The 134214-nt window shown below is 44.1% G+C and overlaps 1 protein-coding gene across 1 annotated transcript; it reads right to left on the bottom strand.

Moving 5' to 3' along the window:
* Nucleotides 1–65104: 65104 nt before the first annotated feature.
* On the bottom strand, nt 65105–121630 carry CBLC (Cbl proto-oncogene C). Its single transcript, XM_082274602.1, has 10 exons — nt 121041–121630; nt 104157–104303; nt 102396–102552; nt 96720–96841; nt 82515–82649; nt 80723–80810; nt 71673–71804; nt 66019–66105; nt 65598–65651; nt 65105–65431 (listed from the first exon to the last, which is right to left on the bottom strand). Exons 1-10 carry the CDS (start codon nt 121325–121327, stop codon nt 65171–65173), a joined length of 1470 nt encoding a protein of 489 aa, XP_082130728.1. The 5' UTR covers nt 121328–121630; the 3' UTR covers nt 65105–65170.
* Nucleotides 121631–134214: the final 12584 nt, after the last annotated feature.

Genomic DNA, 134214 nt, shown 5'->3' on the forward strand with positions numbered 1-134214 from the left:
CAGTGCCACCTATCAGTGCCCATCAGTGCCACCAATTAGTGCCCATGAGTGCCACTTATCAGTGCCACATATCAGTGTCACCTATTAGTGCCCTTCAGTGCCCAATCGGTGCCACCCATCAGTGCAACCTATCAGTGCTCACCAAGGCCGCCTTATCAGTGCCGGCTTATCAGGGCCCATCAATGCCGCCTTATTAGTGTCCATCAGTGCCGATCAGTGCAGCCTATCAGTGCCCATCAGTGAAGCCTATCAGTGCCTATCAGGGCCCATCAATGCCGCCTCATCAGCGCACATCAATGAAGGAGAAAAATTATCTGTTTGCAAAATTTCATAACAAACTATAAAAACTGTTTGTTTTTTCCAAAATGTTTGGTATTTTTTTGTTTGTTCAGCAAAAAATAAAAACCCCAGCAGTCATTAAATACCACCAAAAGAAAGCTCTATTTGTTTGAAAAAAATGATAAAGATGTAATTTGGGTACAGTCTTGCATGACTGCGCAATTGTCATTCAAACTGCGACAGCACTGAAAGCTGAGAATTGGCCTGGGCAGGAAGGGGGTTTAAGTGCCCAGTAGGCAAGTGGTTAAGAAAGTGTGGAAAAATCAGCAGTAGTCAAACCTATACAGTATATCTTTTAGGAGCATACCTTTCATTTATCCGAGCTGGGAAAGAGGGCCAACTTTTATCACAAAGTATGCAAGCAAATAGCACACCCGTCTCAGTCCCCTAATTACAGAGATCAGAAAGTGTTCTTTCTACTTCTTTGCCTACTTTTACTAACTTTACTTTTATTTAGTTACTATATTTTGGTGCTTAATGCAAATCCAATATTTTATCAAATTGTATGTATAGCTCACGCTACGTTAGCATGACCAATAAATGTAGATAAAATAGTAGATAAATAATATATATAGTGTATTTAAAAACTGAAGTGGCTCATATTTAACACTTTATTTTGAGTAATTATCAGAAAATAAAAGGATAAGTTCACCTTTTTGGACATTTCCCATTTTGCCCCATATTTAGGGTGTACCATGTAATATGTTCTTGTTGTGCTCCTGCCCCCCTCACTGCCCCCCATCAGTGTGACAGTGGGTGGGGGTTACTCTCCCCACAACCACTGTCAGATTTTAAAGAGTGTTACTATGGTGGATCGCTTTTCAAAGGATGGTGATAGGAGCTTTTTTGGCATTTAAGAGGCAATATAGCTGCCTCCTTTTTATTTTATTGCCTGTTGCTTTTTTTTTTTTTGAACTGTTAATTGGGGAATTTGCATTGTTGGACCATGCTGCAACTGCAAGCCAAGCTTTTAGCTCGAAGTTCTGGTGCCATCACATTCACTTCGAATAAGAGAGTTTGACAGGCTGCCTGTCAAATTCAGCATGTCATGTTAAAATTGTGAAATGAAAACGTGTACTCATCCAAGCGGCACCATGTCTGTTGTAGGTGTGTGATCAGGTTGGGGAAACCTGAGTTACAGGGCTTCACTAAGAAGAAAACTTGAGTTACAAAGCTTCACCAAGAAGAACACCTAAGTTACAAAGCTTCACCAAGAAGAACACCTAGGCTACAAAGCTTCACCAAGAAGAACACCTAAGGTGCAAAGCTTCACCAAGAACACCTAGGCTACAAATCTTCACCAAGAAGAACACTTAGGCTACAAAGCTTCACCAAGAAGAACACCTAAGTAATGGCACTTTTCCACTGCAAGTACTGGCTCGGCTCTACTCGGCCCTGCTTGGCCCTGCTTGGCCCGGTTTGCTTTTCCACTGCTGGTACTGCATGGTACGGTGTTAGAACGGTTCGGTACGGTACGGTATGGTTTGCTTTTCCACTAAAGTAGTACTAAAGTTAAGTGGGTGGGATAACAACGGGGTGGGTGGGATTCTCTGACCAATCAGTGGCTAGTAGTGACTGCATGCAAAGGATTGTGGGATATGGTACCGGGTATGGTACCTCTTGGAACCACAATCGAGGTGGTACTGTTTTTGAGAGCTGTACCGTTTGGTTCCATGCAGTGGAAAAGCGCCGCCGTACCGTACCGTACCGAACCGTTCCTACACCATACCATGCGGTACCAGCAGTGGAAAAGCACAAAAGCGTGCCGAACCATTCGGTTCCATGCAGTGGAAAAGCGCCATTACAAAGCTTCACCAAGAACGACACCTAGGCTACAAAGCTTTACCAAGAACACCTAGGCTACAAAGCTTCACCAAGAAGAATACCTAAGTTACAAAGCTTCACCAAGAACACCTAGGCTACAAAGTTTCCCCAAGAAGAACACCTAAGGTGCAAAACTTCACCAAGAAGAACACCTAGGCTACAAAGCTTCACCAAGAAGAACACTTAGGCTACAAAGCTTAACCAAGAACACCTAGGCTACAAAGCTTCACCAAGAAGAACACCTAAGTTACAAAGCTTCACCAAGAACGACACCTAGGCTACAAAGCTTTACCAAGAACACCTAGGCTACAAAGCTTCACTAAGAAAAACACCTAGGCTATTAAGCTTCACCAAGAAGAAAGCATACATTTACAAAGCTTTACCAAGAAGAAAACGTGAGTTAAAAAGCTTCACCAGGAAGAACACCTAAGGTGCAAAACTTCACCAAGAAGAACACCTAAGCTACAAAGCTTCACCAAGAAGAAAACCTGAGTTACAAAGCTTCACCGAGAAGAAAACCTGAGTTACAAAGCTTCACCGAGAAGAAAACCTGAGTTACAAAGCTTCACAGAGAAGAAAACTTGAGTTACAAAAGATCAGGAATTATTGGACAGCCAATAAAAGAAGAACCCTTCAAGATACGTAATTGTCTTTGACATTTATATTATGATTTGGAAACTGTTTCTTGTTAACACTTATCCCTTGAGTCATGTTACGTTCTGTCTGCTGCACCGACGCGGTTTTATGTTTTATTAAACAGGAATGAGGCTTACATGTGAAGAAGAGCCATCCAAATCTTCATCTTCTAGCAGTCAAGCGAGGCTTAATGAAAAAGGAAACAAGTACAGAAAAGTATAACTTTCAGATGTCCAACTGATAACATAATATCCTCATATTTTTTGGAAGTTATTGAAGTTGAGGTTTCAATTTACTCAAGAGATTAGAGTGTTAACAAGAAACAGTTTCCGAAGTTTGATATAGATGTCATGGAGTTTGAAATGTCCTAAAGAGTTGCTTCTTGCATAGATCATCCAATAAAATGTCTTCTTTTTTTGAAACTTGGATTATGAGACAACCAGTTTCTCACTGTCCATAGAACTCCCAGCAAGCTCCAGTTTAATAATACTGGCTGAGAGATTGGATGAAACGTTTAGTGCAATGTAACACCTTTATTAGTTTGAAAGTGAACTTATTTTTAAAGGAAAAAACTGTTTGGTTCCATAAGTCCTTCTAAAAAGGGACAGTTGGGTGTTAGGTGACAGCTTTCCCTCAAAGATGCTGTGCCTGATCTGTTGGGTTTTAATTTTGCAGCTAAAAGCTTTTTTTGTAGTTGGCTTTGAAGAATTCCTAGTTTACCCCTTGTATTATGAATATGATCACATTTAAGGGAACCTGTCAAAAATAAAGAAGATCTGACCTTGCAAACTTGGTTCCACCATGTCAATTACTTTTAGATAGATTGTTACTACAAATAATTAAAATGTGAACCTTTACCAAGAAAATAGCTTATTTTCATCTTGCTCCTTCCCCCTTCCTTTCCCACAATTAAATAAAAATAAAATGTAAGCCCTTTCTTACGTTGTTTTGCTGCAGCACAGCACTTATATGTAGCACTGCCCCCTAGGGAGCTGCTGAGTGTGGATTCCCCTGGGTTACCCATAGCAACAGTCTGTAAAACGTATCACTTTAAGACTTGGCTCAGCCAATGAACAGTCCAGGGGATTTGGTTTTTGTGTTTTATTTTAGAACTTGGATGGGAGAAGGGATGAGTGGGATACTCCAACTATGAACTGCACAATCTTGAGGACAACTAGCTGTAATGTGCGGCAAGGCTGCTGCTTCACCTTGCCACTGAAGTGAAGATAGATAATGTGTTCCCGTTTGAATCACTCTTCAGGGTTCTAACTTGGCACCCCCTTTCTCACTTGCTGAGTGCGCTGACACCTGTCCACTGACTCTCCACTGGAGTGGTCCCCTTCTTGGACACTGTTTTTCCCAAGGTTGCTCTGCCTCCAACTCCACTAGTCAGTTCTCCTGGACCTCCTGGCTCAGCTCCACACTCCTGGTCCACAAGGCCGACCGCCTGTGACCAACATCCACTGCAGCAGAAGGAGAGACAACTGTCACCCTCCTTCTGGGACCTGGCCTCCTGCCCAAAGACCACCCTGTCACACGTGCCCTTGGCTTTTATAACATTTCCCAGGACTCACCACTGTTTGTGCCAACCCACTGGGATAGTTACAAAAGCCTGTGTGTCACTGGCTTGGTTTCCTCCACTGTCCAACAGACTCCCCTTTTGGATACACTGGGGACACTCCCTCAGGCCAGATGAACCCCACAGGGACACTTGCAACAGGCAAAACTACAAATCAGGCTCCCCTGATAAGCAGATGGAGACACTAGGCTTTACCTACCTAACACCTACCTAGGAGGGTGCTACATATATATTGTAAATATTCCTGCCTAGACAAGAATGACATAGTGTGCATTAGCATATTACCGTGCAGGCATACCACAGAAATTCCATGCATGCTCAGATTTGCCACAGGCTGGACAGAGCCTTTGGCACATCTGCATACGCACCATATTTTTAAAGATGGTGGTGCCTGAGAGATGAGGCAGGACAATTGTGAGGCTAACTAAGATTCCTCTTTAACATGGTCTGAAAATACATGATAGCGTACTATTTCTCTCATGATCATGTTTCTAAATTTGAAGCTAATGAGCAATGTATTGTAAATGTAAGAATGAGATAATATATTTATTATAACCTTAAGAAATGAGTCATATCTAAATAGGCCATTTTTCTTTCCATTCTAAGATTTACTTGCAGAAATACAGAAGTACACTGAAAAAAAATTATTTATCATCAGTAACTGAAGCGTATCTAAAATTCCCCTAAAGGAGTTGTAGAGTCAGTTTTTATCTTAATGCATTCTTTCCAATAATGTCCACAAGACCCTCGGCCGTCCGGGACTCTCCCTCCTGATTGACTGGGACACAGCCGTGGCGTCATTGGTTCCCGCAGCTGTCAATCAAAGTCAGTTAGCCAATCAGTAGAGAGAAAGGGTGGGGACGAACAGCAGCTTCATGTCTGAATTGACACAGGGAGCTGCAGCTCGGCTCGGGTGCCCCCATAGCAAGCTGCTTGCTGTGGGGGCACTCGACAGGAGGGAGGGGCAAAGAGCAGCAACTAGGGACCCGAGAAGAGGAGGATCTGGGCTGCTCTTGCAAAACCAACTGCACAGACGAGGTAAGTATAACATATTAGTGTCACAACCCACCTGGGGTCTTGCAGTGGAGAGGGAACCCAGTTGCAGTGGAACAGCATTCCCTTACAATCACGACCCTCAGGAGTCCCTGGAAGTGGGAACAGGGCCCCGTAGGGTCTGTGGTGGCACGGAGGCCTTAAATGAAGAGAAGGAGGTAAGGTCGACAACTCTGGAGTCAGGTCTGGCAGGCAATCAAGGAGTATCCACCTGAGGGAGAAAGGATCAGGAACCAGGAACACAGGCAATGCAATTAGCAGACACACAGGAGCAAGGAAAATAACCAAGCACTGACTGGAAGGTGTGCTTGGTTTATATAGGGAGCCAGGATCACATGACCCGCCACCTCCCACCAGTAGGTGGGGCTGCCAGGGGCTATAAAGGGAGGTCAGAGACCCAGCGCCATCTTGGTTTGCTTCATAGAACCTGATCTTACCAGATCTTCAACTCTCCTCTCTCCCTCTGTGTAAAACACTGTAACCGAATGGCGGCCGCCATCTTGCCATGACAGTGTGCCGCTGCAGACCTCAGAGGTGAGGGGAGGAGAAGGAGCCACCGCAGACCCAGAGGGGGTGTCTCTGCGACCGGCAAGCACCGAGACTCTGTTGCGAGAACGCCGCAGGCGCCCAGACGCAGGTGAGTACGCGGCAGTGCCGTGACAGAGCCCCCTTCCTAAACGCGACCTCAGGGCGCGAAATAGGGTTGGTCGGCCAGGGTGTCTTCTGTGGAAAGCTCTAACCTTGGCAGGTGCATGAACATTCTTAGCTGGCTCCCAGGATCTTTCCTCTGGGCCATACCCTTTCCAGTGGATGAGATACTCCAGATTTCCCCTACAACGTCTGGAATCAAGAATCTCTTGGACTTCAAACTCTTCAGAGCCATCCACAACCACTGGAGAGGGTGGAGCCACAATACGGGAAGGAAATCTGTTGGGTTTCCAAGGTTTTAGGAGGGATACATGAAAAACCGGATGTAACCTGTAGGTGGAAGGGAGATCCAGGCGGACGGCCACAGCAGATAGGATCTCGGTTATAGTGAAAGGCCCTATGTAACGTGGTCCCAACTTCCATGAGGGGCAAGACAAACGCATATGTTGTGTGGACAGCCAGACTTTGTCCCCTGGCACATAGGTGGGTGCTGGGGACCTTTTCTTGTCTGCATATCCTTTGTAGCGTTGTTGTGCTATTTTCAGGGTCTGGTACAACATAGGCTTAAGATGTCTAAGTTTGTTCAGTTGTGAGGCTACATCGGGCACTGTGTTTGGACAAGGTAGCTCTGGAAGGGCACATGGATGGAAACCATAGTTGGCATAAAAAGGTGTCATCTTGCTGGAGTGGTGCATGTGGTTGTTGTAGGAGAACTCTGCTGTGGGAAGCAGAGATAACCAGTCGTCTTGCAGATGTGTAGTGAAACAACGAAGATATTGTTCCAGAATCTGGTTGGTACGTTCTGTTTGGCCGTTGGTCTGAGGATGGTAAGCCGAGGATAAACATCGTTGGATCCTTAGATGACGACAAAAATGGGACCAGAAATGGGAGGTGAACTGGGACCCACGGTCAGTGATGATGGTTTGGGGTAATCCATGTATCCGAAAGATGTTTTGCAGGAACAAGGAGGCAGTCTTTGAAGCAGATGGAAGTCCTACAGAAGGAATGAAATGTGCCATTTTTGTGAATCTATCCACTACCACCATGATGGTGTTGTGTTTGTGTGATAAGGGTAGATCCACAATAAAGTCCATGGCTATGTCGGTCCATGGTCCTCGAGGAACTGCAGGAGGTTGGAGAAGACCCACAGGTTTTATCTTTGGGGTCTTTGATCGAGCACATATATCACAAGAAAGGACATAATCCCTGACGTCTGATTTAATAGAAGGCCACCAATAATAACGGCTAATGTTTTCAAGTGTCTGGGTAATTCCTCCGTGACCTGCTGAAAGGGTATCATGGAACTGGCCAATTACCTCAGACTGGAGTGAAGGTGGTATATACAGTTGTTCACCATGGTACCATAAGCCTTGTTTCTGGATCAGAGGAGGTATCATCACCGGTGGTTGGACCGATGAATTGCGTATACGGTCTAGGAGTGATACCTGTATTGCTAGGAATTGGTTTGGAGGTAGGATGGTGTCTTGGGTTTGACCTGTTGGGTTTGTCTTTTCATACATGCGTGATAGAGCATCTGCCTTTTGATTTTTTGACCCAGGGCGGTAGGTGATCTGCAAATTAAATCTGGAAAAGAATAAAGCCCAGCGGGCTTGTTGGGGGCGCAGTCTCTTAGCAGTACGTAGGTACTCTAGATTACGGTGGTCTGTATATACAGTTACAGGTAAGGGTGCTCCTTCAAGGAGATGGCGCCATTCCTCTAGAGTGTTTTTGACAGCAAGAAGTTCCCTTTCGCCCACGTCGTAGTTTATTTCAGCGGGCAGGAGTTTTCGTGAGTAGAATGCCACGGGGTGAAGTCGATCATCCCTCTCACCTCTTTGGGACAGGATACCCCCAATGGCAATATCGGAGGCATCAACTTCAAGGAAGAAGGCCTTTGTAGAATCGGGCTGGATGAGAATAGGAGCCTGGGTAAACAGTTCTTTTAGTTTCTCAAAGGCCTCTTGAGCTTGGTTGGTCCATGTGAACAGGTTGTGGCTTTTTGTCAGGGCTGTAATGGGGGAGCATACCTGGGAAAAACCTCTGATAAAACGTCTATAGAAATTGGCAAACCCAATGAAGCGCTGTACAGACTTCTTGTCCTTAGGGATAGGCCACTCCAGGATAGCTGTGATCTTACGAGGGTCCATTTGTATTTGCCCCGGAGAGATCAAGTACCCCAGGAATTCCACAGATTCTGTATCAAAAACACATTTCTCCAACTTGGCATAGAGTCTGTGCTCACGGAGACGGAGAAGTACCCTTCTCATATGCTCATTATGTTCAGCAGAAGAAGAGGAGAAGATCAGGATGTCGTCTAGATATATTACGACAAAAGAATCCAGTATATCACGGAAGACATCATTCAGAAAGTGCTGGAAAGTGGCCGGGGCATTGCAGAGCCCGAAGGGCATGACGAGATATTCAAAATGTCTGTAGCGTGTCCTGAATGCTGTCTTCCACTCATCCCCCTTGCGTATGCGGACCAGGTTATATGCCCCTCTTAGGTCTAGTTTCGAGAAAATCTTTGCTTTCCTTAATCGATCTAGGAGCTCAGGTATCAGAGGTAAAGGATATCGATTTTTAATAGTGATGTTATTCAAGGCACGGTAGTCAATACATGGGCGAAGACCTCCATCTTTCTTACCAACAAAAAAATATACCTGCTCCTGCTGGTGACGTGGAAGGTCTGATGAAACCTTTGGCGAGGCTGTCAGAAATGTACCCTTTGAGGTGCGCGAGTTCAGTTTCCGACAGAGGGAATACACGTCCATAGGGGATAGGGGCACCTGGGAGCAAATCGATTGGACAATCATATGGACGTCTTGGGGGCAACTGATCTGCATTCTGTTTGTTGAAGACATCCTGGAATTCTTTGTATTTGTCTGGCAAGATAACTGGAGGGTCAAGGTTTATCGTGAGTAGATGCCTGGGTGCCTCTTTTAAGCAAGTGGTGGTGCAAAAGGTGGAAGAGAAGGTGAGAGTACCCTTAATCCAGTCTATCGCTGGATTGTGGGCGCGAAGCCAGGGAAGGCCGAGGATGAGTGGGAATATTGGTGAGGGTACAATATCCAAATTGATAGTCTCTTTATGGTGACCAAGTAGGAGACAGATGGGACCGGTTTCATGTAGTACGGGTCCAGTTTTGATAGGAGTCCCATCTACCACGAATAGGGATAACGGCCGTGACTTAAGTTGCATAGGCAGATGATGTGATCGGACCAAGGTCTGGTCTATGAAACACCCGCTGACTCCGGAGTCGATGATGGCCGTAATCTGGAGATCTCTACTTCCCCACTGGAGAGAAAGAGAAACAGACAAGTAAGAAGAGGTGGCTGGAACAGTAGAAGTCCAGGAAGAAGGGGCTAAGGAACCCTTACCAGGTGAGGTTGTGGGTCGGACGGGGCATGACCGGAGTTGGTGATCGGCTTTCCCACAATAGAGACAAAGTCCTTGAGAACGGCGTCTCTTGCGTTCTTCTTCCGTTAGTGGACGGCGAACCATGCCTATTTGCATAGGTTCCTCGGATGAGGATGAGGAAGAGGACGGAGAAGCAGAAGGCATAGGGCCTGGGGAATCCAAGGACCGGAGATTAGCTGGAGCCTGTCTCTCACTTCTTCGTTCACGGAAGCGTCGGTCTAATTGGGTGACTAGGAGGATCAGATCCTCCAAGGAAGGGGGTACCCCAACTCTGGCTAATTCATCTTTTAAGGCCTCGGATAGTCCTAGTTGGTACTGTTCTATCAGGCCAGTTTCATTATAACCAGTGTCAGACGCCAACTCCCGGAAATCCGAGGTGTAATCCTCCACAGGTCTTCTTCCTTGCCGGAGGGAACGGAGGGCTGAGCGAGCAGCGGAGGGTCTCAAAGGGTCATCATATAATGTACGCATAGCTGCGGCAAAAGAGTCCCAGGTCTCCAGTATTGGACTCTTTGAGTGCAGGAGTTGGTGTGCCCAGGTTTGTGGTTGACCTGACAGCAAGGCAATGGTTGTGCGGACCTTCACGTAATCATTGGGGTAGGTGCGTGGTTTTAGGACGAAGAGTAGTTCACAAGCTGTGATGAATGATCGCAGTTCAGACTTCTTTCCAGTAAACTTGTCAGGCATAGGAATGGCTGGTTCTGGGAATGCAGTTAGTACTGGACCAGTGGCTGGGGGTGAGTCTGGAAGGGGTACAGACTGAGCCCTTCTTTGTTCATGTTGAAGAAGCATAGCGTTACTGGCTTGTAGATCTTGGACGGCTTGAGCCAAGGCTGTCATCTGTTGGGTGAGAGCAGTAATAGCTTTGGCTGTTCCTGCGGGTTCCATTTTTGCGGCTTGGTTATTATGTCACAACCCACCTGGGGTCTTGCAGTGGAGAGGGAACCCAGTTGCAGTGGAACAGCACTCCCTTACAATCACGACCCTCAGGAGTCCCTGGAAGTGGGAACAGGGCCCCGTAGGGTCTGTGGTGGCACGGAGGCCTTAAATGAAGAGAAGGAGGTAAGGTCGACAACTCTGGAGTCAGGTCTGGCAGGCAATCAAGGAGTATCCACCTGAGGGAGAAAGGATCAGGAACCAGGAACACAGGCAATGCAATTAGCAGACACACAGGAGCAAGGAAAATAACCAAGCACTGACTGGAAGGTGTGCTTGGTTTATATAGGGAGCCAGGATCACATGACCCGCCACCTCCCACCAGTAGGTGGGGCTGCCAGGGGCTATAAAGGGATGTCAGAGACCCAGCGCCATCTTGGTTTGCTTCATAGAACCTGATCTTACCAGATCTTCAACTCTCCTCTCTCCCTCTGTGTAAAACACTGTAACCGCATGGCGGCCGCCATCTTGCCATCACAGTGTGCCGCTGCAGACCTCAGAGGTGAGGGGAGGAGAAGGAGCCACCGCAGACCCAGAGGGGGTGTCTCTGCGACCGGCAAGCACCGAGACACTGTTGCGAGAACGCCAGACGCAGGTGAGTACGCGGCAGTGCCGTGACAATTAGTTATTATTTTTTTTTTTTTTAAATGAGACTTCGCAATTACTTTAAAGGATTCTTTAGCTGTCTTTGGCTAATGATTTTTTTTGGAAAATCAAACAAAATGTCTCCTTTCTCTTGTTAATGACCAGAGTTGTATAAAGTACTCAAAACCCATACTTGAGTAAAAGTACAAGTGCTCGATCAAAAAGTGACTTGAGTAGAAGTACTAAAGTATTCAACATTTTTTGTACTTAAGTATTGCAAGTAGTTTTTTTTAAAAAATTTTGCTACTCAAGTACTGAAAGTAAAAGTACAAGTACTGTGTTTTGTAGCTATTAAAGAAAGAAGTCAAAAGTTTGAACATCATATTGTTTTTTATTATTTCAAATGCAGCTTTTATTTATACATACAGTAGCTTTTATTTTCGTATGCGCTGATAATACACATGTTTTGAGCTTCATGAAACCTGCCACCTACTGTTCTGGCAGTGGTAATTTTTATAATAGTAACGAGTAACTATGTAGCACAAAAAAAAAATATCGGAGTAGAAGTATTGAAATCATCGAAAAAATGTAGTGAAGTAAAAGTGGAAGTAGGAGAAAAAAATTATACTCCAGGAAAGTACAGATACCGCCTTTCCGTACTTAAGTACAGTAGTGAAGTAGTTCTACTTAGTTACTATACATCTCTGTTAATGACTGCCAAGAATGAGTTTCCATCCTTATGGAAAATCAGTTTGTTTAACATTTGCCAGTTTATCAGCTCTTGAACATGAGAAGAACCAAGAGCCATAAAGAGTTATTATGTCTTTGTCAGGTCAGATGAAAAAGAGTTCCTCCTATGGTTAGTCTTGATAGATATAATGGAAGTCACAGTCACAAACATGAGCAATTCAAACTGAGCATCTGGTGAAAACATGTATAATCCGAGCATAGGTGTGCGCAGCCTATTGCATTAGGGTGTGCACCCCAAAGTTTAAATACACATGCATGTGTTTGCCTACATGTACATGGCCCGATACATTACTCTCCCTGCTGCCAAAGTGAAATAGAAGTGTGTGGCACTTCTCTTATGGCAGAGCAGGTCCGAGGGAGATCTTTCCCATCTCCTCACTGGCAAACAGAGCGATAATGCTAATGTGCCCTAGGTGATTAGGGTGTGCCCAGGCACACCCTGTGCGCACGCTTATGAATCCGAGGGTTATCTTCAATGAAATGTCAAAATGATCAGTTGATAAAGAGCTATAGCAATCTTCATTCCCTGCTTCTCTCTGGGTCCTGATAGGCCACCTTACTTAACAACGGTGAGCCTTGGAGGATGAGATGGAAAAGGACTAAGTACAACTTTCATAGGAAAAAAATCAAGATTTGTAACTGAAGCTCAACTCGGGGCTCAACCATCTACTCAACGAAAGCTCCTTTGCCCCCTGGAGGTTTCCTCATGCATATTTTGCTTTACATTTTAATTTGCACATTTTTCAGATATCTTCAGGCTGGTCACATGACGTGCTGAGTCTCTTCACCTGATATCTGATCCTGAACAGTCCTCTGTTGATGCAAAGAGCAGATGTGATGTTATGATGTGACAGTATTCCACATACCCGTATAAGCAGCCCAAGGCTTTTCTTTCTTCTCCTTCTTATCATACTGGGTTGTTGCACCCCGGAGTCCAGAGGATCTTTTCTAGTCCACAGGACCGCCCAAAGGGGAACCTTTTGGCCCAGGAGGCCACCAAAGCATGAATGGTCTTAATGTCATATGGCATATGAGACCCACTGCATCCAGTAAGTGATCAAATTCTTTCATTCACTTGGGAGAAGGAATCGACACCGTAGCCAATCAAGTCACAGCAGTTGCACCTTCCTATTGTGAAGAACCACTCTCACTAAGGACTATATTTTTTTGAGCACAAAGTCACTACTCAATATTGGACTGTTCTATTCTTTGAATTGTATTAATACGTATACTACAGAATGCAATTATTTATTGTTTGATATGTTTATTAAAATTTTATGTCACAGCCACTCATGCACAAAGGGATATAATTTGAGCACATAATTCACTTTTTCACCTTTTATTGTTTTTTACTGTGGATTTCATATTTTATTAAGTCATTTTATCGAGTCATTCATGCAATTGGTTTAATCAATATTGTGAATCTCCATATATATAATTTGTTTAACTTTTAGCTAGCAAGCGCTGTATGTGGCCTTTTCTTTAAAAGTCCATTCTTTTACACAAAGAGCAGATGTGATGTTATGACGTGACAGTTTTTCCCATACCCGTATAAGCAGCCCAAGATGACAAGGGGCAAGCAAATAATGGAAATTGGTGCAATAGCTGTCACTTAACCCTTTAGCTTTCTATATGAAACTAAAAATGCGGATGCAAGATTAAAAAAGAAAAAAAGTCATGTATCAATAGTCTGTCTAATCATGGGGTCTTTGGGGCTCTAATGATTGTCCATAGTTCAGGGCAAGCCTCTGGAAGGAAAGCAGAAGCAATCTCCAAGTCCATGCAAAAGAAGAAGGGTACGCCTCTAAGTGCAGACTGTTCAACACATTTATTTAGCACGAAGTAAAGGAGCAACTCACATTTCCATAGTTAAAACAGGCATGTATGTATAGTCCACTGTCTGTGGGACAACAATCATGATGCTGTGCCGCTTGTAGGCGGTGGCCATTCAGTATACGCTCCTCTTTCTAGCTTAAAGCGTCATGGCACACTCAGTGGGGCACTCCAGCAGCGTTTAAGCCCTCTCACCTCATCTACACAAACAGCCGTCACCCCCCCCCCCCCCCCGTGCCTTAACGGTAATACAATCGGCACAGCGTGATTGTTGTCCCCCAGACAGTGGACTATACATGCATGCCTGTTCTATCTAAGAAAATGTGAGTTGCTGTCTTACTTTATGCTAAATAAAGGTATTAATCAGTCTGCACTCAGAGGCCTCTGTACCCTTCTTCTTTTGCAACATGACAAGGGGGCCTCTTTAACAATTGCCATCTGAGCACCCCTGGAAGTTGAAGCAGGGTCTGCAAGGCAATGGAAGGGCACAAGTGACAGGGTGCCAACACTGAAGACTTAACTTGGAGTGCTGGTATCAGATAAGCAGTGGTATTGCTGGTGGTACATTGTGGATACACCAATGCCATTTGTGCGTGGAGTCAAGTCACATGCCCGGTGCAGGAACAGTCAAGCAAGAAGGCACTAAATCACAGGCAGGATCAGAATCAAGAGCAAGCAGAGGCTAGCAAAGTGTAGACAGCGAGGTACCAAGTCGATAGGCAGAGTCTTGGTCAGAAGTCCAGAATAAGGTTGGTAACGGAGTTGAACAAAATTCATAGGCAGGCAAGGATAATCCAAAAGCAGGTCAGTTGGAATCCAGGTTGTTAAAGTGGAGTTCCACCCTAATTTAATACTTACCTCCATCTTCTCGCTCCGGGTCACCTGAAAAAGAAATGGATAATCGCATTTTTTTTTTTTTTTTTACTTACCTCGTAGCGAAGAAAATATACTTACCTTACTTCCTTCTTCCTCGGCCGCGGCCCGTCGTCACTTCCTGGCTCTGCAATGATTCCTGGGAGCTGAACGTCATCGCACCCAGGAATCATTGCGCCTGCACCGGCCCCAACGTCAGTTCCGGGTCGCGCGCGTCATTCCCTTCTAAACAGCTTCTGGGCATGCCCAGAAGCTGTGGAGGGATGACGCGCGCGCCCCGGAAGTGACGGCGGGGCCGGTGCAGGGCATCGTGGGACCGAAGAAGGCGGAAGAAGACGCCGAAGGGGATCTCGCTGGCTTCAAGCTGCCCACATCTGAGAAGGCAGCGCTGGACAAGACGTTTTCAAGGTAAGTATTTGTCCTAACAGGTAAGTGCAACCCGGGACAGATCAGAGGCTAGCCATTGTGGAATGTACTAGCCCTGACTGTCCCGGGGGTATTTAAAACAAAATAAAAAAATACAGGGTGGAACTCTGCTTTAATAAGGTCAGCATAATTTTCTGAAGGCAAGAGAGCAGACTACTGAAAGACCATTCAGCAATGATCCTCTGTATATCTCAGGTTTAATTAGTCCACTTGGTGCTAGTATCTATAATGCACATGCTTGCACATATGCATGTTGCTGCTCAAAGTCATGTTTGTAATTAGGCTTCTATGCCCGTAAACATGTGCCCGCTTATGTAAATAGGCATTAGAATGATGGCTGGCAAAATGTTCCTGACACAGTTCCTTTGTCTGCATCAATAAACTATGACTGAAGGGTACCCTGGCTAAACTTTTCAGGAGATGGGGTGCATTCATAGTATGTCCTTATTCTTCTCAGTTGAATTAAATTGGGTGTTTTTTTAACCCAGAAGTCTGAGGACAGATTATAGCAAAAGAGGTTCCCTTTAAAATCTTATTAAAAACTGCCACCAGTGACAAGCAATATTATAAAAGATATTTTACGGAAAAATTGAGACAGAAAACCAGTGGCAATGTCCACTGTGGTCAGTGCCATTTGTGCTCTTCAGTTTTTTCTTTTTAATAAGTGAGAACAGCCCTCTAAGGAGCCTTAACTGCCATTTTGTATAAGCTTGGCCTCGGACAGATTTTCTATCTACATAATGCTGTAAAACGTATTAATTATTTATCATGAACTAACAAAAAGAATCTGTTTACGAAGCCTCCTCCATTAACTGTTCACTATGTGTAATCAATGTATGCCTTTCTGATGAAGAGTCAAGCTAAATTCTTTTTTATGCTTAATATCCTTTGCATTAGCTGAAGTTGCGTGAGCTCTAGGGACCATTGCAGAAGAGTTCAGAAACTGAGAGCTAAGATCAATATGAAAACTGCAATGGATATCAAAGAACAAATTAAATACAAAGCAGATTTCCAAAGGTGTACATAGGTATTTGAAGGGTTTTGCTTGCACCATCCTTTTACTGCTGGATAGGAAGGCCCAAAGCAATAAGTAAACAAGGGTAGACCAGACATGACGGTGAATAGGAATGGGGGGGTCAACACTGCAAAGGGTTAAAAAACTGGACCGTAAGGGTTCTTTTGGTGTACATAAGAGAAAGAAACTTCCCATCCACCCTCCTTGTTTTTTCTGGTTCTGGTTCCGGGTGCATCATTGCTGCCTGGTGGTTGTTGGTCTTTTGAGGAGGTAAAATTCAGGGCTAATAGAATGGTATAGGACCCATCAGTGGTATGGTGTCCTTGGATACATTCCTATTAAAACGGTTGTAAACCGATGCACTTTTTTTTTCTTACCTGCAAGGCAATGGCATAATGTGCTAGTATGCATCCCATTCTAGCACATTATGTTAAACTTACCTGAAAACTAAGCGTTCCAGTGATGCGATGCCATCGCTGAAGGCAGCATCCATCTCTACCTGGTCTTTCTTCCACGTAGGAGCCGCTAGGCAGGGCATACTGCTATGAAGAAATGGCAGAGGTGGCCGTTCCTTCAGAGCGCATGTGCCAGTGACGTAACTGGCTGGTAGCTCAATAAATATCTCTAAAACGATGCATGTTTAGAATATATTTACACTACCTATAGATAAGTCTTAATATAGGCTTATCTATAGGTAAAACCAAAAAATGGAAGTTTACTTCCTCTCTAAGGAGGGGTCAACTTGGATTATGGAAAATGGAGGTCACTGCAGACAGTGAGAATTGTCTCCGAGCCAGTGTGTTGCGGCTGGGGGCCTAGTATTAATAAAGGTGAAATAATTGTTTGTTTGTAATGTGTTTGGTGCCTTTAGATACCGGCAAGCCTTCTTACTTTATATCTGTTTTAAGGAATGTTGTGTTGATACAAGGCTGTGATGGCCATTTTGACTCCAAACCTTGGTGTGGTCTCTTTTATTGTATGGGTTGAGTTTGGGGAGATGGTCTAGTAGGCTTTGGTTAAAGTAAGGGACATCTATTCTACACTAGTCATGGGTAATGAGTGTTTGTCTATAAGTCCTACCCTACAGCCCCACCCAACTGTGGTGCCTAAGTTTTCTCAGGTGGTAGAGCTGGTTGGCTGAATTGGATGTAGACATGTGCAATTCGTTTTGGTCCGAATACAAATTCAGATGAATTTTTGGGTATATGCATCCGAATCTCCCCCCACCTCAAAGGATCTTGTCCCCATGTCGATGGGGACAAGGGTCTCTTCCCGACAAACCTGGGCAGTGGTTGTGGGGGTCTGTGCGCAGGGGCTAATATAAATCTTTAACAAGGGGGCCCCAGACCCCAGCCCCCCCCCATGTGAATGATTAGAGGTATATTGATCCCCTACTCATTCACCAAAAAAAAATGAAAAAATAAAGAAAAACAGTGGATGGTTTTTGACAAGTCTTTTATTAAAAAAAAAAAAAAGACAATGTTCCGTATGCCCCGGTTAGTGATGTAACAAGGGGTGGGTCACCCGCTAACCTCATCAGATGACTTTGACCCTTAGCTATTTAAGAAATCTCAGGTGGAAGAGCAGACATTCCTCAGGTAGTGTTCGACAAGGCCAGAGGTGTTTTTTTTTTTTTCTTTTTTTGAGTCAGCGTTGCGTTGCGGCAGGCGACATGACTGAAAATGGATCTACATTGGGGGACATTGTCAAAACTTGTGTACTGTCTTTATTCACTTTTTACACTTCTTTGGTGAATGGGTAGGCCATAGTTATTGACATAGAAGGGCGGGCCGGGATCTGGGGGGCTTCGAGATTTCGATAAGCCCCCGGCCCACAGACCCCCACAACCACAGCCCTAGGTTGCAGGAAAGAGGCCCTTGTCCCAATCAACATGGGCATGTTGAGGGCATGTAGTCTGGTATGGTTCACAAAAGGGGGGGGGGGGGGCGTTCGCTTGTTCTACCCCTTCCTGGCCTGCCGGGCTGCAGGCTTGGATAAGGGTCTAAGTATGGAGTTCATTTATCGCCATACAGGATTTTAGTTCAAGATATATCCTGTGTCAAGGTATTGTGCTGGAAACTTTTTTGTCAGTTCTGGACCCAAGCAAGGATTTTCTTTGAATTCGTTTTTTGGACTTATTGATTTCCCTCATTATCTGGTGGTAACCTCTGTCTGTAAGAAAGCTGTCTCTGATTTAGATTTTACAGCCAGTCTAGTGACAACCTTTTCCCATAGGAGCTCTGTTATCCCAAAGGCTCCCTAATCTAGAATCACAGTTGGAGGAAAGACAAAGGGGCAGCTTGAATATTTATGGGAACCCAGCCAATCCCTGGGGAGGTATGTCCAGTGGGTGCTGGAAGAGCCCATAAATAGTCTGAGGCCTGGAGCAGCAGGGCAGTGGTTCTTGAGTCCAGCTCTGCAAGAGGAATCCCCTGTCTAAGGGGCTCTGCCCCTAAGGGCAGTCTGCTGAAGAAGCTGCTTGAAGGTCATCAAGGTACCAGCTGTAAGCTGAGGGCCTACTTCAAGAGTCTGGTCTAGGATCTTCTTAGGATCTGAAAAGCTCGCTGAAGAGTACTCAATAAAAGGTGAGGGAAAGAGTGTCCAACTGTGCTGAGGTATTGTGAGTCTGCGTCTCCCTTACTGAGGAGTGCCAGGTTGATATCAGAAGGTGGAAACTGATGTTTCTGTGGCATTGTGAGTGCTGACCAAAATTCTGTGGCTTAGTGGCTGTGTGCAGTTCTCAGTTCTACAAAAGAAAGTCCTAGGCATTTGTCATGTACCTGGTCCTGAAGCCAAAATACTGAGAGGGCTCTCCTTGTGGCTGAGTGCTCCATGCCCCTGAAGGTGATAACAGGGAACATAAGGCCCAAAGAAGCAGTGATTTCTGGCTGTGCCACAGATAAGGGTTGCTGGTGGGAGATCTCTCTGCAGGTGGATACCAAATGAGGTGTCCAGTAGGACCCAGGAAAGCTGAAGGTGGTGCAGGCTGCACACAACAGGAAACAGGTTGCAATGGTACAGGCTGGATACAGTAGGTATGTATTGCAGGCTGGAGCAGTAGGTGAGTACTAAAGATAGGTACTGCAGGCTGGGTACAGCAGGTAAGCAAAAAGGTGGATCACAGCAGATGGGGCAAACTAGAAGTGTAGTTGGGGACGGTGGATGAGGTCAGGAGCCAGTGGTCAGCAGTTTAGATTTCAGAATCGTGGTTAGGCAAGCCGGGGTCAAACACTGAACAGGAGACAAGAGAATATCCGGGAGCAGTCCAAGGTCAGAGATGGTAGCGAGACAAGAGGTATCCGTGAGCAGTCCGAGGTCAGAGATGGGAGCGAGACAAGAGGTATTGAAGGGCTGGGTAACTGCTGTTGTTTCTGATCACCTAACACAGGAACAGGAAGCTGAAGACCAATCAGAAATGTCCATGTGCCACAGTCACCCTTTTAAAAGGCCAGAGGGTGCCAGGATCTGACTGCATTACATGTGTGTGTGTTTGTGCGTACGTGGCCATGTTGGAAAATTCCCACTGTGCCAAGCCTATAGGCAGCTCTCTTCCGGCTAGTCTCTTGACAGCATTTCTCAGCCAGCAGTGAATCTTATGGGAATTCTCAGCCATTCAAAGGAAGGGAAGATCTTTCCTTACATACCAAAGGTGGTGTGCTCCATGCAAAATCACCTACAAAACCACCTGGCCTTTTCACCAGCCATCCAAGGGAAGATCTTTTATTACAGACCAGTGGTGGTGTGCTCCACGGAAAATCACCTACAAAGCAATTTGGCCCTTTCCCCAGCCATCTAAATGATGATCATTCATTAAAGGCCAATGGTGGTTTGCCTAATGTAAAATCACCTCTAAAACGATCAGGCCTTACCACCAGCCATCCTAATGAGGATCATTCATTACGGGCCAATAGTAATCTGCAATTTAACCAGTACATGAAATTTAAAGAATACATGAAACATCCTGATTCCTGTAACCATTTGTAAAGTGCATGTCTGTGCAAGGATGTGACGACAGGTCCAGCAAGAGTTCTACAATAGCAATACATCACTTCGATGACAGCTGCTGCACGCTTGTCTACACCATAACGTCAGAGACATAACTAGAATCTTACATAGTCTGTGAGGTTGAAAAAAGACACCAGTCCATCCAGCTCAACCTATGATGTGTGTGTGTGATTTGCTGTTAACCGTACATTGTATACCCCTCTATGTTGTGGTCTTTAAGGTGCCCATCTAATAGTTTTTTGAAGCTATTGATGCTCCCTGCTGATACCACTGCTTGTGGAAGAGAATTCCACATCCTTACTGCTCTGAGAGTAAAGAACCCCTTACGTATTTTTAGGTTAAACCGTTTTTTCCTCTAGTTTAGTGAGTGGCCGGTGTCTTATTGTATTCCCTTTCTCTGAATAGTTTGTTCCTTATGCTATGGTCATCTCACCAGTACAGTATTTGTACATTGATATCATATCCCCCCTCAATCGTCTCTTCTCCAGAGAGAATAAGTTCAGTGCTTGTAGTCTTTCCTCATAGCTGATGTCCTCCATTCCCCTAATTATTTTTGTTGCCCTTCTCTGGACTCTTTCCAGTTCCAGCACATCCTTCCTGAGGACCGGTGCCCAGAACCGGACAGCATACTCCAGATGTGGCCGGACCAGAGTCTTGTAGAGCGGGAGAATAATCTCTTTATTTCTGGAGTGAATCCCCTTTTTTATACATCCCAGTATTCTGTTGGCTTTGCTTGCAGTGGCTTGGCATTGCATGCCACTGCCAAGCCTGTTGTCCATCAGTACCCCCAGGTCCATCTTAGATTCACCCAGAGGTTCCCCCCCTAGCAAAAACCTTCAGGGCTCCGATGAAAGAAGCCATGAAGGGCCCCCCTGACTGGGCCCTTCCCTCCCCTGCTTGGTGGCGGAACGCCAGGCCGGTCGCAAGTGCGATGTTTGTGTGGTAGTTCTGCCACTGGTGTCGGTAGTTTTTTAATTCTTATTTAATTTTTCCACCATTTGTTTTATTCATTTTTTTTTACAATATTATTCTTTTTAAATATTTTTTTCACATTTTTTTAGGTGCCCTGTTGGGGGGCTTTGTTGAAATATCAGGATTCCTAACAGACCTCTGATGTTCCACCCTTGAGACAGAGAAAAGAGATAGAGGGCACAGCTTTCCATCTCCTTCTCTGAAACCTCAGCTGAACAGAGTAAATGGATAGGAATAGCTCTGTACAGAGCGTCCCATTCATTCACATACTGAAGCATTGTAAGCACAGTTTACTATGTTTCAGTTATGAATAGACATCGGTACGGATCCCTGAATCTCCATTCAGAAATCCTGAGAGATCCCCCGCAGCAGGCCGTGGGAGAGGGGAGGGGGGGACCTTGCAGAGCTGTAGGGATGAGAGTGGGGGGCAGGAAAAAGCACAGGGGGGGGGGGGCAGCAGATAGAAGCTGCATAGGAGGAGCTGTGGAGGCAGCTGCAAATAACAGAGCCAATCTCTTCTCCCATCCCCCCCCCCCCCCCGCTTCTCCTCCTCTCCCTCCCCCAGGCATTCAGGCTGCAGGAGGAAAGTGGAGAGATGGGTTCCTCTATATCAGTGTTTCTCCATCTTTTTCCAGTCAGGGCGCCCTTGAAAGTATTTTTAGTCTGGAGGCCCCCCCCCCAGTCCAAGGCTTGATTCACATTACTCCATGTCATGGAATACACACAAAATGACATGTGTTCCTGACACGCAGACAAACACGCAGGGGTATCATTCATTCTTAATGGTACCCCTACACATTGGCAACTATGGTGCATTTTTGGTGCGGCGCAATTAAAGAAAAAAAGAAAGATAAGGGAAATTTTTCCCTGTGTTTCTGTGGAGCAGCCCACTGAAATTAGTTTGCTGCCCTATAGGCAGGACACAGCTGCACAGATGTAAACCAAGGGCCTGTTCACATGTTCACATGTGGGGTTGAGGGGTGGTAAAAAAAACCACACGCTTTGGCTGTATTTTTACCACCCCCAACTGTTCACCCTGTAGCTGCAGAGGCAGCAACTGGGGGGTGGACACATGCTGTGGCTGCGGCTGGAAGTATACCCCCAGGTGAATGGGGCTGCACTACAACCACTCCGCAACTGTGTGCATTGCACGCAGTTGCAGCATAGTGATGATGCATTTAGGGTGTAAAACAGACGGTGAGGAGCCAACATATTGCCTTTTTACCGCCTATCAAATGTCTCTGAAAAGCGATATGGGCATGGATCGCTTTTCAGAGAAACAACATTTTTTTTGCTGGTACTTTGAACAAGCCGTAAAAAAAAAAAAAACATAAAAAAAAAAAAAAAAACATAAAAAAAAAAAAAAAACATAAAAAAAAAAACACTTCTAACTGTACACATATAGGAGGTCAGGATTAAAAAGTAATGTGCATACACACACTTGAACACACACACACACGTAAACACACATGTACGCACATACACACACATATACATACTCATATATAAGCACATACACACACATATATAAATATACACACATATATATAAGTAAACACATATATAAGTGCACACATACACACACATGTAAACATACACATGTACACATACATGCACATACACACACACACATATAAATGCACATATGCACAGTTGCACACACATATAAACACACACATGTACACATACATACACACACACATACATGCACATACATATAAACAAACACATACATATATAAATGCACATACAAACAGATAGCCTTTTAAAACGGCAGAGTACTGTACCTTAAAGTGGAGTTCCACTCAAAAGTGGAACTTCCACTTATCTGTCTCCCCCCCCCCCCTCCGGTGCCATATTTGGCACCTTTCGAGAGGGGGGGGGGGGGCGGGTGCCTGTTTTTGACAAGTACCCTGCCCCCCCTTCTGTTGAACCTCTAGGCAAGTAAGAGAGCGCAGCGCACCTCGCACATGCCTTGCGACTTCATGTCCTGGTTCCCTTACCGGCGGCAGCATCTGACAGCCAATGGAAACATCGGCTACGGTCCTGACATCGCTGGACTCCAGGACAGGTAAGTGTCCTAATATTAAAAGTCAGCAGCTGCAGTATGTGTAACTGCTGAATTTAATTTTTTTTTTTTTTTTTTTTTTGGGGGGGGGGGGGGGGGCAGTAACTCCGCTTTAACTTCCTGACGGGTATTGCACTGTAGGGGGAGGCAGAGAGCACCTCACACACTGTGCTTTCACTTTCTTAGGTATAAACAGTGAGACCGGCTCCCGCAGTGCCCATTTACAGGTGAGGATCAGGGAGCTGGGTCTCAGCCACTCCTCCTATCTAGGCATACAGGGGGCCCTGCAGCATGGGACCCGGTCACGATGGAGACCCCTGTACGCCCGCCCCAGAATAACGTGTTACTACAATTGCCGCAGGTTTAGAAAACAACACATTCTTTACCAGTCATAAAAACAATGTCCTGGTTACTGTAATAAGGCACTTAGGATTCAGCTGTCCTTTAGTATCAGGAACATTCCATGGAGTACAGCAAAGGTGTTATTTACTATCTAGAAATAATGTAGACACCTAGTGCATTAGAGCTTAAATCTTCGGCTGGCTGAGACAATTTTCCACATTCCAAATGCCCACAATGAAATGCACATTATGGACGAGAGAGTTCACAAGAGACCTTGAAAACCACCACTTAGCTCTACCAATGATCTACTTGTTCCAGTACCTCTTGGCTAGTCATTCTCTACATAGTAAGTAATAGTAAATCTTTCTTCAAGACAGAATATGGGGTGAGCCCAGTACAAATGGTCTCAAAAGGAGAAAGGGGTAAGCAAGCAGTAAAGAGGAAGGGGGATGGGGGCTAGTTTTAGTCTTGCACAGAGGCTGCTAATGTAGCAACGCCATTCTGCACTTATTGCTCTTGTTACTTAAAGTGGATCTAAAGGCTCAAGGTTTTTTTTTACCTTAAAGCGGAGTTCCACCCTGGATTTTTTTTTTTTTTTTTTAATACCCCCGGGACAGTCAGGGTTAGTACATTCCACAATGGCTAGCCTCTGATCTGTCCCGGGTTGCACTTACCTGTTAGGACAAATACTTACCTTGCAAACGTCTTGTCCAGCGCTGCCATCTCAGATGTGGGCAGCTTGAAGCCAGCGAGATCCCCTTCGGCGTCTTCTTCCGCCTTCTTTGGTCCCACGATGCTCTGCGCCGGCCCCGACGTCACTTCCGGGTCGCGCGCGTCATCCCTCTACAGCTTCTGGGCATGCCCAGAAGCTGTTTAGAAGGGGATGACGCGCGCGGCCCGGAACTGACGTCGGGGCCGGTGCAGGCGCAATGATTCCTGGGAGCTATGACGTTCAGTTACCAGGAATCATTGCAGAGCCAGGAAGTGACGACGGGCCGCGGCCGAGGAAGGAGGAAGAAGGAAGTAAGGTAAGTATTTTTTCTTCGCTACGAGGTAAGTAAAAAAAAAAAAAAATATGCGATTATCCATTTCTTTTTCAGGTGACCCGGAGCGAGAAGATGGAGGTAAGTATAAAAATAGGGTGGAACTCCACTTTAACCTCCCTGGCGGTATGATTCTTTTGGATTTTAGGTGCTGAAAGCGGTACCATTATTTTACATGCAATTCTTGTGAATGAGCAGCCCAAACCAACTATATACATTTATTATATATATTATATTTTATATATATATACATTATATATAATGTATACAGTTGGTTTGGGCTGCTCATTCACAAGAATTATGTATATATATACGTGTATATATATATATATATATATATATATATATATATATATACATAAAAAGTACAGTAAAACTGCAGGAAAGGGCACTGGGGGGCAATATAATGTGAATTTTTTTTATTTTGCATTGTATCAGTGTGTTTGGTGTGTTTTACATTTGAATTTGCCGCCGGTTCCACCCCCCGGCGGACGTCACGTCGCCGGAGACGGAAGCCAGGGCTCGCAGACGATCGGGAGGAAGCTCCGCCACCGCATACCGCCAGTGTTCTTCGCTGGATCCCGGAGAAAAGGTAAGTAATACCTCTACCAGGATCCAGCGATCTTCCTAGCGCTACCCCGAGTGTGGCTCGGGGTTACCGCTTTTGGCTCTAAAATCTAACCCCGAGTCACGCTCGGGAATACCACTAGGAAGGTTAAAGAGGTTGTAAACCCATATATATATATATATTTATTTTTTTGTAACCTCAAAGAGAAACACATAATGAGCTAGTATGCACCGCATACTAGCTCATTATGAAATACTTACCTTAGAACGAGCCCCCGCCGTGCCGCCCGCTTACCTGTATGACGGGCGACATGTCCAGTCGCCCGTCTTCCGGGATTGCGGCACCCGGCCATCCGATTGGCCGGAGCCGCGGTGACGTCACTCCCGTGCATGCATGCGGGAGCCGACGGTCACGGCACAGGACTCTGACAGAACGGCACCAGCGGCCGTTCCTTCAGAGCGCATGCGCCAGTGACGTCACAGGCTGCATGTAAGGTAAATATCTCCTAAACGGTGCATGTTTAGGAGATATTTACAGTACCTATAGGTAAGCCTTATTATAGGCTTACCTATAGGTACAACTTGCAGAGGAGGGTTTACTTCCTCTTTATTGCATTCTATTTTTTAAGGCCAGCTCCTAGATCTCAAAGAGGGAGCTGGCCTGTTTTTTATAGGGTGGATGCATTTTTTTTCAGGGAGCACAGCCTGCATTTCTGGCCCAGGGCCAGAGAGATGTCCCACCCCATCCAGTGAGCATAGTCAGGAGGTCGGCTGCTAGGATTTCAAAGAGACAACTGACCTCCTGATGACATCACAAAAAAGATGGAGGTGCAGGACCGGATTATGGTGGAACAGTACTGGATTTTCTAAGTGGGTGAGTATGCTATTTCAGCTCAATCCCTTATACCAGGATTCATTTTATATGTAGCACTACTCCCTTGGGAGCTGCGGAAAGCGGGTTCCCCTGGGTTACCCATAGCAACAACTTGTAGATCCTTATTACTTTAAGTGCTTGGCTCAGTCAGTAAACAGTCCAGGGGATTTGGTTTTTGTTGTTTTTATTTTAACTTGGGATGGGAGAAGGGATGAGTGGGATACTCCAACTTGGTAAACTATGCACAAACTTGAGGACTTCTATGTTGAGTGCGGCAAGGCCGCTGCTTCACCCTGCCACTGAAGTGAAGTACTTAAAAGGCAAACTACTTGCTAGATTACTCTTCGGGGTTCTACTTGGCACCCCCTTTACTCACTGACTGTGTGTGCTGACCTCTTGTCCACTGACCTCACTGGAGTGGTCCCCCTTCCTGGGCAGACCCCTTGGCAAGCCCCCTGGTACTCACGGACCTTGTTTTTCCCAGGTAGCTCTGCCTGCAGCTCCACTGTCAGCTTCTCCAGGACCTTCAAGGCTCAGCTCCACACTTGGCTCACTAGCCTGACTGCTTGTGATCACTTTCCTCATACAGCAGGAGGAGAGACAGCCATCCCCCTCCTCTTGGGACTCTGTTTCCCACCAAAGGCGCCCTGTCACATGTGCCCTCAACTTTTATGGTCAATCCCAGGATGCACTGAGGTGGTGCTCTCCCACTGGGATTGCCACAAAAGCCTGTGTGTCACTGGCTGGGTTTCCTCCACTGTCCAACAGGCTCCCCTATTGGATACAGTGGGGACACTCCCTCAGACCAAGTGAATCACACAGGGACACATGCAACAGGCAAAACTAACAATCGTGCTCCCTGAAAAGCAGAAGAGCCAAAACAATGCTTTTATTCTAGCACCTATCTAGGAGGGTGCTACATATAATTACCCTGGGGGGGGGGGGGGGTCCTAGATTCCAGAACTTCTGAAATTTCTGTCTGCACAGGTTTCCTTTAAGACATTTTTTAAGTACAGTTGTTGTGTAATGGCGTCAGTGCGAGGAAATCGTAGAGCCTTGGAGGAGAAAAGCCATTCTCAACACGGGTTTAGGAAGTATTTATGAATGTGCAGTGTGGAATGTGTTACTAATTGAGTTGAGTTATGACCTTAAGAACACAATAAATGGCTAGACTGTCCTATTCTGTTTTACTTGCTTTCAGCTTTGGAATCTTCAGAGCCAAGGTGCTGGGAAGACTTTAGAGTCAATTTTTATAACACTTTCCCAAGAGCAGGAACAACTTCAGGGGCAAGTCAAGAATTTCACAGGTCACTCCACTCAAAATTTCAATGATTTCAATCAACCACTTGGTACCTAAAGTTCATCTTTTGCAAAAATAAATAAATGCACCCATATTTGCAGCAAAATATTATGTACTTATTGTTTTTGTATATGAGCCTGCAGTCAGTGCTGTATCTTGGCCTAGGCCAACAAGGCCCAGTCCTAGGGCGGCACTTTGCAGCTGCACCCCGCATGAAAAAAAAAACAGCCTTCTCCTGGGTCCCCGCTGGCTTGCGCTACACTTTTAGTATAGTGCCAGTCTTAAGGGGTGAATTGGGCAGGAGGGCAGGGTCCAGGATGCAAATCAGTCTGGCCGCCCCATAAAGCGGTCACACTGCTACCTGCGGGTATGATAATACAGGCCAGTGAGGACATTCAGACAGACCGCAGGCTGCCGACCACACTTACAGTAATACAACTGGCCTGACGGCCACCAATGCTAATAGTTGTGACACTGCAGCCTAATGCTCCGCCTACCCTCCTCCAACCCCAGGTAGGGCAGGCATCATGCAGCACTGATATTCTGCACTGATGAGGCTGCACTGATGGGCACGAGGCGGCACTGATAAGCTTTACTGATGGAGTTGCACTGATATGCTGCCCTGATGGGCACTGATATGTTGCACTGATGAGCACTAATAGGCTGCACTGATGACCACTGATGAGGCTGTGCACATGGCCACTGATGAGGCGGCACTGATAAGCTGCACTGATGGGGCTGCACTGATCAAGGCAGCACTGATGGGCACTGATTTGATGCACTGATAGGCTGCTCTGGTGGCCACCTATGAGGCCTCACTGATATGCTGCACTGATGAGGCTTCGCTGATGGGCAGTTATGAGGCTGCACTGATGGACACTGGTAAGGCTGCACTGATGAGGCTGAACTTATGAAAACTGATGAGGCTGTACTGATGGGCACTGATAGACTGTGGTTGTGGTCTGTGGTTTACAGATGACAAGGCGGGTCATAAACAGGAAGGGGTGCAGCCTTTACAGAAAGGGGTGGGTCATATTTAAATTAGGGGTGTCTAAGTTTAGTCAGGCCTAGGGCAGCACAAAAATTAAATACACCACTGCCTGCAGTGCAAAGCTTTGCAACCATGTTTAGGGAACTACCGGTGCAATGCAATTTCGGTTAGAGGGCTGAAGAAAGTGTCATTGGACTATCACTGCACTTGTGTTCCATTGAGAACTACAAATCCACCTGCTGCAGTGGTAGATGGGATTTGTAGTTTTTTAATTCAAAGATCCTTGTGAATGAATGACACGGCTGTGTGGGTGAAGCTCTGCACAACCACACTTATTTAAATTCTGACAGCTTCAGCAAGAAAGAATAACTGCATGCTGTTGGGGTTAGGGGAGGGGATCAATTTTGGAGTGGGGAGGCCTGCTTGGCACCACATTACATGTTACACTTTAAATAGGGGTGTAACATGTTTTTAAAGGTGGAGTTAGGAATTAAAGGACCAATATAGAGAAAAATGTTGTATTCCTGGTAATTGGTAATGAGGTCAATATTTGTAATGATAGTATTCAGTTCAATTCCCTACTTATTTCACTTCTTTTCTCTACATTCACATGCAGACCAAGTTGTCCAGCAAAACAGACAGTTGGGACAAATAATATAATACAGGGGGTACTTACGATGATTAGCTTTTAGTAATATATTGAAAACCTTTTTTCCAAAAGAAAAAACTGTTGATTTAACTGCCTAAAAAGTGTTATCTGGAGTTGGGTTTCAATTTCTTTGTTGCCTAATTAAAATGGATCTAAAGTCAAAAATGTTTTACCGTAGTGTGTTTCCTCACACGCTGCCGTAGTGCTAATAAGATAATTAGAAACAAAGAAGCTTGTAAAGAGTGACCATTCTAAAGGTGACTCCTGTCAGGGACTGGTGAGCTTTGCCAATGCCACCCTCTTCAGGCTGGGTACATTTTATAAAGACAAAAACAAAAGGGCACAAAGGCCTAGTACTTTACCAAATGTAAATTTAATAAAATAAAGGCCAAAGAGTGCATACATAACGTAGCTCCCAACTGTCGCTGATTTGGAACAAAGTCCCTCTGTCCCTCTTTCCTCCTCATTTGTCCCTCATTTTGGTCTGAATTATATCATTGTAGCACCTTCTAGTGTGCTAGAACAAGATTTTTGTATAGTGTAGGTAAATTGTTAGGCTTGGCTGATAGCCAAGTCTGTGTTTTTCTTGGTCAGGGTTTGACTGACTCAGGGAGGGCTGGATGACTCACAGGTAGGGTTGCCAACCGTTCCGTAAAAAACGGAATCGTCCTGTATTTTGCAAAGACAAGTGCTGTTCCGTATCAAACTGATACGGAACGCACTTTGTTCCGTATTCCGCGGTACTTGGTGACGTTCGTGCGGTGTGACTCACTTTCGTAGTAGTCTGTGACTGTCTGTGATGTGACTGGTGATGACTGTGGCTGCCGCTGTGCGTCCCTGACTCCCCTCCCCTCTCCGCCTTCTTCTGACCAATACCAATTGAATTCCGCAAATGCCGGCCTGTGTCGATGACGTCATGATGTCACGACGTAACCCCTCCCTTCCCCGCCCGGCACCTGTGGTACCTGCTGCTGCAACTCTGCAAGAAAGCGAGCGGACTCTGCCAGAGGCTGAGCACAAGAGAAAAAAAAAGGTAAACAGCAGAACTGAAGAGAGAAAAGGGGAGAAGAGCAGAGGAAAGGAAGGTTGAGCAAAGAAAAGGGATATATTAAGCAAAGCAGATAAGAGGAAGGAGAGCATCCATTCCCATCAGGACTCAGGAGAGCAAATAAAATGGGAAGAAGAGAAGAGACAACAAAATGGGACGGAGAGCAGAAAAATGGGGAAGAGGAGCAGAGGGAGGACTCGGAGAGCAAAGGGAAGGAGAGCAGAGAAAAGGGAAGGAGATTTAAAAAAGGGGAAGAGGAGCAGAGAAAAGGGATAAGAGAGCAAAGAGAAAAAGGGAAGGAGAGCAAAGAAAATGGAAGGACAGCAGAAGGAGAGCAAAGCCAGGGGAAGGAGAGCAAAGAAAACAGAAGGAGAGCAAAGAAAAGGGAAAGTGCAAAGAAAAGGGGAGGATAGCAGAGAAAAGGGGAAGGAGAGCAGAAGGAGAGCAAAAAAAGGGGGGGAGAGTAGCAGATAAAATGGTAAGGAAAGCAAAGAAAAAGTTATGGAAGTATAATTATATAAAGATATTTGCACTACACTTCCTTAAAATGTTGTCTTATTTTTTGCACTGGAAAAAACATCCCCCGCTCCGCCCCCTCCCCACCCCCTCCCCCCGTTCCTTATTTCCATTTCAGAAAGTTGGCAACCCTACTCACAGGAAGTATCTCTGAGACCTCCCCCTACTTCTAGAAACTTGGAGAAGATTCTAGAAGAATGGGAGTGGAGGTTAGGAGGAGCTGCCTGGAGTATTCATGAGGGTCCTGACCAATCACTAGCAGATGGGTTGGCAGGAGGCGGGCCCCTTCAAATACTCTGGGTCAGCCCAGCTGGGGCAGTGGAGTTTAGGTGGAAGCTGGAGATGGAGTATTAGGCTGTTGGTGGCCCTTGAGGGTGCCCCCTAGTCTGGGGGGGTGACCTCGGACCTAGGCTCGGATGCGGAAGGGACCCTCTTCATGACACATGATTTTTTTATTGCCGATACCGATATTTTGGTCATTGCATATCGGTATCCGCCGATATCTGCCGATAGTTTTGGACATTTAAAAAGAAAAATTTTTCTTACACAGGTACTCTTGAGGAGGAATCTGGGGGTCTAAAAAACCCCAAACCCCTCCTCTGCACTTAAAAGCATTCAAAATGCCAAGTTTGGCTGTTTTGAATGCTGTCACTTTTGTGAATTTGGCGCCGAGTACCCAGAAGTGATGTCATGACATTACTTCCGGGTTTTTACACGGAGACCCGATCAGAGCCGAATGCGGCTTTGATCAGGTCTTCGGCGGCCGTGCAGGTAGGATGCCCGGGCCTCCCGGTGGGACAGGAGACCCGGGCGAGCCGTGGAAGGTGGCGGGAGGGGGGGGACGTCGGGGGGACGTCCCCTCCCACTCCTTGTAATGACAGCTGAGCGGTTTCTCAGCCGCATCGGTTGTCATTACAAGACAGCCGACTGTTGGCTATGGACGCCGGTACTGGGTGACGCCTCTAGCTGCAGGCATCACTGCGGTACAGCACTTTCCCGAAATATTGGCAATATCGGTAACCTCAGGGGCCGATTCCGATATATTGGGAAAAGTGCATATCGGCCCCCGATATATCGGCTTTTCCGATAATTGGTCGATCCCTAATTCAAAGCCAGTTAGCCATTGAGGAGAGAGAGGGGGTAGGGCTGAACCACAGCTCCATGTCTGAATAGATACATGGAGCTGTGGCTTACCTCAGGTGCTCCCATAGCAAGCTGCTTACTGTGGGGGCATTCAACAGGAGGGAGGAGCCAGAAGCTCCAGCCAGGGACCCCGAGAAGAGGTGGATGGGGGCTGCTCTGTGCAAAACCAACTGCACAGCGGAGGTAAGTATAACATGTTTGGTATTTTTATAGAAAAAAAAACAAGAATTTACAATAACTTTAACGTACTAGACCATTCATATGCCAAGCACCCTTTAGTATTAGTGTTCATAATAAAGATGATGATGGTATCTCATAAGAAGCTAAAGAAACTAGCGGTGCAACTGCAAATACTCTCTAGATTATGGGTGTCAAACTCAATTTCATTGCAGGCCACATCACCATTATATTTCTCCCAAAGGGCTGGTTGTATCTGTAACACTATAAAAATGTATCTACTCTTTTTCATTATAAATAATTGCCTCTGTATTCAACGTAAGCACTCCACCCCCCCCCCCCCCCCACCATCGACTCAAGCACTCCATCAGAAGTCAAAAGCAGAAAGTGCAGGGTCTGGAAGAGGACCAAAGTATGGCTGGAGTTAGCTGTTGAAGTCTGCTGAGTGGGGAGACCAGGGAAGGTGGAGCTGCACCTGCACAGAGAGGCGCAGATCTGTAGGAAGTGTTCTGTCCTCCTCTCGGGGGGGGGGGGCAGAGTCAAGCCTCTCCACAGCATGGAGAAGCACGGGATCTGGCAGAGGAGTTCTGTCTTTCTCTCTGCTGTGGACTGCTGAGGAGACCTGGGGGGTGCTTCAGCTGCAAACAAAAAACACAAAGAAGGGCGCACCGACCTAGCGCATTATCCTCAATAATGGGCTTTATTAACCACTTAAGCCCCGGAAGATTTTACCCCCTTCCTGACCAGGGCCTATTTTCCGATTCGGCACTGCGTGACTTTAACGGACAATTGCGCGGTCGTGCGACGCTGTACCTAAACGAATTTGACGTCCTTTTTTTCCCACAAACAGAGCTTTCTTTTGGTGGTATTTGATCACCTGTGCAATTTTTACTTTTTGCGCTATAAACAAAAAAAGAGCGTCAATTTTGCAAAAATAACAATATTTTTCACATTTTTTTATATGAAATTCCCCAAAAAAAAGTAAAAATCAAAAATTTTTAACATTTTAGGCCAATTTTTTTTTTACCATATGTTTGGTAAAAAAAATCGCAAAAAGTGTATTTTGATTGCTTTGCGCAAAAGTTTTTGCGTTTACTAACAAAAGGAAAGATTTTTGTAATTGTTGTTGTTTATTTTTTTAACGCGTAATGGCGGCGATCTGCGATTTTTTTTGCGGGACTGCAACATTGGGGCGGACAGATCGGACCCTCGACTGACATTTTTGACACTTTTGGGGTTACCAGTGACATTACTACAGTAATCAGTGCTATACATATGCACTGTTACTGTAAAAATGACACTGGCAGTGAAGGGGTTAACCTTTTTTTGAGAGGGAGGGGTTATGTGTGTCCCTAGGGGTGTGTTTCTAACTGGGATTGGCTGTGGCTTGATGTGTAAGAACAGAGATCAACGGTCCTACATGGTAGAACCGTATGATCACCATTCCTACACAGGGGAGAATGACAGGCGGCTTTGTTTACATTAGCCGCCTGCCTTTCTCCCGGTGTAACGGACGGACCCGATGTCCGCCGGGCACACGCGCGGGAGAGTCCGTGACCGCATGGGAGCGGGAGCGTGCCTCCGGAGGCACGCGCTTGCTCCCTAGAGCCTCACAGGCTAGCGACGTAGCCCTACGGCGGTCGGCACGCGGTTAATATAACATAAACATGGCTACTTACAAACAGAGGTGAAAATTATCATATCAGACTCAATTGCTTGAGTGTCAGGAGTAGTCGCAAATCGCCAGAACAGAGGCACATTATGGACCTATAGCCTGTGGTCCTCTAATGTGTTATAGTCAATCGCTTTTTTTTCATATGTCACCTATATACTTTTGGGGAAATTCTATCCCGGTTATACTGTTCATGTGATCTGGCTTTTTTTCAACCCCTCTTATCGTGTGCATACTAGTCATGCTTATATTTACCTATATGTCCACATGGGCTATACCCTACATAAAGGCTTTGCAAGATCACAGAGTACCGGGTAATTCGTATGATCACCCTTATTCACTTTGGTTATGACTGGGATACCACTGGGTGTTCCTGAGTGGGGATTGTTCCCTTTTTCCATCCCCATTTTGTGGCCCTGTGATTCATTCAGGTTATTTCCATTTTAGGATTCCCATAGACGTTCTATTGGTTCCAACTGGGGTTTATGGGGCAGGGAGTTTAACTGATTATCTCCCCCCCTCCACAACTCCCCGGAGGAAATGGACTGACCCTTGGTTGGCTCTGTCTGGCATTATTGACAATAAGTCATTTTTAGAAGATATTTCCAACACATGTGATTTTTCCATGGTCTACTATATAATGGTGAAGATTTTTCGCAAGTATTCTGAATGTAAGTCTGGATTCAGAGGGTTTTTTTTTTTTGTTCCTAATTTGTTTGTTATTTTCAGATTCTCTTCTGTGCTTCTCCTGAAGAAGTTAGCTTTGATCTTGCAAAACACGTAGAGAAACAATCATTACAGACTATCAATTTTTGATGGAAAGCGTCTCACATCAATTGTTATTATGTTGTCTACTTGTGTATTTTCTGTAGCACTACTCCCTTGGGGGCTGCTGATTACGGGTTCCCCTGGGTTACCATTAGCAACAACATGACAGTTCAACATTTTCCAAGTGATTTTGGCTCAGTCAGGAAACAGTCTAGGAGCTTTGGGTTTTGTGTTTTTATTGAGAACTTGGATGGGAGAAGGGAATGAGTGAGATACTCCAACTTGTATAACTATGCACAATTAGCTGGGACCACTAAATAATGCTGAGTGCGGCTAGGCCACTGCTTCACCTTGTCAGTAGCAGTGAAGTAGTAAGAAATGAACTGTCTAAGAAAAATCTTCAGAAAAATCTTCAGGGCCCTTCCTGGCACCCCCTTTGTTCCTATTCTTCAGGGTCAACTATACGGCACCCCCTTTACTGTTACACCTACTGTGTGAGCTAGCTCCTTGATCCCCCTAACTTCTCTGGAGTGGTCCCCCTTCCTGGGCCAGACCCTTAGGCAAACCTCCTGGTACTCACCGACACTGTTTTTCCCAAGAGACTCTGCCAGCAGCTCCACTGTCAGCACTCTGAATCCTCTGCAGCTCAGCTCCACACCTGGTTCACTAGGCCAACCGCCAAAGACCACCTTCCTCGCACACTGCAGGAGGAGAGGCAGCAGTCCACCTCCTCCTGGGACTTTGCTCCCGCCAAAGATGCCCTGTCACATGTCCCCTCCGTATTTATGGTCAATCCCAGGATGCATTGCAGGAATGCCCTCCCACTGGGACTGCCATAAAACATGATGTGTCACTGGCTAGGTTTCCCCCACTGTCCAACAAGCTCCCCTATTGGATATATTGGTAAATCACAACCTGGAAACATGTGACAGGCAAATTAACAGATTAGGCTCCCCTGATAAGCAGAAGATGCTTTTTCCTAGCACCTACCTAGGAGGGTGCTACATTTCCATAGTTGGTAATTATGTTGTCTACTTGTGTATTTTCCATAGTTAGTAATTGTACATGACTATGTTTTTAAATCTATGTTACACCACTGGTTTAGAGTAATAAAATTACTTTATATATTTTTTAAACAACTCTTTCCTTTTTTTTTTGTTGGGGTGTTAATCACTAAAGTTCTTGGGGCAATGATTTATTTTTATGTTTGTAAAATACGGGTCTGAGATACATTCCTGCCCCTTTGCACGCCAGCTTCTTCTGTCTATTTGAGGCATACTTTGCCCTGCTGAGAAACACAAGGAAGTGAATAACCCACAATACATCCAGAAGTTTTTCCCATACACCAAATAAGCAATGTAACCATCGGGAGTTGGTGATTGGGGACGCATGAGGAGGGGAGCACGAAACAGCACAATTTTGTATCTTTTCACCATCGGCGCCAATGTACTGCGGCAAAGTGGCTCGATTCCGTCCAGCGACGTACACCTACGTCGCTGGACTCCTCCCCTTCTGGGCGGCGCTCGCGCGCCGCCGGAGGCTCGCTCCCGCTGTTTTCAGTCACAGCAGGAGTCGGACCGGGGAGGAGCGGTGGTGATCACCGCCGCTCTTCCCCGATCGTCGGGGTATCGAGTCTGGAGATCCGCCCGCTTGTGTAAACAAAGCGGGCGGATCTCCTAAGTGACAAACAGTGACAGATTGCAGGGTTCAGCATAGCTGAACATGCGTTCTGTCCCTGTGTCACTCAGTCACCTCCCCCCACACACGTTAGTAAGCACCAGGCATACATTAACCCCTCCCTCTCCAATAAAATTAACCCCTTCCGTGCCAGTGTCATTTTTACAATAACAGTGCATATTTATAGCACTGATTACTATAGAAATGTCACTGGTACCCCCAAAAGTGTCAAAAATGTCAGTCAAGGGTCCGATCTGTCCGCCGCAATGTCGCAGTCCCGCAAAAAAATCGCAGATCGCCGCCATTACTTGTAAAAAAAAAACCCACCAAAAATGACAGAAATCTTTCCCTTGTTTAGTAAACACAATAACTTTTGCGCAAACCAATCAAAATACGCTTATTGTGATTTTTTTTCAAAGTACGCTCTTTTTTTGTTTATAGCGCAAAAAGTAAAAATTGCACAGGTGATCAAATATAAAAGAGAAAAATAACCGCGCTAAAGTGAATAATATAAAAAGAGCAGCGACTTCAAGTGCGACCACACCCTCAGATAATGTATAGAAAAATAAGCCGCGCTGCGTGAAGTGGGTAAACAAAAAATTAATGTCCAAACAAAAATCAATGTCCCATATAACAACTTGATTGACGCTGAAAACATAGATCACACTCCACGGTCTCTGTAGGAAATGTGCTTACCGGATAACCACTAAAGATATGCAAATTCATATGCTGAAATATGGTCACAGATCCGGGAGATGGGAGTTGTCAAAGTCCTCAGCGAATGACGTGTATAATATGCAAAAGAAAAAACTTACATAGTGTGATACCGTAATTTAAATAAATTTCCACCACCAATAGGAATCCCTATCAATCGTGCAGCAGCTCACCAAATGAATAATGAGTAAACGTGAACAATCCAGTGTAAGAAGAAGAAATGTGGAACAGACCACCACCAATTGTGCAGCCTCTTACCGAAAAAATAGGTCAAATAAGCAAATAGATAAATCCAGATCGCCAAGAGACCAGAAACGTCACTCAAAGCCCTATTAGCCTCTTACCAGATGACCAATAATCCAAGCTGTAGATTTAGTAACGCTTGCCCATCATGCGTGAAGCTCCGGGACCAACAGCATCAATGGTGTTTGACTGGAACTCAGTGCCAGGATGTAGCCCGAGTAAAAGAAAAACCGCCAATAGTGTAATAAAATAATGACTGATTTATTTAATAAAGGAAAGAAACACTCACAAGCTTAGTAGATAAAAAAAGCGATGGATGGGAGCCGCCGGCCGGACGGCAAAGCACATCCGCTCCTACGATAACTTCCGGGATGACGTCAGCACGCTGCGACCATGCTGACGTCATCCCGGAAGTTATCGTAGGAGCGGATGTGCTTTGCCGTCCGGCCGGCGGCTCCCATCCATCGCTTTTTTTATCTACTAAGCTTGTGAGTGTTTCTTTCCTTTATTAAATAAATCAGTCATTATTTTATTACACTATTGGCGGTTTTTCTTTTACTCGGGCTACATCCTGGCACTGAGTTCCAGTCAAACACCATTGATGCTGTTGGTCCCGGAGCTTCACGCATGATGGGCAAGCGTTACTAAATCTACAGCTTGGATTATTGGTCATCTGGTAAGAGGCTAATAGGGCTTTGAGTGACGTTTCTGGTCTCTTGGCGATCTGGATTTATCTATTTGCTTATTTGACCTATTTTTTCGGTAAGAGGCTGCACAATTGGTGGTGGTCTGTTCCACATTTCTTCTTCTTACACTGGATTGTTCACGTTTACTCATTATTCATTTGGTGAGCTGCTGCACGATTGATAGGGATTCCTATTGGTGGTGGAAATTTATTTAAATTACGGTATCACACTATGTAAGTTTTTTCTTTTGCATATTATACACGTCATTCGCTGAGGACTTTGACAACTCCCATCTCCCGGATCTGTGACCATATTTCAGCATATGAATTTGCATATCTTTAGTGGTTATCCGGTAAGCACATTTCCTACAGAGACCGTGGAGTGTGATCTATGTTTTCAGCGTCAATCAAGTTGTTATATGGGACATTGATTTTTGTTTGGACATTAATTTTTTGTTTACCCACTTCACGCAGCGCGGCTTATTTTTCTATACAGGTGATCAAATACCACCAAAAGAAAGCTCTGTTTGTGGAAAAAAAAGGACGTAAATTTTGTTTGGGTACCGCGTCGCACGACCGCGCAATTGAGAGTTAAAGTCGCACAGTGCGAATCGCAAAAAGTGGCCCAGACGTAAGACAGCAAAATCCTCCGGTGGTAAAGTGGTTAAACACAGATTGCACGTTATGAAGATAACTGCCATATTATTTGTATAGGGACTTGAGTTGAACCATATGAACTTTATGTTGCCCTAGTTTTTTATATGTTTATTTGATGTTCATTTCTAGTTTAATTTGTTATTGCATTTGGTTTAAGACAGTCTATGATAATAATCCATAGATTGGGACAGCGATAATCTCATTGTGTGTTCTAAACTTTATCCAGAGTGTTTCTGTTTCATTTCATTATTATCCCCATGAATTTTATTTTCTTCTCTGTAAAGCCGAATCCAATTAGCTTCACCTAGATTTACGTCCCTTGCCACTTATGTATAAACCGTGAGAAGATTTCTTGGGAAACCCACTATGGGCTTTTTGGAGAAAGGCTTACTAGAGAAAGCACTGAACAGTATATCAGGGGAAAGGAGAACGCTTACAAAGTGTGTTATTGGCATGATGTCAAATGGCAGAGTGACTGCTGTGATCTATGTGTGTGAAGTGCAGTTCCCGGTCTTAGCAGCACTCTGCGAAGAGAAGAACAAGGTTAGGACACATCAAGACTTGTTCTCACATGCAGAATTATCATGAAGATGTTTGAGACATAAGAAAAAAAGTTGCTTTCTGTAAACAAACTTACAATGCAGTGGAAAGTATATTAAAAAAAGAAATTAAATATAAAAAAAAGACCTCAGCCGTGTTAGCCCCCCCTATATAAAATTTTTTGAACAAAACATATGCAGTTGGATCAGGTTAGATCAATTGTTGTCTGCGTTAGATCTCACACAGAAGTAGAGATATTAACAGTTATTTGCAGGGGGGCAGGGGCGTAACTACAGGGGTTGCAGGGGTTGCAATTGCAACCGGGCCCCATGCTCCAGGGGGCCTGTGTGGCTCCCCTGTACACCTGGATAGGAGGGGCGGCGGGGGCAGCATGTAGAGAAATCACTGTCCTCCTTTTTCCTCCTGTAGCTGCAGGAGGAAAATGGAGGAGATTGGTTCCTCTGTATGCTGCCCCCTCCACTCCTCCTATCCAGTTCACTCAAGTTCTGCTGTCTCTGGGCCCCTGTGTGCTCCCCTGCCCCCCCCCCCCACCACCACTGTGCTCCCTTCCCTCTCCTGCCGGCTGCTGCAGGGGATGTGTCACAATAGAGAACCAGGAAGGGGTCGGTAAATATGTAATTTACCAGCTCCTTCCTTTTCTGAATGGACAGAGTCATTGTCAGTCACATTGTAAAAAAATAAAATAAAATGATAAATAATACAATTAAAATACCAAAAAATAAAAACTACTGACACCTGTGGGGGAACTTCCAGCATCGCAAAGGTCACACTTGCGACCGGGCCCTGGCATTCCACCACCGTGGGGAGGCTCCAAGATGGCAGGAAGGGGGCCCACTGCAGAACTTGTGAAAGGGTCCCGCTACGGGACTGTAATAAAGGGCCCCGCAAGGAGAGTAAAGGGCCCCAGGATCAGTGGGAAGAGCCCCAGGCTTGAAGGAAAGGGCCCCAGCCAGGGGTCCGGGAGGGCCCTTCATGGTTTCTTGCACCGGGGGCCCTGAAGGTTCTAGTTACGCCTCTGAGGGGGGGCTAACCCGTCATCAGCCCCCCCTTATTAAAAAATTGACCAAACAATTATCTATTTTGGAAGATATTTGCTAGATCCGGTATGATCAACTAGTTGTTTTGTTAGATCTCACATAATTACAGACTTATTAAGTGATTAATGAGGGGGGGGGGGCTAGCCCCCCATATGCAATTTTCAGGTAAAATTTGATTCAGGCTTTCGTTAGATCCGGTAAGATCAAGTGGTTTCAAAGTTAGATCTCATATAATTACAGAGATATTTCACATGAAAACACAGATATTAGGTAATATTAAATAGGGGGGCTAGCCCCCCCACATGCAATTTTCTGGTAAAATGTTATTTTAAACTAACAGGCCTTCGTTAGATCCGGTAAGATCAAATGGTTTTAATGTTAGATCTCATATAATTACAGAGATATTATGAATATTTGGTATTACATAAGGGGGGGGCTAGCCTGCATAATTCCATGTCCAATGCCACTTTGCAGAGCCAGTGGCATAACACCAATTATCTTTTTGCATGCTTAACAAACATGTATAGATTGAGGCATGATATCAAACATATTAAAAAATGGATTTGGGGTTTACATACACTTTAGGAAGTGCAGGTAATGGCCCAACATCATACAGTGCATTTGGAAAGTATTCACAGCGCTTCACTATTTCCACATTTTATTATGTTATAGACTTATTCCAAAATGGATCAAATTTATTATTTTCCTTAAAAGTCTACAAAAGAATACCCCATAATGACAATGTGAAAGAAGTTTGTTTGAAATCTTTTCAAATTTATTAAAAATAAAAATCGAAAAACAAATCTCATGCACATAAGTATTTACAGCCTTTGCCATGACACTCAAAATTGAGCTCAGGTGCATCCTGTTTCCATTGATCATCCTTGAGATGTTTCTACAACTTGATTGGAGTCCACCTGTGGTAAATTCAGTTGATTGGACATGATTTGGAAAGGCACACTCCTGTCTATATAAGGTCCCACAGTTAACAGTGCATGTCAGAGCACAAACCAAGCCAAGAAGTTGAAGGAATTGTCTGTAGACCACTGAGACAGAATTATATCGAGGTACAGATCTGGGGAAGGGTACAGAAAATTTTCTGCAGAATTGAAGGTCCCAATGAGCACAGTGGCCTCCATCATTCTTAAATGGAAGAAGTTTGGAACCACCATGACTCTTTCTAGAGCGGGCTGCCCGGCCAAATCGAGCGATCAGGGGAGAAGGGCCTTAGTCAGGGAGGTGACAAAGAACCCGATGGTCACTCTGACAGAGCTCCAGCGTTTCTCTGTGTAGAGAGGAGAGCCTTCAAGAAGAACAACCATCTCTGCAGCACTCCACCAATCAGGTCTGTATGGTAAAGTGGCCAGACGGAAGCCACTCCTCAGTAAAAGGCACATGGCAGCCCTCCTGGAATTTGCCAAAAGGCACCTGAAGGACACTCTGACCATGAGAAACAACATTTTTTGGTTTGATGAAACAAAGATTAAACTCTTTGGCCTAATGGCTAGCGTCATGTCTGGAAGAAACCGGGCACCGCTCATCACCTGGCCAATACCATCACTACAGTGAAGCATGGTGGTGGCAGCATCATGCGCTGGCGATGTTTTTCAGTGGCAGTAACTGGGAGACTAGTCAGGATCGAGGCAAAGATGAATGCAGCAATATACAGAGACACCCTTGATGAAAACCTGCTCCAGAGAGCTCTGGACATCAGACAGGTTCATCTTCCAACGGGACAATGACCCTGGGCACACAGCCAAGATAACAAAGGAGTGACTACGGGACAACTCTTTCAATTTCCCGGACTTGAACCCAATTAAACTTCTCTGGAGAGCTCTACAAATGGCTGTGCACTAACGCCCCCCATCCAACCTGATGGAGCTTCAAAAGCCCTGCAAAGAAGAATGTAAGAAACTGCCCAAAAATAGGTGTGCCAAGCTTGTAGCATCATACTCAAAAAGATTGAGGCTGTACTTGGTGCCAAAGGTGCTTCAACAAAGTATTGAGCAAAGGCTGTGAATACTTACTGTATGTACATAGGATTTTTTTTATTTTTAATAAATTTGCAAAGATTTCAAACAAACTTCATTCACGTTGTCATTATGGGGTACAGTAATCCCCCGCTCCATCGCGGTTCAGTTTTTGCGGTCCCGGTAATTCGCGTTTTTTTTTGTATTGTTATTTTACTATATAAATCATTAAAAATGAAATATTTTTGTGTTTTCCATAACTCTTGCTCTGTCTCTCAGTATCTTTTATGTGTTTAACCACTTAAGCCCCGGAGGATTTGGCTGCTAAAGGACCAGGGGTTTTTTTGCGATTTTTTACTGCGTGACTTTAACGGACAATTGCGCGGTCGTGCGACGCTGTACCTAAACGAATTTGACGTCCTTTTTTTCCCACAAACAGAGCTTTCTTTTGGTGGTATTTGATCACCTGTGCGATTTTTTGATCACGCGCTATAAACAAAAAAAGAGCGTAAATTTTGCAAAAATAACAATATTTTTCACATTTTTTTATATGAAATTCCCCCAAAAAAAAAGTAAAAATCAAAATTTTTTAACATTTTTCGGCCAATTTGTTTTATGCTACCTATGTTTGGTAAAAAAAATCGCAAAAAGCGTATTTTGATTGGTTTGCGCAAAAGTTATCGCGTTTACTAACAAAGAGAAAGATTTTTGTCATTTTTGGTGTTTTTTTTTTAACGCGTAATGGCGGCGATCTGCGATTTTTTTTTGGGTACTGCGACATTGCGGCGGACAGATCGGACCCTTGACTGACATTTTTGACACTTTTGGGGTTACCAGTGACATTACTGCAGTAATCAGTGCTATACATATGCACTGTTACTGCAAAAATGACACTGGCAGGGAAGGGGTTAACTTTATTGGGAAGGGAGGGGTTAAGTGTGTCCTAGGGGCGTGCTTTCTACTGTGTAGGGACATTGCTATTGGTGTAAAAGCAAAGATCAACCGTTCTACATAGTAGAACGGTCAGATCTTTACTTTTACACAGGGAGAACTGACAGGCAGCTTGTTTACACAAGCTGCTCTGTCTTTCTCCCTTCACAGGAGCGATCGTAGTGTGGCCGGCGGACATCGAGTCCGCCGGTCACACGCACTGACTTGCCTGTGAACGAGCCGCGGCGGGCGCGCGCCTCGGCGGGCGCGCGCTCGCTCGCTATAGGCTCGCAAGTCAGTGACAGGCGAGTGACGTACCGATACGTCACTCTGCCTGGCCGGGGCTGACCGCCGCAGTATATAGTCGTGCGGCGGTCGGCAACCGGTTAAATGAGTTTCTATTGTTTTAAAAGTGTGTTTAAAAACCTTAAAATGCTTCTACACGTACAGTGACAGTAAAATAAACATGCCTACAATGCATTTTAATAGGGTTTTTCTATTTCGCGGAATTTCACTTTTCGCGGCTGGGTCCGAAACGTAACCCCTGCAATGGAGGGGGGTTTACTGTATTGTTTGTAGAATTTTTAAGAAAATAATGAATTGACAGCCCATTCACACTGATCCGACTTGGACCACGACTTGGTCAGCCTGACAAATCGTGGTCCGTCGCGCCCCATAGTGTAGTACAGGAACGGTTCTAATAGGAGCGACACAAGTCGCTCCGACTTAGAAAAAGGGTCCTGTACTACTTCGGGGCAACCTCGGAGCGACTTGCATAGACATTCATTTTATGAAGTCCGTGCAAGTCGCGCCAAAGTCGCGCTGCACGCGACTTCACAGGTCGCCCCGAAGTTGTATCCGACATAGTGTGAACGGAGTCTGAATCCATTTTGGAATAAGGCTGTAACATAAAATGTGGAAAAAGTGAAGCGCCGTGAATACTTTCCGGATGCACTGTATATACAAATCTCTTGTGTGCTGATTTGATGTCACTAAGGTTCAGGATGATCTCTTGAGGTGGGTTACAGCACTTTACAATGGCTGCTTTGCAACTTGCTCTGGTTTTTGAATAGGCCAGTAGCATGGTCTTCAGTCGTGTTCTCCATTTTAAAAACAAAACTAAGCAAGCAAGTGTAAGTAAACGTCTGCACAAAGATGTGCATATAAACACCAGGATTTATTAAGTTAGTGGTGAAATAACATCAATATTACAAGACAGCAGCAAGCTAGCCTGTCTTACTCTGCAGCTTATTTAAGCCTTGCAGTATTTAATCAATATACTGTAACAGGAACTTCCCGCTCTCCGTCCATTCCTCTGGGGTGACGTCTATCTAATGTAAATATCTATAAACTAAACGCACACTTGCAGTCATTGTTTTATCTAGCTCTAGCTACACATACCTTTCTTGCATTTTTTTCTTACTAAAACCCCGTACACACGCACCGATTGTCGGCCGAACGATCGGCCGTCTTTTGTCAGGTGCTGTCCTGTCGGTTGAAAAGTGCTAAAGACTGCACACGAATTTTGTCGGCCAACAACAGCCGACTGCAGAAGTGATGTCATGTGATGGTTAACTTTCCGGGGGTTTTTTTCTTCTCTGAGCATGCCCAGTCTTGCTCATCTGCTGTTTGTCGGCCGAAATCTGTACTGACTGAGGAACAATCGGCCGTTCTGGTGTTGGCCAACAAAAATTTTAAAGCCTGCACACCAGATTCTGTTCGGCCGAAAAGTCGCAGTCGGTTGTCGGAAGCATCATACTAACAAGCCGACAATCGGCCGATCCGACGTTGGCCGAATATTTACGGCCGACAATCGCTACGTGTGTACGGGCCTTTAATCTAACCATTTTAAAACCGTAAATGTATTTTAACCACTTTACGACTGCTCACAGTAATATTACTGCGGCAAAGTGGCTCGTTATCGTCTGACGACGTAGTACTACGTCGTCAGACACTCCCCCTTCTGGGCGGCGCTTGCACGCCGCCGGATGCTTTTCATTCACAGCGGGAGTCGGGCCAGGGGAGGAGCAGCGGCGATCGCCTCTGCTCTGCCCCGATCGTCGGGGATCGAGGCTGGAGATCCGCCCGCTGTGTGTAAACACAGCGGGCGGATCTCCATAGTGACAGGGAGTGACAGATCGGACTGTTCAGCATAGCTGGACATCCGATCTGTCCATGACTCACTCAGTCCCCTCCCCCCCTACACGTCAGTAAGCACCAGGCATACATTAACCCCTCCCTCTCCAATAAAATTAACCCCTTCCCTGCCAGTGTCATTTTTACAGTAACAGTGCATATATATAGCACTGATTACTGCAGTAATGTCACTGGTACCCCCAAAAGTGTCAAAAATGTCAGTCAAGGGTCCGATCTGTCCGCCGCAATGTCGCAGTCCCGCAAAAAAAATCGCAGATCGCCGCCATTACGCGTTAAAAAAAAAAACACCAAAAATGACAGAAATCTTTCCCTTTGTTAGTAAACGCAATAACTTTTGCGCAAACCAATCAAAATACGCTTATTGTGATTTTTTTTACCAAACATAGGTAGCAAAAAACAAATTGGCCAAAAATTTTTTAAAAAATTGGTTTCCTGACAGACTCCATGGCAGCATACGTTCGGGTAGGCTCCGCCTCCTCTCCTACCTCATAGGACCCCACTCCCATAAATCTTTGCTCCCTTTCAGCATCAGTGTTCTTTTTTCGTCCTCCTCATACATATAGTTTTATGTTCCTACTTTCTTCGGTCCTATATGAAAAACGGTGGCAGATTGAGTCATGGAGTCTCCAATAAGCCCTGGCTCTTAGCGGGGTATGGAGGGGGCAATGGAAGAGACCCTTAGCAGGAGCTCTGTGGTCTGGCCGAGAGAGCCTTGCTGCTGCGGGTGGCCCTTTTTTTGCCCGAAGATTTGAGCTGGTGCTGCGTCTCCTGGACTCGATTATGCCGTCGGCAGGGTGGTAAGCCCTGATATGGGACCAAGTTTCTTATCCTTTTTTATTTATTGTGTCTGTTGTACTGCCAAAATTCATGTCTATGTTTCCTTCATGCAGTATTCAGTAGTGCCATTATTATAGGGTTTAGTTAGTCACCTGTTAACATACCGGTTTCTTCTTCTTTCGGTTCCGCTTCTCACGGCCATGGCCGCGATCATGTCCGCCGCTTCCGGGTTGTCCGGCGCCTCTGCGCATGCGCAGTGTGCTCCGGATAGGTCTTTTCGTCGCGCATGCGCAGACGCGATGTCTGACGTCGCGCGCGTAGGCGCAGTACCTCGGAATCACCTCGGGGCGGCATATTTAAACTGGGTTATTGACCAGGGCTGGTGGGAAGGTCGGCAGATCGATAGCCTCCCCCAGTCTCTGGTATACTTAGCGAGGTAAGATTCTTCCTTTTCTGGGGTCTTTTTTGTATTACACTGGGACTGATAGTCTTCTGTCCTCCCTCCAGCTAGCTTCAATACAAAGTCTTATACTATGGATACCTCATCGCCGCCCCCTAGTGGCCAGCCAGCTCTTTCAAGGTATGTGCTGGATCCTGTAGCTAGTCTGATCTGAGTGTCTTTTTAGTGTCTCTTATACTCTGCTATATGTGTCTGTCTCCAGCTCTTTTAGGCCTGATCAACAGCCACGTGCACGCAGCGAAGACAGACATACAAAATCGCAGCACCGGCGCTCCTCATCCAAATCTAAACGCAGCTCCCCCCATAGTAGGGGACGCGATGGCCACTCTTCCACACATTATGGCCAAGTGGAACGCCAGCAGGGGAAAAAATGCTGGGGATGTCGCACTGTGATACCGGAAGGTTCCTCCCTATGTAAAACCTGTTATGCCCAAGCTACGGGCGAAAGAGAAAAATCAGACCAACATATTGAGGAGGTGGTGCGTAGGGTTCTCAAGGACTCTCTCGCTGATTTTCACAAGACAAATGCTCCTGCAGGGCCGTCCCACTCCCCTGATAGAGATCTTTTGCTTCAGGATCCGTTTGAATCTTCCCAGCCCAGCCATCCTTCTATTCTCCCGTCAGATTCCGAATCCGATTCAGATGACTCCGGTTCTGGATTTGAGTTCAGCCTCGTTTCCCCGTTAGTGAAGGCGGTTAGAGAGGCCCTTGACTGGGAAGATCCTGCTGTTTCTTCGCCTAAGCAGAAGAAATATTTCAAGCAGCTGTGTAAGGAGAGGTTAAACTTTCCATTTTTAGGAGAGCTGGGAGACATAATCTCTGAGGAGTGGAACAAGGTGGAGAGGAAAAATTCCATGACCACAAAAATGACAAAGATGTATCCTTTTAAACAGGAAGAGGTGAAGTATCTGGAGTCTTCCCCCAGTGTGGATGCCGCAGTGATGCGTCTTGCGAAGCATGTCACCCTTCCAATGGAAGATACAGCATCTTTTAGGGATCCTTTGGATAGAAGGATTGATGCTGACCTTAAACGGGCATATCTTTCAGCCGGTATGGCCTGTAAGCCAGCTTTGGCCTCGGCTACAATTTCCAAAGCAATGGAAGTTTGGATCAACGCCCTTGAAGATACTCTTGGAGGAGTTTTGGAAGAAGCTCTTCGGAGCTCCCCGATTCAGGAGCTGAAGATGGCTGCGGGCTTCTTGGGGGAGGCGTCTCTGGACACCATTCGCCTCTTGGCCCGAGTTATGCTGTCCTCTGTTACGGCAAAACGTGCCCTTTGGCTTCGTCCTTGGGTAGCCGATGCTGCCTCCAAACAGGCTTGGTGCCGAATTCCCTTTGAGGGTTCTTCCCTCTTTGGGAATAAGTTGGATGCAGCCATAACTCGGGCCACGGGTGGAAAATCTGGGTTCCTCCCTCAGGATAAACGCCCAGGCGCTCAGAAGCGTTCCTTTCCAAGAAGACAGAATACTAATCGTTCGAGGGAAGCGCGCAGCTACAGACCAGGAAAATCTTATGGTAGAAGCTGGAAGTCTAGACAAACCTCCTTTCAGAAAAATTCCAAAGGCTCTTCGTCCGGTGACCGGGAGGCCACTAAATCCTTTTGAGGTTGGGCCCGTCCAGTCTGTTCCGGTAGGGGCCAGGTTGCTCCAATTTCGGGACGTCTGGGCGGCCTCGATCCAGGATCCCTGGGTTTTAAATATTGTGTCCCAAGGGCACTCTTGGACGTTCGACAACGTCCCCAAACCCAGGTTCGTTGCAACTTCCCTCCCTCCTACAGCAGAAAAGAAGAAGGTTCTTCTCAGTTATGTGGATACCCTACTGGATCAGCGAGCTGTCGTACCAGTTCCCGAAGCGGAAAGAGGTCAGGGAGTCTATTCACCTCTCTTCCTCGTCCAGAAAAAGAATGGCACATGGCGCCCGGTAATAGATCTTACATATCTCAACAGATCTATCCATCGAGAGAGATTCAAAATGGAATCTCTGGTCACAATACAACACTCGGTCCTTCCAGGGGATTGGTTGGCATCAATAGACCTAAAGGATGCGTATTTCCACGTTCCTGTGGCAAGAGAATACCATCAGTTCCTCAGGTTTGCTGTCAATCATGTCCACATGCAATTTACATGTCTTCCCTTCGGGCTCTCGACTTCGCCTCGCACCTTCTCCAAGACGCTATTGGCAATTGTGGCCCTCATCAGAACCAGAGGTATCAGGTTACATCACTACCTGGACGATCTTCTTCTTCTGTCCCAGGAGAGGTCCCAGCTACTGATACATCTGGAGCAGGTGATCCTCACTCTTCGAGAGTTCGGTTGGATTCTCAATTTGGAGAAGAGCCATCTGGTACCCACGCAGTCCCTGGTATTTCTCGGGGCACTGTTCAACACGTTGAATTGCACCATATCTCTACCAGAGGAGAAAATCCCAGTAGTCCAGAGCAGGGTGGCTTTCGCTCTTGCTGCCTCCCATCTCACTGCCCGTCAGTGTCTAAAGGTGGTAGGGACTCTAGTAGCTACCTCGCCCATGGTGAAGTGGGCTCTGTGGAAGTTGAGACCTTTCCAGAAAGGGTTTCTACATCAATGGACGACGGAGAACTTATCTCAAGTCATTTACCTAACACCATTCATGAAGGGGTGCCTTCCATGGTGGTTACGCCGTGCGAATCTAACCAACTGCCACTCAATTGCTCCAATTTCCTGGGTGACGATAACCTCCGATGCCAGCAGTACCGGTTGGGGAGCCCATTGCCTGGCGGAAGTGGCACAGGGCAGGTGGAATTTCTCCAGTCACGGAGTGGTATCCAACATCCTAGAGTTACGAGCCGCCTTCAAAGCCCTTCAGGCTTTTCACCATCTGACTCAGGGAGCCTCAGTGTTACTCAGGATGGACAACACCACGGCAGTGGCATACGTCAAGAGGCAAGGTGGAACTCGCAGCATGTCTCTACTCCACGAAACAGAACCAATTATGTCCTGGGCCCAGCAACATCTGGCCAATCTCTCGGCGGTCTTTGTACCAGGAGTATTGAATACGGAAGCAGACTTCCTGTCCAGATTTCAGTTGGACAACAACGAATGGTCCCTTCATCAGGAGGTGTTCAACTGGGTTCTGTCTCTGGGAATCTCACCGGAGGTGGATCTCTTTGCGAGTCCACGCAACAAGAAACTCCAGAAGTATTATACGAGGTTCAGGGATCCCCGAGCCTTCGGAGTGGATGCCCTCACGGACAGATGGAACTTCCAGTCTGCCTATGCCTTTCCTCCGGTGCCAATAGTACTCCAATTCCTGCGGAGACTGAAGATGGAGGAGGTGGAGGTCATAGCAATAATTCCCTTCTGGCCCAACAGGCCTTGGTTTCCTCTGCTGTCCCTTCTCAGCTTCAGGGATCCGATCCCTCTTCCTCTCAGGCCAGACCTTCTATCGCAGGGTCCTACTCTTCATCCATGCCCTGCGCGGCTACACCTCAAGGCCTGGTTCTTGAGAGGGGGAGGTTGGAGGCTCTCGGATGTCCAGAGGAGGTGATTCCCACTCTTATGAGTTCTAGAAGAGCCAGTACCAACAGAGTTTATGAGAGGATCTGGGCAAGGTTTATGAGTTATCAAGCTCGGAGCCTGGGTTCAGCAGGCACCCCTACTATTCAGCAAATCTTAAGTTTCCTACAGTCCGGGTTGGATCTATCCCTCTCGGTTAGTTCTCTCCGGGTACAAGTTTCTGCCATCTCTGCTTTCACCGGGATTCAGTGGGCAAGACATCAACTGATCCAACAGTTTTTTAAGGGTGCAGTCAGGCTAAGGCCGCAGAGAAAGCCAAGATTCCCAAAATGGGATCTTCCGTTGGTTTTGGACTTCTTTACTTCAAAAGATGTCGCTTCCATGTCCATCAAGGAGCTTACACTGAAGACGGTATTTCTGGTGGCTATCACCTCTGCTAAGAGGGTTTCAGAGATACACAATCTGGGCTGCAAAGAGCCTTTTCTGACCTTCTTTCAAGATAGAGTGGTCCTAATCCCTATGCTGGGGTCAAACCCTAAAGTAACATCTGTCTTCCATGAGAATTCTGAGATAGTTCTTCCCACCTTCAGAACAGATGAGCAGTCCTTAGTCCATCCTCTGGACATGGGCGACACTCTGAGTCGATACTTAGAAGCCACATCATCCTTCCGTCAATCAGATTTCCTGTTCGTTCTTCTCCATGGAAACAAGAGAGGAAGGCGTGCTTCTTCAAGAGCAGTGGCTGCATGGATTGTTCAGGCTGTACAATGGGCATATAGAGCAAAAGGCTTGGCTCCTCCAGAGGCGATTACAGCTCATTCTACCAGAAGCATCGCTACGTCCTGGGCTGTTTCTAAACATGTCGCGCCTGACGTAATCTGCAGAGCAGCCGCCTGGTCGTCCGTGAATACCTTTCTTACACATTACTGTGTAGAACCTGCTGCTTTATCTTCAGTTAACTTTGGCATTCAAGTTTTGTCAATTGACAGTGCCAATTAAAGTTTTTTCTTTGTTCAGCATCTTCCCACCCGGGAGTGTATAGCGAGTTATTTCCCGAACGTATGCTGCCATGGAGTCTGTCAGGAAAACGGAAAATTGATATCAAATACTTACCGTAATTTTCCTTTCCTGATGGACTCCATGGCAGCAGGAGTCCCCTCCCAATTCCTGAGTAGGCTAGTTACAGAACACTGATGCTGAAAGGGAGCAAAGATTTATGGGAGTGGGGTCCTATGAGGTAGGAGAGGAGGCGGAGCCTACCCGAACGTATGCTGCCATGGAGTCCATCAGGAAAGGAAAATTACGGTAAGTATTTGATATCAATTTTCCGTTTTTTACATCTTTTTTGGGGGGAATTTCATATAAAAAAATGTTAAAAATATTGTTATTTTTTCAAAATAAACGCTATTTTTTTGTTTATAGCTCAAAAAGTAAAAATCGCAAAGGTGATCAAATACCACCAAAAGAAAGCTCTGTTTGTGGGAAAAAAAGGACGTAAATTTCGTTTGGGTATGGCGTCGCACGACCGCGCAATTGTCAGTTGAAGTCGCACAGCGCCGAATCGCAAAAAGTGGCCTGGACGGAAGACAGCAAAATCCTCCGGTGGTAAAGTGGTTAATATAGACTGCAGTGGCAGTCAAAAGATTTTTTTTTTGTCTAATTATTTTAAGCGGAAGTGGAGGGAAACATTTAAATTCAAAGCTGAATGATAAAAGTAAAATAAAAGATAAAAGTAAATAAAAATATTTCCTTTTTGACAGGTACTTTTGTGGAGGGATCTGGGGGTCTAAAAGACCCCAAACCCCCCCCCCCCCCCTCTGCACTTAAAAGCATTCAAAACACCAAGTTTGGCTGTTTTGAATGCTGTCATTTTTTTTATTCTGGCGCCAGACAGTACCTGGAAGTGATGTCACTCATTACATCACTTCCGGGTTTTCGCATGGAGACCCGATCAGAGCCGAATGTGGCTTTGATCGGGTCTTCGGTGGCCGTGCAGGCTGGTTGCCCGGGGGAGTGGGGGGCGTCCCCTCCCGCTTCTTGTAATGACAGCCGAGCGGCTTCTCAGCCGCATCGGTTGTCACTAAAAGACAGCCGACTGTCGGCTATGGACGCCAGTAACGGGTGATGCCTCTAGCTGCAGGCATCACTCCAGTACAGCACTTTCCCGCAATATCGGAAACCTCCGGGACCAATTCCGATATATCAGGGAAAAGTGTATATCGGTCCTCGATATATCGGCTTTGCCAATAATCGGTCGATCCCTACTCGGCTGCCTGCAATTTAAGCACTATAGATTGGTTAAGGACTGCTTCAGCCTGTGAATCAGTAGGAAGTAATGGAAACTAATGATTGACCGATATCGTTTTTTTAATACCGATACCAATATTTTCGGACATGTAAAAAAAAAAATTTTTTTTTCTAAAGGTACTCCGTGTGGAGGGATCTGGGGGTTTAAAAGACCCCAAACCCCTCCTCAGCAATGAAAAGCATTCAAAACTCCAAGTTTGGCTGTTTTGAATGCTGTCAGTTTTTTTAATTCGGCGCTGAGCTTTTACATGGAGACCGGCGCATGCACACTTGCTGCAGGGATACCGGCTTTCACAGGGACACATCTTCATGCTACACCGGGTCTTCTCTTCGGCGACGGCGGTGAGCCGGGGAAGGCAGCGGGAGGGGGGATGTAATGACAAGTCAGCTGACCCTTGGCTATGGACACTGGTACCAGGGTGATCCCTCTAGCTGCAGGCATCACCCCAGGACATGCACTTTCCCTAAATATCGGCAATATGGGTAACCTCAGGGGCCGATTCCGATATATCGGGGAAAGTGCATATCGCCCCCGATATATCGGTGTTGCCGATAATCGGTCAATCTCTAATGGAAACACACTGATAAAGTCATCCTGTACTCTCCCTGCCTGTCAGCCAGCTCTCTGTGTACTGTGCATGGTGCTGATTGGCTTCTTTCCTTACCCCTCATTTCCCAGTCTGAGTTTTGATCCGCAGAGAACTACAACAGGCATGTATTGAAACAGATTGAGCTACTATTTTAAAATACATTTATGTATGATTTTATTAAACACAAACTTATCTGTCTATTCTTTGAAGCAGTGGTTCTCCTAACTCTCAGCTTTCCCCCCTTTTCCAGGTCCCTCTCCTAGGCTATACAGCAACACATCAGCCATCCATCTTCCACCCAACTCCCCAACAGGCCAGCCTTCTCAATATTTATGGGCTGATTCAGCCACCCCGCCAGGCCTTCTGCCTGGGTATTGGTCAGATTCCCATAAATATTGAGGTCAGCACCTCCTGACCTCCACCCACTAGCGTCTAGAAACTTTTCCAAGCTTCTAGAACCAGGGGTAGGTACCAGAGGCCTAACCTGTAGAGTCCTTCAGCCTGACCTAAAGTAAACCCTCTGACTCACACCCAGGCTTCTAACAAGCCTCTATCTACATAGAAAACTATGTACACAAAAGGGCGCTACAGTATTCTTTTCAAAGTGAAGCTTTTTCTCATTTACTAAGCTCTGGAGCAACAACAGTTACAGAGTTCAACTGCACTTGCAAAGTGCACAGTCTTTTTGGCTTTAGCAAATCTGGCCCGCTGTTGCATTGGCAATGGGCGCTGTTTTTGGGGTCACTATTGTTAAATAAAATTAGCTATTTGTGGGAAGAATAAACAGAATATGATCCATGTGAGGCTCTCTTACCTAGAATATCATAGTTTATCAGATCTAAAAAGTTTAACGTTCTGCTTCCATGACGCTCTATTTCGTTCCATTGTAGTTGTGCCGTATTTTTTCTGATACAAAATGTCTTGTCTGCTAGTTACTGATCTCTTAATACTTACAGACCAGCAACTAATTACAGAAAATTACCTTCGTAGCTATGGAACACCTAATGCTGCCAAAGCAGAGTCTGTGGGTGTGAAGCAGATCATTAAGGATAGTTCCCATAGCCACCAATTCCATAAACAGATTTCCAGTAGGGGTCTGCCTGTCTGTCTGTCTATCTATTCTACACATATATACACTACTGTGCAAAAGTTTTAGGCAGGTGTGAAAAAAATGCTGTAAATGAAGAATGCTTTTAGAAATAGAAGTGTTAATAGTTTATTTTTATCAATTACCAAAATGGAAAGTAAATGAAAAAAAGAGAAATCCAAATCAAATCAATATCTGGGGTGACCACCCCTTTGCCTTCAAATCAGCATCAATTCTTCTTGGTACACTTGTACACAGTTTTTAAAGGAACTTGGCAGGTAGGTTGTTGCAAACATCCTGGAGAACTAACCACAGATCTTCTGTGGATGTAAGCTGCCTCACAGCCTTCTGTGTCTTCATGTAATTCCAGACAGACACAATGATGTTGAGGTCAGGACACTGTGGGAGCCAAACCATCACTTCCAGTACTCCTTGTTCTTATATTTGAAGATAGCTCCTAATGACATTGGCTGCATGTTTGGGGTCCTTGTCCTGCTGCAGTATATATTTTGGACCAATCACACTCCTCCCTGATGGTATTACATGACGGATAAGTACCTGCCTGTAGTTCTTAGCATTGAGGACACCAGTGATCCAGACCAAATCTCCAACTCCTTTTGCAGAAATGCAGCTCCAAACTTGCAAGGAACCCCCTCCATGCTTAACCACTTAAGCCCCAGAAGATTTTACCCCCTTCTTGACCAGGGGGTATTTTGTGATTCGGCACTGCGTGACTTTAACGGACAATTGCGCGGTCGTGCGACGCTGTACCCAAATAAAATTGATGTCCTTTTTTCCCCACAAACAGAGCTTTCTTTTGGTGGTATTTGATCACCTGTGCGATTTTTTGATCACGCGCTATAAACAAAAAAATAGCCACAATTTTGCAAAAATAACAATATTTTTCACATTTTTTATATGAAATTCCCCCAAAAAAATGTAAAAATCTAAATTTTTTAACATTTTAGGCCAATTTGTTTTCTGCTGCATATGTTTGGTAAAAAAAAATGGCAATAAGCGTATTTTGAATGGTTTGCGCAAAAGTTATTGCGTTTACTAACTAAGGGAAAGATTTTTGTCATTTTTATAGTTTTTTTTAACGAGTAATGGCGGCGATCTGCGATTTTTTTGCGGGACTGCAACATTGTGGCGGACAGATCGGACCCTTGACTGACATTTTTGACACTTTTGGGGGTACCAGTGACATTACTGCATTAATCATTGCTATACATATGCACTGTTACTGTAAAAATGACACTGGCAGGGAAGGGGTTAACTTTATTGGAGAAGGACGGGTTAAGTGTGTCCCTAGGGGCGTGTTTCTAACTGTTATGGGATGTGGCTTTTTGTGTAACTACACAGATATACGATCCTGCATAGCAGGACTGTATGATCTCTGCACTTACAGTACACAGGGGAGAATGACAGGCGGCTTTGTTTACATTAGCCGTCTGCCTTTCTCCCTCTGTAACGGACGATCGCGGGGATCACAGTGAGCGAGCGGAGGCGGGAGCACGCCTCCGGCGACGCGCGCTCGCCCCCTATTGGCTCGCAGGCGAGTAACGCACACATACGTCACTTTGCCTGCACGGGGCTGACCGCCGCAGTATATGTACTTGCGGCGGTCGGCAAGCGGTTAACTGTTGTCTGCAGACATTCATTATTGTACAGCCCTTTGGCAAACAAACTGCCTCCTGCTGCAGCCAAATATATGACATTTTGACTCATCAGTCCAAAGCACCTGATGTCATTTTTCTGTTTCCCAGTTCCTATGTTTTCATGCATAGGACATAGAACCAGGGCGACTCAAGCGACTCAACCATGCATGAAAACATAGGCATTAAATTCACTGCCCTGTAGGCGATATTGTGATCATAGGGCTAGGCTGCCAGGATCCTGACAACCTACTACCAACATACCAAACAAATTGTCACAGTCTTGATTGCAGGTCAATTCCACCTGGAGCTGTTAAATTTTATATATATATATCATGCCCAACTGGTTTGTAGGCAGAGATTACTCTGCTACCCTTTTAAGGAAGTTTCTTCTTCAAAATCCTTCCAAGATGGAGTAAGAGTTCATTTCCTCCTGACAGGACCATAAAAAATAAAGAAATGACTTAGGTTGAAGCATAACTCTCTGGCCAGTGGACAGATAGGAACCAGGAGAGAGAGACCTAATAAAAATTGATTACTGAAAGGCAGTGGACTATGGGAGATAGACCCTAATCTGCTCTGTTTTGGATGGGCTCTGGTGGAGGACATGTGGGTTAGTTAAGCCCCGTACACACGAGTGGAAATTCGGCCGGGAATTTTCGTCCGACGACCAATCTGCCGATTTTCGGCTTATTAGTATGATGCTTCCGACAGCCAACTCTAACTTTATGGCCAAAAAAATCCTGGTGTGCAGGCTATAAAATTTTTATCGACCATCAAAACACGTCCGATTTTCATCTCATTAGTACAGATTTCGATGGGGAAAAATCTTATGAGCAAGTCTGGGCATGCTCAGAGATGAAAGAACACATAGAAAGCAATCCAACACATGACATCACTTCTGAAGTAGAATTCTGTCGTGCGGGAAAATTAGTGTGCAGTCTAGAGCACATTCCAACCAACAGACACCACTCTGGACAAAAGACGGATGACCGGTCGGCGGAAATTTGTTGCGTGTGTACGAGGCTTAAGTCATATTTTGGGCCCCTTCAAGTGATTTTGGGTAAGGCCACTACCTATATAGAGTTTGTATTATCCAGTTATTTGCATGTTTTTTTTCTCCCACAATCCAAAAATATACTGTAAAATGTAATCACCCAAAAGTATGTACAAATATGTATGACTGCGGTAAGGACATTAGACTGTAAACTCAGTTGGGGCAGGGACTGATGGGAACAATCCAGTGTGTTTTTGTGTAAAGTGGGTTGGAAATAGTCAGCACTTGAGTAAAACTGATTATTACAATTTCTATTTTAGCTACGGACTTATCTTAACATTTGCCACAGTGGACTTATTGATCGTTAATGCACAGCCATGTTTCCTGCCTCAGCAGACATAGCTTCTAGCTAATGGCTGTACAAAATGAGCCGTGTCAGAAAACAACTTGCTCAGGTAACTAGAAGAACTCTTAATAGACACACTTGTTCTATGGTGCAGCAAATGAAATACATTTAATCTTACTCAGCTATCTCGTACTATCTTCAAACAATATAAAATCTGTTGTATTGTCAAAGACTATAAATTGACAAATAAACTGTACTGCATGCCATGAAGTCATGGTTAGTGAGTAGTGACTAATACCTGGCTTGTGAGGTCAGAGGCCGGTAACGTTTGGAAAAAAAGTTAAAGTAGAACTATGAACAAAAACTTTTTTTTTTTCATTTTGGATAGGGAGGGTTATAATCCCTGTCAGTTTGATATATATATATATATATATATATATATATATATATATATATATATATACATATATATAGGGCTTTCTTCTCAGAGAATAGGTCCCTTGGTACCACCTCCTAGCCACATCCCAGTACCGCCTTTTTTAGAGGATACAGAACCAAGTATATTTTTTTTGGTGCTAAGTAATTTGTATGGAATGTGTTAATTATAACAAGAAAATCAGTGAATTAGATGCCTCTAGCAATTACAGACCCCACCACCAACAATAAATCCCCCCAGCAACAATAGATGCCCCCACCAAAACAATAAATCCACTTCAGCAACAATAGACCACCCCCCCAGCAAAAATAGATCGCCTAACAGCCAACATCAATAGACCCTTCAGCAGCCAGCAACAATAGACCCCCTCACTCAACAGTAGATCCCCCCAGCAACATCCGACCCTCCCTCAACAGTAGATCCCTGAGATACAATAGAAATCTTCCTCTAACAGTAGAACTCCCAACAACAATAGATCCCCCATTAGCAACATCAGACCCTCCCAACTATAGACACCTTCCTTTGACAATAGATCCCCCAGCAGCTTTCACCAATAGATTCTCCAGCAAACCCCAGCACCTCTTGCCAATAAATACATGCAGTGCTAGAGGTGCCCGAACTGCATTCCACCGCTTTCCAGATGGAAAAAAGCCCTATATATATATATACAGTGGGTACGGAAAGTATTCAGACCCCCTTAAATTTTTCACTCTTTGTTATATTGCAGCCATTTGCTAAAATCATTTAAGTTCATTCTTCTTCCTCATGAATGTACACATAGCACCCCATACTGACAGAAAAACACAGAATTGTTGACATTGTTGCAGATTTATTAAAAAAGAAAAACTGAAATATCACATGGTCCTAAGTATTCAGACCCTTTGCTCAGTATTTAGTAGAAGCCCCCTTTTGATCTAATACAGCCAGGAGTCTTTTTGGGAAAGATGCAACAAGTCTTTCACACCTGGATTTGGGGATCCTCTGCCATTCCTCCTTGCAGATCCTCTCCAGTTCTGTCAGGTTGGATGGTAAACGTTGGTGGACAGCCATTTTTAGGTCTCTCCAGAGATGCTCAATTGGGTTTAAGTCAGGGCTCTGGCTGGGCCATTCAAGAACAGTCACTGAGTTGTTGTGAAGCCACTCCTTCGTTATTTTAGCTGTGTGCTTAGGGTCATTGTCTTGTTGGAAGGTAAACCTTCGGCCCAGTCTGAGGTCCAGAGCACTCTGGAGAAGGTTTTTGTCCAGGATATCCCTGTACTTGGCCGCATTCATCTTTCCCTCGATTGCAACCAGTCGTCCTGTCCCTGCAGCTGAAAAACACCCCCACAGCATGATGCTGCCACCACCATGCTTCACTGTTGGGACTGTATTGGACAGGTGATGAGCAGTGCCTGGTTTTCTCCACACATACCGCTTAGAATTAAGGCCAAAAAGTTCTATTTTGGTCTCATCAGACCAGAGAATCTTATTTCTCACCATCTTGGAGTCCTTCAGGTGTTTTTTAGCAAACTCCATGCGGGCTTTCATGCGTCTTACACTGAGGAGAGGCTTCCGTCGGGCCACTCTGCCATAAAGCCCCGACTGGTGGAGGGCTGCAGTGATGGTTGACTTTCTACAACTTTCTCCCATCTCCTGACTGCATCTCTGGAGCTCAGCCACAGTGATCTTTGGGTTCTTCTTTACCTCTCTCACCAAGGCTCTTCTCCCCCGATAGCTCAGTTTGGCCGGACGGCCAGCTCTAGGAAGGGTTCTGGTCGTCCCAAACGTCTTCCATTTGAGGATTATGGATGCCACTGTGCTCTTAGGAACCTTAAGTGCAGCAGAAATCTTTTTGTAACCTTGGCCAGATCTGTGCCTTGCCACAATTCTGTCTCTGAGCTCTTCAGGCAGTTCCTTTGACCTCATGATTCTCATTTGCTCTGACATGCATTGTGATCTGGAAGGTCTTATATAGACAGGTGTGTGGCTTTCCTAATCAAGTCCAATCAGTATAATCAAACACAGCTGGACTCAAATGAAGGTGTAGAACCATTTCAAGGATGATCAGAAGAAATGGAAAGCACCTGAGTTAAATATATGAGTGTCACAGCAAAGGGTCTGAATACTTAGGACCATGTGATATTTCAGTTTTTCTTTTTTAATAAATCTGCAACAATGTCAACAATTCTGTGTTTTTCTGTCAGTATGGGGTGCTATGTGTACATTCATGAGGAAGAAGAATGAACTTAAATGATTTTAGCAAATGGCTGCAATATAACAAAGAGTGAAAAATTTAAGGGGGTCTGAATACTTTCCGTACCCACTGTATATATATATATATACATACGGCCCAACTTTTTGAGATGGGAATGAGGGACACCTATTATAAAAAGTATGTGGGCATAGGACACACCCCCTGCCTCGCTCCCTTAAAGGAGGATTATACAAAAAAAAGATTAGTTAAACACACAAGTGCTTTTTTTTCACCACTACTATTCCTTTATATTGGCTTTTGAAATTTACAAATGCAGCAATTTAGAAATTGGATGAAAGGTTTAGCAATGTGAAACACCTTTTGGAAGATAAAAAATGCTTATTATATACAAATATATAGATCAGGACCTCTACCGAAGAAGTCACCGCTCATTTGTGATGACATAATGCGTATAGGGGGCGAAGCCTATCCTGGATGTCACATCCTCTCAGCTGTGCGGAGCTTTTCATGTTTACATGCACTGTTGAGTGCTTGTTTGCGAGTACATGATTATATTAAATATTATTTGGATTCATCCATACAGAGAGAATTAGATTATTTTGTGCCTTTCCTTTTATGCTGGGTATCTGTTTCTGGGGAGAGTGGAACCCGACCGTGGAAAACCTGTAGGTGCCTTATTGGAGATCCCTCCTAACATCCTCTGACCCCTGTGGGGTAAAGCTGCCTCTGACCCGGGTTGACTCTTGGGTCAGAGATTAAGGTGAGAGGCTTTAACTTCTGGGTGGCGGTGGATTGGAACACATCACGGAGATATAATGGTGATCACAGATGTGAAGATTTTTATTTCACGAGTCACTTATCCAACTGATCACACTTTTATGATTGGACACTTAGAGCACTTATATTCATTATATGTATTGATTTGAATTTGCATTTTTATCTGGCGCAGCACTGTTTTTTGTTTGTAACTATATAGATCAGACCAAAATTAGGGACAAATGAGGAGGAAAGAGGGATGGAGAGACTTTGTTCCAAATTAGGGAAAGTACCTCGAAATCAGGAACAGTTGGGAGCTATGACATATCTATCTATCTATCTATCTATCTATCTATCTATCTATCTATCTATCTATCTATCTATCTATCTATCTATCTATCTATCTATCTATCTGTCTATCTGTCTATCTGTCTATCTATCTATCTATCTATCTATCTATCTATCTATCTATCTATCTATCTATCTATCTATCTATCTGTCTGTCTATCTATCTATCATATATATATATATATATATATATATATATATATATATATATATATATATATATATACACAGAGAAAGAGAGAGAATGCTTTTTACTACACCTCCCTCTGGTGGTACATGTAGAACATTGCAGTTTGCAATGGTTAATGACTGATCAAATTTGGCTCATTCGCAGCTTTGTCATTTCCTGCATGTGGAAACCTTTGGGAGTGCAATAGCCTGTTGTCAGGAAGTTTATTTGTAACATTTATACATACAATATAAACTTATTACAACATAAAGAAAGCAGATCCACCTACATCTGTTCGTTTCCTCAAAACCCTATCTCTCATATTCAAACACATGCAGACCATGGCCAGTTTCGCAAGACATCAATTCAGTAACAATACTTCATGAGTAAAATGAGTTATGGAATAAAAGCCGAACAAAAATGGGGATTATGTACATGCCACATGCAGATAGTTTACCTGGTAGGATTCTGATTCAAATCTAGTACCTGCAAGCCAAAAATCTAAAATTTGGTATAATCTTAATAACAAAAGATCACTTAATTTTAACCTTGCCAAGTACTTGCAATGCCAGTAGAGCGGCACATGTGGCTTGCATCAGTTTCATATGTTAGGAAGTTGGTAGGATCTTGTTAAGTGGCTTATGGCATATGAGGTAAAATAAGTAGCATTGGCGATATCATGGGGAGATTTATTCCTGATAACAGCTCACAATGACCCCTGCGAATGCTGCTCCTTCAACGTGATTGCTGCCATTCCTGATACATATTTGTAATGATAAGTGCAGAAGTGACCACAATTTGCTAGCTCTTGATTTTGAGCCATGGCGTTTATTTTGTTACCAGACAAATTTTTTTGACAAACACATTCTAAAACACAGCGATGAGTAGACATAACAGTATTTAATATCTATAGGATTATTTGACATACAAAAAACAAACAAGGAACTACGTTAAAATGGGCAACCAATCAACAGCTCCCCTTGAAGTTTATGCTACTTGTTGAGCAATCCATTTTGACGGAAGAAATACTCTCGCTGGCAAAACTGGGTGGGCAAATAAGGTTGGATTGTTCCTGAATGTAGCACCCTGTTGCAGCAGAGAATTGTGGCGATGCTACAGGTTTTTCCATTAGTTTGTAAAGGTTAATGATGGCCCTAAGGTAAAATGTATTTCCTTATTCTTGTATTCCTTTTTTACTTCCTTCTACCTTCTAGCAGGTTGTAGTGCAAATTTAATGAGTGTAGATAACACAAAAAAGTTAATGTTTTTCATTTTTTTTTCCTGGGTAATACACAATCTTTTGTTATGCGGAAGTATTTTATTTATTTTTTATCATATGATCACATTAAAGTTCACAGTTTGGTTCTGGTTTATATTTTAAGGTAAGACCAGTTAAGCAAGAAAAAAAAAAAAAAAAAAAAAAATATATATATATATATATATATATATATATATATATATATATATATATATATGTAGAAATGACTGTACCTGCCAAAAGGTTTGTAGGGTAATTTACATGTCCTTGCTGTGCTAAGCTTAAGGATCACAATAATACTTTTCAGAGCCTGTAGTTCTGCAAGACACTGTGCTACTGCTCCACTGCCTGCAGACTGTGCAACTGCTCTGTCAACTGCAGACTGTGCAACTGCTCTGTCAACTGCAGACTGTGCAACTGCTCTATCAACTGCAGACTGTGCTACTGCTCTATCAACTGCAGACCGTGCAATTGCTCTACCAACTGCAGACTGTGCAACTGCTCTACCAACTGCAGACTGTGCTACTCCTCTATCAACTGCAGACTGTGCTACTGCTCTATCAACTGCAGACTGTGCAACTGCTCTATCAACTGCAGACTGTGCAACTGCTCTATCAACTGCAGACTGTGCTACTGCTCTATCAACTGCATACTTTGCTACTGCTATATCATCTGCAGACTGTGCTACTGCTCTATCAACTGCAGACCGTGCTGCTGCTCTATCAACTGCAGACCGTGCAACTGCTCTACCAACTGCAGACTATGCTACTGCTCTATCAACTGCAGACAGTGCAACTGCTCTACCAACTGCAGACTGTGCTACTGGCCTACTGCTCTATCAACTGCAGACTGTGCAACTGCTCTATCAACTGCAGACTGTGCATCTGCTCCACTGCCTGCAGACTGTGCAACTGCTCTATCAACTGCAGACCGTGCTGCTGCTCTATCAACTGCAGACCGTGCAACTGCTCTACCAACTGCAGACTGTGCTACTGCTCTATCAACTGCAGACAGTGCAACTGCTCTACCAACTGCAGACTGTACATCTACTATATCAACTGCAGACTGTACATCTACTATATCAACTGCAGACTGTACATCTACTATATCAACTGCAGACTGTACATCTGCTATCTCAACTGCAGACTGTGCAACTGCTCTATCAACTGCAGATCGTACATCTGCTCTACCAACTGCAGACTGTGCAACTGCTCTATCAACTGCAGATCGTACATCTGCTCTACCAACTGCAGACTGTGCAACTGGTCTATCGACTGCAGACTGTACAACTGGTCTATCAACAGCAGACTGTGCAACTGCTCTATCATCTGCAGACCATGCTACTGCTCCACCTTCTGCAGATTATGTGCCACTGCTGTACCTTCTGCCTGTTCTTTTTGCTCTTTACCTGCCCTAATCCCACCCATCAGCTTATGGAAGAGCCACCTCTGAAAAATGTAATGACACTGCTTCTAAGGAAATAAAAATAGTTCTGAATGAACAACCAGCACATGAGACTAATATTCTAAAGACTAAATGTGCTAGATATTTCATCAATAGATTGCTTCATCTTTATTCTATGTCTCAGGTCCCCATCCTTTGTTACACATAAAGATAGAGTAATGTAATAGGTCACGTGTTCTGCCTGGAGTGGTCATAATGATGCAATGAGTAGGGAGCACCCGGTATTCAGGAAACTCTTAGGGTCCTTTTTTCACTGACAGCTGATCGGACATGTGTTCGCTAAAAACAGATGCATGGGAATTCATTCACTATCTGTCCGGTGGATCAGATAAGAGTCGGATGGAAAAGGACAGGTGGTCTGTTTCCATCCGCCAGCCCATAGAGTACAGCGGGCTGTGTACATGTCTGCTCTATATCAGCGAAGCAGACACGGACCTGTTATACGCCTGATCAGCGAGGATAAGCTGAGAGATCCCTTGTTGAGTAGGTAAATTCGCTGGCAGACACCACCAGTGTGAAAGGGGCCTTAATGAAGAATATATTAATTTATTGGAAGTAAAACATATATATATATATATATATATATATATATATATATATAACAAATATTGTCTTCATTAAGTCCCGGTTCACACTACTCTGACTTGGGGCGAATTGTGCAATCTCAAGTCGCCCCAAGTCGCTTGTCATTACAAATTCAATGTAAATTAATGAGAGCTGTCTTAATATGCACTACTGAAGTCGCTCCAACTTCAGAAAAGGTTCCTGTACTACTTCAAGGCGACCTCTATTTGACTTGTGCACATAGACTTCAATGGGAGTCGCCTCTAAGTCGGATCCTTATCTATTTTCAAGCGAGTGTCATCAGACTTTCCAGGAAGAAGAAAAAGATTACCCAAGCATTCCACACAGACAAAGTCGCCTATCATTTAAGTCTCTTCAAAAGTCACGCTAAAGTCGCGCTAAAAAGTCGCTCCTTCATGGGGCGACTTTCTGGTCGCGGTAGTGTGAACCGGCTCTAAGAGTTTCCTTATTCTGGACACCGGGCACTTCTCTCACCCTATATACTAAATATGCTCCTCCCTAAATGCCCTCCTCTCTCGCTACTCAAATATCTCTTCAGCTGAAGGGACAGCTCTGTCGCACCATAAGGTAGCAGTCCATATCTCCAAAGAGAGATCAACACCATCATTCGCCCGCTGAACCACCTACTGTAATATCTATCAAGAACCATTCTACTGGTCCAAGCACGGTCTCTAGCTCTAACTAATAATGATGTAATAGAAAAGGTTTTTTTCTTTTACTTTCGGATACTTGTGCTGGCTACCAATGCATAGAGAAAAATGATGGAGAAACCCTTCTTATAGCGGGACCGATGGTTTTAAAGAATACACAAAAGAACTAAAGTGTGATATATATTTGTTTTGTGTAAGTGATTGTATTAGATATGAGTGGATCTTGTTCAGAATGTGGGCCCTGTAGCTTCTATCATAACCCCCTCTTACAGCTAGTATCATTGAAAACCTTTCTAGATGTAGGGAAAAAATGCAAATGTTTCATAATTCATAACTAAAGCTGTTTGGTCAATGTAAAAAGATTAAAAATGTACTGCGCTCTTAGATACTATCGGACTAATGTTGTAATTGTTGGAGATACAACAGCTTTCAGCTTAGCAGATTAACCGCAGTTCATAAATAGGACACTAGGTGTCGCTAATGCTCAGTGATATGCTATGCATTTCTATGATGTGTTGTAATTTCCTGTACACTGTACTGAACTTGTTGGTTATCTCTTCCAGTTCTGTTGTTCTTATTACAATGAGGTGACATCTTTGATTTCTGTGTTATGTTCCAATAAAGAAGCCAGTTCCTGTTTACTCCACAATGTCCACAATGTATCTAAGAGCGCAGTACATTTTTAATCTTTTTACATTGACCATAATCACTGTTTAGGTAACAGTCCAGTACCTGCAGCACCTTAGATATATACAGTGGCATTTAACTGTGGTAGCGCAAAAATCATTACACCACTTAAAGCTGTTTGGTGTCATTTTGACATTGTCTATTTGGAGATTGACTCAACAGGAACACTCCTAGTTTTCAAACGTATTCTGATATGAAGCATATTGTGTAGATTCAGGCCATCCGTAGTTGTGTTAATTATGGCTTCCATTGATAACATCTTGTGCATTTATTCTCCGGGACAATCGAAGTAGAGGGGGAAGAGGGGGCAAAGGAGGTGCTGATGGATTTGGAGAAGCAAATGCAGAATGGCGGAAAGATGGAGATCCAGATGGAGGTGCAGATGCAGGTGCAGGGGGTGGAGGGAGAGGTCGGTTTCTAATCCACTTCTCTTCTTCTTCAGCGATGAAGGATTCAGATAATGTGCTGGCCAACTCAGCAGAGGCAGCACACTCCTAGCACAAGACAATGTCACATTATAATGCCATATATGGAGTCACCAGTGCACACATAAGGAAGGACAGTCTTCTACGTGGTCAGACAACAGGACACAGCACTGCAGAGACAGGACAAAGAGAGACAGCCGAACAACGGACGCGAGTCACATTGATCACTACTCACTTCATGGGGTGGTGGCTTCGGAAGGGTCTGTGGGCTTGAGGTCTCGGTTTGATGCTGAAAGGTAAATAGAGTGACATGAGGAAAATCCAATCTGTCATAGCATACAGTATACGGCAGAGAATATTCCCAAGCAGGTTTTTCAGGTGAAATTTCTAAAAACAGCCCAACACTGGTTCAAAGCCAGCAAAACCTGCTCTAACTACTGGATGAAAAATAAGAAAAAACAAAAAATGAAAGAAAATATGTGTTTAAATTTCTAGGTGAAGGATTGCTCAATAAGACTTCTTTTAGCTTGTGTAAGGTTGCAATCTTTGCCAGGACAAAAGCAGAAGTAGGCTGCATTCTCTTACCAACTACCATTAGAAACCACATAAAAGGTTTTATTTGTTGATCTCTTCACTTTACTACTGTTGTTACCCACCTCTTCTGACTTTGGTCGTGATGCAATGTGGATCTTCTCTTTGCCTGTGATTTTGCAACGGCAGAATGGACATGTGCTGTCATTTTTCTGCAGAAAATAAAATACAATTAGGCTATGCTGGGAAATAAAATTCCAAAAGCTTTGCCAGGGTCCTAAATGGCACAGGACACCTTGCCTATGATAAAAAGTTGCACAGTGGCATGTTGAACAACACTGATGTCATTTAAGGCCCCCGTAATCTCTCCCCTTTGCCCTCTCCCAGTGTCCCTTCCCTTCTAGTAATAATGTCCCTTCTCTCCTAGTACCTAGGGTATTTCTTATGCCTAGGTGACCAGGGACCCTTTGCTAAATTAGGTGCTGTGATATATATCAGGCCAGACCTAACCTTTCAATTACCGTATTTAGCGGCGTGTAAGACGACTGGGCGTATTGGACGACCCCCCTAATTTTCATCTACCGGTAATACTTATACTTAGGTTACCTTGGAGATATTATACTCGGCGTATAAGACGACCCCCCATTTTGAGGGATTTTTTTGAGGTTCAAAAGTAGTCTTATACGCCAGAAAATACAGTAATTTGTCCACCCAGGGCATTGAATATACAGTCAGGTCCATACATATTGGGACATTGACACAATTCTAATCTTTTTGGCTCTATACACCACCACAATGGATTTGAAATGACACAAACAAGATGTGCTTTAACTGCAGACTTTCAGCTTTAATTTGAGGGTATTTACATCGAAATCAGGTGAACGGTGTAGGAATTACAACGGTTTGTATATGTGCCTCCCACTTTTTAAGGGACCAAAAGTAATAGGACAATTTGCTGCTCAGCTGTTCCATGGCCAGGTGTGTGTTATTCCCTCATTATCCCATTTACAAGGAGCAGATAAAAGGTCCAGAGTTAATTTCAAGTGTGCTATTTGCATTTGGAATCTGTTGCTGTCAACTCTCAATATGAGTTCCAAAGAGCCCTCACTATCAGTGAAGCAAGCCATCATTAGGCTGAAAAAACAAAACAAACCCATCAGAGAGATAGCAAAAACATTAGGTGTGGCCAAATCAACTGTTTGGAACATCCTTAAAAAGAAAGAACACACCGGTGAGCTCACCAACACCAAAAGACCCGGAAGACCACGGAAAACATGACCGAAGAATTCTTTCCCTGGTGAAGAAAACACCCTTCACAACAGTTGGTCAGATCAAGAACACTCTCCAGGAGGTAGGTGTATGTGTGTCAACAATCAAGAGAAGACTTTACCAGAGTGAATACAGAGGGTTCACCACAAGATGTAAACCATTGGTGAGCCTCAAAAACAGATAGGCCAGATTAGAGTTTGCCAAACAACATCTAAAAAAGCCTTCATAGTTCTGGAACAACATCCTATGGACAGGTGAGACCAAGATCAACTTGTACCAGAGTGAAGGGAAGAGAAGAATATGGAGAAGGAAAGGAACTGCTCATGATCCAAAGCATACCACCTCATCAGTGAAGCATGGTGGTGGTAGTGTAATGGCGTGGGCATGTATGGCTGCCAATGGAACTGGTTCTCTTGTATTTATTGATGATGTGACTGTTGAGAAAAGCAGCAGGATGAATTCTGAAGTGTTTCGGGCAATATTATCTGCTCATATTCAGCCAAATGCTTCAGAACTCATTGGACAGCGCTTCACAGTGCAGATGGACAATGACCCGAAGCATTCTGCGAAAGCAACCAAAGAGTTTTTTTTAAGGTAAAGAAGTGGAATGTTATGCAATGGCCAAGTCAATCATCTGACCTGAATCCGATTGAGCATGCATTTCACTTGCTGAAGACAAAACTGAAGGGAAAATGCCCCAAGAACAAGCAGGAACTGAAGACAGTTGCAGTAGAGGCCTGGCAGAGCATCACCAAGGATGAAACCCAGCGTCTGGTGATGTCTATGCGTTCCAGACTTCAGGCTGTAATTGACTGCAAAGGATTTTCCACCAAGTATTAAAAAGTGAAAGTTTGATTTATGATTGTTAATCTGTCCCATTACTTTTGGTCCCTTATAAAGTGGGAGGCACATATATAAACTGTTGTAATTCCTACACTGTTCACCTGATTTGGATTTAAATACCCTCAAATTAAAGCTGAAAGTCTGCAGTTAAAGCACATCTTGTTTGTTTCATTTCAAATCCATTGTGGTGGTGTATAGAGTCAAAAAGATTAGAATTGTGTCGATGCCCCAATATTTATGGACCTGACTGTACTCTATATCCAACTTGGAGACTTAATTCAATTTCTTTAAAATCTTTACAGAATCGTAAGGTTCCATTTAGCTTGGGAACTGGCACTATAGGACTTAACCATCCACTGGAAGTCTCCTCAATGATTCCAAGATCTAACATATTTTTAATCTCTGCTGCTACAATTTCCGGAATCCGTTAAGGCTTGATGTTGACATGCATGGTAGAGTCTGCAAGAATATCATGCTCAGTTACATTGATTGGCAAACTTGAAAAAATTCCAGATTTTTCGGCAAAAATTCCAAGCACTCTTTGTGAGTGGGAGAGAGTCTTTGCTATTTTCAGTTGTTTTTCTGTGTGTTGAGATGCTTCTGAACTGCCCTGCCCACTGTCACTTAGCTTCCAGGGTTTGATCAGATTAACATAATAGATTTGGTAGGACTTTCTCTTCATGGGCTGGTAGACCTTATACACACTGGCCACATTATTAGGTACAACTGTTCAATTGTTTGATAACACAAATTGCTAATTATCCAATCACATGGCAGAAACTCAATGCATTAAGTGACTTTGAACGTGGCATGGTTGTTGGTACCAGACGGGCTGTCTGAGTATTTTAAAACTGTTGATCTACTGGGATTGTCATACACAACCATCTCTAGTAGACACGTGCAATTCGTTTCAGCCTGAATATAAATTCGGACAAATTTTGGGTTATTTGGAGGTTCGGACATATCCAAATCTCCAAATGAAATAGTAACAAATTTTGTTTTGTATATTCCTTTTCTAACAAATATAACGAATTTGAAAAATGATCGACCAACTCAAATTGTGTGTGAAGTTGGCCTTCGGGTTTGGTATGGGTTTTAGGGAGAACCCTACGCCAAAATGAAAAACAAACATTGCAAGGTTTCCCCCAAAATTCATACCAAACCTTTATGCGAACATGCAGCCTGGCAGGCCAGGAAACTGGAGGGGACGAGCTAGCGCCCCCCCATCCTAAACCATACAAGGCCACATGCCCTCAACATGCCCTGCTCCAAAGCACCTTGTCCCCAAGTTGATGGGGATAAGGGCATCTTCCCCAAAACTTCGGGCAGTGGTTGTGGGGGTCCGCGGGGGGGGGGGGCTTATCAGAATCCGGAAACCCCCTCAGATCCCGGCCCCCAAAGGTGAATGAGTATGGGTGTAACTCATTTACTAAAAAACTGTAAAAATTTAAGTAAAGACACAACACATGTTTTTGACAATTGCTTTATTAAAAAAATTTAAAAAGTCCCCCCGGTGTAGATCTACCATCAATCACGATGCCCATCGCCACCCCTGGACGCAAAAACAGAAAGAAAAAAAGCTCTAAGGCTTCTGCCATCTGGCCGCTCCTTCACCTGACATTTTTTAAATAGCTAATGGGCAGGGCCACCCGGCGCCATCAACAGATGGCTACACGTTCTTGTGACATCATCGACCAAGGCATGCTGGGTCAATGACATCAAAAGGAGGCAGGTCACTAAATGATGTCATTGGATGACTCCGCCCCTTAGTTATTTAAGAAATGGCAGATGGGGTAGCAAGCAGCCTCCGCCAAGATCTGAGGTTTTTTCTTTTTTCGAGTCCGCCGTTGTAGCTGGCATCATGATTGACAATGGATTTACACCAGGGACATTGTTTTAAATTTTTTAATAAATACTTGTCCAAAACTTGTGTTATGTCTTTACTCACTCTTTACACTTTTTTTGGTGAGTAGGTACCTCAAACTCATTCACATCGGGGGGGGCCCCCTTTTTAAAGGGGCTTCCAGATCTCAATAAGCCCCCCGCCCACAGACCCCCACAACCACTGGTGCTTTGGGGTTGGGGGGCAGATTGCCCCTGCCCCAAAGCTCCCCCTATGTTTAAGGGCATATGGCCTGGTATGGTTCAGGAGGGGGGACGCTCGCTCGCCCCCCCCCCCTTTCCTGGTCTGCTGGGCTGCATGCTCGGATAAGGGTCTGGCATGGATTTTGGGGGGGACCCAAACAACTTGTGCAATTTTTTAATTTTGCGGTGGGGTTCCCCTTAAAAATCCATAACAGACCCACGCTGTTTTTTTTTCGGAATTTTTTATTGCTGGCATTCTTTTGTGTACATTCAGCTGTCAGTGGAAAAGTCACTGACAGCTGATAAGCGATCGGTTCTTAGGGATGCAGCAGCCGGCTTCCTGGGCCGCTCCTTAACAGCCAGCTATTCTTCAAACAAAATTCTAATTGGTCGATCATTGTTCGACTCATCCGAATTCAAATAGTTTTGAAAATTTGGAATTCGTTAGAAAATTAATAAACAAAATGAAACAAAAGGAATTCTGAATCAACTAATTGAAATTAGTAACATAACAAATCTATCCGAAACAAAACAATTTTTTCCATTCTGCATATGTCTAATCTCTAGGTGAGTGGCAGTTGTGTGGATGAAAATGCTTTGCTGATGTCAGAGAATAGGCAGACTGGTTCAAGATGCTAAAAAGGCAACAGTACAAGGTATGCAGAATACTATCTTTGAATGCACAACACATCAAACCTTGAAGCAGAGGGGCCACAGCAGCAGACTCACAGGCTCATGGTGTCCCTGCCATTTTGGTGTAAAATTGCTCCCAACAGTTTGCATCGATACAAGAACTTTGATCAACAGGTTAAAACTGTCTGACCCTGGAGGATTGGTTGTACAATCAGCTTTGAGTCGCTTGCATAACCCACAAATGCTCCCTGAGTATAGGCATCATTTGTGCGAAATTTTTCACTATGCTCTGATAGGGCATAATCTTATGTTTCTATGTTTCTTTAATCACATTCAGTAGCACATGAGGGTGTCACCCAGAAACCATAATCAAGGACTGAAAACCCCATGGATCTCTGGGGAACCTCCGTATGACAGATGAGGCAGAAAACAATGCCAATTATGACCATCTTTCAATCACATTATTGAGCATCCTCATTGGGGTTGAACCTTTCAACTAACCCTTCAGTTTGGAGATGATATACCAAAGTCTGCCACTGCTTAACTTTATATAATTTGTATAGTACTTTCATAGCCTTGGACATAATTGGGTTCCCTTGATAAGTAAGAATTTTAGGCAGGAGACCTGTTCTCATAAACATTTGCAACTCTAGTGAAAGAACCTTAGATGAAGTATATCTTAAAGGGATGGCCTCCAGCTATCGAGTGGCAAGTCAAGAACTACTAAAATATTTTGGTGTCTCCAAGATCACCTAAGGGGCCCCCCAGATCATTGGCTAAATAATCAAATGGTACCTAAATTGTCATAATCAGTACCAGCAGACTCCAAATTTGAGGTGTTGGGGTGGTTGACAGGTTGGGACAGACTCACGGAAGTCCTTGATCTCTCGGTATACTTCAGACCAGTAAAAGCTAAACCCACATGAGCATGAGACTGTGGCTACATTACCTGCCAAGACGTTAGACACTTGTCACACAGTAAGTGGCCACATGGCTCTATCCGCATATTCTTTTCATTGTCTGCACAGATTTTGCACTGTTCGAAGGTGGAATCCATGTCTGAATACAATTCCCACTGTTCCTGCATGGACAGCACAGAAAGTTTATACATTTCTGAATTGAATGTGTAGAAAGGTACTCAGTATAAGGTTAAAGAGAATGTGTAGTATTCATGAATATAATGCAATTAAAAAAAAAAAAAACAATATTCATTTTTTTAGCCAAGTGGATATGTAATATTGCAAATACATAAATTTCAAATTGATATGTCTGCCAAGGAGTCAGATTTCCTGACTATTTTACACTTTTACCAAGCTAATTGTAACTGCTTTGCATAAAAAATCCAGTTTTGAGGAGTTTCGTGATGGAAACTCATGTTAAACAAACAGCTAAATGATTCAGAGGAGTTACTCCCCCCTCTCTCGCATGCTGTTTAGATCCTCATGCAGGGTTTAAGTTGGAGAGAGAAAGTATGAAACAAACAGCTTTTCCCGTGTTACAAAACCTATGGTACTTTTTAACACCAGAGTCATGAGTGTGCCCTGTATAATATGTTTATTTAGATGTTAGATAAATATTAAAAGAAAAAAAAGAAAACAAAATTGACCATATACCATGATGCATTCCTTTTAGGGCCAGTTCACACTAGTGCGATGCCAGACATCGCATGTGATTCACACCGCATTGCTGTCCAGATCACATGCAATGTCTGTGCGATGCGATTTCAGCCATACAAACTGAATGGCTGAAATCGCATCGCATTTGCACCAAAAATTTGCATTCCACACTAGTAAACATACTACCAAAATAAGTGTGTGCTGTGAATTGCCTCCAGGATTGTTCCTGTTTCTTCTTGTTGGAGGCACCCATTTTGCTGAAGCCTAGAGCTCCTGAGCAGCGGTAAATCTTTAGTCTGTCAGCAGTTAAGCCTCTACATTTTTTGACACAGTGCCCAAAAACAGAGAGCAACTGAGCATGTGCAGAGCAGAATGAGACAGTGTAATACTGGATTTTAAACAGTATAGGCACTTATTTTGAATGTTTTACATCGTTATACCTGAATAAGGGGCCAACCTGAAGTGATCTAGCAGGGCTTTATTTTCTGACTAAAGTTCCACTTTTATGAATGATTTCAGATATGCAAGGAGATCGGCATTATGAATGATACATACATGTATGTATGTATGTAACATGCTCTATTATTCAACAATCCTTCTGCAAATTCTGCCTGCAATGTGTAAAAGGGGCTTCATTTCCTGTGAAGGATCCTGGTCACCCAAGCCGTTCTCTCTATGTGTTGGGTGCACTGCTGTATTTAGGCCTAGGCCGACAAGGCCTAGGCCTAGGGCGGCACTTTGTGGGGGGGCGGCAAAAAAGCCGACCCCCTGCATGAAAACCCCCCCGATTCCGCCGCTGAACCTGAAAGAAAAAAAAAAGCCGCGGCGGCCCGACATGCGCACTGCGCATGTGCCGCCGCCGCCGCTGGGGAAAACCCGAACATGATGTTCGGCTATTCCCGGGCAGGCGGCGCCTGCGCGGTGACGCAATGGCGCCGGGCGGCGCCATTTTTAAATGGAAGGCGCCTCAAGGTAAGTGACTCGGACTCCTCCGCAGCAGATGCCGGTGCTGCGGGCATGGTACAGGATATTCTCCTGTACCATGCCCGCAGCACCTGCATCGGCTGTACTATGCTGCCTATGCTGCCCACAGCCCTGCATCTTTTATATTATGCTGCTCAGTCAAAGTGCCCACAGCCCTGCTGCATCTCTTGTACCATGCTGCCAGTGCCCAGTGCCTACAGCCCTGCTGCATCTCCTGTGCCATGCTGCCAGTGCCCACAGCCTTGCTGCATCTCCTGTATCATGATGCCAGTGCCCACAGCCCTGCATCTCATGTACCATGCTGCCAGTGCCCACAGCCCTGCATCTCCTGTACCATGCTGCCAGTGCCCACAGCCCGGCATCTCCTGTACCATGCTGCCAGTGACCAGTGACCACAGCCCTGCATCTCCTGTACCATGCTGCCAGTGACCAGTGACCACAGCCCTGCATCTCCTGTACCATGCTGCCAGTGCCCACAGCCCTGCATCTCCTGTAACATGCTGCCCAGTGCCCACAGCCCTGCATCTCCTGTACCATGCCTGTACCATGCCCGCAGCACCACATCTCCATGTCTGCAGCCCCTGCACTATGCCTGCAACTACTGCATCTCCTGTACCATGTCCGCAGCCCCTGAACCATGCCAGCAACCCCTGCATCTCCTGTACCATGTCTGCAGCCCCTGCACCATGCCAACAACCCCTGCATCTCATGTACCAGGTCCGCAGCCCCTGCAAATTCCAGCAACCCCTGCATCTCCTGTACCATGTCTGCAGCCCCTGCACTATGCCCGCAGCCCTGGCAGATTTTTCCCCTTAATGACCAGGCCATTTTTGCGATTCAGGACTGCGTTACTTTAAAGGACAATTGCGCGGTCGTGCAAAACTGTACCCTAAAAAAATGAATGTCCTTTCTTTCCCACAAATAGAGCTTTCTTTTGGTGGTATTTGATCACCTGTGTGATTTTTATTTATTGCGTTATAAACCAAAAAAGAGCGACAATTCGGAAAAAAAAATATTGTTTTTCACATTCTGCGATATAACATTCCCCCATAAAAATGTAAAAATCTAATTTTGTCATCCTTTTAGGCCAATTTGTATTCTGCTATATATTTTTGGTCAAAAAAATCCCAATAAGTGTATATTGATTGGTTTGTGCAAAAGTTATCGTGTCTACAAACTAGGGGAAAGATTTATGTCATTTTTATTATTTTATTGTTTTTTTACTAGTAATAGCATCAATCTGCAATTTTTAGTGGGACTGCGACATTGTGGCGCACAGATCGGACCCCGAACTGACATTTTTGACACTTTTGGGGAGACCAGTGACATTACTACAGTAATCAGTGCTAAAAATATGCCCTGTTACTGTAATAATGACACTGGGAGGGAAGGGGGTTAACCCGGGGGTGATCAAAGGGTTAAGTGTGAGCCTAGGTGGTGTTTTCTAACTGTATGGGGGAGGGGCTTGTGAAATGACCATAGAGACCTGTGTTCCTATATAGAAGCATCACAGGCGCTCTGTGATCATTTCAGGGAGAACAACGGTCAGCTGTATTTACAACAGCAGGCCGTCGTTCTCTCTCAGCAGGGAACGATCGCAGGTGCCCGGCGGCAATTGCGGCCGCTGGTCCCGTGGATTGGCATCCTTGCTGCCTAGTGGGGGCCCCCCAGGAGCGCTCCCACGAGCCAACGTACCCATACAAAACAACGAAATATACAAGTAGGCACTTTGTACCCACTTTTAATGTACAGAGAGGAAGAGGTGGAGCCTAAATAGGAAGGGGTGATGTTTACAGATGATAGGGCGGGTCTGAAACAGGAAGGGGTGGGTTGTAGGTAAATTAGGGGGTGCCCAAGTTTAGTCCGGCCTAGGGCAGCACAAAACCTAAATACACCACTGGTTGGGTGGGCAATCACGTCAATGGCCCCTATTAGTACTAAATAGGCAGTGCTGATGTCATAATTTCTGCAGGATGCCACTACGTCAATAAGCTGTGACATAGGGTGTCCTGTAGGTCCCTTGTCCTGGCAACAATTTTATGGATTTAACAATTTTATGGATTTGGATAATGGTATAACGGTGACTAGGGGCTCTTTCACTCTTGCGTTAAATTTTAAAGCAGCAGTTGCAAAGCATCAACACCTGCCAAACTCTGCAGGCAGCATCATTTTTGCCTTGCCGTAATGTGAAGCAATGCTGACGCTGTAGTGTGAACACCTCCATCCACCCCATATTGTAACAGTTTTGAGTGGCATTGATAGGCATTCAAGAATCGCTAGAAACACGACCCAAGCACCTATTTCCAACGCCTGTGGGAAAGAGCCCTAAGAAGATGCTTCATTGGCTTCTGAAGGCTGTGTGGTACAAGCTAAGTGAAAAATCACACTGGGGCAGTTTAAAAGGGGAAGAGGGATGCTTGGGAGAAATAAAAGTTAAGCCTCGAGATCATTTTTAAACAGCAACCACAAACAAAGAGTAAAATCAGTATAACGCTATTTAGGAAATATTGCAAAGGTGGTAAAATCACAGCCATCCCCTTCTGTTTTGCTTAAAGCAGGGATTCCCAAACTACGGCCTTGCAGTTGTTCAGGAACTACAATTCCCAGAGAATGTCAGAGTTTTACAATGCCTTATGGGATGTGTAGTTTGGCCACAGCTGCAGGGCCGTAGTTTGGGAATCCCTGGCTTAAAGTATAACTAAAGACGCCTTTTTTGTTTTAGTTTTGGATAGAGTGGAGAGGGATTATAACTCCTGTCAATCGTTATTGATGTCTGTGCCCCCGTTAAAGAAATTCTCCCACTCTATTTGTCCTGTTTACCATTATTACTGAGAGTGAAAGTAAAAGAAAAAATCTCAGATTTTGGGTTGTCCCCAGAAAAGTAATAAAGGGGAAATCTTATGGGGACACTAGTTCTGGTGGTCCCCAAGAAATTTCCTTAATTTTCAGGGATTTCCTCTCACTTCCTGTTTGGCTATGGGACAGGGGGTTAAGGAAAATCTCCGCAATGGGACACAGATGGTAGAAAAAAATCTAACAGGGGTTATAACTCCCCCTTGCTAAATCCAAAATGAAAATAAAAATGTTGCCCATAATTTTACTTTAAAGTAGTGGGCAACCAGGTGCAACAGATAAAAACCAGGCTGAAAACAATAGCTAGCTATTGAGTAAATTAAAAGTAATTGCTTCTAAACCAAAGATCAAAGATTTAATTTATTGCAGCTTACTATTTGATAGTTATTGTGACTGTATTAGATTACTTTTTTTTAGTTGAATTATTGTATCAAATTGCTATCTTATCATAAACACAATTCATAGTTACATAGTCAGGTTGAAAAAGGACACAAGTCCATCTGGCTCAACCAATAAAAAACAGAAAACAGTAGAGAAAACAGAACCATACAATCCCATATACACAATCCTATACCCGAAGTTGATCCAGATGAAGGCGAAAAAACCCCAGCAAAGCATGATCCAATTTGCTACAGCAGGGGAAAACCATTCCTTCCTGAGGCAATCAGATATTCCCTAGATCAACTTTACCTATAAATGTTAGTACCCATTTATATTATATACACCCAGGAAAGAATCCAGGCCTTTTTTAAAGCAATCTAGTGAGCTAGCCAGAACCACCTCTGGAGGGAGTCTATTCCACATTTTCACAGCTCTTACAGTGAAGAAACCTTTCCATATTTGGAGATGAATACTGCTTTCCTCTAGACGTAAAGAGTGCCCCCTTGTCCTCTGTGTAAACCTTAAAGTGAATAACTCCACACCAAGTTCACTATATGGACCCCTTATGTATTTATACATGTTGCTCATATCCCCCCTTAATCTCCTCTTCTCAAGAGAGAATACATTCAGTTCCTCTAATCTTTCCTCATAGCTGAGCTCCTCCATGCCTCTTATCAGTTTGGTTGCCCTTCTCTGCACTTTCTTCAGTTCCCCCATATCCTTTTTAACCGCTTTACCCCCGCTCACATTGCTGCTACTGCGGCAAAGTGGCTCGATATCGTCCAGCGACGTAGACCTACGTCGCTGGACCCCTCCCCACGTGGGCGGCGCGCGCGCCGCCGGAGGCTTGCTCCCGCTGTTTTCAGTCACAGCGGGAGTCGGGCCAGGGGAGGAGCGGCGGTAATCACCGCCGCTCTTCCCCGATCGTCGGGGAATCAAGTGTGGAGATCCGCCCGCTTGTGTGAACAAAGCGGGCGGATCTCCTAAGTGACAGACAGTGACAGATTTCAGGGTTCAGCATAGCTGAACCTGCGATCTGTCCCTGTTTCACTCAGTCACCTCCCCCCACACATGTCAGTAAGCACCAGGCATACATTAACCCCTTCCCTGCCAGTGTCATTTTTACAGTAACAGTGTATATTTATAGCACTAATTACTGTAGTAATGTCACTGGTACCCCCAAAAGTGTCAAAAATGTCAGTCAAGGGTCCGATCTATCCGCCGCAATGTCGCAGTCCCGCAAAAAAAATCGTAGATTGCCGCCATTCCTCTTTAAAAAAAAAACACCTAAAATTACAGAAATCTTTCCCTTAGTTAGTAAACGCAATAACTTTTGCGCAAAGCAATCAAAATACGCTTATTGCGATTTTGTTTTACCAAAAATATGAAGCAGAAAACAAATTGGCCAAAAATGATAAAAAATTTTGATTTTTTTACATTTTTTGGGGGAGAATTTCATATAAAAAAATGTGAAAAATATTGTTATTTTTTCAAAATTTTCGCTCTTTTTTTGTTTATAGCGCAAAAAGTAAAAATTGCACAGGTGATCAAATACCACCAAAAGACAGCTCTGTTTGTGGCAAAAAAAGGACGTAAATTTCATTTGGGTACGGTGTTGCATGTCCGCGCAATTATCAGTTAAAGTTGCACAGTGCCGAATCGCAAAAAGTGGCCTGGACGTAAGACAGCAAAATCCTCCGGTGGTAAAGTGGTTAAGACCTGGTGCCCAAAGCTGAACTGCATATTCCAGATGAGGTGTTACTAATGATTTGTACAGGGGCAAAATGATATCTCTCTCTCTGGAGTCCATGCCTCTGTTAATATAAGAAAGGACTTTGCTTACTTTGGAAACCACAGCTTCTCATTGCATGCTATTATTAAGCTTATGATCTACCAGAAAACCCAGATCCTTCTCTGCTATGGATTCCCCCAGTTCTACTCCACCTAGTATGCAAATTCTTAGCCCCCAAGTGCATAACTTTACATTTCTCAACATCAAACCTCATTTGCCACATAGTTGCCCAATGTAACAGTGCATTGAGGTCGGCTTGTAAATTGGAGACACCTTGTAAGGAAGTTATTCTACTGCAAAGCTTGATGTCATCTGCAAAGACTGAAATGGACTGAAATTCCAGCCCTAGGGTGACAATGCTTCTTCACCATACTGTATAATTGAAGAAGTAGCTTTGTTTCCTTAGGTCAGGACTACAAGGAACTACAGGTGGGCTGAACAAAAAGAAAATCAGATTCCTACATCTATCTACACAAACAAGGTGAATAGAGGAATCCACTTCCCTAAGGTCAGGAACCACTCCTGTCAGATTACACTGATTAACGAAAAATCCAACATGTTCCTTCAACTGTAAAAGGGAATACAACCATACTGATCAGAATTCATCCATTCCCTGTTGGAATGCCTAAATCTGGGTCTGGCCAGCTTTAGGTTTTATATACCTCTAAAATGCTTACTTAACGCAGAACTTCAGTTTTATAAAGAAACAAAATCTCCCCAGGTAAACTAAATGCTTTAGAAAAATGTAATTGAAAATCTGTACCTGCCTCTGTTTTGTGTGCACTGAAATATGTTCCTATGATGCTCTTACTAAATGTCGGGGTGCCTAATACACCAGTAGAACTTCAATCGAACGTTCATAAGGAAATTTAAATAATTCAGTTATTAGAACACTTGATCTTGCCTTCTTTTTCCAACTAATTTTGTTTGAAATCCCTAAAATGCCATCCAGATCTGCCACTTGAATTAAATCCCAGCCATATTAAACAGGTTTATTTTGTGCTCAGAACATTCATATTACAACATGTATGATTTTTTCCCAATGAAGACCACATTCTCGGTTAGAATTTTCTTTGAAAAAAAAAATTCCATCCTGATCCTTTCAATTTTCTCATCACTAGGGTCAAAAGAAATTATCAATTTGCTCCAACTAATCATAACAAATTTCAACAAACATTCCAAAAACAAGCATTTTTTTTGGTTTGAATTCTACTAGACTCTGATCCCGCTGCATCTTGAGTATCCCGTCCAGTTCTGGGCACCGGTCCTCAGGATGTGCTGGAACTGGAGAGAGCACAGAGAAGGGCAACAAAGCTAATAAAGGGACTGGAGGATCTCAGCTATGAGGATCGACTACAAGCATTGAACTAAAGCCTCGTACACACGCAACGATTGTTGGCCGACCGATCGGCCGTCTTTTGTCCAGTGTTGTTGTGTTGGTTGAAATGTGCTCTAGACTGCACACAAATTTTATCGGCCAACAAAAACCAACTTCAGAAGTGATGTCATGTTCTGGTTTACTTTTCGTGTGTTTTTTCTTCTCTGAGCATGCCCAGTCTTGCTCATCACATTTTTGTCTGCCGAAATCTGTACTGACTGAAGAGCAATCGGCCGTTCTGTTGACGGCCAACAAAAATTTTATAGCATGCGCACCAGATTTTGTTCGGCCGAAAAAGTCGCAGTCGGTTGTCGGAACCAACATACTAACAAGCCAACAATCGGCCGATCGGAGAAGAGATGCTTGAGAGGGGATATGATATCAATGTACAAATACTGTACTGGTGACCCTAGCATAGGGAAAATACTTTTCTGTGAAAGGGAATTTAAAAAGACACGCAGCCATTTATTGAAATTAGAAGAGAAGCGGTAAACTCAAACTGCATAGAGGGTTCTATACAATCAGAGTGGTAAGGATGTGGAACTCTCTTCCACAAGCAGTGGTATCAGCAGGGAGCATTGATAGTTTAAAAAGACTATTAGATGGGCACCTTACCGATCACAACATACAGAGATATACAATGTATTATTGACATAAAATACGCACACTCACACACCAAAGGTCGAACTGGGTGGATTGGTGTCTTTTTTCAACCTTACCAACTATGTAACTAGTGTATGGCCAGCTTTAGTGTTGTAATAAGGAATAATGTACCCCCTGTATCTCTTGATGTGCAGCACCCTTGGCACACCACAAACTCATCTGCTGTGGAAAGTCATTATTAATCTCTTAATCTCTATTGGAACAGCTCCCACCACTTAGAATTGAAGCCTAGCTGCAAGTTTTGTTTTAGTTTAGTAATTCTTGAGTCACAACATGTTATACTTCATCATGCTCTTTACCAGAAAAATATTTTCAGTGTACACTTGACATACCTGAGTCACTTGAATCACCATGTTTGGATTTGGTTTGGGGACAGATGATAAATTATGTTTGCAACTCAAACCGTTTGGATAGAGATATCTGCTCGATACATCACAAACATGTTAAATACAAAAATAAGTACACAAATACATATTAAATACAATGCATAGTCAGGGTATATTAATCAAGTATCACATATATAAATATGTCTGTGTTGCACATGGCAACCAGATTATTTTAGTTCTCAACATAGTGTGAAAGAGGATATAGCTTGTCACTTCATTGGTGACATTTGAGATTGCCCAAGCTCATAGTCAGCCACCAGAAATCTCACTTTAACTGGATCAATTCAATCACTGTCACTGATTGATCCTTGGTGCCTGCCTAGTCCCCTTCTTCACAGCTCCCTGACCCATTCTCTTACTTTAACCAACATTTCTCCATTCCTTAATTTGGACCAGTCCTGACCAACACTCACCCTCATAGCCCACTGATAAGTCATCACCCTCTCAACCCCTGACCAGCCCTCACACTCACAGCTTCCTGACCAGCCCTCAAAGACTTCTGATCAGCCCTCATCCTGATAGACCCTTGACCAGACATCACCCTCACAGCCTCCTGACTATTTCTCACCCTTATAGCCCCCTTAGCAGCCCTCAACCCCAGCCTCCAGAATAGCTCTCATATCACAGACCCTGACTATCCCTCCCTCTTATGGTACTTTTCCACTGCAAGTACCGGCTCGGCTCTACTCGGCCCTGCTTGGCCCGGTTTGCTTTTCCACTGCTGGTACCACATGGTACGGTGTTGGAACGGTTCGGTACGGTACGGTATGGTTTGCTTTTCCACTAAAGTAGTACTAAAGTTAAGTGGGTGGGATAACAACGGGGTGGTGGGATTCTATGACCAATCAGTGGCTAGTAGTGACTGCATGCAAAGGATTGTGGGATATGGTACCGGGTATGGTACCTCTTGGAACCACAATCGAGGTGGTACTGTTTTTGAGAGCCGTACCATTCGGTTCCATGCAGTGGAAAAGCGCCTTTATAGCTCCCTGACCAGCCCATACCCTCACGACCCCCCTGAAGCCCTTACCCTCACGACCCCCATGATCAACCCTCGTCCTCACAAACCCCTGACTAGACCTCACCCTCACAGCCTACTAACCAGACATCACCTTCACAGCCCTCTGAACAGCTATCATCCTCACAGGCCCCTGACCATATATCAAGCTCAGTCTCCTGACAAGCCAACACCATCACAACCTTCTGTCCAGCCATTGCCTTCACACCCTAATGACCAGCTATTGCCTTCACAGCTTTATGACTAGCCATCATGGTCAGCCTCCTGACCAGCCATTATCCTCACAGCCTTCTGACCAGCCATCACCCACACAGTATTCTGACCAGCCAACACCCCCACAACCTTCAGCCTCCCACACCCCTGACCAGCCATCCTGCTCAGTCTCCTGACCAGTCATCATCTTCAAAGCCTTCTGACACACAGTCATCCTCACTATACCCTGACAAGTCATCACCCTTATAGCTTCCCTCACAGTCATCAGACTAGCCTTCATCATCAAATCCCCATGCTATTGACCCACTTCCAACCATTGCCCTCATAGCCTTGGATCAGGCCTCACCCTCACATCCCCTGAACAACTCTCATCCTTACAACCTTTGATCAGTAATTTCTCTCACATTCTCTGACCAACACTGACTCTTACAGTCCCTGAACCACCTTCTGAGTTCTTTGTAACCCCTGAAGACCCATATAAAACACCAAGATGCATTTCTGACTCACAGGCCCTCTTTCTCTCCTTCATTCAGTGCTTCATATAAAGACTTGTGAGGGATGGTCTGCAGGATGCCGCCAGTAGAGGTCACATAGCCAATGGCCCACTGTCCGAGATGTGTGCAGCTTAACCGGAAGATATAACTATGAGAAAACAAAGGCAAAGTATTAATTAAAGTCTGTATATGTTCACCTTAAAAGTTCTGTTATTAGACATTTACCTGTGCTTCAATTGCCACCTGCTTATAAAAACGATAATTGCCTGGCTCTCATTCTGATCCTTCCAATTCAATATCTTGTAAATCAATGACTGGGAACAAGTATGCAAGTGCTGGGTTCAGAGCATGGCTTGATTTCTACCTTTTTTAATGTTTGTACATTATGTCTTGCCTAACCATGATTATATCCATGTACACACTCCTATACCCACAGTTGACCCAAAGGAAGACAAAACAACAAATATAAAGCATTGTCCAATTTGCTCCCGGAGACATGAAGAATCGGGTAAAAACAACGTGATTGTAAAATATTCACATGCTACAACACTTAATAATTCTTTCTAACTGTATCCTAAAAAATAATAAATAAAATAAGTATACTGTTTTTGAGTTTTAAAGTAACTCTGGTGCAAACTTTTTTATCTATGTTTTGGTGATTCACAATCCCCATTTGTCCTGATAACAATTGCCACTGGAACAAAAAGTAATGGGATAGCCAAAAAGTTATGATTATCACTACAAATAAAAGTGAGGGGAAAAATTCTAATTGAGACTCCTGTTTTGGTGATGACTGTGTCAGAGGTAATTTCCCCACATTTTGGAGGGGCTTCCTCTCCAAACAGGAACCAAATATGAGTTGTAACCATCCCCCCTCCTGTACAAAATGTTGGGTACAGATTTGCTGTAAATGTAAATTCCCTAACCCTAAACTTGAACTTACCCATTGCAACTACAGATGAGGTTTGTGTTTACTGCTACTCTGCATGTTCGAGGTTGCACGGTCTAAACAAAATTATGATAAAATTATTTGACTGTGTGCACCAAAGCACCACATATTTATCCCATCTTTTTCCATAGCTAACATTAAATTTAGGCAATCATTTTTATTTGAAGAAAAAAGAAATTCAGGTAGGCCTTTATTGAGAGCCAGAGGTACAAAGGGGCAAGCAGGTTCTGACAAAGAGGCAGTTGGTCCACAACATTTAAAGACAAAGCATTTTCTCTCTGATTAGTTGTGCTATACAGCCACAGCACATGCAGGAGGTAGTTAAGTTGTTGTCAAAGCATTTCTCCTCTTCCTTCTCCCAGGTCCAGAACAGACAGTTTTCTGTAACAGCTGGTAATGTGCCCTCTTCTTCCTCCTCTTCTGCCAATTACAACATCCCACAAAATGGCAGTAAGGAATTATTTTATCATGTGATCATCTCCTCTGCTACATTGCTATTAGTGATAAGTACCCCACAGGGGAAACCTCTATAACCTTCATACTAAAGCTTACACTATCTAGCTCTGCATACTAAGGACTATTACTACATCTGCATTATCTAAGATTGCTAGCTCTTGAGCCTACTACCACCTGTTCTTGCACTGGGTTGATCTCTCTTGTATGTCCACCTGCTACTCTGTCATCTGCTACCATACATGATTGCTAAACCTATCTGCATCCCATCTGCTACTATCTTACTTTCAAGAACATTTCCTTTCAAGTGTCTGTCATCTACCATCTCTACCCAATCTGTCTCTTCAGCCTATCATCACTGTGTTACTATATACATAAGTCACTCTAGGAAACATCTTACTGAGTGTGTGTATTTACTTGCTGAATTGAGATCATCCACACATGATGAGTCATTGGGAGTTGGGATTGGTGTCTCAGCGTTTCTCTACATGACTACTGAAGTGGAATATTTCTGCAGCTGAAAATCCACATCATACATAAAACGCAGGAGCGTTACAGGCATCCAGTGATAAGCTGGATAATAATATGGGTTGGCAGGCCATCCATGGGTACAACCAATTGGAAAGGTGGAATTTTCTGACTGAAGGCGGAACAGCAATTAGGGCGGATTTTGTCCAGGTAGGACCATGTTACAGCATTACCCCGCAAGTACAGGCCACTGATATCCCTAAAGCTGGCCCACAGAGCTGTGCAATGTGGACCCTTTTTAACTTATCTGCTGCCAACAGCATCATTTTGCTCTGTAGTCTCTGCCGGCAGCATGTCAGCCATAGTAAACGTACAGGCCATTTGGGCATACATTGAGAAACACATGGCTCTTCTACACCTTAGAGCTCAGTGGGAGCAGAACCTCAATGAGACAACAAATCATCAGCAAAAGGCCCACACTCCTCCTTCTCTTTTTTCCTCACTTTCCTAACATTCACTATGTGTTTTCTAGGTAAGGGTGAATGTTCATAGTTATCTTATGGCCCATCCACTGCTGGTTTGGTTCTCTGAGCAAGGAGGAATCTTGTATGGCGGCAGTTCCACTCTATCTACTTATGCCCTGCAATCCCCATGCTTACTTCGTGTGCCAAACCCTCATGTGGTAAGCTCTCCACAACTCAGTATTATTTGTGCATTTGTTTAATAGATGTCTGACCCCGAATAGCTATGTTTTTTGGTTTATTTGATTAGGTATGCTTTTTATGGGCTGGTAATTGGCTTTTTTTGTACTTTAAGCCTTATTGCATTGTTTGTGAGCTATACTTTTGATATTTTCTGAATATTAAAAAGTAAAAATAAATATATTAAACTAAACAACATTTGTTACTATTGCCTCTCAAATAATACTCTAATTTATATTACAAGATAAAACCTGCCTTGTCTCTCCCTCCTATTTGGTGGCCTAATCAAGCTGCTTACATACTGCACAGCCACTGAACAATATTTGTGGCTATTGTTTTTCAAATAATGCACTTATATTGTTATTGCAACATGTTTCTATTGTCTCTGTTGCATATTCAAGTGCTTGTGTACTGTTCTGTCCATATCTGAAACCTATATTTGGAATAAGACAATAACGTGTGGTATTGCAAAAAATAAATAGTATTTAACAGTTTTTGCCACTGGGCAATTTGTACGAAGCTTTATTTTTTTGAAGAGTAAACTTCACTATGGCTTTTTCATTTGTTGTGTCTGCTACTTCCACCGGTCAATTTGGGCCAATTACTGCTTGCTTACAAAACAGGTTTTGCAGCCAATACTACCTAAAAAATAAAAGCCTTGAGGTTGAAAGGAATCAGATTGTTATGCTGCTGTTGTATTTTATCTATACTAATGTAAAAGTTAAAAAAAAATCAATTACACATCTAAAATATATGATCCCAGATTACGATGTTGCTGATGCTTTCTACAAAAAATCATACTGTTCTGTAACACCACATACAGCTTAAATGCATCTCCTATGCTAGTTATTTAAAAAGGTTTGTGTTTTTTTTAATATTGCCCTTTGAAGTTGAAGCAAAGGATCCTCTACTCATTCTATGGCATTAGCTTTGGTAAATGTCCCTCATGGCAGTGCCCAGATTCTCATGTCCTTTTTTGACAGTAATGTGCTTATTAGCCTTGAAAAATGAGATTTGCTGCTAAGTTTTGCAAAGTTCAGAGAGGTGTTAATGAAATTGCAAATCAAACCCAAGTAGATTTCCCTATCCTTAACAGCTTGCCGACTGCTCACAGTATATTTACTGCGGCAGTCAGCCCCTCACAGGCAGAGTGACGTAGGTCTACGTCGCTAGCCTGTGAGGCTCTGGGGAGCGAGTGCACGCCCGCGGAGGCGCGCTCCCACGCAGTCACGGATGTCCGCCGGTCACTCGGCGATCGTCGGGGGAGAGGGAGAAAGTCAGGCGGCTTGTGTAAACAAGCTGCCTGTCATTCTCCTCGGTGTAAAAACACTGATCACACGGTTCTACAATGTAGAACCGTTGATGAGTGTCCCTACAGCTAAAGCCACAGCCAATCACAGTAAGAATCACGCCCCTAGGGACACACACAGCCCCTCCCTCTCAAATAAAGTTAACCCCTTCACTACCAGTGTATTTTTACAGTAACAGTGCATATGTGTAGCACTGATTACTGTAGAAATGTCACTGGTAACCCCAAAAGTTTAAAAAATGTCAGTCAAGGGTCCGATCTGTCCGCCGCAATGTCGCAGTACCGAAAGAAAATCGCAGATTGCCGCCATTACGCGTTAAAAAAAAACCAATAAAAATGACATAAATCTTTCCCTTTGTTAGTAAACGCGATAACTTTTGCGCAAACAAATCAAAATACGCTTTTTGCGATTTTTTTTACCAAACATAGGTAGCATTGGCCAAATTGGCCGAAAATGTTAAAAAAATTTTGATTTTTACATTTTTTTTTGGGAGAATTTCATATAAAAAAATGTGAAAAATATTGTTATTTTTGCAAAATTTACGCTCTTTTTTTGTTTATAGTGCGTGATTAAAAAATCGCACAGGTGATCAAATACCACCAAAAGAAAGCTCTGTTTGTGGGAAAAAAAGGACGTCAAATTCGTTTAGGTACAGCGTCGCATCTCAGGACCGCGCAATTGTCCGTTAAAGTCACGCAGTGCCGAATCGCAAAATACCCCCTGGTCGTTTAGCAGCCAAATCCTCCGGGGCTTAAGTGGTTAAAGTGACATTAAAGTCTTGTTTTTTTGTTTTTTTTTTTGTTTAAAAATACCAATCATGCTATACAGTAAACCCTCCTCCATCGCTGGGGTTAGGTTCCAGACCCACCCGCAATAAGTGAAAATCCGCAAAATAGAAATACCCTATTTAAATACACCCTAGGCATGTTTTATAACTTTCACTGTACTTTTAAAAGCATTTTAAGGTCTTTAAACACACTTTTAAAACAATAGAAACAAATTTAAACACATAAAAGATACTGAGCGATAGAGCAAGAGCAATGGAAAACACAAAAATATTGAATTAACAACGATTGAATTAATAAAACAATAGTAATAGGTCTTACAGAAAAAAAACGCGAAATTCCGGGACCGCGAAAACTGAACTGCTATATAACGGGGGTTTACTGTACTTGTAGCAGCCCCGATATTTTTTTTCTCAAGTCCCTTGCCAGCCCTCCTGGCTCCTCCCTCCTGCCGAGTGCCCCCAGAGCAAGCAGCTTGCTATGGGGGCACCTGAACCGAGCCACTGCTCTGTGTGTCCATTCAGACACAGAGCTATAGCTTGACCCCACCCCCTCTCTCTTCTTATTGGCACACTGACTTTGACAGCAGCGAGCACCAATGGCAGGACAGCTGAGGCTCTCCTGCAACATCGCTGGATTGAGCGGTAACTATAAGAGGGGCTGCTGCACACAGAAGGTTTTTGTTATTCTAATACATAGAAAGCATTAGAATAAAAAGCCTTCTGCCATTGGAACCACTTTAATTGCCACTAGGGTTGTTTTATGGATACCTATAATTATCTGAACAAACCCCCTCAATCAAATAAGTGTCAATTGATGGCATTGAATGTTAGCCAAATATCCACCACTAACATTTTTGCACTGAATGGAGCTGGTCATAATGTTTAAAGTGCATTTAATGATTGTGTTTGGCAAAAAATTGCAAACGAATATCCCTTTCATAAAATACAAGGTACATATGTTCATCCAGTACAGGTGATCTGTTCTTGTTACTGCAAGGAACTATAAATGCATTTTACATTAATGTCACTTCCAGGAATAAAGCAGGTGAATCTGGGGCAAGGAGTGAACAGGGAAGTATTCCAATTAAAGTTTAAAGTCCATCAACAGTGATAATTTGTATCCTGGTGAGAGTTTTATCACATTTATTGCAATTTTGACATGAAGCATAATCCCTGTCTCATAAACCGCTGATTGAAAGTGAGGTTCTTTATTCATGAGTAATGTTAGGTCAGTGACATCACTCACCATAAATCTGAATAAGATTTGCTTCACTCTCCTGGAACTGGTTTGTTTGCAGTTTGTGGGTTGTGCAATGACACCTTCATCAGAGACTGCTGAGACAGGTGTTTAGCTTTGTGACAGAAAACACCAACGTCACGATGATACAACAAAATCATCACATTATTTTTTTTCTTGCAATCATACCCTCTAAATACCTATGAATGAATCCTCGTCTCCTTGCTTCTGTAACTCACTTGTGGTTCATTCCAGAAGAATAAGCAACAACAAAGAATGATTGTATGAGTACATATTAAGCACAAAGTATTAGAGTGTGCTGTGCCGTTACACTCCTGACCATCCCACCTGACCTGACCATGTACCAAATATATATGAACACCCCTCCAAGCTTGGGGGCTTCATATGTAGGGTTCAGCTAATGCTACAGCTTAGAAAGACATTTTAGACAATGAAGCTGGTGACCATACATGGATCTAATTTTAGCCGGTTTAGCAGGGACCAGACGCATTTCGATCAATGGGTTGCCACTGTGGTTGAACAGAAGCTGATCTACTGATCTAATTCTGTTCAATTGCACTGTTGTATATTTTCGCTTGATCAGTGCTGCAGGCAATAGGCTGCAGTGCTGATCTGTGTATGCTGATGGCGGGGGGAGTCTCACTGCTGTCAGAATACAAAGACAGGGAGGATTCCCCCATCCACGCTGGCTGAACAAAATAAACTGATCCATGTATGACCTGTTTAACTGCTTGCTGACCATACAACATAGATATATGGTGGCAAGGCACCTATGATTTGCCGGTTTATGTACCTAGTATGTGATCTGGAACTTCCAGGTAGGGGGCATGCCACCGGCTACCTAGCCATGCTGTGATTAAACACAGCAGATGTCGATCAACGGGTGCCCACCAATGGATTACCACCAGCACCAGCCTGGAATTTTCACAGGACACAGCCCATGTAAATAAGGCAGAGCTCTGTCCTGTCAGTGGGAAAATAATGGATTTTATTCCCTGCAAAGCAGGGAATAAAATCCATTACTTGCCTTAGTGAAAGCAGCACACTGTTTACACTAAAACACTGGCTAGGCACACATTTAACCCTTTGATTGCCCTAGATGTTTAACCCCTTCCCAGCCAGTATCATTAGTACAGCGACAGTGCATATTTTTAGCACTGATCACTGTATTAGTGTCACTGGTTCCCAAAAAGTGTCGATAATGCCTCGTTTCCACTGAGCGGATCGGTTCGGGGCGGTTCGGTACGGTACGCTAATTTGAGTGTTTCCATTATGAAAGTGGCCCATACAACCGAACCAAACCGCACCATTCCTGGTCTTGCTTCAGATGTAGGGCCATAGGAAATGGTACGGTACGGTTAGGGCGGAGCTACTGGCGTCACACGATAGAGTCCTCTGATTGGCGGACAGGAAACCATCAATGCTCACGTCAAATGAAAGAGCAAAACAAACACCTCATTTGGTGTAAACCCCGCATGGTCCCTGGTGGCCCGACTTGCAGTGGAAACGCTCACCTGAATAGACCGGACCATTCTAACCCTTCCAAACTGTACCGACCCAAACCGTTCCGCTCAGTGGAAACAAGGCATTAGTGTCCACTTTGTCTGCCGCAATATTGCAGTCCCAAGTTGCTGATCGCCACCATTACTAGTAAAATAAATAAATAAATAAATGATATATCCCATAGACGCTATAACCTTTGCCCAAACCAATCAATATTCGCTTAATGGAATTTTTTTTTTACCAAATATATGTAGCAGAATACATATTGGCCTAAATTTATCAGGAAATTTGATTTTTTACATTTTTATTTATTTTTTTTTTTGGACATGTTTTATAGCAGAAAGTAAAAAATATTGTTTTTTTTTTCTTTTAAATTGTCAGTCTTTTTTTGTTTAAAGCACCAAAAATAAAAAAATACAGTGGTGATCAAAAACCACCAAAAGAAAGCTTTATTTGTGGGGGAAAAAAGGACATATATTTTATATGGGTACAGTGTTGCAAGACAGCTAAAGTACTGCAGTGCCGTATCACAAAAAATGGCATGGGGGTAAATCTTCCAGAGGTCAAGTGTTTAAGAGCAGTCTGGCCCCTTTATTGATAGCACAAGTATTTCTATGTATATTTTAGAAGCCACATTGTCCTTCTTTAGGTGGAAGAACTGATCAAGGAGGAAATTACCTCCAAAAAGTCCATAATGCTGCATGTTCTTTTTCTAAAACTCTAAAAAGCATGGATCAGCCTTTTCTAATTGTAGTAGGAACTTCACTTGACCTTTTTTTTCTATTTTCACAAGTCTGAATGAAGTCAAAATACGGGAAACTTTTCTAAATTTAATCCATTTGAAAATGTAATCTTAGGTATTAAACGTATAACATTGAAAGGGTTTCCTAAAGTCATTGTAAATTCTTACATATATTCACTGAAGTGACAAGCCTCAGGTGCTACATAGAGATAAAACAAAGCCTCCTACATAAGTTGTACCTAGTTATCTGCAGTCTTTTCATCTCTACAGTCTTCTAAAACACACAGATCAAAAGCTATTTCTCAGCTTTAGCAGGCAGGGATTTTACATCACACACTGCACAGCATATATAGTAGGGCTGGGCGTACTCTGAGACCTGAGTGGAAGGAAAGGACACACGCACACCTACACACACACAGCCTTATAGGGAAACTTGCACACCAGGGGCTGTCAATTACCTTCTGGGTGCTGGGGGGGGGGGGGAGGCCATCCCCTGAGATTCTGTGGGCAGGACCTGTCAGAAGTGAGTCATGCAGATAGCAATGGAATGACAGAGGGGACATAAATCACACTAAATGCTTTGGATTGAGGCAAGTACACACCATAGAGGGATATGCTTTGTTATTTTGATTTCAGAGCTTTGCAACCACTTTAATCCAACAATGGGACTAGTTAACCGATTATAGTTTACACTTTAGCATTTGTGGTTTTAAAAGCTTTCAATAAGTAAACTGGAATAGCCTGTCTAAAGTATTCATGCAAGTAAAATTTTCCGTAACAGTTTCAGGAGGGACTTTCCTATTGGCATGATTTCTGAATCAATCTCCTGCACGATGTAGGGTAAAGGTAAACAGAAGAGTACAAAACAAAACTTTCATGGGGTTGAGAAATTGATATCTCTACCTGTGCCTTTCTAACAAGTCTACATACATATAATATCAATTAACCTCTATGACAACTGCAAAATGTAAGATAAATATAGGCAGCTTCTCAGATTTCCCGAGAAACCAAGCAGTTATGCACCCCTAGGCTTGAGAAAAACAATTTAGCGTAAAGCCCAACACCGGGCATACAGCCAATTGCACAGTTGAAATATGTAAAACTTGCCAAAGGACTGAAATTCTGCCCTGCCAGTTGTGTGAACCAAGAAACCCACAGCTGAATCAGTAACTTCACTTTTTTATTTTTACTGCAGTTAAAAAATGAATTGTACTCAGTCTGCTGTCACCAAGCTATAAGTGTAGTAATGGATCACAGTGCTTATCCTTTCTCTTCAAACCTGAACCCTGCTGCGCGGGGGACTGATGAATGCTAATCTGAAACTAGATTCTGCTGCTTATATTAGCATTATTAATAAACATTTTTAGTTGGGGTTTCCTGTCCACATACCTCTACTGTATCCTGTAGACTCGGCTTTACCTCATGTATTTACAGTCTTTCATGTGTTTACATTGTTTTTAGTATGCACTTACTTATGATTGGCTTTTAACCGGTTGCCGACCGCCGCAAGTACATATACTGCGGCGGTCAGCCCCGGCCAGGCAAAGTGACGTATGGGTACGTCACTAGCCTGTCACTTACTTGTGAGCCAATAGCAGGCGAGCGAGCGCGCGCCCGCAGAGGCGCGGGCCCACCCCGGCTCGTTCCCTAACAAGTCAGTGCGTGTGACCGGCGGACCCGATGTCCGCCGGTCACTCGCGATCATTCGCCGCGAAGGGAGAAAGGCAGGCGGCTAATGTAAACAAAGCCGCCTGTCATTCTCCCCTGTGTAAAAATGGAGATCACACGGTTCTACTATGTAGGACCATTGATCTCTGTTCTTACACCAGTAGCCATGTCCAATCACAGTTAGAAACACGCCCCTATGGACATACTTAACCCCTCCTTCCCCAATAAAGTTAACCCCTTCCCTGCCGGTGTCATTTTTACAGTAACAGTGCATATATATAGCACTAATTAATGTAGTAATGTCACTGGTACCCCCAAAAGGGTCAAAAATGTCAGTCAAGGGTCCGATCTGTCCGCCGCAATGTCGCAGTCCCGCAAAAAAAAATCGCAGATCGCCGCCGTTACTCGTTAATAAAAAAACAACAAAAATTACAAAAATCTTTCCCTTAGTTAGTAAACGCAATAACTTTTGCGCAAACCAATCAAAATATGCTTATTGTGATTTTTTTTACCAAGCATATGTAGCAGAAAACAAATTGGCCAAAAATGTTAAAAAATTTAGATTTTTACATTTTTTTGGGGGGGGAATTTCATATAAAAAAATGTGAAAAATATTGTTATTTTTGCAAAATTGTCGCTCTTTTTTTGATTATAGCGCATGATCAAAAAATCCCACAGGTGATAAAATACCACCAAAAGAAAGCTCTATTTGTGGGAAAAAAAGGACGTCAAATTTGTTTAGGTACAGCATCGCATGACCGCGCAATTGTCCGTTAAAGTCACGCAGTGCCGAATCACAAAAAAAAACCCTGGTCAGGAAGGGGGTAAAATCTTCTGGGGCTTAAGTGGTTAAGGCCTTTTTGGCTTTTTTGTACAAATAAAGTTTATTTAATTTTTATTTTACTGTTATTCCTTTGTTTTGCTTTTCTTGTTTTACTCTTTATACATTGGTTATCGTATAGTACCATTTTTTCCCCATGTGATCAACCTGTGGATTTCCTATTACCCGTTTGGGATAAATGCCCCTTTATGTTTCCTTTTAAGCATTGTGGAACTTAGCTGATTTGTAAAAAATTTTTAGTTCTTTTAATTTTTGTTTTTTTTAAATCCACGGTGGTGCGCAAAAACAAACATCCGTAAGTGAACAAAAAAAAAAAAATGCATGTGAAACACACACAAAAAAGTGCACTTTAATGTGTTACTAAACCCACAATAGTAAAATGAGTCTGTATATAGAGCAAAGCATGCTTGTTATACTTATTGTGGAACCTAAGGGGTTAATCTTTCACATTGTGTAAAATGGGCCGCATGATCCTGTTTTCTCTGATCCTCCCCTTCTTTAACTGACTCCAACCCATCTTGTGATAGAACAGAGCATTAGGAGTCAGGCTGCACATGCTCAGTTTGGTGTGTATTGCTAGAGAGTTTTTCTTTTTTCTTGGTAGAGTGCATGTGATCAGCATAGGGCCAATCAGCACTGTCCAGACAGAGGATCAGGGAAAAATGAAAACTCCTCCTATAAGCTTTACTAGGTACTGATACAAGTCACAAGACTGCTATATACTGCTAATGAAAAGGTCTTTAGCAGTTTATATTTACTAAAATAATTGCAATTCCATGTCCTGTGTATGGTGAGAGACTAGATATAGTGAATGCAGGTTCTGAATTTAGTAACATTTACAGGGTGTGCCTTTATAAATCCCCAGAAGGAGTAAAACCTTACCTTAACCCCTCGAGGCGCAAGGCTCCTGACAGGGGCAAGGTTTGAGCATGGTCCATCTAGCCAAAAAGCCTGGCAGATCCCTCTCCTCATGACCAGCCAAAGCCAACCAACAAGTACTAGGTGAGAGGCTTTCCCGAAGAGAGGCCCCCTCAGTCCAAGGGAGGAAGGAACCTCATGGCCACACATCTTCCCCCTAGACTTCAGGGAAGGCTCGAAGACCAACACCCTCCATCCAAGTGAAAAAGACACAGACAAAAGTGCAAAAGGAAAAACGTGAGAAAAAAAAAAATAGTACCCGTGCTAGTGCATGGGCCAGGTCCTGAGGCCTGGTAGCTAAAAAATTGCTCTGCACTTAGCCAAAACGCCTAGCCCAAAGAGGTAGAGGGCAGAAAAAAGCATAAGTGCCGTGAACCATGTGCTCACTTCTCACTGTGGAGTACCATGCCCAAGTGATACTAACAGCACCCCTGTGGCGACCAACTCCCAGGGAGCACAGCACTGCAGATTCTCTGCCTTCCCAGCCCATGGCCAGACAAGGTAGACCAATTCAAATCAGGAGGCATTGGGCTCTTCCAGTCTTCCTGGGAGAATTACTTCCATGCCCCACATCCCATAGGCTCCCAGGTCTCTGTTCCAGCCAGTACTAGCCTTCAGAGTCCCATCATACCAACAGGGATACACTAAAGCCAGCTATTCCTACCAAAAGGCCAGAATGATGGTAAGGCACCCCTACTAGCCATTGATAAGAACAGATACTAAACTTGATCTCAGCCAAAAGTCAGAGAAGTGATAAGGTATACCTAAAGTGTTTGTAAATCTTGGAAATGAAAAATTAACAAAACATAACCTTCTCTAGTGTCTACTAGCCTCAATCCAAAACACTTAGTGTAGCTCCTATCTGCTCTCTCCTCCCTATGCTACCTGCATGAGTCACTTCTGACAGATTATGCCAACACCACAGAATCCTAGGAGACAGCCCCATCCCCCTCTCCAGCACATAGAAGGTGGCTGACAGCTTCAGCTGTGCATGATTCCCTATAAGGCTGTGTAGAAGGGGGTGTATCCTTTCTCTCCACTTAGGTTACACTCGGCTCCCTCCTGTTCTATGTTGTGCAGTGTGTGGTATCATATGTTTTCCCCCTGCCTTCTACAGCTGAGAAATACTCTGCACATGGAGAGAAGAGAGGGCTGCAGATAAACAGGTATAACTTATGTAGGATGATTTGTTTCATCTCTGTGTATTACCTGAAGCCAGTCACTTCAGTGGCCATATGTAGGGCTTTACAACCACTTTAACTGGGTTCATCAATGGTCTTTAAAAATGTCTTGAAGTTGAGCTTGAGAAATGGACATGGTAAAGGTTTCAGTGTGTTTTATCGGTATCAAATTCCAGGCCTATTGTTATTCTGCAGGATTCTAGGCTGTCATTCAGCACCTGCATAAACCACTACAATGACATCAAACTCCCTCAACTGCACAACTGGGAATTATTTACTGCAGGAGGTTATTTATTGGTAAGTCCAGGAAGGTTTCGTTTTCTCTTCCTTAAAGCCCGACCCTGGGAAAACCAAAAGTCCTCCTTTGCAGTTAAACTGCCCCCACACTGCAAGGGTTGATTTCTCATTTCAGTCCAGGGGACAATAATGGCTCGGCTCTACTCGGCCATGCTTGGCCCGGTTTGCTTTTCCACTGCTGGTACCGCATGGTACGGTGTTGGAACGGTTCGGTACGGTATGGTTTGCTTTTCCACTAAAGTAGTACCAAAGTTAAGTGGGTGGGATAACAACAGGGTGGGTGGGATTCTCTGACCAATCAGTGGCTAGTAGTGACTGCATGCAAAGGATTGTGGGATATGGTACCGGGTATGGTACCTCTTGGAACCACAATCGAGTAGGTACTGTTTTAGAGAGCCGTACCGTTCGGTTCCATGCAGTGGAAAAGCGCCGCCGTACCGTTCCTACACCATACCATGCGGTATCAGCAGTGGAAAAGCACAAAAGCGAGCCGAACCGTTCGGTTCCATGCAGTGGAAAAGCGCCAATAAGTATTTTTTTCCTCCCCCCCCAGCAGACAACGCTTCTCTCTATGCTCCAGCAGTGAACTGTCCCTCGGCGTCCTCATGTTCAGAGCAAGGTAATGGGCTCTGCCTTGGTCTTGATGATCCGCCATAGCATAGGGGAGAAGAGGATATGGGAATTGGTACAGGAGCACTAGAGATGGCGGGAGCAGAGAACTGGGAAAGCAAAACTGCTGTACCTGGTCCCCCTAGACAGAAATGAGCAGTTGTTAACCCTTGCAGTGCAGGCGCAGTCCCACTGCAAATGAGTACTTTTAGTTTTCTCAGAGTTTATCTTTAATACTGTAAAATGTTTAAAATATGAAAGACAACTGGGCATTATTTTTAAAAATAGTAAACTAGCATCAGGAAACCGCAGACTGCCCGATAAATAATTAATCAGTTTCTTGACTGCTCTGCTATTCCTTTGTTGCCCTGCATGGACAAAAAAGGGTAAAATCTTTCAACTGTTTTAGAAACTAAAATACAGCTGTCCTTGTAAAAAAAAAAAAAAATGCCCTGCTTCCTTAGATTAATATATAAATAAATTCAAACTTGCAGGTGCCCTTTAATACCTGTAAAGTTCCGAGGGTGCCATACCTGCCAGGTTTGTGTGTGTGGCCCTGTAGAAGCTCTTTAACTTCATCATAGGTGAGAAATGCCATGTAACCAGGGTGGGTGACAGAAAGCAGCATCCAGTTCTGCAACAGGGTCTCCCAGGGCTGTTGGATCATAGACAAAGGAGAAATCATTTTAGGAAACAGAATAAATCCAACCTATCCAAAAACATTTTAGCTGCCATTTTTCTAGAACAAAGGCTGGCAGAACTTTCATGCTGTCTCATCTCAATATCAAATAAGAAACCGATTAGTGGAGCTCAATGGCTTTAACTAGGCAGCTCTGATACTCCAGGGAGCCCCAAAAGAGCACCCTGGGTGGAATCTAGAGTTTAGGAAAGCAATAAGAGTGGTAAACCAACTGTAGTAGTGTCCAGAAGAAACATATTATTTCATGATTGGAATAACACAAGATAAAAGTTGCCAATGTGTTACTGGGGACACACCAGTCTTCCTTCATCAGGGGTATAAACAATGAACAAGAAATATTTTTGAGGACAAGCTGGAAAAAATGGTTTCAATGGAGCACTCCTACTAATTTGCTTTATTGGTGTAATTTACCTTTGTTTTACGATAAGAAAATTTATGATAAAATGGCTTCACCAAAAGTAATGCAGAAGTGGGCATATATTTTTTAATAACTTACATACAGTAAAGAAAATAATTATTTGATCCCCTGCAGATTTTGTACGTTTGCCCACATACAAAGAAATGAAGGGTCTATAATTGTTATCATAGGTGTATTTTAAATGATAAGAGACAGAATATCAACCAAAAATCCAGAAAAACACGTATTACAAATGTTATAAATTGAGTTGCAGTTCAGCGATTTAAAATAAGTATTTGATCCCCTACCAAGTACCAACAATAATTCTGGTTCCCACAGACTGGCTACAGTATGGGCTCATGTGGTACACAGATTAGTCTTATCAATTTAAGAAGTTGCTCCTAACGACAACTCGTTATGTGTATAAAAGACACCTGTCCACAGAATCTCTTTCTTCCATTCAAACCTCACCAAAGGACATCAGGGACAACCTGCACCTACACAAAGCTGAAATGGGCTACAAGACAATCAGCAAGAAGCTTGGTGAGATTGGTGAGAAGGAGACAACTGTTGGAGCGATTATTTGCAAATGGAAGAAATACAAAATAACTATCAATTCTCAGTCTGGAGCTCCATGCATTATTTCACTTCATGGGGTAAGGATGATCATGAGAGAAGTGAGGGTTTAGCACAGAATTACATGGGAGGAGCTTGTGAATGATCTCAAGGCAGTTGGGACCACAGTCACCAAACAAACCATTGGTAACAAAATGCACCGCCATGGATTGAAATCCTGCAGTGCCCGCAAGGTCCCCCTCCTCAAGAAGGCACATGAACAGGCCCATCTGAAGATTGCCAATGAAGATCTAAATGATTCAGAAAAGGATTGGGAGAAAGTGCTGTGGTCAGATGAGACCAAAATTGAGCTCTTTGGCATTAACTCGACTCGCCGTGTTTGGAGGCAGAAAAATGCTGACTATAACGCTAAGAACACATCTCTACAGTCAAGCACGGAGGTGCTTCATTTCATTTTCTCCTGCATTTCCACAGTGGCAGGGTCTTGCTCTGTCACAACAGTGTTGATGGGGAATCCCTCCCGCTACGCTATTGTACCCTGACAGTGTGAGGTTTCCTCGCTGTCAGACTACAATGATAATTGCTGGCCCTTGTAGCTGTCAGTAGTAATCGTAAGAAAAAAAACTTGACAGGCTGGTAATACTGAAGTCGATCTATTAAAGTCAAATCAGCCTGCCCATAGATGAATAGAATTTCAATCCGTCTATGGACCGCTTTATTCCTCTATAGTAGTTCTACTTTTTTATTTCAAGTAAATAGTGTATTCCATGCCAATCTAATTTTCCATCGTAAGCGGAACCAAGGAGCAATAACTCGCCTTGGCATCCAATTACCTGCTAAACTCTCAGACCTGTATGCTAAGAACTATCTCCAAATTCTCTATAAAATACAAATGATCTAAAATCTTGGTCCACAGGCCTTTTCTCATGGTTTGGGAGAGCCGCAATTTTGAAAATGAAAATCCTCCCCAGAATTTTATATGTATAACAAACCATACAAATAAAAGTACTGTCAGCTTTCTTTTAGTCGCAGAGAGTGTACATCCTCCCTTTGGGGGAAATCCCAGCCTAGGCAGAATTATGATACACTAAAAATCCCAAAAATGAAAGGAGGCATAGGCCTCCCGGATATCAAAAAATACTGGCATGCCAACTAACAAGGGTGGTAGACTGGAACATACATTCACAAATAAAAGTCTGGGTGCAACTAGAAAAAGCCACGTCAGCCCCACCTCTTCACAAAATCCCTTGGATAGCTACCGACCACATTCCTCTATCCTGCAAAACGCACACTTTAATAGGAACCACCCTACTCACTTTCCATGAAGCCTGTCGTAAATACAAGGTTTAATCATCCCCGGGTCCTCTAACCCCAATTCGACAAAACCCAGAATTCCAGCCCAGTATGACAGACTCCTTTCTTACTGACAGCAGGCCTCACCCAATAGTCAGTGCAGAGCATTTCTTCAACAAAGGACATCTTCTGTCCTTGCCCGCTCTTACATCTATAACCACAAACCCCTATTCCCGTTTTGGACATACGCACAAATCCGGCACTTCCTAGGTAGACCCCAACTCCTTCAAAAATGGACACGCCAACACACACCATTTGAGACGATCTGCTAAAAATCAGATCCTCAAAGGCATTTAATCTCGGACATACATTCCATATTGTTTGCTGACCATGACCCTAAATCAAACTTAGCCAGCCGCAAATAGCTACAGGAGCTGGCCATGACTGGGAGAAAATCTTCACTTACATCCACAAGGGCTCAGACAATGTCCCGACAAGAAAACGGCTACAAAATCTTCTCTAGGTGGTATAGGACTCCACTCAGAATACATAAATTCGCTCCCTCACTCTCCCCCCACTGCTGGTGCTGCAATGAAGAATTGGGCTCGCTTCTACAGATATGGTGGGCATGCTCCTTAATCCAGCCATTTTGGGAAGAGGTCCACAGACTCACATGTAAAATCTCCACCATCAGAGAGCAGGCTGGTACCCCTCATCCCCACACACCCCCATCATTCCTCTATTCCACCCCTTGGGAAGCTTGACCCCCTCCCCCCCCACTTATTTTTTCCCTTAAACTCACCTACCTTAAAAGCCCCCTTTCCCTCCCTTTACCCCCATACAATCGTTAAACCTGCATATCCCCCGTGTAATCTAATCTTCATCCTGTAGACCCTTAATTCATTTAGCAACACAAAAACACCAATCCCCCACATACTGAGTATTTGTGAATATCTCTTGACTCCCTTACCCTGCACAGCTAGGTACTACATTCCTCTAACACAATCACATAGCAAGTTAGTAAGTGAGACGAGCAAGTTGCTTAGTGTGACGGAAGTTTCACTCCTCTCAATTATCATCACCACAATATCCTTAGTGACGTGTCCCTTGTACATTTATGATTAACTTTGTTATTGTTTGATACGACAAGGAAACTGTTACCAATTTCTTACTTTATACTATTTGGACTACAATAATACCTTTTTAAATGCTATTTACTCAAACCGATGTATATGCACCTGTCAAATAAAGCATTTTGGAAAAAAAAAATTAGCAGAAGCTAGGTTTCAAAAGAGGAGTGTCTGACATCCACAAAAGGCTACAGAATGTTTTTGGAGATTACACCATTGGCGAGAGCAATGTCTTGTCATTGGTGGTCAATGGTGTTATCTCCATAAACATTCTAGTAGTCTTCTGTAGGTGTTGGACAGCCTGCACCCCTCCTTCCTCTAGAACTCAATAATGACACGTTGCTTCTGCTTGGAATACATTAAATGCCTGCAATGAAAAAGAAGAAGAAGGAAGCCACAGGTGGCTAAAGTATCTAAGATGGGGGTCCAGCAGTGATAAGAAGAACCAGCTGCAGGAAGATAGTGCTGGCCTCCAGGCACTGGTAAGTATTAGATTTTAAAAGTCAGCAGCTATAGTATTTTACCTGCTGACTTTAAAGCTTTTAACCCTCAGTTTTTAAGCACTATCAGCAGCTGATTTAATCATTATATATGCAGTTTCTTTATCTTTTAATCCTTGCCTATGTTCCTGTTGAATATATAAAAACTATATACGCCTAGAGATACAGATCAGCCACAGTGTCTAAATATAACGTAAATCAAACCCACGGTTGTGAATCCAATGGGGTAAAGGCGATAGTCAACAAATGGCAGCTGATCCTAAATGTAGAAGCGAGCTCAGTTTGTGATTATAGAAGAACAAAGAGCCTTGCATTGTTATCCATCATGTGAGTGGCCAATTGTTTGGATTCTGAATAAATGTTTCCCATAGAGGCACTTTTCCTTCTTTAAATTTCTATGTTCCTGTTTAAGCTGTTGACATGACTGCTGCCCCAGGTTTCCTGTTTCAGGGGTGGCTCTGTTCTATTGCAGGATCCTATGAAGCCACTCCTGCATGCAGAGACTAGAGCGACGTCTTCCTAAACAGTATACATCAATTTAAACAGCTCTGTAGCCTAGTATAGCAAGACACCACTCTCCTTCTCCAAGTTAACAGACTGACTCTAGATTGCACTGTCCACTGCTAACTCTTTCCTGTGATAACTGGAAACCGGAAGCAACACTGGGGATGTATGAGCCAGCAGGGTTGAAAGTTGTAAAGTGCTGGGGTAAGAACTTTAACAAATACCGTATTTATCGGCGTATAACACGCACAAAGCAATAGTGTGCGTTATACGCCAATATTAAAAAAAGAAAAGGCCAGGAAGCAGCGCCAAGAGCAGAAGGGGGCAGGCCGGGCCGAGAAGAAGGAGGGACGAGCTGTCATAGGAAGTCCCGCCTCCTCTGCCAAGACGTGTGACGTCTATCATAGGCGGGACTTCCGATGACAACGAGCGCTCGTTCTCCCTTCTCCTCGGCCCAGCCCGCCCCCTTCAGCTCTCGGCGCTGCTTCCCGGCCTTTTTCAAAACTGATTCGGATAGTGTCAATGGCGCTTGCGAGGCTGCATTGCTGGAGACTGCGCTGGCGAGGCTGCATTGCTGGAGACTGCTGATGAGGCTGCATTGCTGGAGACTGCATTGCTGGACACTGCTGATGAGGCTGCATTGCTGGAGACTGCATTGCTGGACAGTGCTGATGAGGCTGCATTGCTGGAGACTGCATTGCTGGACACTGCTGATGAGGTTGCATTGCTGGAGACTGCATTGCTGGACACTGCTGATGAGGCTGCATTGTTGAACACTGCTGATGAGGCTGCCATAAAGGGCACTGGTGAGATGTCATTTAAATAAAAAAAAAGTTCTGAGTTCAAAGCTGTTTATTTTAAATTTAAGCTTTTTTCCTGAAATTTTGCTCCTAATATTGAGGTGCGTGTTATACGCCGGCGCATGTTATACGCCGGCGCGTGTTATATGCCGATAAATACGGTAGTTTACTGGGAAACTTTTTTTTTTTTTATTTGCTCAGTGTTTTTCGCTAAAAATTACTAGGGGTTTAATACTACTAATGATAAAAATAACACTTTTTCAAATTGTATCAATCACATGGTAACATACTGTCTATATAATTAGTTACCTGGAAAAGACGTGTGAAAATGTCAAACTCAAACATTGAGATGTGATCATTGCATGTTAAATCCATCGTACTGCGCAGTGCAGATTCCAGAGGCCCCGCCTCTATGTTGTGCACAGGATGCAGTCCACCCCTAAACTCCTCCCACTTCACCAGACACCTGTAGAACATAAAAAAGGCATGTTGATAAGTAACGGATCAAAGTTACCTTTCATTATATTGTTGCATCACCTTTATGTGCACCTCTACTATCAAGAGCCAGTTGGTAATGGATGGACATTGTAAAGAGGGATTTAATGTTGTTTATGTGATCTCTCTTAAATTGCAACAAGGACATACAAAACCAAGCTTCTAATCAACCACTCTCAATCAGGGTTTCACGGAGGTTGCTAAGGGTTCCACCCATCTGCTTGAATAGTTAGTGCATGGAGTTAGTGGCATGCCTCCAATGGTCTTTTTGGCTGTGTGTAAGGGTAGTATTTTTCTTATTGACCACCAATGAAGGAGGCATTTCTCCATGTACATAAGGGAGTCTGTTTTTCTTTTCTGGCCATTATTACACTGCCACATGAAAAAGACTAAGCTTCTAAATCAACCATTCCCAACCAGAGGCTGCTAGGAGTTTATTGAGCTGGGGCAGATGGACCTCCCATCTGATAGTGCGTGCATAGTTCTGGGCCAACATCACTTGGCAGAGTCCGTGGTATACCTCTAATTATGTTTTTGGCTATGTATAAGGGTGGTATCTTTCTTATAGACCACCAACAGGAGACATTTCTCCATTGATGGAAAGGAGTCTGTCTGGGTTTCTTTTCTCACCATTATTATTACTTATTTTAATTTTGTGATTATTACTGATAAATATATTTTTAATTTAGGACATTTTAGTGAAAATGATTCAACATGAATGTCAAATACTCTAGGTATGCTACATTTTTTATTCCTTTTTGAGTATTAACTTAGAAATAACTTTTTAATAACATAAGTGAGCTGTATGTGTACTTTTTAGCAGTGGTTCCCCAAGACCCATGCATTATTTCAAGGGTCCTCTGAGGCAAAAAAAAAAAAAACTTTGGGAAAACCGTTTTACTAAATGGCCAAATAAGCTAAAATGGTGTTTCTTTATTTAAATCATTGGGTTGGGTGGTGGCCATCTCCTTTCTTTGGACATATCCATGACTTGCTATGCTAGACTGACATCCCAAGGGCCAATTCATTCCAAACACAATTTCTGCACTTTTATAAAAGAAATTATAATGTATTACTTTTGCCTCGTTTCCACTGAGTGGTATGGTACGGTTCGGAACAGTACACATTGCGTTTCCACTGCCAATAGTACCCTTTCATGATAGGCGTGGTGTAGCAGGAAAGCTGTGATAGACGATTCTCTGTCAACCAATCAAAGTTCTGCAGAGGGTAGCTCCACCCTGTTGGTACGGTACTAATGTGCTTGGTACCCCAACGAAAGGGTACCAAAAAGTGGTATGGTACGGTTCGGAATTAGGGTACCATTCATAATGGAAACGGCATAAATATCGTACCGCACCGAACCAAACCGTATCATAAAGCTCAGTGGAAACGAGCCATTTGTGTCCTGTTCAAGTCATTGTAATGGAAGCCTTTAAAACCACAGTGCAATGCCTCAGAACACACGGCAATGCTTGTTAACCCGATTTGCCTTAAGCATTATAGTGTGAACAACCCCTAAGAGTACAGCAAGTAATGGGCCACAGAATGTTTTGAACAACATTTTAACATAATTACCTAGTCCCAAAGGCTTGTGACCAGAAGTTGGATGCCTCCAGTTTTGTGACACGATATGTGTTCCCTTGATACCGCCCACCAGGGCACAAAGCACGAAGTTCACACAGGATGTGGCTGAAGATTAGTGAAAGCTTGGTCAGTGTTCGCCTGAAAAATTCAAATAACGTATCAGTCAATAAACAAATACAATGGTGTAGCAGCAGGGGAAAAAGTACAGTTGTAGATGTTATAGGATCTGTATCTTTTGTGCAGACTGCAGATGTTAGCTGCCAATCTGACCATTTTGGAAGATATCCCGTAACGGTAGACACTTCTACATGACAGTCAGTTTGAGAAAAGTACTGGCATTAAAACCTCTAAAAAAAAGTTGAAAATATTAGGTGTCTGCAAAACCCTTGCATTGCATATAGGTAGTTTACCAGGAAGTGATTATTTTTCTCTTTTTTTTTTTTTTTCTTATCTACAGAATAATCAGGAAGAAAGGTCAAAGTAATTTAGAAAATAAAGACTTGTATATCCTTCTAGCTGCCTTAGTGGATGAGATACAGTATGTGCTAATTTAGAACTCTTGCAGTGTGTAAAGTTTACCTGGAGAGGATTATTTCCATTTTTTTTCTCAACTACAGAATAATAAGTAGGAAAGGTTACTTTTTTGAAGATATTTACGTTTTTAGGCTGAAATAGACATTAGTTCTTGGTTCTGGTAGTTTGAGATAAATGAAAATAGTATAGTACAACAGTAAATATGAAGACAAAGCATCTCCACCCTAAACCCTAATGCTACTTTACCAAAACTCTTAACACCTAGCCTAGCCAAACCTCACAAACAAGTTTCTATCATGTATCCCTCTCCAACTCTATAAACACAACTCTAAACACTTAACTTATAATTCGTTCCTTAGGGCTGCCCTGTGACAATGGGCAAATGCAGTAGACCTCCTTCTGACCTGCATTAGACTTACACACTCAACACTACACACTTACTGTAATCTACTGTATAGTTTGCTCCCTAGGTTGATGGGAAAACACAAGCTTTCTTCTGACCTGCAGTACTTATACACACTCAACTCTACACACTTAACCTACAGTTTGTTTTGCAGGGCCTGTGTTGAAGGGCTTTGGGCTTGTGTCAATGGGCAAATGTTGTAGACCTTCTTCTGATCTGCAGTAAACCTCCTTCTGACCTGCAGTAGATCTACTCACTCATCTCTAAACACTTAGGCCTCATGCAAACTGGACGTTAAAAAAAAGCAAGTAGCATTAGCTGTAGAAAGCTATAGCTGTGGAGTGAGTTTTTTAGCCTTTTTGCATTAGCGTTTTCAGCCCGGGCTTGAAGCGTGAACAGGCCAGGATTCAGGTAAAAGCTTGGACTGCTGTAGTTGTGTACAAGCACTTATGGGTTCTTGTGCTTAATACTTGCTGCGGATTTTTTTTTACTCTTTACATTTTTTGTGTCAAACGTGGCTTTAACCCCTAACACTCTGAATTTCTAAATATAACACTAACCTAGCCATTACAGTCATCACACTAATTAACCCCTATTCTGATTCATATTCGCCTCATCTTGTGTCAGAAGTCTCAGCAGAAAGATCACATAGGTTAAGGATCTAAACCATGAAGAGTGTGATCCTAGAACCAGCATAACCTGTTTCAGCATTCTATATGTGATTTGTTTTGGGATTCTTCGCATAATTTCATTATTTTACAAACAAACATTTAATATAAGGTAATTTCATGCTTTAGCATTTAGTGCATATCTAATAAGAAAGCCAAATAAAAAAGCAGAACAAAACCTGTCAAACAAAATTTTGCCAGCAGGTAAATCTTTTTTGGTAGAATATTATTATTATTAGTTGCATTAAAGATGAAATCATACAATTGACAAAAATGACAAAAATATATAGTTAGAGATAAAAAAATATTAATGAAAACACAAGCAGTGAAAGTCTAAACAAAGGGAAAAATTGAAAGTCCAACCATGAAATATTGAATTGGATTGAAATTGTGAGCAAGTAAACTTCCACCACTAAAAATCGTGTCCGCCACCACATGAAAAACCTGCTTACCAGAGAAAGGGGACCACAAGGGTCAACAACACTGGGGAAACAGTATGCTGTGGTGTCAAACAGACCTCTCCCCTGTAATCCCCCAGATAGTAGGCGGCTTGTCAGAGGGTATTAATCTCCAAAAAATATAATGAGAGGTGCGCCATAGTGTGATAACTTATGGTGATTTATTAGGAAAGAAATATATTGCACTTACAACATGATAGTAGTAACAGGCATAAAAACAGAGCCGGCCAGCTAAACATAGCACCCGTCCTTCCGGGATCTCTCACACGCGGTGACGTCAGCTCATCACAGATGACATCATCCTGGGGTATGCCAGGACGACGTCATCTGTGATGAAACGCGTCAGACCAGTCGACTCTGTTTTTATGCCTGTTACTACTATCGCATTGCAAGGCAGACTTGCCGCCATTGAGCTCATGAAGTACATTACACATTATTATAAGTGTAAACACATCCCCACAGTAGACAATAGGTGAGTTAATCAGCATAGGTGAGTTAATCAGCACAAACAACAATGTGTGGAAGACAGGTGGTTGAGCTGATGATATTACCATGAGTCTGACTGTGCAGAGCAGTCTCCTATTGGCAATAGGCAGCTAGGCCTTTAACATGAATCCTAGGCCTAAAGTCCCAGAGTCTGTGTGTGTTTTGGGGAGATGTGGACTTGAACCCAAAGTAACATTCCTCCTAGGCCCCCCCCCCCCAGCTTACACCCCACAAAGAGCAGTGTTCCCTCACAAGCCAGGGCCTACTATATATTTAGTAGGCAAGAGGCTAGCCAGCAGTCCCCTCCAAAAGCCCCTGTCATGAGTGAGTTTGTCATAATTATTACAAGTATTTTGCAGTACTTTTACATACTGTACATTCACACCAGGCCCTGCCCTAAAGGAGTTTACAGTTTTAAGGTCCTTATGTCATAAGCTTGCATACATATACTGTACATACTAGTGCCAACTTTGAAAGGAACCTATTGACCTATCACCACAGTGTGGGAGGAAACCCTCCCAAGGGAGAATATGCAAACTCCATGCAGACAGTTGGTTTTCTTTACGAAAGGCAAATCCACTGTGCACTGCAAGGAAGTGCGGTCACTGTAGATCTGAGGGGGACATGCAAGGAAAATAAAAAACAGCATTTTTTCTTTCTCATGATTGGATGATAGAAATCAGCAGAGCTCCCCTCATTTCAGAAATTCCCCTCAGATCTACAGCGACTGCACTTCCAAGTGCACTTTAAGTGCACAGTGATTTGCCTTTAGTAAATAAACCCCACTGTCCTGAACAGGATTTAAACCTGGAACTCCAGTGAGGCAGAAGAACTAACCACTAAGCCACTATAGAAGAAAAGACGTTTTGCAAATTACTATTCACTCTGCAGTGTTATCAGCCCTTCCCAGTGATACAAGGTGAACCACAGAATACTTCCTCCCTATGTTATAGAGACGTTCAGTAATTCTAATGCACTTTCTGGGTAACACGGCTCCAACATAGATAATGAATGCTGTCATCCTAAGACAGAAAGTCTGTTGATGGCAGGATCATCAAATGAAAATTTAGGTTAAAAAAGAAAAATGAAAAAAGAAAATAAATGCAGTCACCACATCTAAGGTTGATCTGCCATAAAAGAGCTGTGAATGGAATTCAGTGAAGGGTCTGCTTGGGATGTAATGGCCACTGGAAGAGTAAAAGGCCCAGATACCATGTCCTGTGATCTTCACTGAACCCGGGGCCTGGACAGTAGGGCAAAGAGCAGAATGGTGGCTTCAGAGGAACTCCCGAGGAATATTTTCCTGGGCCTAAAAAGTTATGTCATGTCTATGGTCTGTTTAATAATCCTGTGTGCCCCTGTGTCTGTGTTTTATAAAAATAAGCCACTCTTTACCAATTTTCAGAAGGCCAATTGCGGCTCACGTTGCCCGCGGCCTCTCCTGCTTCTCCCCATCTGACTGACGCCAGCAGGGAATCCCACTGCAGACAGCTGTCAGATGGAGAGAGGAGAGAGCCGGCGGGTCACGTGAGTGATGCTCTGAAAACTGGTAAAGATCGGCTTATTTTTTTTCTTCAGGATAAAAAAAGGTAGGAATCTGCATCAAAGTTTGCTAAACTCCCTGGAATGTACATAGATCACCCAGAGGGAACTAATTACTTCTAAGAGACTGCTGCAGTCTCTTAAAGGAGAAGTACAGGCAAAGCTTGTTTGGCTGTTCTTCTCCTGTGGATCCCAGGAGTGCAGTTTGCTCTGCATTCCTGTGACCTGTTTTCAGCAGACGGCCAGCTTCTGAAGCCCACTATCAGCTGATGTCACAGAGCCGGTCTAGGCTTAGTAAAGATTGCGACCACAGGGTCGGGATCTGCCCAAATGCCGGAACCGGCACCTGGCTCAGCCTCTCAGTGAGCTACTGAGAGCCTGAGCCAGCCGCTCCCGCTTCTCCACAGCCCAGCGCTCCAATGAGTGTGGGGGGAGGGGGGTTGGCTGAGCAGAGAGCTGATGACTGACAGTCACCAGTTCTTTGCACAGGGAGCTCTGAGAACCGTGCGATCAGTGGTGTTTGATCGCTCAGTTCTCAGTCTTAGAGCCAGCAGGGGACGGATGCTGCATCCAGCTAGGTAGGTATGATTTCCAAAAAAATATAAATTCCAATACTTCTTTGTAGCACCCTCCTAGGTAGATGCTAGTGAGAGAGTATAGTTTTTGGCTCTGTCTGCCTATCAGAGGAGCAGCAGGCAAATCTATATTGCTTTCTGCTTAGCAGATCAGGATCTGTGAGAGTTCCAATATGGAGGCATATTGGACAGTGGAGGAAATCTGACCAATGGGTACACAGGCTTTGATACAGCCCCAGTGATTGGCACAGACTGATTGTCTCAGTGCATTGTGGGGTGTGATATAAAAGCCAGGAAAACATGTGCTGTGGGGCCTTTGGCTGGTGAGCAAAGTCCCGGAGGGAGGGTGGCGGGTACCTCCTCCTCTGTTGCAGTGGCACATGGTCACAGGTGGTCGGCCTGGAGACCAGGAAGAAAGAAGAAGCTGAACCCAGTGGTCCATGAGAGCTAGCTGAAGGGGTAGAGGCACAGGAGACCCTCGAAAAACAGTATCCTGAGTACAGGGGATCGTGTCTAGGGGCCTGACTTGAGGGGGGCCACCCCAGTGTAGGATAGCCAGAGGACAGGTGTCAGTAGGTGGAGTGAAAGGGGGTACTAGATCTGTATCCCAAAGATAATTCATCCTAACAAGTAATCCTAAATTCGTCTAAGTGGCAAGGTGAATCGGCAACCTGAATGCATCTTCAGACAGGAGTCCTCACCTGTTGTGAATAGTTCAAGTTGGAGTATCCCACTCTTCCCTTCTCCCATCCCTAATTTAAATAAAACCACAAAAACAACTACATCCCCTAGACTGTTCATTGACTGAGCCAGAGAGTAAAGAGTTAAATTGTGCATGCTGCAGTTGCTAACGGTAACCCAGGGGGATCCCAAGGAGTACAATCCAGCAGTCCTCAAGGGGGCAGTGCTACATCTCTTTTAAAGCTGAAGTCCAGGATCAGCAAATATTGTCTAAATACAAGAGTTATGTGTACCTTTCTTAAACTTGGTGTGCTTTGTGTATTTTCTTCCAGATCTGTGCTGTAATCCAGTGTGAGACTTTACCTCTGTTCAGGAGCTTCCTATAATAAGGAACAGTCACTGCTGCTCTCTCTCCTTGTGCAGGGTGACAGGTCTTGTCTCCACCCCCTCCTGTAGTTTTCAGCAGGCAGCCTGTAGTAGGTTGGGCCTGCTGGGTCCCTCCCACAGCTCCGCTGTCTGCACAGGCTGCAGCAAAGTGATGACATCACTGCTACTTTTTCAAAGTAATATCTGGATTTGCAAAGAAATTTGGTGTATTGATATCCTTTGAGGCTATTGAAGAGTATTTAAATGAACATGTTTGTGCCCGGAGTTCAGGTGTAAAGTCAAGGCCCAGCTATTTTGGAAATTACAGAAAAGGCACAGATTTCCTATCAATTTTTTACTGTGGACTCACGTGACCCTGCCTGTTATGATAGAAACTGATAGAAAACCTCTATAGATTGCAACAATTGCTTTCTTCAGCATAAATGAGAAGTGTCAGAAATGGTTATCACTTTCAGTATCTTGCCACGTTGACAACTTCTCCTTTCACTTTCTGACCTGCTGCAGAACTGTTACAGAACACCACGGGGGCAGAAAACGAGGTGCAATCTCCCCAGTGGAAAAGGCAGTCACAAGAATGTTATAAAAAAAAAAAAAAAAAATGATTGAAAGAAAATAATTTAACCGGTTGCCGACTGCGCACAGTATATTTACTGCGGCAGTCAGCCCCGGCCAGGCAGAGTGACGTAGGTCTACGTCGCTCGCCTGTGACCGGCTTGGGAGCCAATAGCGGGCGAGCGCCCACCCCGGCTCATTCACAGAGGAGTCCGCGCGTGTGACCGGCGGACCCGATGTCCGCCGGTCACACTACGATCGTCGGTAGAGAGGGAGAAAGGCGGGCGGCTTATGTAAACAAGCCGCCTGTCATTCTCCCCTGTGTAAAAATGGAGATCAGACGGTTCTACTATGTAGAACCGTTGATCTCTGTTTTTACAATAGTACACATGTCCCATCACAGTTAGAAACACGCCCCTAGGACACACTTAACCCCTCCCTCTCCAATACAGTTAACCCCTTCACTGCCAGTGTCATTTTTACAGTAACAGTGCAAATGTATAGCACTGATTACTGCAGTAATGTCACTGGTACCCCCAAAAGTGTCAAAAATGTCAGTCAAGGGTCCGATCTGACCGCCGCAATGTCGCAGTCCCGCAAAAAAAAAATCGCAGATTGCCGCCGTTACTCGTTAAAAAAAAAAACACCAAAAATGACAAAAATCTTTCCCTTTGTTGGAAAACGCGATAACTTTTGTGCAAACCAATCAAAATACGCTTTTTGCTATTTTTTTTACCAAACATATGTAGCAGAAAACAAATTGGCCGAAAATGTTAAAAAATTTTGATTTTTACATGTTTTTTTGGGGAATTTCATATATAAAAAAGTGAAAAATATTGTTATTTTTGCAAAATTGTCGCTCTTTTTTTGTTTATAGCGCATGATCAAAAAATCGCACAGGTGATCAAATACAACCAAAAGAAAGCTCTGTTTCTGGGAAAAAAAGGACGTGAAATTCGTTTAGGTACAGCGTCGCACGACCGCGCAATTGTCCGTTAAAGTCACGCAGTAAAAAATTGCAAAAAACCCCCTGGTCAGGGGGTAAAATCTTCCGGGGCTTAAGTGGTTAAGTTTTGATTAAAGTTGGGCTTCAAAGGTACTTTAGAGCCAAACCACAGGAGTAAAAACACATCATTTATTATAAATCTAATATGTAGTACCGATACCCCACACCCATGTCCACTGCCAAAATCTCTCCTTAACCACTTTTGCCCTGGAAAAATTTACCCCTCTGCTGACAAAGCCATTTTTTGTGATATGACACTGCCTTACTTTAACTGACAATTGTGCAGACGTGTGGCACTTTACCCAAAAAATGTATGTTCTTTTTTTTCCCACAAATAGAGCTTTCTTTTGGTAGTATTTGATCACTTCTGAGGTTTATATTTTTTGCGCTATAAACAAAGTTTTGAAAAAAAAAAAAATTGTTTTACTTTATGCTATAAAACATACCCAATAAAAAAAATGAAAAAAAAAAATCAAATTTCTTCATCAATTTAGGCCAATATGTATTCATATACGCTACATATTTTTGGTAAAATAAATCCCAATAGGTGTATATTGATTGGTTTGCGCAAAAGTTATAGCGTTTACAAACTACGGGATAGATTTATTGACTTTTTTTTGTTTTTACTAGTGGCAGCGATCAGCGATTTTTAGCAGGACTAATATTAGGGCGGACAGATCTGACACCCCGTGGCACTTTTTGGGGACCAGTGACACCAATATAGTGATCAGTGCTAAGAAAAAAAAATACACTGTTACTGTATAAATTACACTGGCAGGATAGGGGTGAACATCAGGGGGCAATCAAAGGGTTAGGCGTGCTCCTAGGGAATGTTTTCTAACTGTAGGGGGAATGCTGCGATTGGAGGAAAACAGAGATCCTTGTTTCGGCTTAGCAGAAACACCAGATCTCCATTTTCCTCCCTTACAGAATGGTGGTTTGCCTTGTTTACATAGGCAGACCACGTTCTGCCTCTCCAGAGAACGTTCGGGGGTGCCGGGGGCTGCCAGACTCGCTAACTGGCTCCCCCTGTGCCCAATCACAGCTGGAGCGGATCGGTGGCAGAGTACGCGCGCCCCAGACCTCATGCACAAAATCACGTACAGGTAAGTCATTTCGCACAGCCGGGCCGTCCTGCCGCAGTATTTATGCGGCAGGAGCTCCGGTACTGGTAATAGATTTAGCTGTTACAAAAAAATTGTATTGAACCTGCGCTTTCCCTTCTTTTGGTGGTATTTGATCACCTCTGTGTTTTTTTTTTTTTTTTTTTTGCGCAATAAACAAAAAAAAGAGCGACAATTTAAAAAAAAAATAAAAATACAAGAAAAACAATATTTCTTCATCAATTTAAACCAATATGTATGCTGCTACATGTTTTTTGTAAAAAAAAAAAACCCCAATAAGTGTAGTTGTCTACAAACTAGGGGAAAGATTTATTGAATTTTTTTTTATTTTTTTTACTAGTAATGGTGGCAATCAGTGACTTAAGCCTCGTACACACGTGCAGATTGTCGGCCGAAAAGATTCGGCTGACGACCGATCGGCCGATTTTCGGCTTGTTAGTATGATGCTTCCGACAGCCGACAGCGCACTTTCGGCCGAACACAATCTGTCGTGCAAGCATTAAAATTTTTGTATGCCGACACCAGAACGGCCGATTGTTCGCCAGTCAGTACAGAATTCGGCCGACAGACAGCAGATTTGCAAGACTGGGCATGCTCAGAAAAGAAAAAAGACAAGGAAAGTTAACCATCACACGACATCACTTCTGCAGTCGGCTGTTGTTGGCCGACAAAATTAGTGTGCATTCTTTTGCAGTTTTCAACAGACACGACAGCCCTGGACAAAAGACGGCCGATCGTTCGGCTGACGATCGGTACGTGTGAACGGGGCTTTATAGTGGGACTGCGATATTGCGGCGGACAAATTGGGCACTAATTGAAACTTTGGACACTTTTTGGGAACCATTGACATTAATACAGTGATCATTGCTAAAAAAAATATGCACTGTCACTGTACTAATGACACTGGCTGGTAAGGGGTTCAATATCAGGGGTGATCAAAGTGTTAACTGTGTGCCTAGCCAGTGCTTGTGTACTGTGTGGTAGGTGCTTTACTAGTGGAAAGCATTGATCCATATTCCTGCTTTACTGAAAGAATGGCAATCTGCCTTGTTTACATAGGCAGAGCACCGTTCTCACTCTCTGCTTAATGATCGGTGGGTGCCGGAAGACATCAAGTCCCCAGTAGCCACAGATCAGCTCCTGCTGTGCATAATCACAGCAGGTCCGGGGCGCCGGCAACACGCATGCGCGCCCCAGACCCGGAAGTGCAGGATCAGGTACTAAGTACATGATACTGTGCAGCAGAACCACTTTGCCACAGTATATGTAAGTTATATGGTCGGCAAGTGGTTAACGTAGTTGTACACCTCAGACATGAAATATGGACAAAGCATAGCCCTCTACAGTGCAGTTTCATTTCTGTCTGCTGCCTCGTTCCTCTGCTATCTACACTTTTGACAGGTTTTCCTGACACCAAGGGAAAAAAAGGTGACAGGGAGGGAGCTCCAGGACACAGCTTGTGATTGGCAGCCTTAGCTCTCTACCTGTGTGCTGTGTAAAAGTGTGTGTGCGTGTGTGTGTGTGTGGGGGGGGGGAGGGGGGGTCCCTTCCTTCCCTCCAATCGGTTCTCAGAGCTTTCCTTACTGAGCTCTGCAAGGTGTAACTTTAGGTCTCCACTTCATTTTTTTCTGACAGTTCAGACAAGCTTTATAAAATATGGACTTTGACCAGATGTAGTGAAGAGAAGACTGCAGATAAACTGGTACAGCTTATGTAGGAGGATTTGTTTCATCTCTGTCTGTGTATCACCTGAGGATAGTCACTTAATTGGGTATATGTAAGGGTTTACAATCACTTTAACTCAACCAGAAAAAAATCCTGTCACTTTTCTGCAAGAGACAGCATATTACTAGTCAATCAACCTACAGGGCACAATAGCCTCCACTGCCAAGCTTGTAGGGCCAATTTGGTGCAGAGGGTCCCAGCACAGTGTGGTACGTCTACCTGTTGTCAATGGTGGAGCAGAAAGTCATTCCCTGTGGCAGGAACATTACTTTAAAATGGCACGACACTGTACTATGGTATACTATACTATATGTACTACGTATACGTAAAGAATACAGTATCTCACAAAAGTGAGTACACCCCTCACATTTTATTATATCTTTTCATGTGACAACACTGAAGAAATGACACTTTGCTACAATGTAAAGTAGTGAGTGTACAGCTTGTATAACAGTGTAAATTTGCTGTCCCCTCAAAATAACTCAACACACAGCCATTAATGTCTAAACCACTGGCAACAAAAGTGAGTACACCCCTAAGGTAAAATGTCCAAATTGGGCCCAAAGTGTCAATATTTTCTAGCACTGCCTTAACCCTCTTGGGCATGGAGTTCACCAGAGCGTCACAGGTTGCCACTGGAGTCCTCTTCCACTCCTCCATGATGACATCACGGAGCTGGTGGATGTTAGAGACCTTGCACTCCTCCACCTTCCGTTTGAGGATGCCCCACAGATGCTCAATAGGGTTTAGGTCTGGAAACATGCTTGGCCATACAGATACCTTTACACTTAGCTTCTTTAGCAAGGCAGTGGTTGTATTGGAGGTGTGTTTGGGATCGTTATCATGTTGGAATACTGCCCTGCAGCCCAGTCTCCGAAGGAAGGGGATCATGCCCTGCTTTAGTATGTCACAGTACATGTTGGCATTTATGGTTCCCTCAATGAACTGTAGCTCCCCAGTACCGGTGGCACTCATGCATCCCCAGACAATGACACTCCCACCACCATGCTTGACTGTAGGCAAGACACGCTTGTCTTTGTACTCCTCACCTGGTTGCCGCCACACACGTTTGACACCATCTGAACCAAATAAGTTTGTCTTGGTCTCATCAGACTACAGGACATGGTTCCAGTAATCCATGTCCTTAGTCTGCTTGTCTTCAGCAAACTGTTTGCGGGCTTTCTTGTGCATCATCTTTGGAAGAGGCTTCTTTCTGGGACAACAGCCATGCAGACCAATTTAATGCAGTGTGCGTCGTCTGGTCTAAGCACTGACAGGCTGACCCCCATTCAACCTCTGCAGCAATGCTGGCAGCACTCATACATCTATTTCCCAAAGGCAACCTCTGGATATGACGCTAAGCATGTGCACTGAACTGCTTTGGTTGACCATGGCGAAGCCTGTTCTGAGTGGAACCTGTCCTGTTAAACCGCTGTATGGTCTTGGCCACCGTGCTGCAGCTCAGTTTCAGAGTCTTGGCAATCTTCTTATAGCCTAGGCCAGGGATCCTCAAACTGCGGCCCTCCAGCTGTTGCGGAACTACACATCCCATGAGGCATTGTAAAACTCTGACATGCCCAGACATGACTAGGCATGATGGGAATTGTAGTTCCTGAACACCTGGAGAGCCATAGTTTGAAGACCCCTGGTCTAGGCCATCTTTATGTAGAGCAACAATTCTTTTTTTCAGATCCTCAGAGAGTTCTTTGCTATAAGGTGCCATGTTAAACTTCCAGTGACCAGTATGAGAGAGTGAGAGCGATAACACCAAATTTATCACACCTGCTTCCCATTCACACCTGAGACCTTGTAACACTAACAAGTCACATGACACCGGGGAGGGAAAATGGCTAATTGGGCCCAATTTGGACACTTTCACCTAGGGGTGTACTCACTTTTGTTGCCAGCGTATTAGACATTAATGGCTGTGTGTTGAGTTATTTTGAGGGGACAGCAAATTTACACTGTTATACAAGCTGTACACTCACTACTTTACATTGTAGCAAAGTGTCATTTCCTCAGTGTTGTCACATGAAAAGATACAATAAAATATTTACAAAAATGTGAGGGGTGGGGTGTACTCACTTTTGGGAGATACTATATATAAACCCTAACAATTAACTTTTTGTGCTCTTTTTAGTCAGTTAAAGCGGAGTTCCAGCCATTCACTCACCTGTCCAACGATCCAGCGATGCGGCCGCCCGAAGCCTCGATCCTCTCCCTCGGCGCCGGCATCACTGCTGTGGGCACCCGGCTGTGATAGTTTGCGGCTTCACAGTCGGGTACCCACTGCGCATGCGCGAGTTGCGCTGCGCGCCGTGATTGGCCGGCAATCTTCTGGGACCTTTGACATGTCCCAGAAGATTGCAGGGAGGGAGGGGGAGAGGAGAACTTCCGCTCAGGGCGCCGCGGCGCTCCGAGCGGAAGTGGGAGCGGGTACCTGTAAAAACTAGGTACCCGTTCCCCCCCAAAAAAAATGACATGCCAAATGTGGCATGTCAGGGGGTCAGGACTCCCTAAAGCGGAAGTTCCACTTTTGGGTGGAACTCCGCTTTAAATATACTACGGAAAACATTTTGTTACATCTGTTATATCAATAAGTGCAACCCCCCCCCCCCAAAAAAAAAAAAAACTGTTGATCCTGCCTGATATCTTGGGACTTGTTAAAGAGGTTGTAAACTCTTTCTTTAATAAGGCTTACCTATAGGTTCTATAAATATCTCCTAAACTTGCACCGTTTAGGAGATATTTACTTTCAATGCAGCCGATGACGTCATAAGCGCATGTGCTCTGAATGAACGGCCACCTTCAGAACCCTGTACCGTGAACGGCGGCTCCCGTGCTGATGTGCGGGATTGATCCAATCGCGCCTCCGGCCAATCAGATGGCCGGAGGACGCGAACCAGGAAGCAGGACAAACGAACATGTCGGCCATGTCACCACTGAGCGGGCGGCACTGCGAGAGCTTCGTTCTAAGGTAAGTATTTCATAATAAGCTAGTATGCGATGCATACTAGCTCATTATGCCTTTGTCCTACATGGTTTTTTTTTTCCTTTTTTTGGGGGGGGGGGGTTTACAACCTCTTTAACTACTTGTACTGCACTGTTATCAGTTAGCATTGTTTCAAGCATTTTCTGTAGTCTACAAATCACTTCCCTCTATTTTATGAAGAAGGGGAGGTGTTCAATAGTCTTGTCCAAAGATAAAAATGCCGATCCACTATAATTAAAGTACAATTAGCGAGTCTGATCACCTTAGGAAGGACAGGAGGTGTGTTACTGGCAGGATCACCAAGAAAAAACTGATAAAACTAATGCTGACACCATATTTAAAGGGGACTATTACCCCATTTTAAAAATTTAAATCAGCAGGCACAGCTGAATGCTGGTGTGAATTTATTTAGAATGGGGTAAAAGTCCACTTTAAATGTGGTGTCAGCATTCGTTTTTGTCCTATTTTCTATTACTTACCTTTACTGTATTCCTACTTCCTGAATTCTCTAAGGCACTGGGATGAAAGGACTATGTCACCAGTGCCCTCCAGTCCTAACTATGAGATCTTGTGAGATCTGGGGAACAAAAAAAATAAGGGCTTTCGAGATCTCAGGTGAACTTTTCTCTTTATCCACCACCAGCAAGTTGATGTGGTACGACGATAAATGCGCAAGATGAGGTACATTACATCACCAGCAGCCAGCTTCTTCCTGCTATGTCTACTTACCGATAAACTCATGTGCCTCATCTCCAACATGTGCCCCATAACATTACAATCCCCTGTTTTTTTTTTAAAAAAAGGCAATCACCTGAGATCTCATGAGATTTCTGGTAAAGGTTTTTTTTTCACCCAAGCAGTGTTATGTTGTATGGCGCATTCGCAAGATGAAGTGCATGATGTCGTTGATGGTTGGTTTCTTCCTTCTCTGCTAGGCTACCACTGACATCATGTGCCTCATTTTGCCCATGCCTTGTAAGGGGGCTTCTGGTTTGAGTTTTTGCCCAACAGGAGACACAGAGCACTGAGACTACTATTAAGCCCGTACACACGCACAGACTGTTGGCCAACCGATCGGCCGTCTTTTGTCCAGTGTTGTTTGTTGGTTGAAATGTGCTCTAGACTTGCACTGGACTTTTGGTGGCCAACAAAAACCAACTTCAGAAGTGATGTCATGTGATGGTTGACTTTCCCTTTGTTTTTTCTTCTCTGAGCATGCCCAGTCTTGCTCATCTGATTTTTGTCTGCCGAAATCTGTACTGACTGACGAACAATCGTCCGTTCTTTGTTGGCCAACAAAAATTTTATAGCATGCACACCAGATTTTTTTCGGCCGAAAAGTCGCAGTTGGTTGTCGGAAGCATCATACTAACAAGCCTACAATCGGCAGATCGGACGTTGGCCGACAATTTTACGGCCAACAATCTGTGCGTGTGTACGGGGCTTCACTCTTTATTTAGTCTAAGGCAGGGGTGTCCAAACTTTTTTCAAAGAGGGCCAGATTTGATGAAGTGAACATGCTTGAGGGCCGATCATTTTGCCTGACATTCTGTGAACCATTAAAACTAAATGCAAATTATCTATTTTATTCAAAGTTTATTGCAAATGGCATACTTTTCATTTCGTTACATGGATGACAAATCTAAACAGGTGGTAAATCATTCTGCCTTTCATATCTGAAGGCCAGATCAATCAGAAGGATCAGATCAAAAAATTCAGAAAGCTGAAATATATGTCAGGAACATTGTAAAGTACATTACATATTATTGGTAATAAAGGTTGTCTGACAACTTTTAAGTTTAAAAAATATGAACAGGAACATAACACCAAGTATGCATGTTGTGTCCAAATAAACTATAACTGATTTAGACCAACTGACATTTACTGAAATTTTACAATGTATTCATCTCAATTCGGAGCATGCGTGCTCCCTAATCAGTCACACAACGGTTAACCACATATAAGCGCTATATGAACCCACTGATGATTACTGATGGCAGCAATAATAGTCATCAATGATGCCAATGTAGTAAATAGAACATTGAAAAGTTGTCAGGACAACCATACGAGAAGCAGGCACTCCTCACGCTCCCTTGCACTGGGTCACCGCACATTCCGCTCACCACCAGCGGCTTTATAGCGGTACAAGCTTCGTTTTGGATTCTCCTTTGCCCAGATTCTGACGTCACGTCCGGATCCCCTTACCGGTTGGCACTCATCGTGGGTGATCGGAACGGCCACAGACGAGTAGAAGTCACTCAAAGCAGAAGCGCTTGGGGATTCACAGGGGCCACAACAATAGATTTTTTCAAATTACCTGTGGGGCCATATTAAAGCGGCCCACAGGCGGCAATTGGCCTGTGGGCTGGACTTTGGACATGAATCGTCATAGGTATTTAGGTAGTTAGGTTTATCGGGTTTGGGGGAAGGGGGGGGTCTGCTTTATGGATTGAAGGCTGCAATATATTATATTTTTGCTCTTGGGTTTGAATACTCTTTAATGTATCATCACATATACCCCCTGGAGCCCTGACAGAGATACTAGGGCAATGTTATATGACTTGCCCACTTCAGCAGTGGATCCCAGCCTTAGGTACCAAACAACAGGTTGCAGTAGATCAGGGGTCTCCAAACTTTCTAAGCATAGGGTTAATTTCATGTTCTTCAAACTGGGAGTAAACAATGCCCTACCTTTGGTATTAGGGGGAGGAATAGTACCCCATTTTAGGTATTAGGGGGAGGAATATTGCCCCATTGTTGGTGTCAGTGGGATGAATAGTGCCTCATCATTGGTGTAAGTGGGAGGAATAGTGCCACATTGTTGGTGTCAGTGGGAGTAAAAAATGCCCCACCTTTGATATTAGGGGGAGTAATAGTGCCCCATCATTGGTGTCAGTGGAAGGAATAGTGCCCCATCATTAGTGTCAGTGGGGGGAATAGTGCCCCATCTTTGGTGTCAGTAGAAAGAACAGTGTCCCATTATTATTGGTGTCAGTGGGAGGAACAGTGCCCCATCATTGGTGTCAGTAGAAAGAACAGTGTCCCATTATTATTGGTGTCAGTGGGAGGAATAGTGCCCCATCTTTGGTGTCAGTAGAAAGAACAGTGTCCCATTATTATTGGTGTCAGTGGGAGGAACAGTGCCCCATCATTGGTGTCAGTGGGAGGAACAGTGCCACATTGTTGGTGTTCGTGGGAGTAAACAATGCCCTATCTTTGGCATTAGGGGAAGGAATAATGCCTCATCTTTGGTGTCAGTGGGAGGAATAGTGCCTTATTGTGGTGTAAGTGGGAGGAATAGTGCCCCATCACTGGTGCCAGTGAGAGTAGTATTGCCCCAACAATGGTGTCAGTGGGAGGTATAGAGCCCCAATGTTGGTGTCAGTGTGAGAAATAGTGCCCCTTTGTTGGTGTCAGTGGGAAGAATAGTGCCCCATTGTTGGTATCAGTGGGAGGAATAGTGCCCTATTGTTAGTGTCAGTGGGAAGAATAGTGCCTCATCAATGGTGTCAGTGGGAAGACAGTCCCCCATCATTGGTGTCAGTGGGAGGAATAGTGTCACATCATTTGTGTTAGTATGTGGTCAGTGGCAGGACTAGTGCACCATTGTCATTATCAATGGCAGAAACTATTCCCCATTGCTGTTGACAGTGGGGGAATAATGTCCCAAGGGCCCAATAAAAGCAAACCAAGGGCCGTAGTTTGGAGTGAAGTGTACATAATACAGTTATGGTGCACCTACCTGCCAACAGCATCCCATCTATTCAGCACTTGTATGCACTGGTCGGTCTTGGTGAGAAGGCTGTGAACTGTAACCTGCAGGTACTGGTTATGTCCCAGGTCCGAGCTCTTGTCTAAGATCTGACGCAGGTGCTCCTTGGTGTCCCGAGCGATGTCCGGAAGGTAAGGGTGACCCCTCTGGAAATAAGATGATCCGCTATAACCTGACAAAACCTCCAACTTCTGTAGGACCTTCTCCACCGTCTTCTTGTCCAGGTGGACACTGCGTCCTCCATGCATCCCGTGCATGGGGACGAAATCAACAGCCAACGAGTAGAAAAGTTTGATCAACAGCAGAGAATTTAGTGTGTAAAGGTCGGTGGATCTGATCTACACACTGAAAGCAAACAAGGAAATAGGATTGAATATAAGGAAACTAAAGTCAGAAAATAAACTGTGGTTAGAGAAGAGTCGGAGGCAGCTGCAGAGATTGTAAGCAGTGAATAAACAGAAAGGGGTTAGTAAATAGCCTGAAAATAGAATGAAGAGTCTAGTATAGGACAGAATGAGTCCTCTGTGAGCTGATACCAGAGAAAGTACAGACCAGCCGTGTTATCTCTTCCTGTTTGAGATGACACACCCACTGCACGTGAGCTACACCTGAAATACAGGTACTCGAATGCTTGAAAGAGTTTCATAAGTACTTCGACACTGTGTCAGATGTGATCAATGCAGGAAGAATCTGACCGCAGAGCTGGTATCACATTGGTATCACACTGACCAGAGGGAGGGCATTTTAACCTTAAGGCTCCTTTCTCATGGGGCAGACTCCGCTCGCTCAGCGGGGATCGCTCCTTTGATCCCCACTGAGCAGGCGGATGACAGGTCTGTCTCTGCTCACTGTGCAGAGACGGACCTGTCAGAGTCCTGTTCTCCTCTATGCGGAGATAGGATGAAAACAGACAGCCTGTCCGTTTTCATCTGATCCTATTCGATCCGACCCGCTGGACGAATGGCAAACGTATCGCCATGCGTCTGTTTTCAGCGGATCTTGTCAGATCGGATTCCAGGCGGGTGTCAGGCATGTACACTGACATCTGCCTCCTCATCGAGGCGATTAGGTGGCCCGAAGCCTGCCCTTTAGGGCTCTTTCACACGATCAAGCTGATCAGGTCTACCTGTCCGTTTTTCTGGCAGACCTGATCAATCTGACTGTGTGAAAGGGGCATAAAGGGCAGGCATCCCTAGGAAACAAATAACAGAGCAACCTGCATTTGGGTGTCATTAAAGCAGTATTAAACCAAAAACCAAAAATGTAATATTTTGCATCTTGCCAATCATTAGATGTAGCGGCTGCATTAGCTTTCTTTTTTAGGCTTTTTCCATCTGTTTTCACCTGGTGATCAGGCCAGTAACACATCTCCTGCTGGATGAAGCAGAACATGGGGTACCTTTGGACAGCACCATTGCCAGTCTTGGGGGAAGGGAGTGGTAGACATACTAGCAGAATTAGATACACTAACAAATTGAAGCTTAACTCCAGCTCACACTGCAGTTACAGCAATAGTTTTTTTTCTGTTTCGGGATAAAGGTTTTACACTAATAAATAACAGCTGATCATTGCAAGCACCCCTGTCAGTAGTAAATGGTTTGTCTCAATACTCTAAACTGGTACATTTGTTTTTTGAAAAACAACAGACTCGGTGTCCATTCACACTAGTCTGACTTGTCAGGCGACTTGGTCAGCCTGACAAGTCATGCACTGTCGCGGTCCATTGACTGCTACAGGAGCCGTTCTAATAGGAGCGACACAAGTCGCTCCGACTTAGAAAAAGGGTCCTGTACTACTTCGGGCGACCTGGAGCAACTTGCATAGACATTCATTTTATGAAGTCCGTGCAAGTCGCGTCGAAGTCGTGCTGCACGCGACTTCACAGGTCGCCTGTAAGTCGGAGCGACGTAGTGTGAACCGAGCCTTACTGGTTCGGATCACCAGATGAAAAAAAAAAGACAGAAAGCCTAGGGCCGGCCATACGTGGATGGAATTTAGAAAGAATGTTCTTTCGAAAACCATATTCGAATTTTGCACTGTTAGTGGGGACACAACAACGGGCGATTTTCATGCGGCCAATGAATTTGAGTGATAGAGCATGTTGGAAATTTTTTGAAAGACAAACGATATTCTAATTAATGATGGGAGAATCGTGTGAGAAATGTAATTGAAAAAGAAATGTGCATGAATGCAAGAAAAGAAAATTCACTGAAAGAAAAGAAAATTCACTGAAAGAAAAGAAAATTCACGAAAAGAAAAGAAAATTCGCAATCATGACATTTTTTTTCTGTAGCAACATGAGGTGAAATTGAAGGCTTGGTTGATCGAATTTCAGGATTAACGGTGGCACTATCAGATCGCAAAATGCACGAAAAACCTGATTTTCAAAAAAAATTTCTTCAGAATTTGACCCATGTATGGCCTGCATAAGACAGGCCACACATGGTGCAACATTAGACCCTACCTCATTAGTATCTCACAAAAGTGAGTACACCCCTCACATTTTTGTAAATATTTTATTATGGCTGTGTGTTACGATATTTTAAGGGGACAGAAAATTTACACTGTTATACAAGCTGTACACTCACTACTTTACATTGTAGGAAAGTGTCATTTCTTCAGTGTTGTCACATGAAAAGATTTTGTGAGATAATATACAGGCATACGCCACTTTTAAGTACGCAATGGGACCGGAGCATGTATGTAAAATGAAAATGTACTTAAAGTGAAGCAATACCTTTTTTCACTTCTCAATGCATGTAATACATTTCAATAGTCATTTAGAGGCATAACTGATATAAATAATGCATTGATAACTAAAATAAACCTAATACAGTACAGTATTAAAAAAAAAAATTGTAAGCTTGCCTTGCCCTTGCTTGTGACAGGGACCCACAGTGCACACCTTGGCCTGCACTCCCATCCCAGAGCAAAGTAGGCTTAGGTGTTATCAAACTATAACTATTTAAGCCCCTTCCAGTTTGGCCACACCCAACTGTTGGCGTGGTGCACTTCACATGCTGCCATTATAGAAGCCCCTCTGCTCAAATCTACCCCCCCCCCCCAAAAAAAAACTGGGTGCAGTCAGTAGGGTCTCCCTGAATTTGATTTTTAAAAAGTGGTCACCTTATCATAGCACAGCCTAGAACATAGAGCCACAAATACACACAGCTGTTTCCAACTTTTTAACATTGGCACAGGTAATGGAGGTAAAGGCTTCTATGGGCTCGGCTTATATAACCTGGCAGACAACTCGCGGATGGCTGGTGGTCAACTCCAAGCTGTCTGTGGGCATATCTCGCAACTCCAGGGTATACTGCGGCTGTGCGGCGAGCTGTCTGTGGGCGTATTCTGGGCAGGAACCTGGCCTCTCGCAACTCCAAGGTATACTGCGGCTGCGCGGCGCGAGAATGTCGGAACGTCCATACTTGCGAGGCACTTTACGTACACTCTCAGGGCATGTCCGTACTCGCGAGTGTACGTAAAGTGAGTGTACGTAAAGTGAGTGTACGTAAAACGGGGTATGCCTGTAGTTGTCTAAGACCACGGCTAATAAGCTAAACGCAACTTTACCCCCTTTGTATAATGCAGCACCTTGCTAATTAAGAAATTGGGGCATTTATCAAAAGAGCAGGGGCTGTTCCCTTTTCATTGTGAATGTTGGTAGATAAGATGAATTTGTGATCACTTTGAATACCTTATGTGCACATGATTGTGCATTCAAAGTGAACACAGTTTCACCTCATGTACCAACATTACCTGTGTAAAGTGAACAGCTTCTACTTCTTATGTAAATCAACCCTAATATGTTTAATTTTATCTTATTATTAATATGATAATATACTGCAGTAATAATAACAATAATAATATATTGTAATAATAATATATTGTGTATTAAAATTATCATCATAACCCTACCTCTTTTCATCCCCCCCATCCCCCCCGCGCCCCCCCACTCACTCTTCTCCTTACCTTCCCCTATTTCTTTGTTGATCTATTTTTCTCTTTGGTGGACATGCTACCTTTACCTCCATAGGTTTTTGCTATTGTTTTACCTTGGGTTATGTTCATATTTTTTTCACAGGCCTAACTATGCAAGAGATGAAGCTCCACCATCTGCTGTTTGTAGTTTGTATTTACCTGAAACTTTCTAATAAAAAAAAACATTTGAAATAAAATTATCGTCATATGCTAAAATAAAAAAAAAATATAAACATTTCTTTTCTACAACTGTTTGTACTACAGGGTTTCAATCTCATACTAAAATTACATTTTTCTTGAAGGCTTTATCCTACCTGTCTTACCACCGATGAGTCCACGGACTGCCAGGTCAGTTAGACGCCACCGACTGGCCAATGAAGACCGACAGAAGATCCTGCTTGGGCTTTAGAGGATGGCTCGTCAACATCCTTTCCCGAGACAGTAAAGGTTTGGGTCCTTCTGTGCCTCCACAAAAAAATGTATATAAGAGGAAGCCCACTCTTTAGCAGTTTTAAAGCGGAGTTCCGGGCACAAAATCGACCTAATCGATTTGGTGCCCATCCGCTAGATCTTCTTCACCTGTAAAGGAATTGGATAGTTAGGTATATTTTTTTTTTTACTCACCTTGTAATTTTAGATAGAATATACTCACCTATTCTTCACTTCCTCCCTCAGTGCCGCGGCTCCGCCGTCACTTCCTCCTTTGCGATGATTCCTGGGAGCTGAACGTCATCGCTCCCAGGAATCAATGCGACGGCACCGGCCCCGCTCGTCACTTCCGGGGCATGCCCAGAAGCTGTTTAGCAGGGAATGCGGCGTCGCCCCGGAAGTGATGAGCGGGGCCGGTGCAGGCGCATTCTGGGAGAAGAAGACACGGAAGAGGACACAGAAGAGGATCGCGCCGGCTTCAGCTGCCCACAACAGAGATGGCAACGCTGGAGAAGAAATTTTATAAGTGAGTATTTCTTCTTGCAGGTAAGTGCGAACTGGGACAGATCAGAGGCTAGCCATTGTGGAATGTACTAGCCCTGACTGTCCCAGGGGTATGTTAATTGAAAAATGGTTTCTGTGCCCGGAACTCCGCTTTAAGCAAAAAAAAAAAAAACCCTACAAAAAAAAAAAAATGAAAAAAAAAATAATAAAATGTACAAAAACCTCACAAAATTTGCATAATTTTACATACAAAAAAAATTACAATACTGTGAAAAAACAAAAAGTTAATGAACTTTAGTATATTATATACTTATCTGTTTTTTTGTTTTCTGATTTTTTTTCCCCATTTGGGGACATGTTTGAGGCCAAACATCTAGACCCAGAACTGAAAAAATAACTTGTTCTTGGTGGCGGTCACCAGCTGGGGATCATGCTGCATCCTTTAAAGATAAGTACTTAGAGCGTTTGTTACCCTTAAAAACAAAAAAAAGATCCGTTCCCTTAAAGCATGTTATACATCACAGTGCTTGTGCCCACTGTATCACCTAAAAAACCTGGGTGATCCTGCCAGTTTTTATCTTCCCTTCTGTAAACTGACCACGGTGTATCATGGCTGCTGAGCCCGGGCACCGTGGTCAGTTTACATGCCTCCCCCATCCGCAGCTCTCTGTCCTCCTCTCCCCCCTCCCTCCCTCCCTCCCTGTCTGCTCCTGTGTCAGTTATCCTCTATAATCCTCTCTGAACCCTGATTACAAGTGCTCCTGTCTCTGTGTTTTTTTTTTAAAATGCCGCCTTTACCGTATTTCAGAGCGGCTTACGGCGATCGCGTGACCAGTCATCTCTCTCTTTCTCCTCTCCTCCTCTCGCCTTGCCTGATGTCAGCAATCCCCTATCCAAAACATAGGAGGGAGATGTTCTGCAACTTTAAAAGATATGTAATAGGGGAAGATGGGGAGAGATTCTGCTTTGTCACTAGAGAAAATTTTAAATTGTATGCCAAGGCACTATCCCTCAATGTTAAGATAAAGAAAAGAGAAACCCACCATTCTTTCTCCCTCAAGAGAAATAGGGGTAGGGAAATAGAGGGATTTGAAGGTGGCAGGCATAAATTAACAAATATGCAATATTAAAAGAGAATTCATTTTATTAATATATCAAATATTAAAACTGGATAACATCTTTAACAATACATTGCTCCAAATGATGTGTCTCACTAAGCACAATCAATTACAACAGATGTGGGTAATTCTGGATCTTCAGGATCCAAAACAGTTGAATTAACACCACTGAAGATACAACGATATAATTAATTTAGAAGAAGCCATATTGATCAACACATAAATATAGATGTCCATTACATTTAAAAATATACATTACTAAGAAATAGCAGCATATTAGAAACACAAAACAAGTGGAAGCCACGCTTTTCTGCTTACTCCCCCTCTCTGGTCTCATTTGGCACCTTTTGGAGGGGGGGGGGGGTGAGCGAATACCTGTCAAAAACAGTTAACCGCTGCCACTTCAGTGTAGGGGTGCTGCGGTGACCTACGTCATTTGCGGCCCCTCCTCCTTCCCCCTCCGCTGCCTTCTGGGAGACACAAAGGTCCCAGAAGACAGCGGGACCATTCAAAAAGTGCAGAAAGCGACTCGCCCATGTCCAGTAGGAAATAAGCTGTGAAGCCACAAGGCATCACTTCCGGTTTCCCTTAGTAAGGATGCCGGTGCCTGTACCCGGAGCCGATGGATGGGTCAGCTTTGGGTGCCAACATGGAAGGGATCCCTGGACAGGTAAGTGTCCTTATATTAAAAGTCAGCAGTTACAGTATTTGTAGCCGATGACTTTGAATTTTTTTTTAATACAGGCTGGAACTCTGCTTTAAAACAGCACCTGCCCCCCCCCCCCCACACACACACACATACACACACACACACACACATACACATAATACACCAAAGTCCTAAATACAGAAAAGTGACGCTATAACCCTTCTGTCTTGTAATCTGATTGAACTGACCTCAGACCTCAGCCGCACAAACTGTCAGACAATCCTCAAACGAAAGGTAACTCAGTGTGTCATACTCGTATTCAGCAATATTTGTTATGACTGAAGCCCCCCAGTGCTGAAACGTGTCAAGGTTCATGTATTGGAATTTCCCATACTTTGATGGATGTGAAATAAAGAAGATTTTATGAGTATGACATTCTGAGATGCCAACCTTTCGTTCCAGGATTGTCTGACACATAATACACCCCCTGCTCCCCCAACACACAGATAAATTACAACAGCAGCCCCCCCCCCTAACTTACACATAATACACCCCTGTCCCCTCCTTCCTCACATATAATACTCACAGAGTACTCAGATGAGACAAAGGTGGGTGTGGTCAGGTGTGAAGCAGGAACAGGAAGTGACCTTGTATACCCCTCCTCTTCCTGTCTGTGGGGACTGCAGGTGTTCCGTGAGAATTACCTACCCGTGAGAAAAACCTACCCTCGTCACTTCCGGTTCACGGCAGTCTGTGTAACGCGAGCAGTTACATTAAAACAGCTGTGCTGCACCATGAGTCATCTCCGCTCCTGTCCCGGTCACTTCCCTGATCTCGGCTACTAAATATAAAAGCGGCGGCGGCTGTATGAAAAGATAAATCACGGAGCCGCCAGCCGCTTTTATATTTACTAGCCAAGATCAGGGAAGTGACGGGGACAGGAGCGGAGATGACTCATAGTGCAGCACAGCTATTTTTTGTCAACGCCGCGTCGGTAGGTTTTTTTAACGGACACCGAGATCGTTTAGACTAGTGCGCATGCGCACTAGTCTAAACCTCAGCTCTTCCATTAGGTCTCCGGGGCTGTGAGCATGCGCACTGCTGCGCTGCTCAGCTGTTCCTGGCCGGAAGTGACGAGGGGTAGGTTTTTCTCACGGGGTAGGTAATTCTCACGTTACACAAGTCTGGGGGCGAGACTTTACAGCTCAGCCACATGACCATCTGGAACTACACTGAACAAAATTATAAACTCAACACTCTTGTTTTTGCCCCCATTTTTCATGAGCTGAATGCAAAGATCTAAGACTTTTTCTATGTACACAAAAGGCCTATTTCTCTCAAATATGTTCACAAATCTGTCTAAATCTGTGTTAGTGTGCACTTCTCCTTTACCGAGATAATCCATCCACCTCACAGGTGTGGCATATCAAGATGCTGATTAGACAGCATGATTATTGCACAGGTGTGCCTTGGGCTGGACACAATAAAATGCCACTCTAAAATGTGCAGTTTTATTACATAGCACAATGTCACAGATGTTGCAGGTTTTAAAGGGAGCGTGCAATTGGAATCCTGACTGCGGGAATGTCCACTAGAGCTGTTGCCCGTGAATTTGGCAGTACATCCAACAGGTCTCACAACTGCAGACCACGTGTAACCACACCAGCCCAGGACCTCCACATCCAGCATCTTCACCTCCAAGTTGGTCTGAGACCAGCCAACCGGACAGCTGCTGCAACAATCGGTTTGCATATCCAAAGAATTTCTGCACAAACTGTCTCAGTGAAGCTCATCTGCACGCTCGTTGTCCTCATCTGGGTCTAAACCTGACTGCAGTTTGTCGTAACTCACTTGAGGGGGCAAATGCTCACATTTGATGGCATCTGTCACTTTGGAGAGGTGTTCTCTTCACGGATGAATCCCGGTTTTCACTGTACAGGCCAGATGGCATGTATAGCGTTGTGTTGATGAGCGGTTGGCTGATGTCAACGTTGTGGATTGAGTGGCCCATGGTGGCGGTGGGGTTATGGTAAGGGCAGGAGTATGTTATGGACAACAAACACAGGTGCATTTTATTGATGGCATTTTGAATGCACAGAGATACCATGACGAGATCCTGAGGCCCATGATAATGTACGGCTCCATGTTGCAAGGATCTGTACACAATTCCTGGAAGCTGGAAACATCCCAGTTCTTGCATGGCCAGTATACTTACTTACTACTCACCCATTGAGCATGTTTGGGATGCTCTGGATCGGCGTATACGACAGCGTGTTCCAGGTCCTGCCAAAATCCAGCAACTTCTCACAGCCATTGAAGAGGAGTGGACCAACATTCCACAGGCCACAATCAACAACCTGATCAACTCTATGAGAAGGAGATGTGTTGCACTGCGTGAGGCAAATGGTGGCCACACCAGATACTGACTGGTTTTCCATATATATATATTAAAAAAGAATAGCACGCAAATGCAAAGGAAATTACTAACAAATCTGAAGAGAGTCCATAAATAAAAATGGGGGTTTGGTCCCACCATATGGCCATATCGTGCTCAAGCCCACTACTGCGTCAAAGTACCCCATTATCAGTGGGTCCTACACTATCCATGAAAAAGAGATGAATCCAGCCTTTCTAACCCATGGAGATAATACTCCTTGCTGGGAAAAATGTGCAAATGCACTACAGGGGACTCCTCCTATATCCACTTGATGGTGGACACTGATTGAGTACAGGTGTGTGTGGGGGGTGGGGTGGGTTGCTCAACCTCGATAGTCTGGTCAGACCGAATACATAATAAACAGGCAAAAAATTTGGGGGAGCATACCCATGTATTTCCAAAGCTGCTGCAGCTATGAACCAAAAGACATGTATATTAAAAAAGAATAGCGCGCAAATGCAAAGGAAATTACTACCAAATCTGAAGAGAGTCCATAAATAAAAATGGGGGTTTGGTCCCACCATGTGGCCATATCGTGCTCAAGCCCACTACTCCCCCAAATGTTTTGCCTGTTTATTATGTATTCGGTCTGACCAGACTATCGAGGTTGAGTAGCCCCACCCCCCACACACACCTGTACTCAATCAGTGTCCACCATCAAGTGGATATAGGAGGAGTCCCCTGTAGTGCATTTGCACATTTTTCCCAGCAAGGAGTATTATCTTCATGGGTTAGAAAGGCTGGATTCATCTCTTTTTCGTGGATAGTGTAGGACCCACTGATAATGGGGTACTTTGACGCAGTAGTGGGCTTGAGCACGATATGGCCATATGGTGGGACCAAACCCCCATTTTTATTTATGGACTCTCTTCAGATTTGGTAGTAATTTCCTTTGCATTTGCGCGCTATTCTTTTTTAATATACATGTCTTTTGGTTCATAGCTGCAGCAGCTTTGGAAATACATGGGTATGCTCCCCCAAATTTTTTGCCTGTTTATTATATATATATATATATATATATATATATATAATATAAATGTTATGTGTTTGTGTTTTGTGCAACGTTCAACGTTTGAATTTCCCTCCCTAGTTCCGCTCCCATGCAGCATTGCTGCTGCAGGGAACGGAACTAGGAAGTCATCACACCGACGGACGAGCGGCGGGGATCTCGGCTGGCGATCACAGCAATGGGAGATCATCGCTGGATCGCCAGGAGAAGGTAAGAGACACCGCTGCGCGCTCTGCACATCCACCCCGAGCGTGACTCGGGGATACCGATAACAGCATGGAAAATCCACCCCGAGTCAAGCTCGGGGATACCGCTAGGCAGGTTAAGAGGTTTAAAATGTCGGGAGGCAGGGCGTGGCTTAAGATCATGTGGCCACTGAGAGTGGCTATCACAGTGGTCACATAATCTTCTCGGCCTTTTGGCTAAGATCAAGTGTAGTATCTGTTCTTATCAGTTGGTATGGGCCTTAGCTAGTACCAGTATGACCGAAACCCGGAGCGCTCAGAGTATTGAGGTATGGGGAGTAGGTCATCTGGGAAAGCATGTGGGGCCCGCCGCCTCCTGATTTGAATGGGTTGAACTGTCCTAACCAGTTTGAAGGGAGCAGGAAAGCCGGTCTGGAGGGTGAGCCCGGTGGAACTGCTCCTGGATGTAATGGGCTGAGGAACAGGATGGCGAGGGGAGGGCTTTCTCTCCTGGGTTTTGATCTGGCTTGCTTGTGGGCCTGTCCCCAGTTGTAGGTAAGCTCTCTCTAAGCTGTCCAGGTTCTGAGGTCTGCTGGTGGGGATAGGCTATGCTCGGTCTGGCCGGGGGCTGAGATAGAAAAAGCCCGTAGTGTAAGTGCCCCTGGGGTGGCAGCCCAGGGGTGCCTTAATTTCTCACTGGTGAGGGGCAGCTCGCTGTGAGTTCTTTTGGCACCTTGGTCACTGCACTATGCACACCTTTTTCACACCTGCCTCTTGGGACAGGCCTTTTGGCTTGCACCAGAGGAATTTTTTATTCCGGCTGGAAGGCCTGCCTTGGTCCCTCACATGGCACCATCGCACTTTCCCCACTTCCCTTCCCCCACTTCTGTGTTTGTTTGTCCTTTTCTTTGGAGTTTGTCACTGCACTGTCACCTTTTTTCTTTATTTGCACAGACTGGAGTGTGTGGGTCTTCGGGCCCAGCCTTAAGTCTTGGGAGGGGGTGGATATGGCCTTTTGGCTTAGTTCGCCCTCTCCCATGGGGTCTCCCTTCGGGGGAGCCCCACTTAGTACTCGGTGGGGGCTGTTTCGGCAGTCCCCCTGAAGAACGGGGTCGGTCTGGTTTCGGCCAGACAGACCATGAGTACCTTATGTCCCTGTCAGGAGCCTTGCGCCCTGGGGGATTGAGGTTTCGGGTCCTACCTCTTCGGAGGGAAGACCATACGTTGTCGCACACCCTGTGCTTTTTTGTGTTACTCACTTTGTGTGTGTGCACTTTTTTATGCACCGGGTGGAGTCTTTTGAGTGTTTTGCACACGCTACGGGCTTTAAAAAAGAGTGGTCACATAATCTGAAAGCTTTTAGCAAGACGTTGGCCACTGTGCTGGGAGCGCGCAGGTCGCATGCTCTCAGCGCAGCACTATTGATCGCAATTTATGCAAATATGCGGCCTCTCAGTGCTAAGGCCCAGGTGCCAAGAGGCTGCATATTTGTGTGCGTCCGGCCCCAAGGGGGTAATAAAAAGAACATAGCACACTTACGCCTCATGCACACTGGAAGTTATCCAAGTGCCAGTACAAAGCTGTAGCTGTAGAAGGAGTTTTTCAGCTTTTTTGCAGTAACGTTTTTCAGCGTTTTTTAGCTTTTTTCAGCTGTAGCTTTTTTTGTAGCAAAATCTTGTGGCTCAAAAACATTGATAATGGCCGTGTTTTTTTCAGCGTTTTTAAGCTTTTATCAGAGTTAGAGCATTTTTGCAGCTAAAAAACGCCTCTTAAAACCCACTAGTTTTAGGTTTTTTTTTACAGCCAGAAAACGCTCCTGCCAAAAACTACTGATAACAGCCTATGTGTGCATGGACACATAGGATAACATGCTGGGGAGTTTACTGGCTGAAGAAAACAACATCTGACGCCCAAAACAGCCGCTGTAAAAACGTCCCGTGTGCATGAGGCCTAAAACTTTGGAAGATCAGGGTGGAAAGCAGACGGCAACAGCCGAAACCGTGGCAAAGCTGTACTGCAGGAGCAGCAGCTCCCGATCTCATAGCCGGCATAACAAAGAGCTGAACTGACAGCTGTCAAAGTCTGCCAGTGTACAGTGTTCTCAGGCGACCATCTCCTGTCTCAGGTGACCTCAACGTGCGGAGAGTATAGAGGGGCGGTAACATGTTAATAAAGATTAATATTAGAAGATAGGAAATTAAGAATGATATGTATGGTATTTATTATTCAGGAGGACACCTTAGGACAGGCATGTCCAAAGTCCGGCCTGCAGGCCAATTGTGGCCCGCTGGCCGCTTTAATCAGGCCCCACAGGTAATTTGTAAAAATCTTTTGTGGCCCCTGTGAATCCCCGAGTGCTGCTGCTTTGAGTGACTTATACTAGGGATCGGCCGATTATTGGTTTGGCCAATAATCGGAGGCTGATATTCCCTTTTTCAAAGTATCAGTATCGGCCACAAACTTGGCCGATATGACCGATATTTTCTTAAGGTAGGGCCTATTGGGCTGCCTCTGGAGGGGAAGGGGGGATGGGGATTAGAGCGCCGCCTGATTACACAGAGCAGGGTTCTTCAGCTTACCCGGCGCGGGCGCTGTCATACCAAGTCCCGCCTCCTGGACCGGCTCCTACCCATGATAGACAGCACACTGGTGACGCCTATCATAGGAGCCGGCTTCATATGACAGCGCCCGCGCCGGGTAAGCAGAAGAGCCCTGCTCTGTGTAATCAGGCGGCGCTCTAATCCCCATGCACTGGTCACTCTGCTTTGGATGGGGGCACTGGTCACTCTGCATTGATGGGGGCACTGGTCACTCTGCATTGATGGGGGCACT

Source organism: Pelophylax lessonae (genome assembly GCF_965119305.1).
Source record: "Pelophylax lessonae genome assembly, chromosome: 12".
Classification (NCBI taxonomy): domain Eukaryota; kingdom Metazoa; phylum Chordata; class Amphibia; order Anura; family Ranidae; genus Pelophylax; species Pelophylax lessonae.

Coding starts and splice junctions, on each gene's coding strand:
- CBLC (XM_082274602.1), bottom strand. CDS start 121,327: ATGCACGGGATGCATGGAGGACGCAGTGTCCACCTGGACAAGAAGACG. Junction 104,304..121,040: donor AGATGGGATGCTGTTGGCAG/GTAGGTGCACCA, acceptor TGAATTTTTCAG/GCGAACACTGACCAAGCTTT. Junction 65,652..66,018: donor CACGACCAAAGTCAGAAGAG/GTGGGTAACAAC, acceptor TTTACCTTTCAG/CATCAAACCGAGACCTCAAG.